This window comes from Haliotis rubra, unplaced genomic scaffold, assembly GCF_003918875.1.
Source record: "Haliotis rubra isolate DU_JTF1 unplaced genomic scaffold, ASM391887v1 Scf21, whole genome shotgun sequence".
Lineage (NCBI taxonomy): Eukaryota > Metazoa > Mollusca > Gastropoda > Lepetellida > Haliotidae > Haliotis > Haliotis rubra.
In genome coordinates, this window is record NW_025766114.1 from 561,705 (window position 1) to 705,883 (window position 144,179).

General features: G+C 40.3%; 5 protein-coding genes across 18 annotated transcripts in view; 4 read left to right on the forward strand and 1 right to left on the reverse strand.

Annotated features, from left to right (window-relative positions):
- Window positions 1-8,686: 8,686 nt before the first annotated feature.
- Window positions 8,687-20,599, reverse strand: LOC124276535. Of its 2 annotated transcripts, XR_006898556.1 has the most exons (7): window positions 20,504-20,599; window positions 17,205-18,170; window positions 16,313-16,460; window positions 14,448-14,833; window positions 12,557-12,663; window positions 9,623-9,947; window positions 8,687-8,697 (listed from the first exon to the last, which is right to left on the reverse strand). XR_006898556.1 is itself a non-coding variant. In XM_046712165.1 (6 exons), exons 2-6 carry the CDS (start codon window positions 18,163-18,165, stop codon window positions 9,921-9,923), a joined length of 1,629 nt encoding a protein of 542 aa, XP_046568121.1. In that variant the 5' UTR covers window positions 18,166-18,170; window positions 20,504-20,599; the 3' UTR covers window positions 9,007-9,920. The 2 variants fall into 2 exon arrangements, 1 of the variants encoding a protein (XP_046568121.1); XM_046712165.1 differs by lacking the exon at window positions 8,687-8,697 and having other exon boundaries at window positions 9,007-9,947.
- Window positions 20,600-28,108: 7,509 nt separating this feature from the next.
- On the forward strand, window positions 28,109-82,706 carry LOC124276536 (putative deoxyribonuclease TATDN2). 2 transcript variants are annotated; one of them, XM_046712167.1, is made up of 6 exons: window positions 28,109-28,166; window positions 55,069-56,652; window positions 57,160-57,328; window positions 59,525-59,654; window positions 79,001-79,213; window positions 80,515-82,706. In XM_046712167.1, the coding sequence occupies exons 2-6, from the start codon at window positions 55,089-55,091 to the stop codon at window positions 80,653-80,655; spliced, it is 2,217 nt and encodes a 738-aa protein (XP_046568123.1). In that variant the 5' UTR covers window positions 28,109-28,166; window positions 55,069-55,088; the 3' UTR covers window positions 80,656-82,706. The 2 variants fall into 2 exon arrangements, with proteins under 2 accessions (XP_046568123.1, XP_046568122.1); XM_046712166.1 differs by lacking the exon at window positions 28,109-28,166 and adding an exon at window positions 46,416-46,535.
- Window positions 82,707-96,470: 13,764 nt separating this feature from the next.
- LOC124276537 (serine-rich adhesin for platelets-like) lies at window positions 96,471-117,226 on the forward strand. Of its 3 annotated transcripts, none has more exons than XM_046712170.1 (7): window positions 96,471-97,949; window positions 98,025-98,502; window positions 99,018-99,149; window positions 102,431-102,578; window positions 106,725-107,110; window positions 107,995-108,101; window positions 113,045-117,226. In XM_046712170.1, the coding sequence occupies exons 1-7, from the start codon at window positions 96,492-96,494 to the stop codon at window positions 113,276-113,278; spliced, it is 2,943 nt and encodes a 980-aa protein (XP_046568126.1). In that variant the 5' UTR covers window positions 96,471-96,491; the 3' UTR covers window positions 113,279-117,226. The 3 variants fall into 3 exon arrangements, with proteins under 3 accessions (XP_046568126.1, XP_046568125.1, XP_046568124.1); XM_046712169.1 differs by having other exon boundaries at window positions 96,471-97,938; window positions 97,975-98,502; XM_046712168.1 differs by having other exon boundaries at window positions 96,471-98,502.
- A 6,036-nt stretch (window positions 117,227-123,262) lies between these two features.
- LOC124276538 overlaps window positions 123,263-144,179 on the forward strand; it is a 23,245-nt gene continuing 2,328 nt past the window's right edge. The window contains exons 1-8 of one of the 8 annotated variants that reach the window (XM_046712174.1): window positions 123,263-123,398; window positions 125,715-127,256; window positions 127,577-127,687; window positions 130,629-130,692; window positions 131,061-131,491; window positions 132,099-132,196; window positions 133,062-133,159; window positions 133,762-133,924. In XM_046712174.1, the coding sequence (XP_046568130.1) occupies window positions 125,720-127,256; window positions 127,577-127,687; window positions 130,629-130,692; window positions 131,061-131,491; window positions 132,099-132,196; window positions 133,062-133,159; window positions 133,762-133,795 (2,373 nt within the window). In that variant the 5' untranslated portion in view covers window positions 123,263-123,398; window positions 125,715-125,719 and the 3' untranslated portion in view covers window positions 133,796-133,924. Of the gene's footprint in view, window positions 123,399-125,714; window positions 127,257-127,576; window positions 127,688-130,628; window positions 130,693-131,060; window positions 131,530-131,966; window positions 132,197-133,061; window positions 133,160-133,761; window positions 134,717-144,179 lie in introns of those variants that run through there. The other 7 variants (XM_046712173.1, XM_046712172.1, XM_046712176.1 and 4 more) reach the window with 7 other exon arrangements.
- LOC124276540 overlaps window positions 137,774-144,179 on the forward strand; it is a 20,394-nt gene continuing 13,988 nt past the window's right edge. For 2 of the 3 annotated variants that reach the window (XM_046712177.1, XM_046712178.1), the window contains exons 1-3: window positions 137,775-137,917; window positions 141,178-142,896; window positions 144,074-144,154. In XM_046712177.1, coding sequence (XP_046568133.1) covers window positions 141,186-142,896; window positions 144,074-144,154 — 1,792 coding nt within the window. In that variant the 5' untranslated portion in view covers window positions 137,775-137,917; window positions 141,178-141,185. Of the gene's footprint in view, window positions 137,918-141,177; window positions 142,897-144,073; window positions 144,155-144,179 lie in introns of all 3 variants that reach the window. The other variant, XM_046712179.1, reaches the window with a different exon arrangement.

Here is a 144,179-nt window from a genome sequence, read left to right on the forward strand (position 1 = left end):
TGTGTGTGTGTGTGTGTGTGTGTGTGTGTGTGTGTGTGTGTGTGTGTGTGTGTGTGTGTGTGTGTGTGTGTGTGTGTGTGTGTGTGTGTGTGTGTGTGTGTGTGTGTGTGTGTGTGTGTGTGTGTGTGTGTGTGTGTTTCGATGGCGTTCTGTAATTGGGCGATGACGGCAAGGTTAGGTAAGGTTTAGCGTTGTCATCAAAATGTGGCACGATGGGGGTGTCCAGTGCTTCCTGTTGATACCGTTGACCAATGATTCTCTCAGGTACTGAATGAGATCCAACTTGCAACTCAACACCTTCACCGAGCCCCCACCAAAGGGTTCAGCTGCATAGATCATCGCCTGTGATAGGCCTCATTACGACGTTTCCATACACGACAACGACCTTCGGCAACGTGTAGAAGACAGAGACTTTCATTAGATCAATGAACTGTGTGCCATGTTCTCAAGTTGCGGTTATCTTTGAGCCCGCACCACGCCGGCCATTCTTGTCGGTACCTATCAGTGAGGACTGACTGACTGACTGAGTTTGGTTTTACGTCGCTTTTAGCAATATTCCAGCAACATCACGGCGGGGGACACCAGAAATGGGCTTCACACATTGTGACCATGTGGGGATTCGAACCCGGGTCTTCGGCGTGACGAGCCAACGCTTTAACCACTAGGCTACCCCACAGCCCCTATCAGTGAGGAGGGACGTCTGGTCGCATGACGCTCCCTCCGACCAGAAGCCCGCGGCCTCTTTTTGTTGATATTGGTGCAGACTCGGACACCCACTCTCCACTGCCGGCGTAGTTCGGCATGGGGCATGGGATTGCGTCTTGCCAGATAAATTAGGATTCGGTCATCATGGTCATTGGTCTTCCACAATCTTCCGGGTCTTGGGCGATTCTTTACTTCAGTGGTGGCCACGTGTTTCCTCACAAACCGATTAATAAGCGTGTGGTTAATTTTCTAGTTCGCAAACATGTGGCCAAAAGACAACCCTGCGTCATGCATGCCAATATCTTCCCGTCGTGTATTTTCTTAAAGTCTACCTCTTGCCATGTCAAGAGAAGTTCATTTTAGTACTATCGTCATATAAATGAGTTCAGCAAACTGTAGTGCACATGCTGCAATTAAAACATGCATACCCCAACATGTGAACATGCGACTCATAGCGTTTGAGACATTGTGTGAGGTATTATGCTGATGAATAACCGCCTGTTTGGATGGAAATGATAAAAAAAGTCTTCGGATTCAGGTGGTGCGTAATTAATGCCCATGTGTATATATAGGACCTATTTCGACATGTCTAAGATATGGTGTCACTTATATAGGAATTAGCTGGACACGCATAGGATGTGGTGTCACATATATAGGAATTAGCTCGATATGTCTAAGATATGGTGTCACATATATAGGAATTAGCTGGACACGCATAGGTTGTGGTGTCACATATATAGGAATTAGCTGGACACGCATAGGATGTGGTGTCACTTATATAGGAATTAGCTCGATATGTCTAAGATATGGTGTCACATATATAGGAATTAGCTGGACACGCATAGGATGTGGTGTCACATATAAAGGAATTAGCTGGACACGCATAGGATGTGGTGTCACATATATAGGAATTAGCTGGACACGCATAGGATGTGGTGTCACATATATAGGAATTAGCTCGATATGTCTAAGATGTGGTGTCACATATATAGGATTTAGCTGGACACGCATAGGATGTGGTGTCACATATATAGGAATTAGCTCGATATGTCTAAGATATGGTGTCACATATATAGGAATTAGCTCGACACGCATAGGATGTGGTGTCACATATATAGGAATTAGCTCGATATGTCTAAGATATGGTGTCATATATATAGGAATTAGCTCGATATGTCTAAGATATGGTGTCATATATATAGGAATTAGCTCGACACGCATAGGATGTGGTGTCACATATATAGGAATTAGCTCGACATGTCTAAGATATGGTGTCACATATATAGGAATTAGCTCGACACGCATAGGATGTGGTGTCACTTATATAGGAATTAGCTCGACATGTCTAAAATGTGGTGTCACATATATATGAATTAGCTCGACACACGTAGGATGTGGTGTCACATATATAGGAATTAGCTCGACGTCTAGGATGTGGTGTCACATATATAGGAATTAGCTCGACGTCTAGGATGTGGTGTCACATATATAGGAATTAGCTCGACACACGTAGGATGTGGTGTCACATATATAGGAATTAGCTCGACATGTCTAAAATGTGGTGCCACATATATATGAAGCAGCTCGACATGTCTAAGATGTGGTGTCACATATATAGGAATTAGCTCGACACACGTAGGATGTGGTGTCACATATATAGGAATTAGCACGACATTCACAGGATGTAAAGCAACATGTTAAGACTTCACGGCAATACTAACTCACGTATATCCGATATAATGCAACCTTTGACGTAATTTAAAAGCATGTATAGCAAATAACTCAACACCTAATATATGTCAGGGGTACTTTGAAGCTTTACTATCCCTTAAGACAGAATTTCATATTTTCCCTTTATAACTCCACAAGTTGATCTCCGACACCTTTAAGTGCTACTTAGAAGCTTCAGTATCAATTATAAAGAGGAATTTCATATTTTCCCTTTATAACTCCACAAGTTGATCTCCGACACCTTTAAGTGCTACTTAGAAGCTTCAGTATCAATTATAAAGAGGAATTTCATATTTTCCCTTTATAACTCCACAAGTTGATCTCCGACACCTTTAAGTGCTACTTAGAAGCTTTAGTATCAATTATAAAGAGGAATTTCATATTTTCCCTTTATAACTCCACAAGTTGATCTCCGACACCTTTAAGTGCTACTTAGAAGCTTCAGTATTATTTATATATTTCATATATTCCCTGTTTAACTCGCATGCAAACAAATGTAAACAAATCAGAAATACGCCCTAACAGGAAATGAAAAAAATGAAAATCAGAGACGCAGCATGCAGAGTGATATCTTTGTAATTTTGTCTAGACGAGTCTAGACGGTGCACTTTGACTACACAAACAACATTATGACACGACTTAAACATATCCGAACAAGGGGACTGTTTGCGCAGTATCGCTCGTTACGCTTTATATCTAAGAGACTCGAGTCAAATTTCAGAGTTATAAGGGACCGTTCATAATTAATGGCTTGGTGTGTGTGTGTGTGTGTGTGTGTGTGTGTGTGTGTGTTGTGTGCGTGCGTGCGTGTGTGTGTGCTCACCCGTTTTGTTCCCGGAGGTCATTAATTTTGTACACATGTACTGAGGGGGTCAGCAATTTTTACATAAAATTATTGCAAAAATATGCTTAGAAATTATGGGAAAGGGGGCGGGTCACTGATTTTGTACATGACATGCAGGGGGTTCACTTTTTACAGAAGTTATTTGGGAGGGCCATTCAAATTGTACATGCTTCTCCATAAAAATCATTATCACACCCATACCCTAGCCATTAATTATGAACGGTCCCTAAAAACATGAGTAAATACAAGGGTATAACTATACTTGTAGTTCGGTACGTGGGAGGAGTTGATGTTAGTTCGCTCCTTCGCAGTCTTATTAAAATCAGGCCGCCATATAGCTGGAATATTGCTGAATGCGGCGTACAACTAAACTCACTCACTATTAAAATCAGATTTTAATTCCGATAAGATACCTCCAATCTGTCAACAGCTCTACGTAGAATGTAGCGCCAGATGGGGCAGTGGGGGTGGCCTAGTATTCAAAGCGTTCGCTCGTCACGCTGAAGGCAGGGTTCGATTCCCCACAAGCGTACAATGTGTGAAGCCCATTTCTGGTGTCACCAGCCGTGATATTGCTGGAATATTGCTAAAAGCGGCGTAAAACTAAATTCACTCACTCACCCACTCACTCACTGTAGCGTCAGGTGAACTTTCGACCAGTCAGAAACCAAGGTTTCTGTAAGTCCTTGTGCTTCTGTTTGTGCGTGATTAAGTTTAGGTTTACGCCAGTTGTTAGCAATATTCCAGCAATACTCAACTCGGAGGACACGAGAATAGGATTCACACATTGTACCCATGTGGGAATTGAACCCGGGTCTTCGATGTGACGGGTGAACGCTTTAACCACCGGGCTACCACATTCGTCACTAATGGGTTCAAGTAGTGACATCTCCAACCTGCACCACACTGGAGTTTACTGTAAAAAAATAAAAAGGCGACGAGTCGTATGAATTGGGTGTCCGTGTTTAACTACAGGTTATACTGAACTAAATCACAATACGTAGTTTAACAACCACTCTTTAAACATGTTGACTTAAACTGAATGTGTCAACGGGTGTTTTCAAGCAGTTGACATTTTGTACGGAACTGGGCTTGGTCTGTATAGCTTCCTGTACTCGGAAAAGGAGACGGCTGAGGTTGTCATTTTATATATTTTTATAAACTTTAAGGCCAAACTATGTACATATGTATATCTAATAGCTGTTGATATGTTAGTTATTTTTTTAAATATAACGTTACTATATAAGTCAATGGGGAATTATTTGGTTTTGTATAACCTGTACAACGGTGTCTCAGTTGGTCCGACTACGATAAAACCGGCATTAGCCCAGACAAGCGGAAGCGCGCACACACATGCACGCATAGACACACAAAAATCTGAAATGCGACGTTAAACCACATTTCACCTCACCTCCCTGTAGGTAAACAGTATCTCAGTCCACCCCTGGGCCACCCTGAGCTGTAGCATGTGTTAAATGTCCGTGTATGTATCTTCTATCTCACTATATCACAGCTGGAGAAGTCATCAGTAGGGAAGTAGGGGGTGTTGACACCCTAACAAATGACAGAATGAATGATTATGCTACCAGCAGGTTATACATAACGCAAAACGTTGATAAACTTATATGCGTGGGAACTGTTCAGTCTGTTGAAGCATAAACATTCAGCTTTCTCACAATCACACATTTCATGGAATATCAGTTCAAACAAAATCACATGTAAATTTACAATGTATATTTTTATTGTGCATCAGACATAACAATATAAAGAGGATTAGAAGAAGAAGAAGAGCTTTATTCAGTATTTATGGCCACATGACCAAAAGTACAATTCAATAAGCAAAATAAAGCACATGGTCAGGCGAACAATTTACAATTTATACAGGTAAATATAGTTTAAGATAAATTGCAATATTTTTTGGGAGTTTTACATTCTTTGTTGCAAGCAGCTGAGTAAACTTTGATCTGGTTGGAGATATAATATAAAAATTGGGAATGTACAAAGAGCGTTGAATTGTTGTGAATAAAATGGACATACGAGTAAGAAATGATACTCATCTTGTATCAAATTACAATTACATTTATCACATTTAATGGAATCAGCATTTACCTTATTAAAACGGTTGTGTTGAATTTTAAGTTTATGACTCATGCATCTGAATTTAAATAAAACTCGTAAGTGATCTTTATTATAGCAAAACTCTGATATATATTTTCCGGTTCAAGTACAGATTTATATGACGAGTAATGATTTAAGAATGATGAAGAAGTGATTTTTGCATACCAATTCTGTATATCTATATCTTTACATCTCTGTTTAAAAACACTTATAAAACTTGTTACATCGCCACAATCTTGCGATAACCACACAAAAGAAAATCCAGAGTGAAATAACAGTAAACTAACATTGGATACCCAATTGCGACCACCATTGTCGTCGTATGTTTTTAACATTTCATAGCATGCCTTTGGAATACGATAACTTTCCATATTCAGGAGTCTACACCAGTACTTTATACAACGGGTGAAATACTGTACACAAAGATGGCTTCTACCTGTTTCACCGAGTACAATGTTTGAAGATACAGTTTTGCTAACACGAAGATATCTTTTGAAATAATAACTTTGTATTTTTTCAATGTTTGCACGATAGGTAAAACCCCATATTTCTGCACCATAAAGCAGAATCGGTGCAATTTTGCTATCAAATATAGTAGATGCCACATTCAAAGAGATATTTTGATATGTTTTGAAAAGAGAAAATATCAAAAATGAAGCCTTCCTGGCTTGTAAAGCTAATGTTTCACATGCTTTAGACCAGTACAATTTTGATGTGAAAACAATGCCAAGATATTTATAATGAGATAAAACCTTCAGGTTTGTACCATCATAAAGCCATTTTTCGTTATTTCGAAGATAGCCACCATTCCTGAAAACAATAATGCAGGATTTATCTAAGTTAACTTCTTGACCCCATTTGATACAAAATGATTTTAATGTATCCAGTTTTTGTTGTAAAACTATTACTGTGTCATCAATGAGAGTGACGTCATCTGCGAATAACAATAAAAGTATATCATTCATACCATTTTTCACAAATATTCCACGTAGGCCACATGCATTCATTTCATCTACTACTTCGTTGATAAAGAAAATGAACAGAACAGGACTGAGAATACATCCTTGTCGTAGTCCAGATTTTGTCGAGAATACTTCTGTTCGTACACTAGATATTTTCACACAAGCAGATACCTTATCATACATTGAGGATTCGTATTATTTTCCAATGTATACCTTTGGAGATAAGAGCATATAAAAGCTTGTTTCTGTCTATATAATCAAAGGCCTTCCGAAAGTCAATGAAAGCTGCGTAAAACCGATGTTTACATTTTCTTAAATACTTTTGGCATAGAGCTTGCAGAAAGAACATATTATTAGCTGATGAGTAATCGGGCCTAAACCCTGCTTGACATTCATGTAATATATCGTTTAAATATAACCAGATACGGATTCTGACTTCGAGGATAGAAGTGAATATTTTAAAGCAGTTTATAAGGCAAACATTGCTTCCTCATTAAGTGTTCGTAATTTGTAAAATACAGCACCCAACACCGTGCCCTAGATGCTCTGCATTAAAACACAACTGTATGAATTCAAACTTGAGGTATCCCCGTGAAGATCAGGGCTAGAATTGGTCTTCATCAACCAATGTTTGTCGTAAGATCGGGTACTAATGGGATCGGGTGGTCAGGCTCGCTGACTTGGTTGACACATGTCATCGTATCCCAATTGCGAGATCGATGCTCATGCTGTTGATCACTGGATTGTCTGGTCCAGACTCGATTATTTACAGACTGCCGCCGCCATATAGCTGGAATATTGCTGAGTGCAGTGTTAAACAACAAACCAACACGAGGCTCTTCCGATATTCTAATGTACCGGGCCACTGACCAATATCTCGTAAATGTCTGGCGAAAGATAAGGCGTTTGATGGAGTATAAAGGTATGACTGATTTATTTCGGGGAATTTATGGTCTCTGTGGTCAAAGGTTAAAGGTATAAACTTGGTTTGCATTTATATACGAGAATTTAATTATAGAAATGCTTTGTCTGCAGGTTAACACCTGCAATAAATCACTGTTCCCCCTGTGGTTAAATGTAGGCTGGCTATTGATTCGTTATCGATTATGTTCAGTAGTGTGTATACTAACGGAAAAAAGTAACTGTGCATAACACAAAATTGTATGAAACATTTTTTTTGTTGAAAAGTTATAAAAATAACCCTATATAAACACGTAGCAAAGCATGAAATTTGATGTCACGTATTGCGCGTGTCACGTACACTTTGTGCACAATTAATTTAGTTACTTTTGCATGTTTTGTTACACCTGAAGTTGACACACCTGATATTGAAATTGAAATTCTAGCCTCTGAAGGTTGTAGAAAACACGTTAATATCAACCTAAACTGCGCGAACGTCAGGCCTGCATCAACGCCAATGGTGGACACACACAATACTGTATTTGTGAACTGACGTTTGACACCACATCTCTTCAAAGACATGTCAAGAAGCCTAGTGTCAAATCATACTGATTTCGATATCATCCTGTCAACAGTTTAAACAGTGATCAAGGAAAACACCACAAATCATGTTATTATCTTTTTGCACCAAAAATGGCATAGCCTCAAATAATGAACAGTTACTGTATTCCAGTAGTATATATATACACATAGATCCCAGAACAACTCATAGAACAACTCTAATATATCCAAGATACTTTTATGGATTAAACTTCTTTTTTAATTTCTCTCACGACGTTTCGAGACCATTCCAGGTCCCTTCATCAGGTGAACTCATCAGTTCACCTGATGAAGGACCTGAAATGGTCTCGAAACGTCAGTTCACCTGATGAAGGGACCTGGAATGGTCTCGAAACGTCGTGAGAGGAATTAAAAAAGAAGTTTAATCCATAAAAATATCTTGGACATCAATGTACAACTTCTAAATGCCACTGAAAGACAACTCTAATATAGGTCTAAACTTCAACAAAATGACCATTAAGTAAGAACTGACTACTTACAAAAGCGAACCCATTCAAGAAAGACTAAAAAAACAAAATTACTGACCAAGTAAGTCAATAATTAAGTGGAAGACGATTGTTTGCTCTCGTAAGACAAACAGAGGGAGGGGGAGGGAGAGAGAGAGGAGAGAGAGAGAGAGAGAGAGAGAGAGAGAGAGAGAGAGAGAGAGAGAGAGAGAGAGAGAGAGAGAGAGAGAGAGAGACTAATTATAGTAATTAGGCACCCATTCAAAGATAAATCTCACCCCTACCAATAACACCAAAATAATTACGTTTAATACATGCGTATACTCATAACCAAAGATCCACAAGGGTGTCAGAACTGGAACCAGATGAACTTGAAAGTTAAAACAAGTTCTTGCAATTATCTGTCTGGGCCAAAAGCATTCACTGAAGAGATGTCCAACGTGAATCGACACTGATATTCATGCAAAGCCATGTCTGTACAAGTATGACCCTGGAATGTTTACTTTTGAATTTATTGGTGAATGTGAACATTCAAAATGTCTTACACGATACAGAGTGTAACCTCCTTGTGACTCCATGACAGACAGCTCTCCTCCTCATACTCCCAGTCAGCCTCCTGATCCTCTGATGGGGCAGTCTACGCCATTCCTGGTGTAAAGCAGTTTCCAATTGGGCCAGGTTCTGAACAGGAGGATTCTGCACACGACGACCAATCATGTCCCAGATATGCTCCAAAGGGTTAAGATCGGGCCCATCCAGTCGTGAGGTGTGTCATAGGCTGCTTAACTAAGTTCTGTGTGTATATGTTTTGGTACACTGTCAGCCGCATGCTTGAAAGATGTAAGGCTTATTTAGTGATAACTGCACATATAACTGTACATTTGTATCGCAGGGAGAACTGGTTTTCTGTTTCAGAATCAGGGTGCTTAAGTAAGTTAGGTATGTGTATATTCAACTATCGATAATCGAAATATCTAAGGCTGCATTCATTGGCAAGGGTGGACTGTGTTGTACTTGTATATGATATCCAGATGTTTTAAGAATGCTAACGTAAACACTATATCTGAAGTTTAAACATTGCTAAAACTAAATTATATGGTGTTTATATGGAACCATTCCATTATAAAATAGCTATATATGTGCGTGTTAAATATATCATTTCTGTTCACATTGACAACCTCAAAGGATGTGTCGAGAATTTTTACAATTTTTACAGCAATCAGATTGCTTGCTTATTTCACTGCGGGTCAGGCGATCGGGCACGACACAGGCCTCTTTGCGATGAATTAATGTACGTAAACTCATTAAGACACTTACACCAAACTGTTATAATGAGTTTACGTCCAAAGGAATGGCGATTAGCGCGCAGACAGCATCGATTCATCATGTTTTCATACGATGAAATAAACAAGAAAATCGGTAAGGTAGTGGTACAAATTCTGAGCTGGGATTATGGTTCGGAATCGAGAAATCACTTTTGGATGGTAGCTCACTAAGTACAGCTTCGACTTTTGTGATGTATGTCTAATTTTGACACCATGTAAGTCAATATTAGCACTAATTCTCCTTGTTCCATGGGAAGCATGTCGTTTTTCATTTTGATGTCTTCTTCCTCTCATCCTGAAAAAAGGACAATCATGAAGATGTGATTCTTCTCAATTGGAATCTAAATCTCCAACAAAGTAGTGAAGACTATTTATTATCCATGCAACTGACAACGGATGGTGGAAAATGAAGAGGACTTCTGTTGAAAATCTAAAGATTGTTATTAGGTAACGCCAGCCAATTTGCAGAACTAAGACAATGTTATAAGGTAGGTTAGGATCTGTTTGATCGGCAGTTTAGAAGTTAAAAATACCATGCAACATTCCGGCACAGATTCCTACACCGTTATTGTTTGGCAATGGCATAAGAATCCATACAGTACATTAAGAGTGAGTGAGTTTAGTTTTACGCCGCACTCAGCAATATTCCAGCTATATGGCGGCGGTCTGTAAATAATCGAGTCTGGACCAGACAATCCAGTGATCAACAGCATGAGCATCGATCTGCGCAATTGGGAACCGATGACATGTGTCAACCAAGCCAGCAAGCCTGGCCAGCCGATCCCGTTAGTAGCCTGTTACGAGAAGCATGGGTTACTGAAGATCTAACCCGGACCTTCACGGGTCAGAACATTAAGAAGTTGTCATCCTAACGTATCTTGCCTTTATAGGTAGATTAGTTATATTACTGGGTTTAACAGAGCTGTCAAGGAAATAGTATTAATGTAGCAACATGTGTGCAACAGACTATGCTCATACGCTGAATGCATTTTTCGGCCAAATGGCAACAGGCTGTAAATAATCAAATCTGGGGCAGGCAGTTTTCTGACCGACATGAGTAACCATGTCTCTTGTCCAGTCAATCCATTGTTATAGCATTCAATGACAAGCATAGCCTTCCTATTCATACCCTAGTACAAGCAGCCGCACATACACATACACACGCATGCACGTCGTCATATGAGCGAAATATTCTCAAGTACGATGTTAAACCCAATTTCACCTCACCTCCTATTCATACCAGGACACACATACAGAATGATCTTTTTGACTGGCATATAGAAGTTGATGAATAATAAGAGGGGTAAGGTACTTTATGGATACTTTATATTATGATGTGACTTTTTGTGACTTTTTTTGCTAGGGTGAAGTACTATAATAATATGTGCATTTATAATGCGTTGAACTTCATTCACTAGGTGTTAGTTCATAGCGCTACACACATCTTGTTACCAGATAATTTCAGCTGAAAGTGAGGCGTTAGAAGGTTAATAGTCATTTTTCCCACCGGGTATCCATTTTCTGCTGGGTGAACAGAGGCCACCCACCCAAGGACTCTCCGCGCTCAACGTTGCTTAACTTCAACTGATTTGTGACCTGAACTTTATGCACAGGGCCACACACCACCACTGTCACTATCACATATATGTTCACTATCACATATACAGAAATACAAAAAACCGAGTGTGTCCATTTTTGTTTAAACATGTCATACTCACTTGTATCGTTTTGCGGCATCCCTGATTCTTTACAAACACAATAAAAAATTGTAATCATATGATCGATCATAATCGACTTCTTAGCCGGATAAAATGAGAGTAAATGAATTTAGTTTTATGACACTTTTTAGCAATATTTCAGCAATACAGTGGGAAACACCAGAAATAGGTTTCATGTGGGGAATCGAACCCGGGTCTTCTGTGTGACCAGCAAACGCTTGAACCACTGGGCTACCCATTTGCCCAGTATAATGCAAAAAGTCAAAAACATTCTGTGAACCCTATAAGACATGCAGATGTAATGTGTAGATCATGCTCAAGCTATGTTTAGAAGTAATTGCAATCTGATTTTACAAGTGAGTCCGGTAATTCTGCACGCCCGGTAATTCTGCGCAGCGGAAATAGTGTACTTGCGTATCGAAGGTAAATATCGTCTGCTACCACATTTACGCTTGAAATCAGGACATTTCTACAAGGGACTGGCTTTTAATCACTAAACGTAAGTAGATAACAGTAATTGACAGATAAATTGACAGTTTATGAAAATTCGTTTTCTTCAGACTTTTAAACCTTTTTCCTCCTTACTTATAATTGGATTTAATATGAAACACACTTTTTTGAAAATAGTCTGGCCCTGTACGCTTCCATTCTTCGGATCTCCATCTGGATGTTATGCGAATCAGTTGCTGCGCAGAATTACCGGACAGCAAGCGATGTCGTCAGAACGCCGGTAAGGTCAACCGTATGGCATAATGCAACGTTAGAATCTTATAGTCGTCAATAAAACTTATATTTCTATTATCATGGCATCAGCTTGCTTGTAAACACTACATCAGTACACCGAGGCAAAGTGATGTCGTGTTTACAAGCAAGCTGATGCCATGATAACATATAGTACACCAACGTTCATGCCATGTTTAGGAGTAATAATATGTTGAGCATGTCAAAACAATACATGAGTAATCCAGTCTCCTGTACAACGTAATCTACGGCTTCCCTCTCGTTGGAGTCAAGCCATCATTGAAAATAGGGAGTATCCAGCAAACCAGTAGTGTGTATTCACAGGCAATGGGAAAACATTGTCTATAAAAACCTGTATATATTAATGATGCCTTACTGTCAAAACATTAATAGGCCTGATAGTTATATTTGTCTCCATGAAGATGGATTTCTGATGACTACCTACCTTTAGAGAACTGTCCCTGTCTTCAGATAGCTCTGATTGTACCATCTCAAGAAAAGCACTTGGAGAACTAAGCTCTGGCACGGTGTGGCTGGTGAAGTCACTCAAACCTGACAAGGAATTGTGAATAGTTATGGTTTTTGTGGAGGTGATGGGGTAACCTAGTGGTTAAAGTGTTCGCTCGCCACACCCAGGTTTTATTAATCACATGGGTACAATGTGTGAAGCCCACTTCTGGCATGGTGTTCCCAGAAATGGTTTTATGCTGTTTCTAGCAGTATTCAAGCAATGGCACGGCAGGGGACACCAGAAATGGGCTTCATACACTGAACCTATGTGGGGAATCAACCCCTAAGGCAGGGACAGCAAACGCTTTAACCACTAGGCCACCCCACATGTCGGAAATGTAGGTATTGGTTAATGTAAATAATGGCGACATGAATAGGTAATCTGTTCTGTGCGGATAAGTTTCTTTGCAACCTTTTGCATATTACTACCGTTGTTGATTCTTGACATGCTTTTTGAGAAGAACATATATATTTGTGAAGAAATGTTCATTCAGGGCCCAAATGCACGCAGCGATCTTAGTTACAATCAATCTTAGGCCCCTACAATCAACTTTACAATCGCCATACAATTGCCCTAATCCACTTGCACAAAGACTATCTTAGAGCGATTGTAAGACGGCATGTATTTAAGATCGCGATCTTAACTAAGATCGAACTCTTCAACGATGGAGGTACGAATTTCTGAACTCGACGCCTGTCTCCTCATTATGAAGAAGGTATGTTATTCCAACATTGAATCGGGTGGGACTAGTACTATGTATTATCGACTCGATAGTTATGTGGTTCACTACAGCAAATATCAATGTATCCGATGTTAAATCGGTTGTGCATTCTCCGTGTTGTTGAAGTGTCGAGGCCAACCGCACAGTTTCATGCAATATAAAAGCAATCTCCAAACGTAAAGCTGATTATTTGCGTGAAACAGACACTAACTTGAACGCCATTTTGTCACAGACTACAGTGATTTTAGCTCCTTACAATTGGTCCGGACCAATTGTAAGTTTCGATTGTAACTCACAATGATCTTAGCCTACAGCTGCTTTGCGCAAGTGGACGGCGATCGTAGCCTAAGCCTAAGATCGCGATCTTAACGATTAACATAGCGCTTGGACCGTTCTGTGCAAGTGGACCCATATCATTTGTGCTCAAATCAATTTCAGGAGTTTAATTAGAAATAGAGCCACCTTAGCATTTGTGCCCTTGTAAATACAGAAATTATGACCTTCACACCTCATTACGTTAATGCTGTTGTCACAAAACTAGTCTGTTTTGAAAGAATATGCACATCACAATTCACAACTTTGCCACTCATTGAAAGCACACAGTCATCTATGATCTAACCCACTGAGTCACCCAAGCTTCCACCAAATAACGAGTCAAACACAACTGGTAGTCAAGATCATGTTCCTTTTATACTCCTCTGATAAGTGCAAAATTGGTATGTTCTCCTGTCTGAATCTTCGACTACTCAATGCCATTTAAAACTGATTCAGCTGGAGAAATTGATCTCAGGAATGTGTCATATTTTGCCCAACCCATTCCAATCCTTTTTGAGCGATAACTGAGCCCCATTTCTCTCTCTCACACACACACACGTTCACAGTCACTATTTCAGTTCTCACTCTTAATCCCAACAGACCCTAAGCAAAGAGAGACAAACAGGAATCCAGGTATAGCTCAACCACCTACATTGAACTTTTGGCCTAACGTTTTGTAAACCAACTTTAGGAACTTCTCTAATCATGCTTTCTTCATAGCGTAACGCACATCTTCATAGCCTGTTGCATCTAACATTCCCTTAGTAAGTAAAATTAGGTTGAATGTACCTGATGTACTCTCTGAATGTGGTTGAAGATCAGTCAAACCGGTCTGGACTTGTCTCCCTTCACTTGCCATCCTTTCAGATGAGAAACTGGAACGTGGTCCATCATGACTCAACCCACTAGCATTTCCCAGGCTCTCTGACCCAGGCTGTGAGACATCAACAATACCTGCCTCCTGCCCACCACATGCTGGGTTATCTCCCCTTGGTTCTGCCTGACTGGGGATCGATGAGACATGAGTCCAAGGGGTCTTCCTTTCGGTGGAAGCAGGGGAACTTGGGTTATGTTGGGAATATGGAGGGGGTGAATCTTCTTGGTTTGGGGCAGCACTTGTCGGACTGTCATAAGGTGCCTCATTGTCTCTCTCTGTCATCCTTTCACGTTGGCCTCTTAAGAAACAAAAAAATGTTCATATTTTAAATCAAATGAAACAATATACAAATTGTTCTTCAGTGTTTAGAGCCAGATCCCAATTTGTAAATGAAATGTCAACCACCACAATCTTACAAACATGAAAAATGGAACATGTCACATTTGTTGACCCAAAAACCTATGCATCAAACTTTATTACATTTTGAAAACAATGGTTAACAGTGACCACAACAAGATTCAGCTTGCATTATGGCCGAAGTATATGCTGTGACCTTTACACCTATCACAAAGGTTCTTGTATTATATGCACATCGAAGTCCCAATAGTGACCATAGCAAGATTCAGCTTGGAGTATGGCCGAAGTTTATGCTGTGACCTTTACACCTATCACAAAACCGTTATGTATTGACAGAATATGCACATCAAAATCCTGAATTGTAGTCAATTCAAGGTCAAAATTTAAAATAGCACAAAACTGGAACATTATATATGTTAAGCCTCTATACTAGCTACACATAAACTAGGTTTTCTTTCGTCTAAACAAGGCTGGGTGACTGATAGCCATGAAGAGGTTTTCTTCAACATCTCTCGGCCTTACTGGTCTGGTGATTTTTGAGGAGATGATGATTACAATCTGAAGAAATGCATTTTTGAGCATGATAGATAAAATTTAGGTCAACATTTTCAATATCATTAGAAACTGTGACTTGAGCCCTACTACAAACTATACTCTGCAAAAAAAAAAGGATTAAATGCAAAAGTGGTGTTCAGGTGTGTTTTACTTGTGTATTGAATAAACAATAAACAGACCATGATAAATTGTTACTATTTGGCACAAGTCGTGGTCACTGACCAAGATTCATCATGGCACACGAGTGAATGAGTGAGTGAGTGAGCATGTTGTTTATGGTTCCCGCAATATCACAGCGAAGGACACCCGGAATGGGCTGCACACATTGTACCCATGTGGGTGTCGGTGTGACGTAACAAATAAAACTCTACGTTGTCACAGCCCAGCAGTTCACGTTGGACATTCATTTCATGTTGGCGTGTTTTGCCGCAACGCTCCCGATTCGGTTGCATAACGCCTGTTCTGTCCTGGAATGCACATAAAGTCACTGGCACTAGGTACCTGTTCTTTTATGGAACTCGCACAAAGACAGAGGCAGGGGGTCCTTCACACCTGTTCTGTCCGTGAATGCACAAAGGTCACTGGAACTAGGTACCTATTCTATTATGGAACCCCCACAAAGACAGAGGCAGTAGATACTTGACACCTGAATTCAAACATCCGTGTTCCATCTTGGCCAAAATAAAAACTTTGAGGCATCACATCTTCTCAGGAGCATCATTACAGCAAATTACTAGCAGACATACACTCATGTGACAATGTTAAGTGTTGAAATAAAATTTTGAAATGTAAGGATAAGGATGTTTAACCTTTGTTGAGTCAAGAATGAATGCTTGGGTTGACCCCTATGCTCTTTAAAACCTACCCGATTATCATCTTGGTATTTGATCCAACCTGCACGTTCTCGCAGTTGACAATGTTGATGTGACTTTGCTGACTCATGTTCACAGGTCCACGTTGCTGAGGGTTCTGTGGTGGAGGTGCAGCTGGGTGACCAGGGTAACGTGGGGCACCTGTGATGAAGTTGAATGAGAACATGAATTGGGTTTCGCACCATTTTGATAAGTATTTCAGTAATATTACAGCAAGTCAGTTTATTTGGAGGATTGCCATGATACATTTCTGAAATCAACAACTACGGACGGGGGTATATAACAGCACACTCTGGCAAAGGGATGCAACTCAGAACAGACCTCCAGGTCAACTATGAATTATGCCACAATATTCCAGCCATATCGCGGTGGCCTGTGAATACAAGGTGTATCAATGGCACGGTCTTTTTTGTCTGTATCGATACAAGATGACACACTCATGAAGATCCGGGTTAGAATTGATCTTCAGCAACCTGTACTTGTGGTAAGAGGCGACCAATGGGGTGGGGTGGTCAGAATTGCTGACTTGGTTGACACATGTTATGAGATCAAAACTGCATAGATCGATATTCATGATGTTGAAAACTGGATTGTAAGGCCCAGACTCGATTATTTACCGCCATATAACTGGAATATTGCTGAATATTATATGCCTAACATATCTATGCCTGTATGTATATAATGTGTGTTTATATATGTATGTGTGTGTGTCTGTGTCTGTAATGTATGTAGTAATGTAATGTATGTAACGTATGTAACGTATTTAATGTAATGCAATGTAATGAGAGAGAGCATTCGAGGCCCTCCAGGCCCCCATCAGACCCAAAAGAATCTAATTCTGGCAGCGTGTACATCGAATCAGAACCAATCTGACAAACAGCAAACCTGGAAGCCCCCGCTGTGGTGGCCCTCCTTGTGAAAGACCTGGACCTTCACCATGGTAGTGAGTGTGGTAATGAACGACTCTAGGCAAGGCAACACCTTGGGCCATTGTAGAGTCAGATGGTTGATGATTGTTCCTCTCACTCTCCGATTGACCAGGGGCTCTAGCATCTGAAGATTCATTGGTACTTCTAGATTGGATAGAAGACCCATTTATGTTGTTAGGTCTTTGTAAGTTAGTGGAATCGAAACTTTGATGGCCCACTTCTGGGGCTGGCGTTGCCATAACTTCTTGTTCTCGGTGACCCATAGCTGCTTGTCTTACTGCAATTGATACCGCAAGATTAATATTATCCGTAGAATCTTTGGGTGGTCTAGAGCCCCTTGTGTCACGAACAGTAACTCTTTGACGACTGTCCTCTCGCTCTCGTTTGTTTCTGTACTGTAAGTGATTTTGCAGTAACATTCTGATATCTCTCTGACCGCATCTGGAATCTTTGTCGTACCACCTCACTTCTTGGATGGTGGAGAGACCACCAGGCGGGTGGGCCTTCCTCTCTTTGTCTAAATAGAGAGGTCTCACACAGTATTTAAGTCCGGGATGACACTTCGATGCCAATCTAGTATTTCCTATCGCCTCATCCTTGATTAATTTTGCAACCTCTTCATCCTGTAGATTCTCAGTGGCCAACACAAGTATAAGTGTGGCTACCTTTGTTAGGTTTCTACCGGCTTCAGTGTGTGCTGATGCCCCTGGCAGATCAGTGTACAGACAAACTTTGGGTTTCTCTCCGTTTTCTACAGTTATTTCTTCCATTTGTTCCAATATTTCCAGGGCCTGGTTTTTGTCGTTTTCGGCAAAAAGCAAGGCAACATCATAGTGTTCAGTTTCATTCTGTACATCTGATGAGGTATCCAAAACGGCATCAACCTCTGTGTCATCATTTTCACCTCCCGTAGCCATCTTTTCTGTGAACATGATGAGGCAGTGAGTGAGTATGCTTTTACGCCACTTTTAGCAAGATTCCAGCAATATCACGGTGGATATGGGCTTCACACATTGTACTCTTGTCGGGAATCGAACCCGGGTCCACAGCGTGACGAGCGAACGCTTTAACCACTAAGCTACTCGTCCGTTCTTTGTGATATACTGATCTCTGTGTTGTCTTTTGCCACTAAACCTTTATAGTCGTGCTTTTTGGACTGTATACGTTACTATAATTAGTGCTTCTCTCATTTTAGAATATATCACAAGTAAACATTTAAATGTAATCTTGTACTTATGAATGACGGAAACAAATATTCTATTGTGAGGTTACCAGTTTAAATTATCAATGATTAATACCTACTTTATTTAAAAACAGTAGTTATTGTATGTAGGAATATTTCTTTATTCTTTTCGCACTCAGCCACGGAATGTTCAAAAATTGAACATGATTTTTTCAAAATGTCATTTCTTGATGGAATTCATATTCTGATGCTATGTCTCTATGCTGGAAAGGACTAGCAGCATATTTGAATATGTGTAAACAATTAGAAAACCATTTTCACCAGATACTTTTATAAACACATATAAACCATGAGCATATTTTATCAAAAACATTTACTGAAAAACATCTTTCAGCGATTTTTTTACCTGTTTCAGTGTGTGATGACGGTGTATGTGAATCTATTTACATATATATATATTTTTTATAAGTCACAATCATTATTGTTTTCACGCATTTTCTGGCAAAATGTCTCATCAAATATTTGAATGCTGACCCACAATAAACAAACAATTACCATATCAAATATTAGCTGAAGATTCACTTGCCACCAAATCCACCTAAATGGGGGGGGTGGGGGTGGGGGGTCGAGCTTCAGTGCTGCCCTATCTCAATAGGTTAAGTATTAAGGTCCGGGTTAGAATTTGTCTTCAGCAACCCTTGATAGTCGTAAGAGGCGACTATCGGGATCGGGTGGTCATAATCGCTGACTTGGTTGACACACGTCATCCTTTCCTAGTTGAGTAGATCGATGCTCATGCTGTTGAGCACTTGATTTTTTGGTCCAGACTCTATTACTTGCAGACCGCCGTCATATACCTGGATTACTGCTGAGAACAGTGTTAAACAACAAACCAGCCAACCCAAAGCCCCCTTACAGATGCATAGCAGGGTATGGGGAGGATAGTGCTTTTGGTCATACAGTCACATGGAGGTTATACTCGGTATTGACCTTGAATCGTGTAAGACATGCAAAATGACATTTTATATATTTACATTCACCAATAAATTCAACATTAAACATTCCAGGGCCATACTTGTACAGACGTGGGTTTGTATGAAAATCGGTAATTTTCTTTTTAAAATGAGCAATTATCATCCTAAATCAAAACGGATTAAAATGATTTTGTCGTTCTTATGAGTCAAATGATTATACGGGTCAGAAAAACTCATGTTTTTTGTCCATCCTGGTCACCACGATAAGTTTTATCAGTGACCATATAATAGATATTATATGGTCTCTGGTTTTATGTACGTGTTGCAAACCTATCATTGCAAATATACAGGGGTTGCTTAATTAAGTTCATTGTGTATATTTAGTCTATCTTTAAATTTTGCTCCACTTGTGACTACCAGTATATTCATTTTACTGGGTTTAAGGAGATTACATGACTAGATGACGCGCGGGACAGAAATAGAACCAAGTGCATGCTGACTAAAGCCGGCCAGCTGACTCAGCAGACCAATGACATTACTCTTACTTTCGGTTTACCCCGAGTACAGATCGTTACCTAATTTCGCTGGTGTTATTTTACACGCACATATCAATCGTACTAGATATCGACCTAAATCCTAGTATCTATACAACACATACCACATGTAATGTTAGTTTTCATATCAAGTCTCATGTCAGTTTCAAATGACAGGTTTGAGGAATGTAATAAACACACGGCTTGTCAACGTGTTGGTAGTACCAGGGATACTCTACTCTCTATAGAGTCTCCCTGGTAGTACGAGAGGACTGTGCTGGTACTGATTCTACAGCCCATATATTGATGTTGAGATTGATAGACATCACACATATTGAGATATTACTCGCCAAACATATGTAATGACCAAGTGATTGTTGTGTGAAATCAAGCACGACTGTACATAATTAGGGTTGGTAGAACATGGACCATGACGTTGTCATAAGATAGGTCGTTTGAAAGACTAGCGTGACATAACACATTCCGAATGGAATTATGTATAATAATACATCTTCAATGGGTCATGTATACTCTGTTCTCTAGGAATATAAACCAATTAACTTACCAATTAGGCGTCTATTGAAGCCCTCGAAGTACAGTAGGCTTAAATGGATTAAACTTCATGGGTGGGTGGAGCTGATGTGACCACGTGACCATGTTTTTGCACACATTCCTTCTCACCTAACACGGAAGTGCATCATGTTTATTTAGTGTATTGATCTCAATTGTTTATTGATCTCAATTGTTTATGTTGAGAAAACACGTATTGTACCTTACAAAAATCAACACAAAGCCTCATTATGAACGGAGACCTGTGAACTGAAGATATGCCTCGCATGCATATTATAATGTAATTAAATTTACCTTTACAAAACATGACAACATAGATAGAAATACTACTGATGTTACAATGACTTGAAGATGTAGGCATTGTATATAGCCGTTATCTTTTATTGGATAAAATATAGACCACATAGACACCATAAGCACTAGTCATAATTAATTGGGGTTAATATATATCCCACTGGCTTAAAACGAGCAATGTTTAATTGGGCTGAAGAAATACCCCAGTGGCATTATAAATAGTAGTACGTTTGTTGGACTAAATATAGACCATGTGGGCGTTATGAATAGCAGTATTCTTTACTAGGACGACTAGACTCCTTAGCTTTATACAAGTTGTAATGTCTCACTTCCTTTTCTTCTCCTCTTCGTCTTCTCCGCCTCGACCCCTTTCTCTGCTCCTCTTCTTGCTCTTCGTCTTCTGCTTCTCCACTCCTTCGTCTTGTCCTCCCTTCTTCTTCCTCTTCCAATCCTCTCCTCCGCCTGGGCCCTTCCTCCTCTCCTCTTCCCCCTTTTCCCATCCTCTTCGTCTTCTCCGCCTTCGCCCCTTCCTCCTCTCCTCTTCTTCCTTGTTTTTCTCTATATGAGCGGTATGCTCCTCTCTATGCTCCCCTTTCTATGCTCCTCTACTCCTTGTTTTTCTCTATATGAGCGGTATGCTCCTCTCTATGCTCCCCTTTCTATGCTCCTCTACTCCTTGTTTTTCTCTATATGAGCAGTATGATCCTCTCTATGCTCCCCTTTTCTATGCTCCTCTGCTTCCTTGTTTTTCTCTATATGAGCGGTATGCTCCTCTCTATGCTCCCCTTTCTATGCTCCTCTTCTTCCTCTTCGTCTTCTGCGTCTCCGCTCCTTTGTCTTCTCCTCCCCTCTTCTTCCTCTTCCTCGGTATGTCAGGAAAGTTTCCGATCGCACTCACAGAAAATGTCTCTCAGGCCAGGTTTATGAGCAATCTTAGAAAGAGAGCAAGAGACAACCCATGTGTATGGGTAGCTCATTCCAGTTCATGGCAGCCGCCACTTGAAATGAACGAAAACCACAGGACCATCAACTTCTATTTTTGAATCTGAAGTAAGTTTTTGTCACTGGAGCGAAGCTATCTGCATGAAAGATATGGTTTGAACAATTCTTCTGGATAGGCCTTCCTCCTCTCCTCTGGTAGACAAGGGTTAAAACTTTAAAGTTCACTCTAGCTTTTATGGGCAACCAGTGTAACTGTTTTAGAATAGGGGAAAACTTTGGTGCGTTGCTCACAATACGTGCAGCAATATTTTGAATGCGTTGCAGGTGGTTTAAGAGCTCCTGCGGGATGTTTAAAAGCAGGCTATTACAATAGTCTATTCTGGACAGAATGATGGAACAAACAAGCTAGGGCAGCTGTAGAATGTTCAGTCGGTAGATGCCGTATTTTTCCGATGGTCCGGATATGATGATAACAGGCCTTGCAGATCTCCGATACTTGTCTTTCCATTGAAAGGTCTGACTGTAAGTATACTCCTAGATCTTTTACAGAAGTTGAGAAACAAATCTGTGTTTTCCCAATAGTCAGATGGCTGATGTTCACCTTTGACACACTGGCTTTAGGACCTACAAGCACTGACTCTGTCTTGTCCTCATGTAGTTTTAGCATATTGCCATTCTTTTCATGACTAAAAGTCTTTACTGAAAGGCAGCAGTCCTCAAGATTGGTCAGTGGTGATGTATCGCTTGCTGTCAACCATCTGGGTGTCGTCAGCATATAGATGATGCAGTACCTGGTGATTGCTGATAACCTGCTCCAGCTGCCTGGTCTACAGGGTGAAGAGTAACGGTCCCAGCGCATAGCCCTGCGGTACTCCGTAGTCAACTGTAACGGCGGAGGAATGAGACGTCTTGATGGCTACTCACATAGAACCGAAACAAGGACAAAACGGTCTCTCCAATTTCATACTCATCTGATAGTCGATGTAGCAGTTTCTGGTGATCAACAGTATCAAAAGCTGCTGAGAGATCTGGCAGGACTAATGCTTCAACTTTGCCGTTATTCACTGCTTGTTGCAGTCCCTACAGTCAGCAGAGACGATCTACATGGGCGGAATTTTCACTTCATGCCATGAGCTTTGGGGTCAGGTATACATGGTTTAAACATATTTATTCCAAACAATGTACATATGATCCAAAATAAATTGAGTGACGGTAATATGGTACTAAATTGTTTACAATTTTTTTAAAAAGGAGTTTATGAAGATGTCTTCTTTCTTCCAATGACGTAAATTATTTTCCCATGTATATGTAGTCCATGCTCGAAGAGGTAACAGTACCTATGCCCGGTATACGCCCTGCTTCCAGATTGACAGACGGCAACATACAGAAGGTTCTTCAGTCTGCTTAAAAGTCACGTCCATGAGAAGCTTCACAGAGACCTTGCGCCATCTAAAGTTCAAACAGACTTTGAACTAGCTGCCATTCGTGCTGTGGAAGCCGAATTTCCTGCTGCAGAGATCAAGGGATGCTATTTTCATTTCACACAAGCCATCTGGCGCAAGACTAGCTAGACAGTATAAGGATGACCCCGATGTTCAACAATGGGTCCGGCGTGCTGCAAGCTTACCGCTCCATCCACAAGAGTTGGTGCAAGAAACGTGGCTTGAATCCGTGAATTCTTCCCCTGACCGTGCTGAGGACTTCTGTGATGATATGGTTGTGAACTGAATAGACTATGATGCCACATTTCCTCTCCACCTGTGGAACCATCACCAAACACGGGCCCCCGCACGAATAACAACCTTGAGGGCTTTCACAACAGACTCAATCAAACCATGCCTCATAACCACCCGAACATATACAGATTTATTGCCGTTATTCGGAAGATAGAGTCCGCAGATCGAGTCAAGCTTGCACAGGTTGACTTTGGGGCAGCTCCACCTACACAGAAACGGGTCTACAGGGAGGTAGAGAACAGGATCCAGAGATTGAAACTCAAGCAGAGAGCCATGTCACCGCTAGAATTCCTTGATGCCATCGGACACTTGATTAAGCTCGGCTTTACCTCATTTTCGGATTCTGTGACTTTGTCTTATTCGTATTTGTCCAGTGCTTCTCATGTTATCTTGGGGCGGTGGGGTAGCCTAGTGGTTAAAGCGTTGGCTCGTCACGTCGAAGACCCGGGTTCGAATCCCCACATGGGTACATTGTGTGAAGCCCATTTCTGGTGTCCCCCGCCGCGTGATGTTGCTGGAATATTGCTAAAAGCGGCGTAAAACCAAACTCAGTCATTCAGTCAGTCATGTTGTCTTATTCTCGGATTCAATATGGTTTGCCCATATTGTTGTAAATACTTTGATAAATCTTAGTCCAGTGCTTATAGTGCTTTGTTTAATTTGTTTTACACAAGTGTGGGTCATTCCATTCTAAACTCTCAAGGTAAAAGGAAGGAGATTAGATGTGCAATCATCTGTAAAGTTGTTTGTATAAGGGTGTGTGACTAATGGCACGTGTAACTAATGGGAGGATACCGTTAATTAGGACTCTTTTCTAAAGCGTTATATACATACTCGGCGTCATTAATAAAGGGTCAAGCTATTGGTAATACTATCTCTTAAAAGTTGTAAAATCTTCCTATTTGTTTGAAATATATAGAACTGAATGTTTTACAAACTTTCTTAACAATATGGAAAACCACACCAGGCCGTTGAAATGTCATTATTGCGTTCTTTAACGTCCGATACATTCTGTTACGAATGGCACATTTTTTATCTAAATTGTCAATATGAAATCCACCTGCCACTTAATGTCAATGATTTGCACGTGCAAGTCGCTCTATCCATGGAAGGTGAAGGACAATTCACATGCATTGATGCTTTTTCACTGTCGTTCACTGTAAAGATCCGGGGTAGAATTGGTCTTCAGCAACCCACGCTTGCCACAAAAGGCGACTATGCTTGTCGTAAGAGGCGACTAACGGGATCAGGTTGTCAGGCTCGCTGACTTGGTTGACACATGTAATCGGTTCCCAATTGCGCAGATCGATGCTCATGCTGTTGATCACTGGATTGTCTGGTCCAGACTCGATTATTTACAGACCGCCGCCATATAGCTGGAATATTGCTGAGTGCAGTGTAAAACTAAACTCACTCACTCACTCACTGTTCAGTTCCTGTTTGAAATCGCAGCTTAAATTGAGACGTTTTTTGACACATGCTAAAATCTGGTCAAACTCAGCGGCAGGTTGCTGTCCGCTTTGATGTGAGTCAGAGTGCTATTGGTAGACTGTAGCGCAGATTTAGGCCAATGGGTTAGTGGAATATGCACGTCGACCAGGTGGCCCCAGAGTCACAACAGTCCGAGATGGTAGGTACATGATTAACACTGCGTTACGTAACAGATTCCTTAACCCCTCATTTTGGGCTAAATACATGGTCACGATATAGACTGAGTGAGTGAGGTTTTACTAGCAATATTCCAGCAATATCACGGCGGGACACACTAGTTATTGGGCCTCACACATTGTGCCCATGTGAGGAATCGAACCCGGGTCTTTGGTATGACGAGTGAACGCTTTAACCACAAGGCCACCGCACAACCGACTCAACGCGTAGCCGAAAAATGTGCGCAAGGCCATCGAGCCTAGTCCTTTCTAAAAAGTGGCTTCGTCATTTTAGTTTGTTTTGGTTTAACAATATTCCAGCAATACGGAGGCAATCCATTCATATATGGGATACGATGACATGTGACCACCCGATGCTGTTACCCGCCTTTTACGACAAGCATGGGTTGCTGACGACCAATTCTAACCCATATCATCACAGGTTCGTACGTTAGACTGTGGACACAAAGTCATGTCCGCTCGGTTTTGACGAGTAGTACATTTCACGCAGGTGTTCGGCAGCAGCGTCACGTGATGTTGTGTGACGGGTTAAACCAATCAGGACCTACTTCCGCTGCACGAGTTTTTGGAGCGCGTTAATTCCATGAACAGAATCAGACGTGAAGTATTATAACAAGCTAGTGAGTTGTTGTTTATTTACAACACAGACCTGATAATAGGATTCGTTATATTGATACGGCTTGTGGGCACAGTGAAAAGTATCCACGGAGAAGACAAGACGTATTTCAACGTAATTTTATGCACTGCATGTGCTTGTTTCTTTCACAGAGAGAGAGAGAGAGAGAGAGAGAGAGAGAGAGAGAGAGAGAGAGAGAGAGAGAATAAATTTTGATCGGTCCCTAATGTCGGGGGACAGGACAGTCCGGAGTGATGCAATTATCAGGCTTTTACCATTTTATTGAAAGCCCAAGCAATTGTGTGATGGTGATCAAAATTTAAGCATTATCATGGCGAATTGTGGCGCTTTAGATGATTTGGCCACCTGTCCCCGGTTTGTTATATAGTCGTTACCTGGACCAGGGATACTCTACAACATAGAGTCTCCCTGCCTGGACTCACCACCCATATAAGGCTCATGAAGAGCAATGGACGTATTTATCAAACAAACATAAGTCATTAAAAAGCTGAAGCTAGTGAAAAGTTTGGATTGTTCTTCAGCAGCCCGTGTTTGTCGATAGAGGCGACTAACGTGATCAGGGCCCACTTGCAAAAAGCGATCTTAGCGCTTCAGTGATTGTAACTCCCATTCTCCAACACAGGCTTAAGATAGTCGTAGCGCTAAGATCGCTTTGTGCAAGTGGCCCCAGGTGGTTAGTCGCGCTGACTTTGGTGATGCTTGTCATAGTATCCCTGTTGCATCTATGCACAGGCAAATTGTAGCGCAAATAGGGTTGCGCAACAAAGAGAAAATGACCAGTCTTCTCATATGTCAATCACTGGATTGTCTGGCTGCTACTCTGTTATTTACACAACGCAGTCATATAGCTTGAGTGCGTTAGTAAACAACATACAAACAACAACACGTATGTGATGGTCTGTGTCTTAAAAAGAACGTTTAAAACAAGGTTGCCATTACCTGACACCAACTATAGGATTTCTGGAATATATACCGTAGTTCCTATAAACTGCGAGATGACAGTTGTTGTTTGTAGTGAAGAAAATTGAAATAGGTGGGTGAGTTTAGTTTTACGCCGCTTATTGGCAATATTCAAGCACGGCGGGGACACCAGGAATGGGCTTCACACGTTGTACTTATGTCGGGAATCGAACCCGGGTCTTCGGCGTGACCACCGAACGCTTTAACCACTAGGCCAACCCGCCGCCCCCGAAATTAAAATGCTGTATTGTGGTTGTAAAACCAGTGAAGGTGTTCGACTTCCACTTGTAGACACCTTCGATTCATCCGATCTGTTTATTGTCTGTGACAAATGAGATCATTCCTGTAACATGTCATTTTTGGGATTACACTTTCTCAGTAACGTTCGAGTCCCATCAGGGGTTCGAACCCAAACTCTCAGAGTCAGGACTCAACCCAACAAAAGTACTAGAATCTGTACTTGCTGAGCATGCGTAATCCCATATATAACATACGTTACATTTTATCACTTTCTAAATGGCATTGTTTATCCATAGCTTTCGGCTGTCGGTTATCTAGACCACGATTTGTCCGACTTCCGAGTGGCTCAGTGGGTTAGATCGCTGACTTTGTGAATTGGCGATTAGGTGCCTGAATCTGAGGGGGTGGGTTCTGATCCTGGATGGGACTCAACCTAACATATCCCCGGATGTCGTGTGTGTGTGTGTGTGTGTGTGTGTGTGTGTGTGTGTGTGTGTGTGTGTGTGTGTGTGTGTGTGTGTGTGTGTGTGTGTGTGTGTGTGTGTGTGTGTGTGTGTGTGTGTGGGTGTGTGTGGGTGTGTGTGGGTGTGGTGGGTGTTCCCTTCTGTGACCACGTATATCCATGAATCCAGCAAAAGGACATTCTGTATATAAATGTTTCAGATCGGTTCATATTTTATGACACTGATTATCATCCAAATAATGTTAAAGATTATGCAAGTATGAACAATCAAAAATTACTAAAATTATGAAAAGGTCCCAAAATCACTAAAAACATAACATCCTTCACCCTAACAATGGCGTATCTGCACTTACGAGTGTAGTAATTCTATTTCATTTAACTAGTACGCATCGCAATTTCTGGAGGTTAAGAATTGGCACTACTCAAAAAGTTATTTTCAGAGTTTCATCATGTACAGACGCTGAAAAAAATAAAATACTTCTATGCCTTCTCACCTTCAAATTGTATTATTTGAAAACAAAAACAAATTAAGTTTAGCGAAGACACCTATGCGGGAATTTGGCACGCTAGACTTTCAATCGTTTTCCGTTTAAAGTATCACGGTTCCAATATGACATTTTAATGATTCCCGGGACATATCACGTGACTTTCCATGGCACGATGTAAACGTGAGGGAAGATTGGAAAGCGAGAAGTTCTCTCGTATATAGTTTCAAATTTGTAAGTGTCAGTATTTTTTTATGACATAAATGCAACAAATTGTTGAAGTGTCACCATTGACATTCTAGTATCAGACGAAAGCTGTCGGAAATGGCTGATTTCAAAGATTGACATGGAGCGGCGCGTTGCGTGTCAGATTTTGCGGAGTCGATCAGACGTTCACTAAACTTTTGGGACAGAGGGCGAGCTACTTTTAAACCAAATCAGATAAATTGATAGTTTTCTTATTTTGTGTTTGTGGTGTCAGGAAATACTTTTCATGTATTAGAAACTTAATAAACAATTTTCGTGGTAGTAACGTTAAAATGGGGCATCTCCACTACTTTCATTTTTCGAGGAAAATATCACAAATGCCTCCAGGCTGCTGGTTTATTCATAATTCTTCGGATGTTTATATACGTGACAAGATAGAAATGACTGTTGAAACAAGTTTACTGTTTGAAAGATCACATCAGCACCCTCTGTACCTCAGATTTCTAAAGAGCGACCATAACATATTTGATGGACAGTCATGCAAAATGTATTCGACACTTGACGTACAGTCATTGGACATAAGTATTCGTCACTGTGCATAATTTCCATAGACTTATCATGGGACCCTCTATTATCGTGCTAGTTAATGTTGTCGCCATCGGGATTATGAACGGCTACTGACATTTAGCATTTTATATATATTTTCAGTTGACTGATGTTTAATCTTCATTTCCGTCACAAATAATGTGACACATAGTCGCAATTCGTTTAATACCATTGCGGCAATTCCGATTGTCTCGTTTGACCCGGAAATTGAAGCAACTCTCTATTATCGCGGTATTGGTATTTTGTTACTATGGCACGCGGTACAAGCAGATGACACTGTGAAATGTTTACTAAGACAAGTAACGAATCTAAATAGTTTGATCATTAAAAATATTTAGGAATTTCATTCACATTAGCAATATCATCATGTTTTTAACCCAAACATCTGAAACTTCTATTCATTTGGATACAAGGTAACAATCACCTTACAAAATATTGTTTTTCCGCCTTAAAACGTACCATACAAGTTGCTGCCGTGTGTAGAGTGAAGTTGCATAGTACGTCACTTCCTGTTACATTTTTCGCAAGGAAAATATGCAAATGACCTTATAGTTGTCGCAGGATTACTCTTGACGAAGTAAGTTTTGATTCATGCTAGATGTAATGGCAATAGGGGTCATACTAGTTTCAAAATGTTCTAGAACTTACTGAAAAGATGAATGCTTTAATATTTCTACGATTAGACATGACATTCCAATGAAATAAATGACTTTTTCAAGAGGGATGAATATATTGTACATAATTTGCATATGAAAACAGCCGATGCGGGGCATGGTGTTTCTGCTTTCCCAATGTTTTCGCGTGCCGCGATAATAGAGAGTCCCAGAATACATGGGAAAGAGTTCCTTCCGTTCCCCCAACTCTAAACCAAACCCTAACCCTAAACCTAGCCCTAACTTAAATTTTGGACTTTTAATCATAGTGTGAGTTCACTAGTAATTGTTGTGTTAAGTTTTGTTTATAATTCTAGAATATTTATACATATTATTTGGGATGGGGGAACGGGAGGAACTCTTACCCTTACATGTTAATTTGGTGCAGCTAGAAAAATTGTCTTGAATTTATTTTTCGTTTGATCTTGTTCATATTTTGCACATGTGTCATGAATCATCTCAGCTGCACAGACATAATTTCCGTTTTATTTTCCATTCAGTATTTCAAGAATGACCACACTTTGATGTGTGTCATGGTTATGACAATTTTTAACATGGCGGTCTATGAGGAAAGAATACACAATCATGTATATATGTTGCTCATGTAACTACAATGCGGAAAATACTTGAACTAACATTACATGGAAATTGTGTATCTGTGACCAAGATGATTTCCTAAAAACCTGTAAAATTTGACAACCAAATAACGACAACAGAGTTAATGAAAATGATTACAGCTACACTAAAATAACATGGAAATGTATGAGAATTTTGCCGACTGACGAATACTTATGTCCCATGTTCCATAGACTTACATGTTAATTTAGTGTAGCATAAATCATTTTCATGATTTAATTTGCGTAAGATCCAAGTCAAATTTTGCACAATTGTGAGGAATCATCTTACCTACAATCACATAAATTTCTATTTAATTTTCTGTTGCATATTTATCGAATGGCAACATGTTAATCAACATATGTACAGTGACGTGAATTCCTTTAACATTGCGACCTATGGGATTGTGCATTGTGGAACCATACGTAAGTTGATAAATGTGATCTCATTAGTTAAATAGTGGTCGGAAAATTGAACTGAAATTGTGTGCACAGAGGAGAGATGATTTCAAATTTGCCTGTCAAATTTTCAAAGATCCATCCTAAACGCACTTCATGCAAATTATTTATTCTACACTGAAATAACATGTAAGTCTCGTGAAATTACATCAAGTGTCGAATACCTTTTGCACGACTCTGTAACTCATCCCCAGGGCCCCGTTTCACAAAGCTCTCGTAGGCCTAAGATCTCGTAACTTTATTTGGCAGTCGTGATCTCCTATACTGTAACATAGGAGATACGACTGCTACGAGAAAAGTTACGAGATCTTAGGCTTACGAGAGCTTTGTGAAACGGGGCCCAGGTTCACTGAGATGTTCCCAAGCCAGAATTAGAATACAGCCCTTGTGATGATGTTTAGCATCTCAGTCTTTTCCAAAACATGTCTTGATTAAAAAAAGTATGTGATGGACTGTAGAATACTAGAAAGACTTCAGGGATGAGGGGACGAGTAGTCCAGTATGTGTATAACAGCTCTCCATCTTGTTCTAAACGTAAAAAGTGAAGTGATAGATGAAGTTGATCGCATGTCTCATGTTTCAACAAAATGGTTTGTTTGCTCTTGATATCAATCACTGGTTTGTCAGGTCCAGATTCCAGTAGTTATATCTGCTAAAATATTCCTGAGTGAAACTTTGAATGAGTAGTAAATCGAAAGAGAAATATAATTTGACATAGATTTTTTCAAGAATACCAGTCATGGATTTGAAAAGCATTTGTTTTAGGTGTGATATATCCTGTGAAACTTCACCCTTACAATGCACATGTTATTTGATTGAAAAATGAATCTAGAGACCGATGGTGTAAGATCAATAGCTTTCCTGTAGTAAATGTGATAGCAAATCATATAAGCCGATGAAGTAACTTACCAATCATACAAGTATTTGGTATTATATCCCATCTGAATGACAATACTTTGAGTTCCCTTCAGAATAGATCTGTTCAAGCTTCAAACATGTAGAAAACCAGCCAAAATCTGCTGCACAGACTATCAAATCCTGATAAGAGTTAATGTTTTCAGTTTTTCTGAGGTTTGATTTACACGCATCTCCAGACATTTTCGATAATATATTATCTGAGGAATGTGCAGACCAGTCCGTACTGGATATGCTGGTCATACTGTTCCAGGCATTGGTGTCACAAGACCTTTACAGGGGCATTATTGTCCTGAAAGATCCAGGGCTTGTTAAGAAATTCTTTGGCGACAACAGGCCGCATCTCAAAATACTTAGCTGTGTTTATATTGCCCTAGTCTGGTACCAATACGCCTACACCATTGTAGCTGCCTACCACCACCACAACTACCACCACCACCAAGCCATGACGCTAGCTCGTGACCTTTTAGCACATTGAGACATTCTGGTCTTGTCTTCTCTGAGCCTTTTCTTAAAACACATACCCCGGTATGTTGTTCATTTTCCAGTTACTACCTGTATCAGGGTGGTCGGGTAGCCTAGTGGTTAAAGCTTTCGCTCGTCACGCCGAAGACCTGGTTTCGATTCCTCACATGGGTGCAATGTGTGAAGCCCATGTCTGTAGTCCCCCGCTGGATATTGCTGGAATATTGCTAATAGCAGCGTAAAACTAAACTCGCTCACTCGCTACTACCTGTATCTCATTAGTAAACAACAGTTTCAGATATTAGTAAACATCTGTTAAAGCCCCTTAACAATTTTCCCTGGCTTCTGACGTTTTTCCCCAGTTGTTTTTGAAATTGATAGAACTTTCCACATAGTTCTTTTTTTATAACCTGCAAGATATAATCTTTGTTGAAATTGTAGGTCGAGAAGCATTAGTGTGATGCACAGTGTTAGATGAAGTTATTAGATCTGACAAAGATTGTCTTTGGTTACATACCAGCCGAAACTATTTCTGATCCCCTGCTAATTTCTGTCTGTTTTCCAAATCATCACAATCTCAAAACTTATTCAAATTCGCCAAAGTGTAGATCTATGAATCCCTACAAAGTAACCAATTCACAGTTTTTCAAACCATATTGATGTAATTGAAATATTTATTCCTATTGCCCATATCAGTTCTTTTGCTGAGTGAGCCGTCATCTACTAAGCAGGTGATATGTGTAAACACTGCACAAAAGGTGATCAAAGTAGTGTCAGGTGAAAAAGTAATCGAAAAATTTGGACAAAATATCTTGTCCCATTGTCAAATGGTTTATAACATTAAGTAGGCTTGCCCACATATCGCCTACACCTCATATCGCCTACGATAATTATAATGGCCAGTTCTACCACCCCTATCATAATAATGGGTATTACCCAACTGGCTGTTAACACTAAACAAATAGATCTTGTACATTGTCTATATGACTTATATTAGTATCATTTGATCAACTATACATGTTTTGATTTTTAAACATGACTTACTTATCTTCTTTCTTTGATCAGCCATACTTCTTTTGATTGTTTAAACATGACTTACTTATCTTCTTCTTTGATCAACCATACATGTTTTCATCATATAAACATACTCATCATATTAATTAGGATACTTTGATCAACCATACATATGTTTTTGTAGTATAAACATGACTCACTCGACTTCTACTTTGATCACCTAAGCTGGGTTTTTTTCTGTGTTAGCAAGACCTGCCTATCTCATCTTATTCTTTTTTTCGTATATAAACGTGTAGTGTCACCTTGACACACAACAATGTGTTTCTAAACCCGCCCATTGTATATAAATCATGGTTTGTCGATCATCTGCTATTGATAATCAAAAACAAGTTAAATGTTGATTCCCAGACTATTTTTAATGATGAATATTTGTGCCTCAACATATCCATTTGCAGTTAGTTACAATAAAGTCCTTATTCTGCTCTTTCCTGTTGTCAGTGTTACTTTAGAAAACGTTTAGAAAAAAATCTTAATTATAAACATTTACCATATTTGAAGCACCCAAAATCAATATAGTGTGAATTTATTTGTAGCATCTGTGAGATTGGATCAATTGACTATTGTATGTTTATTCAAAATAATCAATGTGTTCACTTAACAGCTCAGGACTTGCCAATATGTTTGCTATTTTTAATCATTTGTCCTGCAAAATTATGCACTGCTTAACCTGGAAACCATTGACAGTTAATGATTAGACCTGCTTGGAGTGATTTTATGGGATGCTTTAATCACTTTTGGTGATGTTTCACTCTGGCAAGTTTAACATTGACACTGAATCAGTTAGTATAGATGACTGTCACGTGATGCTGCACTGTGTCAAGTTTTGTAATACCAGGCAGGTTTTGTCTGGAACAAAGATCTCACATCTAAACATCTTGATAAGTTCCCTATGGTAAGGTCTGCCTTCGGACTATATTTTAAAGGTCACATGCAACGTAAAACACAACTTTGCAGATTCTATACCTTTCAGTATGGACTTACCGAAACAAATCATCAAAAATGCAAATTCAACTTATAAAGTTGAAAAATAACGCTATGAAAAAACCCGCGCAAAATCGGAGTTCAAACGATTCACTAATTTTCGCCCAGCTCTTGTGGTTTCAACAGCTGGGCTGCGCTGCACTGGGCTGCGCTCATAGCACATGTGCAGTGAAATAGGTTTGCGAGGCTTGGAAGCGGGTTGTTCGGTGAATACTCAGTGAAGGCTTTGGTGTGAGCTATTTTTCTAATGTTTTGTTGATATTTCACAGGCGTGAGCTTTATATATGTTATGACAGTAGATTACCGATTTAACTGTTTATATAATTTCATTTGTCTATTTCACCACATGTTCTTCGTACCGAGTCACTTTCTCAGTTCGATACTTAAAAGCAATGTCATTATTTAGCGTTGACAGAATTTCTAACTGTGATATAGGTAATCAGAAAAAAAGCATCAGGAAAAAAAGAATCGAATTTTTTTTCACTTTTTGCTAGGAAAAAAAAAGAAACCGGAAAAAGAATCAGTTCACACATTTATTGGTGGAATAATGAACCAATATAATCTATATATATAATATAATACATGTATAATCATATATGGTCTTTCTGGAACCATTGTATAGCTTTCCACACAGATGGATGGTGGTGACCAACCAGATTTGCAAATTTTATTGTTCCATCCTTCACAGGCATTGTTTGTACGTGTCTGCCTGCCTGTCTGCTAATGACAATATTCAATACACAACTTCGATCACTGACACATGCAATATGAACTTAACACCTATCAGGCTATACACCATAAACAAAACGCATTGATTTATGGCCCGAGTTCAGTCTCTGTCACATTATGTAATTACACAGACAGGCAGGTGTGATACTTGTACACATGACATGTTATGATGTCTGTTGATTGCAAAATGTTATACACAAAAATGAGCATGTATTTACAAAACCCAACATCTCTATATACACACATACAATGAGCCATGAGGGCATCTGCAAATGAACCAGCCGTTACACTTGAGTGCACACCCACCCGCTCTGACTGGGTTCGGTATCCCGGCTGCTTCGTTTCTTGGGAAGTAAACCCAAGTACAAAATATTGCACTTTTGATTTGCGATTGTACGCTTATAATTTTGTTTATATGTTTTTTCATAATCAGCAATGTATATTATATGTCATGAATAAGTGATAATTGTGTTTTAATTATGTTTGATTTTTTGGTTGCATGTGACCTTTAAACAAAGTAAGTTGGTGGTGTGCCTCCTTTATCAGTTTCTTTGTCATATTGTCAATTATCAGTTATTAAAGTACTGAAAGGCAACCTACTTGGTCAAGTCAGTAGTGTCTACCAAGGTGGTGGTTTTATCCCCAGTTGTGTCACACCGAAACAGGTCAGTTCTTAATCTTAGTCAGTATACTGTTTTCAATGTCCGGGTTAGAGTGAGCCTTCAGTAGCCCATGCTTGTTGTAAGAGGCGACTAACGGGATCAGGTTGTCAGGCTCACAGACTTGGTTGACCTATGTCATCGGTTCCCAGTTGCACAGATCGATGCTCATGCTGTTGATCACTGGATTGTCTGGTCAAGACTCGATTATTTACAGACCGCCGCCATATAGCTGGAATATTGCTGAGTGCGACGTAAAACTAAACTCACTCACTCACTCCAATTGGGATATTCATGTTAGAACTGCAGAATGTATCTGTGGGCTGGCACTAGGCAAAACAGCTTCAGTCCTGACTAGTACATGCATACATATCCCTATTTTATTTGTTTAAGTGCAATAATGTTTTAATGCTTCCTCAAGCCCTCAAATTATCCAACATCATAACACTGAAAAATGGATCTTGAAAGCATGTATACCATAGTGTTGGGTGAATACTATTGAATAATTTTGTAACTAATTTTATGACTTAGTGGAGTTAACCTGTATTTCACTAAAAACTAGACCAATAAATAGAAAGAGGTTTCATATTATTGTTTTGCATAGAAATTCAAAATGCAAACATAAAATACCTCTGAAAATAGTGAAATCTAAAAAAATAAGGTTGAAAACATGCTAATTTTTATCACAATGACTATTTTTTACCAAATGGACGATTATAATTCCTGGATAATCCCTGAGTATTGTGTTCAATGTGTTGTCAGAAATACAGATGGATTTCAGGAAATAGAGATATCTTAATTTACCCGTGAACATCCCGGTTAAAATTGGTCTTCAGCAATCCATCCTTGTAAGAGGCAACTAACAGGATTGGGTGGTCAGGCTTGCTGACTTGATTGACACATGTCATCTGTTCCCAATTGTGTAGATCAATGCTCGCAATGCCAATTGCAGTTCGATGTTGATCACTAGATTTTCTGGTCCACACTTGATTATTTACAGACCGCTGCCATATAGCTTGAATATTGCAGAGTGCGGCATTAACAAAAAAACAAACCAATCCAATCTCCGTTAAGTCAGATTGTATACTCCAAAATGCATTTCTGCATGAATACATGACAGCCCTTCCCCCCATTATAGCTGGTCAGCTCAGATGAAATCCTGATCAAAGTTAGAAACTATATATAGATGATGGACTATTTATTTGTGTGTTATGTTTCTTCCAAAAATATGTGTTCCCTTGCGATCTCCTTAAACTCAAATCTTTTTCTCTTATATGATACCTTCGTGCCAGAAACTCAGACAGTCCTTCTAATGGAGGTCATGTCAGGTGAGCTTTCCAATCTGCCAACATTTCTCAGATTGTGTTTGCGAAACATTTTGACCAGCATGGTGTTTGTATGTCATAATCCAAATGGGTATTCTGCATTGTTCAAAACTAGCTGTTCAGCTCACTGATCCAAATGGGTATTCTGCATTGTTCAAAACTAGCTGTTCAGCTCACTGATCCACAGCACTAATAACTTTTCAAATTTGAACATATGGCCTTGTCAATATTTATAACTTCATAACAATAAAAAAAATATCAGAATACAGATGGCATGTGTAGGGTGTGCATATATACTGAACAGCAAAAGAAACGCAAGTGTGACTTTTTGTCAATTTTTTTAATAGAAGACGAGCAAAAGTTGCTGTTGACATTGAATTGCAATAAGTTCAAATTGATCACAGTCCGTCAATGGAGATACCCTGAACGCGAAAAGTGACAGTCTCTTTAGTAGCGCGTATAGCCACCTTGAGCTTACACACGGGCCGTGCAACGTGGCCTCATTGAGTTCACTAGAGTCTGAAAGAATGCCTGAGGCAATTGGTTCCGCTCAAACACCAATCTCTATTCCTATTGTGCAAATGTGAGTGGCTGCCTACCTGCTGCAATCCTCCATCCAATTTCGTCCCAGAATGTTCAATGGGAGCCATATCCGGGGAAAGAGACATTAATGTTGTTCTGAGCCAGATAATCCATTGACACTCTTGCTGTGTGAGGGCTGCAAACGTTGCTGGAGTTATTGACGTGCCAAAATTGGCCCCACATATATGGCCTTCGGCAGTGGATTCCATCAGCCCGAAGATGATGCCTAATCGTATCGCTTGGCACTGCTCCCCTTGACCCAAGAACTAAGGCTGCTGTTACTGTTGCTGCTTGAGTTCGGTTCCTTAGATGAGTGACCCGAATGAACAGATCTTGTGCATGAGTTGTCACTCGTTGCCGTCCGGTACGGGGACGATGAGCAGCAACCAGCTTTGCTGATGACGTTGAGCAAGTCGTATAATGGTGGTAAGATAACAGCCCAATTGTCTAGCTACAGCGGTTGCTGAGCTACCTGCGTGAAACTTTCCAATGGCCATTCCCCTCTGCTCAGTCGTTAGTCTAGGCATCGTTTGTGCGGCGTGTACACCTCCTAGCGTCAATACTGAACTGTTTTTTTTTACACAAACCTTGATAAAGGATACCTCAGAGTGAAATGAATGCGTTTCATCCATAACCATCGATGCACGTGCTAAAATTATGGTTTTGCTGCACTGTTGGTGTGTTTGTGCGAATGGTTCGTATAGACGTCAAATTGCATGACATCTCATCTGGGATCATTACTTCACTTTACCATGAACGTCCCATAAACATGAACGCTTACCTTCATGACATTTCAGTTTTTCAAAACTTGTGTTTCTTTTGCTGTTCAGTTAATTATTTAGTAAGGCAAGATTCATATTTTTGTGGATACCAGTTTTTAACCTTGTAAGTTGTCATTGTCCAGCTGACAAACGCGATTTATACTGATATGCAAGAAAGACTTTCTTATATTCTATTTAGAAAATGTTTCAAACTTTTTAGGCTTTTTTAAAATCATGTTATTAAAATATCAATGGGTCTGAAGAACTTTGAACTGAAGTTTTAATAATGCCAGTTATTGAAATTTTGAAAATTCACTGCACTCAGGCCTGGTGGCAATTACAAACACTGGACATCCATGAAGATCATGGTTGGAATTGATCTTCAGCAACCCATGTTTGTCGTAAGAGGCGACTAACATTATCAGGTGGTCAGGCTTGCTGACTTGGTTGACACATGCCATCGAATCTCAATTGCATAGATTAGTTGCGTAGATCACTGGATTGCCTGGTCTGATATTCACAGGCCGCCGCCATATAACTGGAATATTGCTGAGTGTGACAACAAACAAGAACACAAATATTCATCATTAATAATAGTTTGAGATTCAACAAATAACTTATTTAATTATCAATATCAGATGATGAGTTAATATGATCATGATCTTCAAAAATTGTGCTGCTAATGATTCCCAATATGACCAGAACAGTCCTTAAAAAGCAGTTTTCAATATTATATGATAACTCATTTCATGAAAGCACAACCACAAGACAAATATCAGGTTTTAAAACTACACCATGAATATTTTTGTATTATCTTTTAACAAGATAATCAAGTGAATAATTACCATCAACTCCTAAAGAACACATCTAGACAGCTAAAAAATGTCTGATATACTTTATGCGACATTTTACTTTTAGCACTATTTGACAGATCTTCAAGTAAATTTCAAGAAAAAAAGAGTGGTGAGTTAAGCTTAAAATTGCTTCAGTATTTAAATTCATTGTCCACTGTTGTGTTTGTTAATGGGATGTGGTCATATCAATGAAGTCTACTTTTTTATAACACTGTTATTGTGATGTTGCACATTGTTCAAATTAACACTAATTCTTCAGTTCTATATTTAACTCACCTTGACAGAATTGATATGTTAAGGGGCTAACCAGGATTTTCATGCATTTGGCAATTGTCCTCCACTATTGTCATGGGATGATACATGGATATATCTAGATCTACTTAGGGCAAAATATAGACTCAAAGTGTGCAGCAAATGACCATTATAAAAATAATCCCATTTACTCAGTATTTCCAAATAAGAACAGTACAAAGGTCTAATTTTTTCGTCTTTATCAGACCCCCACCAATTGGCCTTCAAAGGGCCTATTGGTTTGAAATCCCAGATAAATATCTGGATTGTATCACCTCAACCTCTTCATCCAAACATGAAAATAGATGAGGCTGAAAACCCGGGTTCGATTCCCACATGGGTACAATGTGTGAAGCCCATTTCTTGTGTCCCCTGCCCTGATATTGATGGAATATTGATAAAAACAGCGTTAAACCATTAGAGCTGTGACGATATATCGTAGTATCGATAATCGTGATACTTTATCTGACGATAAATATATCGATTTTTTTTTTCGTATCGTGATATGTATCGTTGACCTTAAAATTATTCATTTTCACCAGAAATTGGCGGTTATGTCAAAATTTACACTGTTACTTGCTATCAAAATATACATTTTGAAAGAAAATAACTAAAGATAGCATATCGTGATATGCATCGAATCGTATCATTCCAAGATATCGCAATACGTATCGTATCGTGAAATTTCAGTATCGTCACACCTCTAAAAGCCATACTCACTCACTCAAATCACTCAAATTCCATTCGCAAATGTGGCGGTACATCATGAAAGGGTCCAGAAGTGTATGCAAATTTGTAAATCGAGCTAAGGCTTCAGTATCATAAATTGAGAAACAACAATTTACATTGTATGACCATAATGTACTCAAATGCAGAGACCCATGAAGGTCCGGGTTAGAATATTGATCTTCAGTAACCCATGCTTACCGTAAGAGGCGACTAACTTGATTGGGTGATCAGGCTCGCTGACTTGGTTGACACGTCATCGGTTCCCAATTCGCGCAGATCGATGCTCATGCTGTTGATCACTGGATTGTCTGGTCCAGACTCGAATATTTACAGACCACCACCATATAGCTGGAATATTGCTGAGTGCAGCATAAAACCAAACTCACTCACTCAAAATGTAGATATGGAATGCCACTTCTAACACAACTACTTTTACTAGCAGTTGTTCCTCTAGTAGAATTAAATTATACTGGAAATAGATCATAATGGAAAATGTTTTATTGTCAACATTGTAGATATTCAAATCATGTATATACAGTATGTACACCAAGCACGAAGCAAACATATCTGTAATTATATTTTTTAATATTTATTGTATGTTTTGAGGGGACTATCATGCACGTACATTGCACTGAAAACACCAATTAAAAGTTTTGTAATATTTGATAAAATGGAAAAAAAATCAAATCAAGTTCTGTGCATGAATGTTTATGTGTAGGAACAAGATGATCAAACAAAATAATGTCAGTGTTGTGTCATGGCATCAATTCTTTGTCATATTAGTACATATTTACTGCTAAAATATTCCCTGTCCGAGTAGAAAAAATTCCTTGTGTGTCAGTATATTTGGACTACGACTTGCATGTAGACCTAACAGTTAATTATGATTAAGTTCTCTGTAAGAGACCTCACTGTCATATATTGGAATGGAGACTATTATGAAATAGTAAATGATACACACCAGTTATTAATGTCATTGTTAATTCCATGTGTTATAATCTTTATCATAAGAAGAGGCAGGGGTGGGCCAATCAGTAAAACTGGAAGGCCTAGACAGCTGAATTTGTATTCAAATAATTTGATACCTTTTCTTAATAATTAAAAACTATTCTTATGTATGTGTACCTTAACCACTCAGTGATTATCTCAATCTCTCTAGTTACAACGAAACTGAAGCATAGTTCCTTGATATGTATCTATGTGTGAAGTTGAGGACTCTGATGTAGCAGTCCTATGTTAATAAGTGTGCCTAATATTTCAGGAATAAACAGCCTGGCATGGAACAGCGGCCCGTATCAAGGAGGCATCTTGGAGGCATTTTGAGAATATTTGCCAAGTCCGTGCAAGATGCTGCAAAGAACAATAAGCCATCCAAAACCAAACCTCCAGAAAGTAAAGTCAGCAGTTCTGAAGATCCAAATAATGGCACTGCGTCTCATACCTCACCTAGATCCGAAGCCATATCGAAAAAGAACTTAAGTGGTGATGGAGAAAATCTAGGTCAGATCCTGTCAATTAGGACTAGAAATAAGTATGAGAACACGGTGATAAAACAAGATATTCAGGAACAAAAAGCAACTCCCAGTGTATCAAAAACACATTCACTGGATAATTTATCTGGTCACAGTTTGCAGGGGAAAGAAAATAACCCTAAATTGCAGAAGAACAAACGGGACTCTCTGAAGAAAATGGAAGACTGGGGATCAGACCTACTGGATGTTGATTCTGGTAGAAGTGATGATTGTTATGACAGTGGAGTGGTCAGTTCAGGTGTTGGTGATGGTGGTAGTGTCACCCCTATAGTTGGTTTAGGCAGTAAGAAATCCAGCATTGATATCTGTGACAGAACAGCCACATCTCATGACATCCATGTTCAGGATGAAGAACCAGATCATACCTGCTGTTCAGTAAGTAGCATTGCTCAGAAGCAATCTAATGAAGAGGAGAGTTCAAAAGTTAGAGGAGAAAAGTTAGAGAAGAAAACGGATACATATGACAAGCCTTGTGGTTTTCAGAAAGTAAGACAGCCAGACGCTATAGACAACTTTTTTGAGAAGACTACGCAAGAGGATGAAAAGGTACACAAGAAACCTATAAAGGATGGAATGCCACAAAATAAGGTCAAGGATACGTGTCAAAGGAAGACACACAAGTTTTCTGATACAAAGGAAGATGACGGAAAACATTTGTTACAACTGAAAGAAAATGATAATACTGACCAGATTGACTCCCAGCTCCCGAATAACCTTTCACACAACTATGCTAGTAATGAAGGAAGTAATGATGAAGACTGGTCCTCAGAACTTATGGTAGTGGCTTCAAGGTCAACTGTTCCGTCGACTGACGCTGATGCTTCGATGTTGGACATTACTTCAGATATACAGGAGGAAAAGTTTAGGATATCAGAAAAGGACAGTGATTCTTTATCCAGCTCGGAGCAAGATATAAGAACAGTGAAAACTGAAGCCTTTAAAGGTGAAAATGAAAGTTTTCATTCTGATCAGTATGCATCTGTCTTTGCCGGAAGTTTATGATTGTCTTGATGTCACACTGACTGGTGTGGAATGTGAGGATTGGTCCACTGATCTCATGTCAGTTCCATCCTCAGCAAGTACATCTCCAGAAAGTGGGAAGAATTTATCTATACCTGAGGAATATGACAATCCACATCAAAATGATCAACCTAGTCAACCAGTTAATCAAGTGTCTGATCCAGACTGTCCTTTGGGTGAAAGTTCCCGTCTGTCTCAGTCGAATCAAAGTGATGATTCTGATGGAAGTTTCCAAGCTTTTCTTACAGAAGGGGGGTGATAATGACAGAGACATAGAAGTAAGGAACCCAATAGTGGATACTGGATCCAGACAATATACTGGCTTTGTAGATGACAGTTCTGATACGGCAAGTGATCATTGCTGTGTGTCAGACTTAGATTCACAAGGTTCCATCATTGGCAGAATTGAGTCTGTAAATGATAATGTCAAGTACAATTTCCTTTCTCAAGAAGACTACTGTGACCATGCGCCTACATGTATATGCCATATGCAGTCAGAAAATGAGGGGAAAAGAAGAGAGGAAGGATCCACTTCTTTTGGAGATGTTGATCAGGACTTGCCAAGGAATTTGCAAAGCAAATTCACCAAGGAACAGCAACATGAAACCCATTCAAGAGAACAGCTGTCTCAAGACTTGAGTTACCACATCCAGGATACTCCTCCGCAGAATAATTTCCCTTTTCTGTGTATTCCATTAGAGAACATTAAATCAAGAGCGTCGATTGAGAAGCTTATGGAATATATTGCAAATGTTGATCTTGGCCATCAAATGTTTCCCATGGAAGCAAGGAACAGCCACCAGGAGCGGAAAGGGAATGTTTGGTTCAATGTCATTCAGAACCCTGACAGACAGGAGCTTCATGTTGGAATGAATCATCACCATCCCCAAAATCATGGAGGAGGCTATCCTTGGTCCTGGCCTTACGGGTGGACGCCTTTCATGGATCCAAGATACGAAATGTATGATCCCAACATGTCACCCAGCAGACTCCAGGCTTACTACGACAGCCTCTGGCATAGTTATCAGAGTGGCTATCCTTATTCATACACACATAGTTGTAAGTTATCATGATACTGTCAATCTTGAAATTAATGCATGAGTTAATTAAATGCAAAGAGGTCTAGTGGTCTTGGCTCTCATTAATTATAATGTTCAGTTATATACTGAACATGCTGAAAGGCAAAAAAAACGTTGTAATATTGGAATTGACATTTAAGTATGAATGGAGTATTTGATCCTATTTTTTCTTAAATATACACCAGAAGGCAAGTTTGAGGAAAACAGGAACCGTGCTCGTATAGCCTGTATTGCCCAATAAAGTATTGTTTTAGATTGAGGTTTGAAATGTTTTTGTTTGTGGAAAGGGAAGAATTCGCACAAACACAACATTGAAATTGAGATGCGTGAGCATCATGCATGCATTCAGGCATAAATTGCCAGCTTGAATGGCAGTCGTTCACTGCTATTTCTGAAAATAGCAGCTATGGCTAGGTTAACGAGAGATCAACGACAACAAGCCATTGGACATCTAGACGCTGGTCAACGTGCTCGAGTCATTGCTCATGACTTCAGTTGCAGCGTACGAACGATAGAATGTCTTTGACAGCGATACAACGCCACCAACAACACTGATGACTGTCCACGTAGTGGTCGACACCCGTGTAACAACACGTCTCCAGGACTGTCACATCGTCCATCAACACCTCTCGTTAACCTAGCCATAGCTGCTGTGGTCAGAAAACAAGTTAACGGTTGCCATTCAAGCTGGCAATTGATGCCACAAACAAAACCTAAACAATACTTTAACAGCCTGGCATGGAACAGCTGCCCGTATCAAGGAGGCATCTTGGAGGCATTTTGAGAATATTTGCCAAGTCCGTGCAAGATGCTGCAAAGAACAATAAGCCATCCAAAACCAAACCTCCAGAAAGTAAAGTCAGCAGTTCTGAAGATCCAAATAATGGCACTGCGCCTCATACCTCACCTAGATCCGAAGCCATATCGAAAAAGAACTTAAGTGGTGATGGAGAAAATCTAGGTCAGATCCTGTCAATTAGGACTAGAAATAAGTATGAGAACACGGTGATAAAACAAGATATTCAGGAACAAAAGCAACTCCCAGTGTATCAAAAACACATTCACTGGATAATTTATCTGGTCACAGTTTGCAGGGAAAGAAAATAACCCTAAATTGCAGAAGAACAAACGGGACTCTCTGAAGAAAATGGAAGACTGGGGATCAGACCTACTGGATGTTGATTCTGGTAGAAGTGATGATTGTTATGACAGTGGAGTGGTCAGTTCAGGTGTTGGTGATGGTGGTAGTGTCACCCTATAGTTGGTTTAGGCAGTAAGAAATCCAGCATTGATATCTGTGACAGAACAGCCACATCTCATGACATCCATGTTCAGGATGAAGAACCAGATCATACCTGCTGTTCAGTAAGTAGCATTGCTCAGAAGCAATCTAATGAAGAGGAGAGTTCAAAAGTTAGAGGAGAAAAGTTAGAGAAGAAAACGGATACATATGACAAGCCTTGTGGTTTTCAGAAAGTAAAGACAGCCAGACGCTATAGACAACTTTTTGAGAAGACTACATAAGAGGATGAAAAGGTACACAAGAAACCTATAAAGGATGGAATGCCACAAAATAAGGTCAAGGATAATGTGTCAAAGGAAGACACACAAGTTTTCTGATACAAAGGAAGATGACGGAAAACATTTGTTACAACTGAAAGAAAATGATAATACTGACCAGATTGACTCCCAGCTCCCGAATAACCTTTCACACAACTATGCTAGTAATGAAGGAAGTAATGATGAAGACTGGTCCTCAGAACTTATGGTAGTGGCTTCAAGGTCAACTGTTCCGTCGACTGACGCTGATGCTTCGATGTTGGACATTACTTCAGATATACAGGAGGAAAAGTTTAGGATATCAGAAAAGGACAGTGATTCTTTATCCAGCTCGGAGCAAGATATAAGAACAGTGAAAACTGAAGCCTTTAAAGGTGAAAATGAAAGTTTTCATTCTGATCAGTATGCATCTGTCTTTGCCGAAGTTTATGATTGTCTTGATGTCACACTGACTGGTGTGGAATGTGAGGATTGGTCCACTGATCTCATGTCAGTTCCATCCTCAGCAAGTACATCTCCAGAAAGTGGGAAGAATTTATCTATACCTGAGGAATATGACAATCCACATCAAAATGATCAACCTAGTCAACCAGTTAATCAAGTGTCTGATCCAGACTGTCCTTTGGGTGAAAGTTCCCGTCTGTCTCAGTCGAATCAAAGTGATGATTCTGATGGAAGTTTCCAAGCTTTTCTTACAGAAGGGGGTGATAATGACAGAGACATAGAAGTAAGGAACCCAATAGTGGATACTGGATCCAGACAATATACTGGCTTTGTAGATGACAGTTCTGATACGGCAAGTGATCATTGCTGTGTGTCAGACTTAGATTCACAAGGTTCCATCATTGGCAGAATTGAGTCTGTAAATGATAATGTCAAGTACAATTTCCTTTCTCAAGAAGACTACTGTGACCATGCGCCTACATGTATATGCCATATGCAGTCAGAAAATGAGGGGAAAAGAAGAGAGGAAGGATCCACTTCTTTTGGAGATGTTGATCAGGACTTGCCAAGGAATTTGCAAAAGCAAATTCACCAAGGAACAACAACATGAAACCCATTCAAGAGAACAGCTGTCTCAAGACTTGAGTTACCACATCCAGGATACTCCTCCGCAGAATAATTTCCCTTTCTGTGTATTCCATTAGAGAACATTAAATCAAGATGTCGATTGAGAAGCTTATGGAATATATTGCAAATGTTGATCTTGGCCATCAAATGTTTCCCATGGAAGCAAGGAACAGCCACCAGGAGCGGAAGGGAATGTTTGGTTCAATGTCATTCAGAACCCTGACAGACAGGAGCTTCATGTTGGAATGAATCATCACCATCCCCAAAATCATGGAGGAGGCTATCCTTGGTCCTGGCCTTACGGGTGGGCGCCTTTCATGGATCCAAGATCACGAAATGTATGATCCCAACATGTCACCCAGCAGACTCCAGGCTTACTCACGACAGCCTCTGGCATAGTTATCAGAGTGGCTATCCTTATTCATACACACATAGTTGTAAGTTATCATGATACTGTCAATCTTGAAATTAATGCATGAGTTAATTAAATGCAAAGAGGTCTAGTGGTCTTGGCTCTCATTAATTATAATGTTCAGTTATATACTGAACATGCTGAAAGGCAAAAAACGTTGTAATATTGGAATTGACATTTAAGTATGAATGGAGTATTTGATCCTATTTTTTTCTTAAATATACACCAGAAGGCAAGTTTGAGGAAAACAGGAATCGCGTGCTCATTATAGCCTGTATTGCCCAATAAAGTATTGTTTTAGATTGAGGTTTGAAATGTTTTTGTTTGTGGAAAGGGAAGAATTCGCACAAACACAACATTGAAATTGAGATGCGTGAGCATCATGCATGCATTCAGGCATAAATTGCCAGCTTGAATGGCAGTCGTTCACTGCTATTTCTGAAAATAGCAGCTATGGCTAGGTTAACGAGAGATCAACGACAACAAGCCATTGGACATCTAGACGCTGGTCAACGTGCTCGAGTCATTGCTCATGACTTCAGTTGCAGCGTACGAACGATAGAATGTCTTTGACAGCGATACAACGCCACCAACAACACTGATGACTGTCCACGTAGTGGTCGACACCCGTGTAACAACACGTCTCCAGGACTGTCACATCGTCCATCAACACCTCTCGTTAACCTAGCCATAGCTGCTGTGGTCAGAAAACAAGTTAACGGTTGCCATTCAAGCTGGCAATTGATGCCACAAACAAAAACCTAAACAATACTTTACTGGACAATACAGGCTATACGACCACGATTCATGTTTTTCTCAAACTTCACTTCCAGTGTATTTTAGAAAAAATAGGTTCAAATACTCCATTGATACTTAAGTGTAATTTCCAATATTACGACGTTTCTTTTGCTTTTCAGTATATTTCAAAAATGACTCTGGATAGCGGAAATACTAACTTAAATAATAAATCAAATAACTCTATTCCACATCATGGTTTATTGAGCAGCAGTTTTTGGATTAACATTAGGATATTATACATCTCCTGTAAATATCACAGAAGCCATTTTATACCTACATATACCACTAAGGGGAGTCATATTACATAGTCACACTTTGCCTATTGGTCTGCATTCACGATAATATTAAACTGCGGTCATTAATATTCGTCTGCAATCACATTGATATTAAGACACATTAATTTCAAGATTTACAGTAACCAATACATGTGAATTTGAGTTAATTGTCACGATGAAAAAAATGTATATTCTTAAGCTCCATACAGTTACCCAGTTGGTGGCGTTTTTCCATGTGGCAGCCTGTCTGGTTTAAGTTTTGCTCACCTTAGTTATAAGTCAGTGTCTGTAGAATGCTATGAGTAATTGTTTCCTAATAACCTGATTTGTTAGGTAGGGGCTGTGAATGGAAATGTGTACAGTTGTGTGATAATGGATTCAAATCCATGATTATACCTCTGGGTTAGTGAGCACCATAACTATGGAAATAGTTTCAAACATCTTAGTGATGCAGTCGTCTACACCATTTACTCTAGAGGTATAGTGTCAGAATAAAAGGAATTGTTTTGATATAATTGATATATGTCATTTTCTACTTTTTAGCAATTAAATGATAATAGTTAAATCTGGTTGATTTTTTAAGTAAATGCTACTTAAACTTGCATAATAGATACATTCATCCACTTATGGCTTAAATTTGAAGCTTGATTTGTCCTTTGCACTAATCCATTGTCTAAATTCTCGTGATTTGTTCTCTAAATGTTTAATTATCATTGGGGTGGTGGGGTAGCCTGATGGTTAAAGCGTCCGCTCATCACACCCGAAGACCCAGGTTTGATTCCCCACATTGGTACAGTGTGTGAAGCCCATTTCTGGTGTCCCCGCCATGATATTGCTAAAACTCTTTGAAAGATTGTGTTTGGATGCAACATGTTCAGCTCTACACAGTAAGCTCATCATTTTTATCTCCAGTCTACCATAATGCCAAATATGCAGACATTTTGTTTTTTTAAATCTATCTGTTGGATTGGCATTTTAGAAGTTTAGTGAATGATAAGAAAAGTATGATACTTTATGGATAACAACTCTTTTATTATATGTTTACTCTCATGTTATTTTACTTAATCCCTGTTACATGTATATAAGTAGGTTCTGTGCTGTATTTCTTCACTCCTTTTTCCTTATCCTGACTCATGCTCTTTTGCTTGTCTTCTTCTTCTTCTTCTTAGAACATAGTGGAACACTTGTATCTCCTTATTTGAAGCTCCCTTCAAAATAAAATCACTAATTGGTACTCACCACGAGTTGCTCCCCTTTGTCTCCCTGGCGGAAAAGGTGTCGCCACCCTCTGGCCATGTGCTCCACTCTCTCCTTCTTAGCCCAGTGAGCAGGATGTGAGGCCTTGTGTCTCCTTACACACATATCCTTTGATAATCTCTTAGTTTTTACCTCTCATAGGTTACTATAGAGGTATAGCTAGTATCCTTTACTATTTGTATTGATTAATTATCGTATTTCTACTGTTTATTCCGTGTATTAAGTGATTGTTCAGCTAACTTCGTTCATGAAAATCTATGCGATTTGTAGATTACGTTTTTCTGCCTCCGATCCACATGTAATATGCCCTAGTTGTTCTCGCCGTGTCGCGTTTAATTCCGTTGCAGTTACTGCATTAATTTATCTCATTCTGCATTTAATAAATATCATCTTTGCGTCTTAAGGCGTGCTGCAGATAGATCCACGCAAACAAGGGGCAAAACATGGCAGAGAGTCCAGATATTCCTTCCAGTCAGCTGCTAGCGATCGACCCTCTCCGTCTGGTGTTCTGCTAGAGACCCCTGCGGCAGAGGCGATGGGGCGCTTGATCCGTTACCTCGAAGAAGCGACCGGCCTCCCCAGACATCCCGTCATTGCAGACTAAGTCTAAGAGGGCCTCATCGTCGTCTCAAGCGCAGATTGAGGGACACCCAGGGCAGCGCAGACTTCCAAAGGGAAATCTCACGAAGACAGCAAGAACTTTCTCAGCCGAGATCGTTCCAGCAGCAGAGTTGGGCCTCTCGATGATCAGCCGATAATCATCCCGACTTACGGCAGAAGAAGCGACCGGTGTCAGCGACTGTGACTTCTGCAGAGATCTCCATGCAGCCTGATGCCTCTACACCCGGCGTCAGGCGTCATTGATGTGAACCCCATCGCAGAAAAGGCGCCCGGCGACTTCGTCACAGATCATCCCAGAAGACATGATGCGGCAGATTATGAACATCATGGAGGACCACTACAAACTGCGCCAAGCGAAGTCCGAGCCTTAGCCGAAGGCTCCAGCGTGAACAGCACCCCAGAGGCACCCCCGTCAGCGTAGCAGCCAAGACGATGTCACCTTCGCGAAGGAAGTCCCGCACCACCTTGACGAAGGACCTAGATGTACAGCCTTCGCGAAGGCCTTAGCGAAGGCGGGAGAGATCATCACCATCTTCGATTTCATCTCTAGATATGGACTCAGACCATCAGACATCACGGAAGCCTTCGCGAAGGTCATATCATCGATCCCCCGGACCGGACGCAAATGAAGCTTCGCGAAGGCATTCGCGAAAGGACATATGATTCCAGATCTTCATCGTCTAGAAGAACATCGAGGGACTGCCGAAGAGCTTGGCGAAGCTATCAACATTCACCTCACAAGTCTCGAGAAGATCATCCCATAGGCGATCTCCACTCCGTTCATCACCAGGTCGATCACCCATCAGATCTCCACATAGAAGCGGCGACAAGTCAACTAGATCGCCACAAACCTCATCAGATATACAGACAGCTACCGCGGTCGAAGAGCATCTACAATTTATTAATGATGATGGTTTTGAGGATGATGGAGGAATCATATTTTCTGATGCAGAGATCACGGTATTGGATGGTCAATAGCCTAGATCTCACATCACCATCTAAAAGTGGCAATACAGCTCAGGCGTATTTGATGAAGGAAGATGATCCAGATGCAATCACTCTACCCCGATCGACCCGATTGCGGCAGTGCCACAGAATCTAGATGCAGCTTTCCAGAAAGCTACGAAAGTTCAGATACCACATCTGCCCAACTTTCAAGCCAAGAAGTTCTCCACGATAACATGGACTCCTTCTACAAGGCCCAGGACATCGATGAGAACTATAAGATCATCAGCGATGTAAAGAACAAGATTTACAAGATGGATGATCGCAAGTTGGCTCATATAGAAACCATGGCGAGGCGTATGTTCTTTGGGTTAAATAGATCTAGGACGATCAATGAGACTCTTATTACTAGATTCCGGGATTCCACGACGGAAGATGATAGAATGATTTATTCTGCCTTACTTATGCAAAGAAAGATCAGCAGTTTTAACGGATCATCTTACATCTGTTTCAGCAGCACTGACCTTAGCTTCGTCGTCAAGGCCTCCTCCTCGCCTCCTGTAATTGGGGAGAACTTTACAGCCCCACTTTATACAGCCCGTGGTCGACAACATCCATCTTTGACGGAGAAATCGACAAAGTCGCCAAGGAAGTCTCTAAGGATTCCAGGGAAGTCCTTATGATTAGATCGATGGACACACTAGCCAGCGTCATTCGTCAGACTTCACAAAGATACTCAGGCAGATCTAAGTTCACGGGCCTACAAAGAGCAAGAGACAGGAAGATAGCCAGCTCTAGAGGTAAAGATTCTTTTAAATTCGCCCATATGGCAACTATAGAGGAGGATCAGGAAGAGGCAGGACACCCAGAGGTTCCCGCAATTATAGACGCTGAAACACAGGTTCGGAACGACTGGAGTCTTCCACCCCCAGCCGTTCCAGTACAACCAGCTCAAGTGGGTGGACGCCTCCAACTACACTGGGAAAACTGGGGAATACTGCAAGACCCTTACGTCTCCAACATTATTCAACACGGATTTCGTATCCCTCTACAGGCCAAGCCTCCGCTGACAATCAAACCCCCCAAGTTCGATTTACAAGCGCAACAACTACCAAAGATAAAAGAGGCTGTTTCATCACTCCTATCCAAACAGGCCATAGAAGTAATAGATCAAGCAAACGTCGAACCAGGTTTCTACTCCCCAGTTTTCCTAGTTCCCAAGAAAAACTCCACGGAGAAATACAGACTCATCTACAACATGAGTTTTTCAACAAGAACTATCTCACGCAAACCACGAAGTTTCGCATGATACATTTACCTCAGTTACGCCAGATGATTCGATCCTATGGACTACATGGGCAGCATAGATCTACAGGATGCCTACTTGCACATCCCCATTCATCCCGATTCCAGGAAATACCTACGATTTACTCTAGAAGGGCTACATTACCAGTGGAAAGTACTCCCATTCGGAATATCATCAGCCCCCTGGCTATTCACGAGGATAACGAAACCGATTATCAAATTTCTACATCGTCAAGGGCTACGCAGTGCGTTTTACCTCGACGACGGGATACAAGTAGATCAAGATCCACTGCGTCTCAAACTACAGTTAAATTACATCATAAAGCTACTAACACAACTAGGTTGGTTAGTAAACTTACGCAAGTCGGACCTAGTACCATCGCAAGACCTACAGTTCCTAGGTATTCGATTCATCACAAATCGCAACCGTATTATGGTACCAGAAGACCGTTGGCTCAAGATACAACAGACCATTCCACCAGCTCTACTCTCTCCGTTACCACTGCGACAATGGCAGAGCCTACTAGGTCTTCTCACATCAGCCCAAGACATGACTGTCACAGGCAGATTACAGTTACGTCCCCTACAGGTCCTCATCAACGCACATCTCAACGATGTACAACCATTCAGTCTACCGAAACATCTCAGACCGCATCTACTATGGTGGACCAAGAAATCGAATGTCTGCGAAGGGATTTGTTTAGCAGAGCAGGAATACAAAACCCATCTGTATGTAGATCGCCGTCACTCCAAGGTTGGGGAGCTCATCTCACCAACCACACGATATCAGGGTTATGGAATCAGCAAGAATGCAAACTCCATATAAACAGTCTAGAAATGAAAGCTGTAATCAACGCCATTCTACATTGGAGCACATTTCTACAAAATGCCGCCTAATGATCCATACAGACAATTCGACAGTGGCGTTCTACATAAACAAGCAAGGCTCAACGAGATCGATGAACCTTTTGAACCTAAGCTTTCAACTGTTCGATTTAATACAAGATCTAAATCTACATGTCAGAGCAGTGCACATTCCCCGGAGCCAGAAATATACTAGCAGACGCTCTCTCGGCCTCATCTACCATCACCGACAGAGTGGATGATCAACAGGAAATTTTTGCACAGATAATCAAGCAATTAGGAGCCCGCTAATAGACCTATTCGCCACGCCGATTCAACAATCAGCTACCGACATTCGTGTCACCAGTCCCAGACCCCAAGCTTGGGCAACGGACGCTAAGTCTATCATGGGAAGGCCTCAATGCGTGCAGCGTTTCCGCCGCCAGCAATAATACCCCAAGTATTACAGAAAATCAGACAAACACAGAGCCTACAACTCACTTTGGTCGCTTCCTACTGGCCGGCCAGAACGTGGTTTCCCATACTAATTCAAGAAATCGGTCAACCAACACTGGAGCTACCCAAGCGCAAAACCTGTTAATTCATCCTCACACCAAACAAGTGCACGGAAACCCAGCAATGTTCCAACTACACATTATGGACTGTATACAAATGTGTTTAAACAAGAGAGGATATTCTGCCAGGGCGGCAAAAGCAGTCACGCTTGCCTTACGTTACTCAACTTCGTAACTTGTACGCGACGACAAGTGGCACAGTTTCAAAAATTATGCAACAAAGAAAGGGTTTACAGCAAGAGAGGCTTCACAACCTCAAGTGGCAGACTATTTGTGTTACCTACGCCAAAACAAACATTTAAAAGGTTCAACGATATCAACATATCTTGCCGCTTAGCTCTGTAATCACCATGAGAACGGGTGTCAAGTTGACAAGATCTCCAGAGTTACTGGCCTTACTCACGAGCTTTCCGATTGGAGGACCAAAAGCGGAAGTTCCACGCCCAGCTTGGGATCTGAATGTAGTGTTACAACACCTCACGAGTGAGGTCTATGAACCTTTGGAATCGACAAACTTTGAATTTCTCTCACAGAAAACATTGTTTCTGCTATCGCTAGCCACAGCAGCAAGAATGTCTGAAATTCACGCTCTGGATTACTGAGAGGATACAGTTTGATGACAATCATAACACAGCGCACCTCGGATTAAGATGGGATTTCATTGCAAAAATCAACTGCCAGGTCAACCAGACAGATTATTCCACATCCCGGCTATCCTCTATTCTCGGATCACAAGATACACAAGACCTATCACTGTGTCCGTAAGAGCTAAAAGTTTATTTACGACGATCCAAAACAAGGAGAAGATTTCTCAAACGCTTATTCATCCCCTTATCGCCCACTGAATCAAACAGAAGTGTCACGGACCACAATATCTATTTGGATAAGGACTGTCATTCTCCGTGCCTACAAGGCAGCAGGCTTGGACCCACCAACAGCATCAAATCCACATGAGATCAGGGCACTGGCCTCTACCCTCGCCTCTACACGGTAACTGTTCCTTGAACACGATTATGGAAGGATGCTATTGGAAATCTAACATGGTATTTGCTAATCACTACCTAAGAGACATCACTACAGAAGATGTCTCTGGCATTCACCATTTCGGACCACTGGTCCTCGCCAGCAACTGACAGTCCCTCAGAGACGTTAAAATATTATCCTCACAAGATTAATATGTACTTTATACATACTCATCTAGCTTATAACTCTCACGGAGTTTTAGGGCTATGTATATATGTTCAGCTTAAGTATTCAACCTTAAGCATATACTTGATATAGTCATTTCAGTGCCTCTATCAGAGTCACCTATATATATATATATATAATTTATATGTATTGTTCAATATATTCATAATGTAATTCCCCTTTAATGGCTTTATATAACCTATGGTTTTCTTTATACAGGAAACATCCTAAATCTAAGCCTTCATGAAGTTCCCGTAGGGGATATTACAGTATATCTATACAAATCACTAATTATAAATCCAAAGTATTCTGTTACCCACCTCCGTTCCGTAGGATGCTACAAGCAAAAGAGCATGAGTCAGGATAAGGAAAATATGTAATTTTTAGAGTAAAATTGATATTTTATACTTATCCTGACTCATGAGGTTAGCCCTCCCATCCTCCCCACATAACACTTTGGATTTCCCTGTAAATTCAAGTGTTGGGCTCGCTAAATCAGGAGAGAGTGGAGCACATGGCCAGAGGGTGGCGACACCTTTTCCCGCCAGGGGAGACAAAGGGGAGCAACTCGTGGTGAGTACCAATTAGTGATTTTATTTTGAAGGGAGCTTCAAATAAGGAGATACAAGTGTTCCACTATGTTCGCAAGAAGAAGAAGACAAGCAAGCAAAAGAGCATGAGTCAGGATAAGTATAAAATATCAATTTTACTCTAAAAATTACATTTATGATAAATTCTCCCTATTTTTCAGGGGAAGGAGTGGACTCGACAATGCCCACTGATGAGTGCCAGTCAGCTCATCCAGTTCCTCCTGTAGGTACAAGGGATCACAGAATTGTGGACTATGAATCAAGTAGTGAGGATGAGGTCATGGCCAGACTTGCAAGCAAGCATATGGTTGATCCGAATTATAACAGTACTGGCCATCAGAACTATGTTGGTGCAGAACCTGGACGAATGTTGTATGCGTCATGTGTTACTGGGAACAAGAGATCCTTACCAGAAACTCTGAGGGTGTCTGGAAAGAAGCTTCACAATCTTAGTGCTCCCAAACCTGCCAATGCCATGCCTGGTGTTTGTGTGGACTGGAACAAGGGAAGGTCGTATGATGAACAAGAACTTGAGATCTTGAACAGAGAAAAGGTTTGGGAGAAGACACGGAGACAGATGATAGAACAGTGTAAGATGTCCTCTTTCGATGATGCAAAGAGAAACCTTACTCAAGGTTTGATAAATGATGAAAGCCGAAACGCTAAAGGAAGAAAGCCTGAGCTGTGGAGTCAGATGAGGAGGAATCGGTATATTACTGACAATCCAGACTTTGAAGAAACTCATGAGTTGGAAACACGTGACAGGAAAGAAAATATTCCAGCAGTTATCAGAGAGGAGATGAAACCAGCTGGACACTATCCTTATGAGAACTTTCAAAAAGTCATTCCTAAGTATGATGAAACAGGAAACTGTTGTAAGAAGACACATATTCCTCAGTTAATCCCTCCAGGTCACTGGTCTAGATGGGCCATTGGGAAGAGTCCCGAGTCATTGAAGAGGGATGCCCATACCTCTGTTCACGAATGTAGTCATGAACCGCTTGAGTCAAGAAATGAGACGGAAACCAACCCACTACTATCCACTCCATCTCCACCACCTCCAATGCCAGTGTGTCCGCCATACTGGGGAGATCCCAGGATGAGCTTCCCTGTGCCTGCATTTTATCCCCCTCAGTGGCTTCCATCATACCCAAGCAACTACTCCCCAGGATTCATGTCCTATCCCCCTCCATCAAGTACCACTAGTCCAACAAACGTGAGCCCATCTATGAATACAGGCTCCACAACCATGACTAGTCCTACGTCTACTTCTACTCGCTTCCCATACAGAAGCCAGCAGACTACATCGTTCAGAAGCAGGACAACATCAGCACCAGCACCAGTTCTTGATCAAATTACAGAAAGGGTTGAGGAGCAAAGTGGGGACAAGTCATGTACAAGTTATTTCCTTGCTGCCAAGAACAGACGTGTCTCTGATTCTGTTTTGAGGACTGACACGGAGGTATTTGTTCCAAGAAGAAGTTCTTATGCATCACGCCTACACAATGATGCCCGACTGAATGCAAACTTTCCTCAACTTGATTGGAAGATCCGTCTGAAAAGTCGGTGTAAAGGCTATGGAGTAGGGTTCATTGACACTCACTGCCATTTAGACTTCCTGTTCAGTAGGGAGGGCTTCAAAGGAACCTTTGCCAAGTACATGTTGAAACACGAAGAAACATTCCCAGACACCTTTGAGGGTTGCGTGGCAGTGTTTTGTAATCCAGCATCATTTCTCCCAAAAGGTAATTATGATCTTTGCCGCCCTTTTTATGACTTTCCATCAGAGCAGATGTGATGATCCATCTATTGCTCTGACATCATAGAACGGGACTGTGGCGTTAGACAACTTGCTTGGTCTCATAACATTTAGATAGGATTGTAAGGAGTTATGGTAAATTGTTGCTTGTGAGTATTTATTCATGAAAATATGAGGATGTTTAATTTAGATTGAATCATAGCATTCTAGTGAATATGGCCTATTGGTCCCTTACAGTGTCAATGGATTGTTGGTATATTACTGAATGTGGCATTTAATAACAAACAAATCTTGTGAAGAATTTTTTTTGTAAATGCTGTGTATTGTCTGTCCCAGTTTAATATGGATATAAACCATTATGCAAGAACATAATATTGCTGGAATATTGCTAAAAGCGGCGTAAAACCATACTGACTCACTTGCATAAAAATAGTGAAAATTACAGACTAGTCGCTGAATTCAATTCCTTGATGTTCACTGCCTTTTTGTGTAGGTGGGATGTGGCGGGATGTGGTGATGGAAAGTAAGGTGTGGCTAGCCATGGGCTGCCATCCGAAGAATGTCACCAGTTTTGACACAGTGGCTGTGGATGGTCTCAAGCAGTGCATTCTTCATCCAAGAGTCATTGCAGTTGGAGAGATAGGGCTGGACTACTCTGGAACGTGAGTAAACATAAAATGCACATTTGTAACAAATAGATGTCTTTTTAGTCTTACTGTCTAGGAAAATTATGACTGTCTTATGAATATCTATGTTTTTCAAAGAGTCATATATTTTTTAATCTAGATGTATTCATTTTACCAATTTCCTAATTGACAAATGGTGGAGTTGATGTGCTTTTAATTGCATTAGGCACATTATAAGGGTAACCATGACAGATTCAAATCTTTTCCATCTATACTAAGCAGCAAAAGAAACGTCAGTTTGGAATTTTCCTTCACAGAAACGGATAACTGTAAACTCATTTAATGTTTTGATTGTATATTTTTGACAACATCTCCAACTTTACCTGAGCAAAGACATTCCTTCCCAAACTCAGAATGGAACCCAGGAAATGGTCTCAAAAACGCAACCTGATCTCGGAGATGGTACGGTGTTCTCCATGTTTTTCATGCAACTCATGCTTCACGTGCTGTTCACAAGGACCAGCCCTATGAAATGCACCCACAAACCTGGTTGAAACATTCACATTACAACGTCAGCAGGATGCCCCTTCTCACGGCAGCTCAGAGGAACCAGGCGCTAGGAAGACTTGAAGCTGGCCACACTGCACAAGCCATTGCCAATCACTTCCAGGTCAACATTCGGACGATCTACAGGCTGCAGCATCGTTTCCAGGCCAATAACACCACAAATGATCGCCCCCGTACTTGACGACAAGACCACCATGTTGTGCGACAGCATGTACAGAATTCCTTCATAAAGGTATCCGAAACAGCAAGCCAGACAGTCGGAACACACAGAAGACCAATCAGTACTGATACAGTACGCCGACGTCTTAACAGCGGGAACCTCCATTGCCGTAGACCTATCCTCACCCCTCGTCATCAGCGTGAACGTCTACAGTGCCCTACAACACCAAAACTGGCGATACAGGCAATGGAGAAGTGTTCTGTTCACAGATGAGAGTCAGTACTGCGTATCAACTGCAGATGGCAGAACAAGAATATGGTCACGATGTGGCCTGCGTTCCTCAGACCAATGTGTTATGGAAAGATACCCATGAGGAGGTGCAAGCATCATGGTATCGGGTGGAACCAGAGAGTGGGTCCTGTGGTGTTCCAGAACCTTGGTCCAGGGAGAGGAGGCGACATCACAGCAGTGCGCTACATCGACCAGGCTCTCAGACCCCACATCATACCAGTGCACTTTAATTCTTTAAAATAAATAAGTAAAAAAAACCCCAAAACAACAACCTAGCAATACAATGTACATGTGCTTCGGTGATTTTTAGAAACATTCGAATCAGACAGGGATAGAGTTATCGTTCTTGTTTAAAGTAGTTCTGATGTTCGTGCGCCAATATGAAATCCTTCCAGAGGGGCCGAGTCGCTATTTGCCTTGTCCCGGAATAACACGAGTGGGTCACGAATAAAGCCATCCTTTTTAGGTTAGCTAGATGCATAGAACCACGTTGACAAAATTATGCAAACTGCTTTTGACAAAATAAGTGATGTTTTTGCATGTATTGCAAACATGACAGACTCCTTTCTAGTTTTTAAGGGCGGTGGGGTAGCCTGATGGTTAAAGCGTTTGTTTGTCACGCCGAAGACCCGGGTTTGATTCCCCACATGGTCACAATATGTGAAGCCCATTTCTGGTGTCCCCCGCTGTGATATTGATGGAATATTGCTAAAAGTGGCATAAACCCATATTCGCTCACTCACTCTGGTTTTTAAACACTGAATGTGGAATATTGCTCTTCATTACTGGTTGACGCCATCACTCCTGCATCTGGTTTGTTTTCGTTTTCCTTTGTTAAGCCAAATATCAATGATTTGAGTACTGTAGTGTAGAAATGATGGAATAGGGAATGGATTTCAATTTCCCAGTGAGTTATGACTAGAGAGACTTGAGATGTCTTGACTGAACTGCTACAAATGGAGGTCACTTTGAAAACATGATTGACAAACTAGAACTACTGTAACAGTAGCCTCCTGACAGTCACAAGTCATGCTGGGGCGGTGTGGAAGCCTAGTGGTTAAAGCGTTTGCTCGTCACACCAAACACCCCGGGTTTGATTCCCCAAATGGGACAGGTGCAATGTGTGAAGCCCATTTCTGGTGTCTCCTCATCGTGATATTGCTGACCCATAATCACTCACTTTGTCAGGATAATATGGGTGGTGTTTGTTGTAGATTTCGCCAACATGAAGTGCTACAGAAGAAGATGTTTGCTTACCAGCTACAGCTGGCCCTTGACGTGAAGAAGCCACTGGTCATTCACTGTCGGCAGGCAGAGGAGGACTGTCTAGCTATCATGGAGGAGGTATGTCCATTTGCCAGACACCTACCAATGTTACAAATGTTTGCGGTCCAAAGGACTCAATCTGTTGGGGACCTATGGTAGGTTAAAGATTGGTTGATCTCACGATTCAAAATGGAGATCATAATGAAATGTGAAAACAATGAATAATAACTGTGTATATGATGTAACCTCTGATTTCAAATTAGACTCATGAAGATCCAGGTTTGGATTGGTTTTCAGCATATCATGTGGTCGGGCCCACTGACTTGGTTGATGCATATCATCGTTTCCCAGATGCAAAGATCGATCCTCAGGATGTCAATCTCTGGATTGTCTGGTCCAGACTAGATTATTTAGGGACCGCTGTCATATAGCTGAAATATTGCTGAGTGCGGCATTAAGCAACAAATTCAAAAAAGTTTTGATATTTCTAAGAATAACAATATTTGTCAGTCCCATCGATGACGATGATGAGATGTTATGTACTTGTTATCCAAATATCCTCTGTGTGTATGTTATTGCCAACCAGATGTTGTGTTCAGAGGATGCCAGTATGTAATTTACTGTGATAAATGCAAGTTTCATGCCAAACTATGTAAACAGTGTCATCTTTACAACACAGTAATATGTCAATGATACATGTACATGGCAGGGGCCCGTTTCACGAAGCTCTCGTAGGCCTAAGATCTCGTAACTTTTCTCGTAGCACAATCTTACGATTTTATGGGCGTTTCACGAAACTCTCGTAGGCTTACGATACCTTAAATTTTCGAGAAAAATTACGGTAAGTATTTGCTCTCGTAAATGAGCTTTATTCTCGTAAGTCTAAAACAAAATGGCGTATTATATGTTGTTAAAAGAGAAACTCAGCAAGAAAAGTATTCAAAAACAGCGTGTTTTTCGGGATCGAACATTGCTACTGGACATCGTAAGTGACGACGAACTGTTTATGAACTATCGTGATGGACAGGGCCTCTTGTTTTGAGCTAATTAATCTCACTCGTCCCTACCTTCAAAGAGACACCAAGCGTTCCGTGCCGATTTCACCAGAAACCCAAATGCTGCTTAACACTGCGATTTTTATTCGAAAGGAGGGTTTTATTCAGAGATTGGCCAAATGCATGGTATTAGCATCCCAAGTGTTTCACATATCCTGCATGCTACCACAGATGCCATTTGTGATTCGTTGGACAATATCCACTTTCCGACCTCTGTGAGTGAGCAGCGTTGTGAAGGAAGGTTTCCATAAACTGGCTGGTTTCCCCGAGTTCTCGGATGTATTGACGGCACGCTCATCCCTATCCAAGCTCCGACTGGTGACGAGGAACCCTCCTACGTGTGCCGGAAAGGATATCATGCAATAAATGCACAGGCTGTGTGCGCGATGACAAACTCAGGTACAACACTTAGTAGTGAAGTCACCTCACTTCGCCTCCCATGTTTTATCAATGTGTCAATAACGTTAGATCTATCCCCAAACAAACTGGAGTAAGTTCCCCTAGTTGTGGTTCATTTAAAAATGGATCTCCTAAAATGGAAAAAGATTTAAAAGAAAACACAGTAACTGATTAATGTCTTTATGTCATAGTTTCAGGTCACAGGCCCATAGAACATATTTACATACAATATACTTAAAACAAACTTACACTTCCTATATACATTTGCAAATACACAATGAAGCTTCTGATGATCAAATTAAGCAGGTATCATTACTTGAGTGACTGTCATTGCATGGAAAATAAATTTAGAACATTGCATAAGAAGGTATCTAGTCACTAGTACATTACAAGCTGATAAAAAGATATAAGCAGAAATGTATTTACAGTTATATTTTAGGGAAAACAATGAAGTGATGCAAAATAACTAATAAGTATATACATTGAAATATGAAAAAGTAACTTTTATCTTCACAAATAAATGCTAAAGACCTAATGATTTAGAGTTGATGATAACATGAAAATTGTAAGTAATTCTGAAGTTACAAAACTGTTTGTAAACAGTCTGAAAAACATAGTGACTTTTAAATGTAAAATGTAAAGGACTTTTATATTTATTTTATCAAACTACAACACTGGTCATATCCAATGAACTAACCCACAGATATGTTTAATTTCTAGATTCCTTAATGTGGTTAGTAGATGGCCTGGGGCAACACATGATGCAACAGTGCTGTCTAGCTCTGCCCTGGGACAACACCTGGAAAAAAAACCTGTAGATGGCTGGCTGCTAGGTGACTCAGGGTTAGTGTCAATACAATTTGTTGTACCTGATTGACATGCTTTTACATCCTGGATAGTTGCTATCAGTTTTAGTAATTACTAAAAAGTAAGCATCCATAAGCAATTCTCCATTTATGAAAGTAACATCTTAAAGGTTTACTATAACATAGTTTGATTTAAACACTATAAAGATATGTTCTTCTTTTGTAAGTAAATACCTAAATAATAAATACTATGTTCACTTTTCCATTACTGTTCTGTCAGATATCCAAGTCGCTCATGGCTCTTGACTCCCCATTCTAGAGGCACACACACTTCAGAAGAGCTGATACAATAGTTGCCACTGCAGAACAAGAAATGTAGTAGAAAGGGCCTTTGGTGTTTTAAAATCAAGATTCAGGTATGGACCTTGCAAGTTTAATGAATGAACAAAAATGTAAAGTAATGAAATGAAAATTTGATTGCATTGTAATTCCTTCAACAGTTCAAAAAATATTAAAACACATTTATCTATTTATCATATTGTAATTATTATATGATTATCATATAATAATGTGATATGTTAAATGTAGATATATTTCTCTCTCTCTCACTCACACACATGCACACACACACACACACACATTGTTCTAAATTTGGATTTCCTAATTTCAGATGTCTACACAAAAGCACTGGCTGCCTTCCCTTCACCCCAGCAAAAAGCTCCAAAATTATTATGGCCTGCTTCAAGCTGCACAATTTTTGCCTGAGTAGAAATATGCCCTGTCTTGTAGATCATGACCTAGATGAAGATGAGAATGATGATAATCATTTTCCCGATGGTTCACCACAGACTGATGGACAAACTGTTCAAGAGAAATATCATTAGAGAGAGATTCACATAAAATGTATAAAGAATGTGCATATTTTAAAATTCCTAAATGCATATGTACAGTGTAACAATTCATAGAAAAACAAGAGAATCTTATGATACAATACATAATACAAGTGCTATTTTGGTGTCAAATATTTCAGGAATTATATTAATTGGGATTAAAGGATGTTTCTTAATAAGCTGACAAATGGGAAAGCAGCCCAAAATAACCAACATCTTATATTATCAAATTACTGCTATTTTACTTGAAAGGTACATACACATCAAGTGGTGATAATGGTTCTGTTCTCTGGCAATACATATCCATTAATGATCTTTTAGGCCAGACCAGTTTTACTTCTTGTTTTACTTGGTTCAGCTGGTAATTTTTTTCTAGAGAATGAGAAAATAAAGTAAATATTAATTTTCCTCTCTCAAAAAAATTATATCATAATGAATTTATTGGCCAAAAATGTAAACTTACCAGAAAAAGTTTTTTAGTTTCTACATACACTTCATAAATTGCCAAAAGTAAAATACTTTAAGCATTTAGAAAGAGTATTATTTTTATTTTATTTTTATAATTTTTCCTCCTGCCTTTAGGTTTTCTGAGGACAAAAATCTGTAAAACAATAAATGAAATTGGTCTGGTCTTACAATTAGTTACCATTGACAGGCCACCTAGTATAGGGTTCAGTCCATTCAAAATTTGATAACAGGGTCAATACTTAAAACTGAATCAAACTCCATTCTCCTTTTCTTTATTTCCAACTTTTCTCTTTCAATGATGTTCCGCTCCTCCATTGCCTGAGCTATTCTTCTCAACACATCTAACTTTTCTTTTCAATTTTGACAATATTCTGAATGTCGCCGCCAGATGGATCATCAGCCACTGTAATTAAGAAATGCCTGGCATCAATTATCAAATCCTAAAATTACCGTTGAAAACATTTTTCAATTACATTACATAACTTGGATCAGTATGATGAAATTGATGGATGCATTATAATGACTTGCCAGTATGATGTTTCCTTTTTGTCTGCTTCAAAGGTGGCTTTACTGCAACGTTGGGAGGTGATAGTACACTGTGCAATGATGATATAAAATCTGTTGACAAAATTATTAGAACATTAAATTGCAATTTTGCAATAAGAAGTCAATTGAAAACCTAGCTTCATCCTCACAAGAATGTAACAGCAGTCAACATTTAACATTTAACAAGAGTTGGTTAATGATATCACTATGGAATAGCAGATAAATCATTGAAAACATATATTGCTATTAGGCTTAATAACAAGCGTCCTGTTCAGTTTGTTTGGTGTATGATATATATATCTGGGTGAACAAACCTTCACATGAAGAGCTTCCCACTGGGGTATCAGGGACACACTTGTCGCCGGTGTCCACTGAAACCTCGGTCACTGGTGGAGACTGAGTGGTCACACATGACTCTGTTGGACCTGTAATGACATTAATTACATTAATTACATCTGTTGAAATTTTAGTATCTGTCTAAAAATCAAACAATTGCTTTTAATTTATTTTCAAATGGTTTTATTGAATAGAAAAAATATTTTTATATCTGAGATATACTGTATTTATGTCAATACTGCTTCTTAAGTTCTTACTTGTTTCAAAGTATTCAGACTCCATTCCACCTTCAATACCCTCTAACTGGCAAGTGGGTATGAGACTTGCTACCTGTTAATAAAAATGTGATGTTTGATACATTATATTGTCTTTTTTGTATTTTCAACAACTAACCAATCTAATTTACGAATAATTTACTTCACACCACCAGGGTATAGATTCAAATTCTTAGTAAGTGTGATTCATATTTTCTTTCTATGAAGAGAAGTTGTCAGAGAATCTATATTTTTCCTTATCCTGACTCATGCTCTTTTGCTTGTCTTCTTCTTCTTGCGAACATAGTGGAACACTTGTATCTCCTTATTTGAAGCTCCCTTCAAAATAAAATCACTAATTGGTACTCACCACGAGTTGCTCCCCTTTGCTTCCCCTGGCGGGAAAGGTGTCGCCACCCTCTAGCCATGTGCTCCACTCTCTCCTTCTTCGCCCAGTGAGCAGGATGTGAGAGCGCCTTGTGTCTCCTTACACACCATATCCTTTGATAATCTCTTAGTTTTTACCTCTCATAGGTTACTATAGAGGTATAGCTAGTATCCTTTACTATTTGTATTGATTAATTATCGTTATTTCTACTGTTTATTCACGTGTATTCGTGGATTGTTCAGCTAGCTTTACGTTGATGAAAATCTGTAATGATTTGTAGATTACGTTTTTCTGCCTCCGATCCACATGTAATATGCCCTAGTTGTTCTACTGCGGTGTGCGTTTAATTCACGTTGCAGTTACTGCATTAATTCATCTCATTCTGCATTTAATAAATATCATCTTTATGCTCTTAAGACGTGCTGCAGATAGATCACGCAAACAAGGGCAAAACATGGCAGAGAGTCCAGATATTCCATCCAGTCAGCTGCTAGCGATCGACCCTCTCCCCGCCTGGTGTTCTGCTAGAGACCCCCGCGGCAGAGGAACGTGGGGCGCAGTCCGTTACCTCGAAGAAACGACCGCCTCCCCAGACATCCCGCCATTGCAGACCAAGTCTAAGAGGGCCTCATCGTCGCCTCAACGCAGATTGAGGACACTCCAGGGCAGCGCAGACTTCCAAAGGGAAATCTACGAAGACAGCAAGAACTTTCTCAGCCGAGATCGTTCCAGCAGCAGAATTGGGCCTCTACGATGATCAGCCGATAATCATCCCGACTTTCACGGCAGAAGAAGCGACCGGTGTCAGCGACTGTGACTTCTGCAGAGATCACCATGCAGCCTGATGCCTCTACACCCGGCGCCAGACGCCATTGATGTGAACCCCATCGCAGAAAAGACGCGCCCGGCGACTTCGCCACAGATCATCCCAGAAGACATGATGCGGCAGATTATGAACATCATGGAGGACCACTACAAACTGCGCGCAAGCAGGGTCCGAGCCTTCGCGAAGGCTCCAACGTAGACAGCACCCCAGAGGCACCCCCCGTCAACGTAGCAGCCAAGACGATGTCACCTTCGCTAAGGAAGTCCCACACCACCTTGACGGAAGGACCTAGATGTACAGCCTCAAGGCCTTTCGCTGGGCGGAGAGATCATCACCATCTTCGATTTCATCTCTAGATATGGACTCAGACCATCAGACATCACGGAAGCCTTCGCGAAGGTCATATCATCGATCCCCCGGACCGGACGCAAATGAAGCTTCGCGAAGGCATTCTCGAAGGACATATGATTCCAGATCTTCATCATCTAGAAGAACATCGAGGGACTGCCGAAGAGCTTCGCGAAGCTATCAACATTCACCTCACAAGTCTCCGAGAAGATCATCCCATAGACGATCTCCACTTCGTTCATCACCAGGTCGATCACCCGTCAGATCTCCACATAGAGCGGCGCACAAGTCAACTAGATCGCCACAAACCTCATCAGATATACAGACAGCTACACGCAGTCCCGAAGAGCATCTACAATTTGTTAATGATGATGGTTTTGAGGATGATGGAGGAATCATATTTTCTGATGCAGAGATACGGTATTGGATGGTCAATAACCTAGATCTCACATCACCATCTAAAAGTGGCAATACAGCGCAGACGTATTTGATGAAGGAAGATGATCCAGATGCAATCACTCTACCCCCGATCGACCCGATTGCGGCAGTGCCACAGAATCTAGATGCAGCTTTCCAGAAAGCTACGAAAGTTCAGATACCACATCTGCCCAACTTTCAAGCCAAGAAGTTCTCCACGCATAACATGGACTCCTTCTACAAGGCCCAGGACATCGATGAGAACTATAAGATCATCAGCGATGTAAAGAACAAGATTTACAAGATGGATGATCGCAAGTTGGCTCATATAGAAACCATGACTAGACGTGATGTTCTTTGGGTTAAATAGATCTAGGACGATCAATGAGACTCTTATTACTAGATTCCGGATTCCACGACGGAAGATGATAGAATGATTTATTCTGCCTTACTTATGCAAAAGAAAGATCAGCAGTTTTAACGGATCATCTTACATCTGTTTCAGCAGCACTGACCTTAGCTCGTCGTCAAGGCCTCCTGCGCCTCCTGTAATTGGGGAGAACTTTACAGCCCCACTTTATATACAGCCCGTGGTCGACAACATCCATCTTTGACGGAGAAATCGACAAAGTCACCAAGGAAGTCTCTAAGGATTCCAGGGAAGTCCTTATGATTAGATCGATGGACACACTAGCCAGCGTCATTCGTCAGACTTCACAAAGATACTCAGGCAGATCTAAGTTCACGGGCCTACAAAGAGCAAGAGACAGGAAGATAGCCAGCTCTAGAGGTAAAGATTCTTTTAAAATCAGCCCATATGGCAACTATAGAGGAGGATTAGGAAGAGGCAGGACACCCAGAGGTTCCCGCAATTATAGACGCTGAAACACAGGTTCGAACGACTGGAGTCTTCCACCCCAGCCGCTCCAGTACAGCCAGCTCAAGTGGGTGGACGCCTCCAACTACACTGGGAAAACTGGGGGAATATTGCAAGACCCTTACGCCTCCAACATTCTTCAACACGGATTTCAGATCCCTCTACAGGCCAAGCCTCCGCTGACAATCAAACCCCCAAGTTCGATTTACAAGCTAACAACTACCAAAGATAAGAGAGGCTGTTTCATCACTCCTATCCAAACAGGCCATAGAAGTAATAGATCAAGCAAACGTCCGAACCAGGTTTCTACTCCCCAGTTTTCCTAGTTCCCAAGAAAAACTCCATGGAGAAATACAGACTCATCTACAACATGAGCTTTTTCAACAAGAACTATCTACATAAACCACCGTTTCAAGATGATACATTTACCTCAGTTACGCCAGATGATTCGGCCCCTATGGACTACATGGGCAGCATAGATCTACAGGATGCCTACCTGCACATCCCCATTCATCCCGATTCCAGGAAATACCTACGATTTACTCTAGAAGGGCTACATTACCAGTGGAAAGTACTCCCATTCGAATATCATCAGCCCCTGGCTATTCACGGGATAACTAAACCGATTATCAAATTTCTACATCGTCAAGGGGCTAAGCGAGTGCGCTTTTACCTCGACGACGGGATACAAGTAGATCAAGATCCACTGCGTCTCAAACTACAGTTAAATTACATCATAAAGCTACTAACACAACTAGGTTGGTTAGTAAACTTACGCAAAGTCGGACTCTAGTACCATCGCAAGAGACCTGCAGTTCCTAGGTTTTCGATTCATCACAAATCGCAACCGTATTTTGGTACCAGAAGACCGTTGGCTCAAGATACAGCAGACCATTCCACCAGCTCTACTCTCTCGCTACCACTGCGACAATGGCAGAGCCTACTAGGTCTTCTCACATCAGCCCAAGACATGACTGTCACAGGCAGATTACAGTTACGTCCCTACAGGTCTCATCAACGCATCTCAGCGATGTACAACCATTCAGTCTACCGAAACATCTCAGACCGCATCTACTATGGTGGACCAAGAAATCGAATGTCTGCGAAGGGATTTGTTTAGCAGAGCAGGAATACAAAACCCATCTGTATGTAGACAGCGTCACTCCAAGGTTGGGGAGCTCATCTCACCAACCACACGATATCAGGGTTATGGAATCAGCAAGAATGCAAACTCCATATAAACAGTCTAGAAATGAAAGCTGTAATCAACGCCATTCTACATTGGAGCACATTTCTACAAAATGCGGCGCCTAATGATCCATACAGACAATTCGACAGTGGCGTTCTACATAAACAAGCAAGGCTCAACGAGATCGATGAACCTTTTGAACCTAAGCTTTCAACTGTTCGATTTAATACAAGATCTAAATCTACATGTCAGAGCAGTGCACATTCCGGAGCCAGAAATATACTAGCAGACGCTCTCTCTCGGCCTCATCTACCATCACCGACAGAGTGGATGATCAACAGGAAAATTTTGCACAGATAATCAAGCAATTAGGAGCGCTAATAGACCTATTCGCCACGCGATTCAACAATCAGCTACCGACATTCGTGTCACCAGTCCCAGACCCCAAGCTTGGGCAACGGACGCTCTAAGTCTATCATGGGAAGGCCTCAATGCGTCGCGGCGTTTCCGCCGCCAGCAATAATACCTCAAGTATTACAGAAAATCAGACAAACACAGAGCCTACAACTCACTTTGGTGCAGCCCTACTGGCCGGCCAGAACGTGGTTTCCCATACTAATTCAAGAAATCGGTCAACCAACACTGGAGCTACCCAAGCGCGCAAACCTGTTAATTCATCCTCACACCAAACAAGTGCACGGAAACCCAGCAATGTTCCAACTACACGTATGGACTGTATACAAATGTGTTTAAACAAGAGAGATATTCTGCCAGGGCGGCAAAAGCAGTCACGCTTGCCTTACGTTACTCAACTTCGTGAACTTAATGCGGCGACAAGTGGCACAGTTTCAAAATTATGCAACAAAGAAAGGGTTTACAGCAAGAGAGGCTTCACAACCTCAAGTGGCAGACTATTTGTGTTACCTACGCCAAAACAAACATTTAAAAGGTTCAACGATATCAACATATCTTGCGGCTTTAGTTCTGTAATCACCATGAGAACGGTGTCAAATTGACAAGATCTCCAGAGTTACTGGCCTTACTACGAGCTTTCCGATTGGAGGACCAAAGCGGAAGTTCCACGCTTCCAGCTTGGGATCTGAATGTAGTGTTACAACACCTCACGAGTGAGGTCTATGAACCTTTGGAATCGACAAACTTTGAATTTCTCTCACAGAAAACACTGTTTCTGCTATCGCTAGCCACAGCAGCAAGAATGTCTGAAATTCACGCTCTGGATTACGAGGGATACAGTTTGATGACAATCATAACACAGCGCACTCCTCGGATTAAGATGGGATTTCATCGCGAAAAATCAACTGCCAGGTCAACCAGACAGATTATTCCACATCCCGGCGCTATCCTCTATTCTCGGATCAGAAGATACACAAGACCTATCACTGTGTCCGGTAAGAGCCAAAGTTTATTTTCTGACGATCCAAAACAAGGAGAAGATTTCTCAAACGCTTATTCATCCCCTTATCGCCACTTAATCAAACAGAAGTGTCACGGACCACAATATCTATTTGGATAAGGACTGTCATTCTCCTCACAAGGCAGCAGGCTTGGACCCACCAACAGCATCAAATCCACATGAGATCAGGGCACTGGCCTCTACCCTCGCCCTACACGGTAACTGTTCCTTGAACACGCATTATGGAAGGATGCTATTGGAAATCTAACATGGTATTTGCTAATCACTACCTGAGAGACATCACTACAGAAGATGTCTCTGGCATTCACCATTTCGACCACTGGTCCTCGCCAGCAACTGACAGTCCCTCGTAGGGCGTTAAAATATTATCCTCACAAGATTAATATGTATTTTATACATACTCATCTAGCTTATAACTCTAATGAGTTTTAGGGCTATGTATATATGTTCAGCTTAAGTATTCAACCTTAAGCATATACTTTGGTATAGTCAATTTCAGTGCCTCTATCAGAGTCACCTATATATATATATATAATTTATATGTATTGTTCAATATATTCATAATGTAATTCCTTTTAATGGCTTTTATATAACCTATGGTTTTCTTTATACAGGAAACATCCTAAATCTAAGCCTTCATGAAAGTTCCGTGGGGATATTACAGTATATCTATACAAAATCACTAATTATAAATCCAAAGTATTCTGTTACCCACCTCCGTTCCGTAGGATGCTACAAGTTAAAGAGCATGAGTCAGGATAAGGAAAATATGTAATTTTTAGAGTAAAATTGATATTTTATACTTATCCTGACTCATGAGGTTAGCCCTCCCATCCTCCCCACATAACACTTTGGATTTCCTGTAAATTCAAGTGTTGGGCTCAAGAAATCAGGAGAGTGGAGCACATGGCCAGAGGGTGTGACACTTTCCCGCCAGGGGAGCAAGGGAGCAACTGCGTGGTGAGTACCAATTAGTGATTTTTATTTTTGAAGGGCTTCAAATAAGGAGATACAAGTGTTCCACTATGTTGCAGAAGAAGAAGACAAGCAAAAGAGCATGAGTCAGGATAAGTATAAAATATCAAATTTTTCCTTATCCTGACTCATGCTCTTTGGCTTGTCTTCTTCTTCTTGCGAACATAGTGGAACACTTGTATCTCCTTATTTGAAGCTCCCTTCAAAATAAAATCACTAATTGGTACTCACCACCACGAGTTGCTCCCCTTTGTCTCCCCTGGCGGGAAAAGGTGTCGCCACCCTCTGGCCATGTGCTCCACTCTCTCCTTCTTCGCCCAGTGAGCAGGATGTGAGAGCGCCTTGTGTCTCCTTACACACATATCCTTTGATAATCTCTTAGTTTTTACCTCTCATAGGTTACTATAGAGGTATAGCTAGTATCCTTTACTATTTGTATTGATTAATTATCGTATTTCTACTGTTTATTCACGTGTATTCGTGATTGTTCAGCTAGCTTTACGTTCATGAAAATCTGTACGATTTGTAGATTACGTTTTTCTGCCTCCGATCCACATGTAATATGCCCTAGTTGTTCTACGGCGGCGTTTAATTCACGTTGCAGTTACTGCATTAATTTATCTCATTCTGCATTTAATAAATATCATCTTTGCGTCTTAAGACGTGCTGCAGATAGATCACGCAAACAAGGGCAAAACATGGCAGAGAGTCCAGATATTCCTTCCAGTCAGCTGCTAGCGATCGACCCTCTCCCGTCTGGTGTTCTGCTAGAGACCCCTGCGGCAGAGGAACGTGGGACGCAGTCCGTTACCTCGAAGAAACGACCGGCCTCCCCAGACATCCCGTCATTGCAGACTAAGTCTAAGAGGGCCTCATCGTCGTCTCAACGCAGATTGAGGACACCCAGGGCAGCGCAGACTTCCAAAGGGAAATCTACGAAGACAGCAAGAACTTTCTCAGCCGAGATCGTTCCAGCAGCAGAGTTGGGCCTCTACGATGATCAGCCGATAATCATCCCCGACTTACGGCAGAAGAAGCGACCGGTGTCAGCGACTGTGACTTCTGCAGAGATCTCCATGCAGCCTGATGCCTCTACACCGACGTCAGACGTCATTGATGTGAACCCCATCGCAGAAAAGACGCCGACGACTTCGTCACAGATCATCCCAGAAGACATGATGCGGCAGATTATGAACATCATGGAGGACCACTACAAACTGCGCAAAGCAGGGTCCGAGCCAGCGAAGGCTCCAACGTGAGACAGCACCCCAGAGGCACCCCCGGCCAACGTAGCAGCCAAGACGATGTCACCTTCGAAGGAAGTCCCGCACCACCTTGACGAAGGACCTAGATGTACAGCTTTCGCCGGCGAAGGCCTTCAGCGGCGGGAGAGATCATCACCATCTTCGATTTCATCTCTAGATATGGACTCAGACCATCAGACATCACGGAAGCCTTCGCTGGAAGGTCATATCATCGATCCCCGGACGGACGCAAATGAAGCTTCTTCGAAGGCATTCGCGAAAGACATATGATTCCAGATCTTCATCGTCTAGAAGAACATCGAGGGACTGCCGAAGAGCTTCGCGAAGCTATCAACATTCACCTCACAAGTCTCCGAGAAGATCATCCCATAGACGATCTCCACTCCGTTCATCACCAGGTCGATCACCCATCAGATCTCCACATAGAGCGGCGCACAAGTCAACTAGATCGCCACAAACCTCATCAGATATTCAGACAGCTACACGCAGTCCCGAAGAGCATCTACAATTTATTAATGATGATGGTTTTGAGGATGATGGAGGAATCATATTTTCTGATGCAGAGATACGGTATTGGATGGTCAATAACCTAGATCTCACATCACCATCTAAAAGTGGCAATACAGCTCAGACGTATTTGATGAAGGAAGATGATCCAGATGCAATCACTCTACCCCCCGATCGACCCGATTGCGACAGTGCCACAGAATCTAGATGCAGCTTTCCAGAAAGCTACGAAAGTTCAGATACCACATCTACCCAACTTTCAAGCCAAGAAGTTCTCCACGCATAACATGGACTCCTTCTACAAGGCCCAGGACATCGATGAGAACTATAAGATCATCAGCGATGTAAAGAACAAGATTTACAAGATGGATGATCGCAAGTTGGCTCATATAGAAACCATGACGAGACGTATGTTCTTTGGGTTAAATAGATCTAGGACGATCAATGAGACTCTGATTACTAGATTCCGGGATTCCACGACGGAAGATGATAGAATGATTTATTCTGCCTTACTTATGCAAAAGAAAGATCAGCAGTTTTTAACGGATCATCTTACATCTGTTTCAGCAGCACTGACCTTAGCTCGTCGTCAAGGCCTCCTCGCCTCCTGTAATTGGGGGGAGAACTTTACAGCCCCACTTTATACAGCCCCGTGGTCGACAACATCCATCTTTGACGGAGAAATCGACAAGGTCGCCAAGGAAGTCTCTAAGGATTCCAGGGAAGTCCTTATGATTAGATCGATGGACACACTAGCCAGCGTCATTCGTCAGACTTCACAAAGATACTCAGGCAGATCTAAGTTCACGGGTCTACAAAGAGCAAGAGACAGGAAGATAGCCAGCTCTAGAGGTAAAGATTCTTTTCGTCGCCCATATGGCAACTATAGAGGAGGATCAGGAAGAGGCAGGACACCCAGAGGTTCCCGCAATTATAGACGCTGAAACACAGGTTCGGAACGACTGGAGTCTTCCACCCCCAGCCGTTCCAGTACAACCAGCTCAAGTGGGTGGACGCCTCCAACTACACTGGGAAAACTGGGGAATACTGCAAGATCCTTACGTCTCCAACATTATTCAACACGGATTTCGTATCCCTCTACAGGACAAGCCTCCGCTGACAATCAAACCCCCCCAAGTTCGATTTACAAGCGCAACAACTACCAAAGATAAAAGAGGCTGTCTAATCACTCCTATCCAAACAGGCCATAGAAGTAATAGATCAAGCAAACGTCGAACCAGGTTTCTACTCCCCAGTTTTCCTAGTTCCCAAGAAAAACTCCACGGAGAAATACAGACTCATCTACAACATGAGCTTTTCAACAAGAACTATCTCGCAAACCAACCGAAGTTTCGCATGATACATTTACCTCAATTCGCCAGATGATTCGGTCCTATGGACTACATGGGCAGCATAGATCTACAGGATGCCTACTTGCACATCCCCATTCATCCCGATTCCAGGAAATACCTACGATTTACTCTAGAAGGGCTACATTACCAGTGGAAAGTACTCCCATTCGAATATCATCAGCCCCTGGCTATTCCACGAGGATAACGAAAACCGATTATCAAATTTCTACATCGTCAAAGGGCTACACGAGCGTTTTACCTCGACGACGGGGATACAAGTAGATCAAGATCCACTGCGCTCTCAAACTACAGTTAAACTACATCATAAAGCTACTAACACAACTAGGTTGGTTAGTAAACTTACGCAAGTCGGACCTAGTACCATCGCCAAGACCTACAGTTCCTAGGTATTCGATTCATCACAAATCGCAACCGTATTATGGTACCAGAAGACCGTTGGCTCAAGATACAACAGACCATTCCACCAGCTCTACTCTCTCCGTTACCACTGCGACAATGGCAGAGCCTACTAGGTCTTCTCACATCAGCCCAAGACATGACTGTCACAGGCAGATTACAGTTACGCCCCTACAGGTCCTCATCAACGCACATCTCAACGATGTACAACCATTCAGTCTACGAAAACATCTCAGACCACATCTACTATGGTGGACCAAGAAATCGAATGTCTGCGAAGGGATTTGTTTAGCAGAGCAGGAATACAAAACCCATCTGTATGTAGATCGCGTTACTCCAAGGTTGGGGAGCTCATCTCACCAACCACCGCGATATCAGGGTTATGGAATCAGCAAGAATGCAAACTCCATATAAACAGTCTAGAAATGAAAGCTGTAATCAACGCCATTCTACATTGGAGCACATTTCTACAAAATGCTGGCCTAATGATCCATACAGACAATTCGACAGTGGCGTTCTACATAAACAAGCAAGGCTCAACGAGATCGATGAACCTTTTGAACCTAAGCTTTCAACTGTTCGATTTAATACAAGATCTAAATCTACATGTCAAAGCAGTGCACATTCCCGGAGCCAGAAATATACTAGCAGACGCTTCTCTCGCCTCATCTACCATCACCGACAGAGTGGATGATCAACCGAAATTTTTGCACAGATAATCAAGCAATTAGGAGCGCCGCTAATAGACCTATTCGCCACGCGATTCAACAATCAGCTACCGACATTCGTGTCACCAGTCCCAGACCCCCAAGCTTGGGCAACGGACGCTCTAAGTCTATCATGGGAAGGCCTCAATGCGTCACGCGCTTCCGCCGCCAGCAATAATACCTCAAGTATTACAGAAAATCAGACAAACACAGAGCCTACAACTCACTTTGGTCGCCCTACTGGCCGGCCAGAACGTGGTTTCCATACTAATTCAAGAAATCGGTCAACCAACACTGGTGCTACCCAAGCCAGCGCAAACCTGTTAATTCATCCTCACACCAAACAAGTGCACGGAAACCCAGCAATGTTCCAACTACACGTATGGACTGTATACAAATGTGTTTAAACAAGAGAGGATATTCTGCCAGGGCGGCAAAAGCAGTCACGCTTTGCCTTACGTTACTCAACTCGTAACTTGTACGGCGACGACAAGTGGCACAGTTTCAAAAAATTATGCAACAAAGAAAGGGTTTACAGCAAGAGAGGCTTCACAACCTCAAGTGGCAGACTATTTGTGTTACCTACGCCAAAACAAACATTTAAAAGGTTCAACGATATCAACATATCTTGCCGCTTTAGCTCTGTAATCACCATGAGAACGGGTGTCAAATTGACAAGATCTCCAGAGTTACTGGCCTTACTACGAGCTTTCGATTGGAGGACCAAAAGCGGAAGTTCCACGCTTCCAGCTTGGGATCTGAATGTAGTGTTACAACACCTCACGAAAGAGGTCTATGAACCCTTGGAATCGACAAACTTTGAATTTCTCTCACAGAAAACATTGTTTCTGCTATCGCTAGCCACAGCAGCAAGAATGTCTGAAATTCACGCTCTGGATTACGAGGGATACAGTTTGATGACAATCATAACACAGCGCACCTCGGATTAAGATGGGATTTCATTGCAAAGAATCAACTGCCAGGTCAACCAGACAGATTATTCCACATCCCGGGCGCTATCCTCTATTCTCGATCACAAGATACACAAGACCTATCACTGTGTCCGGTAAGAGCTCAAAGTTTATTTCACTGACGATCCAAAACAAGGAGAAGATTTCTCAAACGCTTATTCATCCCATTATCGCCTCTGAATCAAACAGAAGTGTCACGGACCATAATATCTATTTGGATAAGGACTGTCATTCTCCGTGCCTACAAGGCAGCAGGCTTGGACCCACCAACAGCATCTAATCCACATGAGATCAGGGCACTGGCCTCTACCCTCGCCTCTACACGGTAACTGTTCCTTGAACACGATTATGGAAGGATGCTATTGGAAATCTAACATGGTATTTGCTAATCACTACCTAAGAGACATCACTACAGAAGATGTCTCTGGCATTCACCATTTCGACCACTGGTCCTCGCCAGCAACTGACAGTCCCTCAGAGGGCTTAAAATATTAGCCTCACAAGATTAATATGTATTTTATACATACTCATCTAGCTTATAACTCTAAGGAGTTTTAGGGCTATGTATATATGTTCAGCTTAAGTATTCTACCTTAAGCATATACTTGGATATAGTCAATTTCAGTGCCTCTATCAGAGTCACCTATATATATATATATATAATTTATATGTATTGTTCAATATATTCATAATGTAATTCCCCTTAATGGCTTTATATAACCTATGGTTTTCTTTATACAGGAAACATCCTAAATCTAAGACTTCATGAAGTTCCGTAGTAGGAGATATTACAGTATATCTATACAAAATCACTAATTATAAATCCAAAGTATTCTGTTACCCACCTCCGTTCCATTAGGATGCTACAAACAAAAGAGCATGAGTCAGGATAAGGAAAAATATGTAATTTTAGAGTAAAATTGATATTTTATACTTATCCTGACTCATGAGGTTAGCCCTCCCATCCTCCCCACATAACACTTTGGATTTCCCTGTAAATTCAAGTGTTGGGCTCGCTAAATCAGGAGAGAGTGGAGCACATGGCCAGAGGGTGGCGACACCTTTTCCCGCCAGGGGAGACAAAGGGGAGCAACTCGTGGTGAGTACCAATTAGTGATTTTATTTTGAAGGGAGCTTCAAATAAGGAGATACAAGTGTTCCACTATGTTCGCAAGAAGAAGAAGACAAGCAAAAGAGCATGAGTCAGGATAAGTATAAAATATCAATTTTACTCTAAAAATTACATTTTTACTCTAAAAATTACATTTTCAGCACATTTTGAGCTAATTAGTGAATGTTTCTCATACCCTTTCTTCCACATCCGACAATGGTTGAGGGCTTGGACCGCCACCAGTTTTCTTCATCTCCATCCTTCTGATCATTTCCTTTTTTTTAACTAAGGACCTGGGAGAATTCAAAATCTTTGATTAAGGTTCACATATTAGCACTAATTTTATTCAGATTGAGTTTTTGGTAAAAACCAGAGGTAAAAACCACAGTGTATAAATGATCATGACACATTCCAACAAACTCACATGATATTTCAGACAAATTTAAGAAATTTTGATAATACCATTACTGTATTATCAACATAATGTATCATAATAAGAATACATGTATGTTAACTAATTCATATTTATATTTCCTCTTTCAAGGCATATACGTTATATCATGTATATTAGTTTACCTTGTGAAATAACTGGTAGCAAGGTTTTTGTACATTACATATTAATTAATTACTTGTATTTAGTGAGGGAAAAAAGTATGTTACAAATTGTAATGCAGATTAATTAAACTTGTCCTAAAGCTTTGATCAAATTGTTCTTGGTGTTGAATTTTGTGTTATTGTCAAACAAATTTACTCATGAAAATAAGTTAAGCTTCCATTGTGAAAATAAATAACTAAAACTTTAGGTTCAGTTTTGAACAGATCAATGTTTCCTCACCTGAAGTCAGTCCATTTCTTACGGACTTCGTCCCCATCCCTCCTGGAATTAGCATTTGCATTGATCCTATTAACAAAAACATGTTCATAATACAATGAAAGATGATATCTTTTTGTAATATAAACACAAGTAGTTTGAAATTATGTTCAGCAAGTGAAGGTATTTCATATAACAAGATAAATTCTCAAATGTATCGTAATATACCCGACACCATCGCCATTTTGTATCTAAGGACGCCAGAACCTGTCACGCCCACTAATCCCTATAGCGAGGTTGTCATTATCTTTTATGATGTTATGTTTGTCAAAGTATTACATCATTTGCTTTTATGACACTTGTTACACATAACATTAAGGAGTGTGTTTATTCGTTGTGGGTTTTTTTAGCATTGCGTTTAAATTTAATAAAGCTGAAATCAGAAAGATCGACTCCATCATCACTTACTTTTCAGCGATCTCATTCCAAAAGACGCTTTTGCCAGCAGCTGTGATGACTGCTGAAAATCTGCCAAACAGATAGCTGCTGTGTTGGGCCACTTCAGACGTTAAAATGTCCAATTCAAAGGGCGAGAAATTCGTTTTTCTCACCCTTCCCTTTGATTTCAAGTCCTCCATTGTACGGCGGGTTGTCGTCTGTTTACACAAAGGGACGTAACTCGCAAACCATGTTCTTTTCAAGTCTTCTCAGCAAAAGAGTTCGCAATACGATAGCTAAAAGTTACCGTAAGTTTTCTCGTAACAACGAGAGTACTAAGATACTTTCGTGAAACGCCCTTAGCGTGGTATCGTAAGATATATCGTAGTAGTTACGAGATCTTAGGCCTACGAGAGCTTCGTGAAACGGGCCCCAGGGCGGTGGGGTGGCCGAGTGGTTAATGTGTCACTCGTCACGCCGATGCCCCGGGTTCAATTCCCCACATGGGCACTTTGTGTGAAGCCTATTTCTGGTGTCCCCCAGCCATGATATTGCTGGAATATTGCTAAAATCGGCGTAAAACTAAACTCACTCACTCACTCACTCATGTACATGGCATACTAATTTGGCTTGCAGATTGTTCCCAAAAACTACAAGATCCATTGTCACTGCTTCACTGGCACATATGAACAGTGCAAGAAGTGGCTCACCAAGTTTCCTAAGCTGTACATCGGCCTCACCAACCTGGTGTCATTCCGTTCTGCCACACCAACTCATGAAGTAGCCAAGCACATCCCTCTAGGAAGACTGCTGTTAGAAACCGATGCCCCCTACTTTGTCCCTAGACAGGTACGTTCTGCCCATCATCACTATCTACAGTTATTGTAGTGCTTACTTGACATGTGTCCTCGGGTTCCAGGTTAGAACTAATCCCAAACCACCATGCTGGTGGTAATGGATCAAGAAGCTGTTGTACAAAGATATCTTGGCGCTAAGGTGATTGCAACATCCATACCTTAACAAACTTGCTACAGTTGTGGCAGTAGGTTTGTTATGTACGATGAGGACACCCACATTGTCAGACTTGATGTTTGCAATGTGATTGTCTAGATCCAACCCAACAAAGCCTGCCAGTGCCAATATCATGAATGACTCAAGTATTAAAGAAAAAGACCCACACTTTGGAAAAGGATACTTGCCTTGAATGCGATGTCAGTATTTTCGCTGGCATTTTTTCAACTGGATATTGTGACCGGCTAGCATTTCAAATACCGGTCATTTGTAAGTTTTACTGATGAAGTGATCACTTTTTTCATTGTGCGCGATACCTTACACCCTAACAACCAAACAGAAATGTAAAGGGTATCGCAATGCGTCAATGCCACTATTTTTAGCCTGGGGTTTTCCAAAACTGCTATTTTTTTGTTTGACTACAGCTCGATGTCATTGTGAAAATGTAATCTTTTTCGAGGAGAAATATAATTGACAGAGGTAATAAGAAACTTGATTTTAAAATTTGCTGGACACGATGACCGACAGACTAGACATTCTAACTCTGTACTGGTCAAAGTCCTGGATAACGGAAACACTGGACGTTGCTTAGAATATTAACCACTGGTTTGTCTTGCTTTTTAGGCCAATATATTATGAGTGACATTGATGGCTTCAGCCTTGGAAAAATAAATAAGTCTTATCCTTCTTGTTGATATATTCTGCTTTTGATGATACGAGATGTTTTGATGAGAATTCAGTGACCAGTACTTGGCTGTCTCAGCCAGGGTGTTGCAACTCCTATACTTTACCATAACCCTTTAATAGTTATAGGGTGGTGGTGGGGTAGCCTAGTGGTTAAAGCGTTCACTTGTCACGCCGAAGACCCGAGTTCGATTCCCCACGTAGGTAAAATGTGTGAAGCCCATTTTAGGTGTCCCCCTGCCATGATATTGCTGGAATATTGCTAAAAGCGGGGTAAAACCATACTCACTCACTAATAGTCATAAGGCTACAATGACTTTGTGGAAAGAGCTATGTGTCATCCATTATGTATTATTTTCTGTGTGGGATGTCCTGTGATATCAATATGTAGCTGAAATTTGCTTTCATTGCATCAAACACATCTTTATTTCATCAAATCCATACCAATGTTTCAGATACCAAAAGGATCATTTGAGTTATCACATCCAGGGATGGCAGTCCTGGTTGCAGAAGAAGTGGCGAGAATCAAGGAGATATCTGTGGGACAGGTCCTCAAAGCCTGTCGCAGCAACACTTGTGCCATGTATGGTATATGAAGGAGTTACTTGATGTGGCATGTGACAATTCTCAGTATGAAGGACTCGAAGACTTTATCAAAAGAGGAATCACTGAAGATCGAGTGTTCTGGTTGTGAAAGTTTTCACATGACTGTTTCGTTATTATTTCATGTATGCTTAAATTGAAGAATTGTTTCCAAAATTGCATGTCAGTACTGTTCACTTAGTCTCTACATGATTGCAAGTGCAGATAATAATCAGGGTATCTATGAAATATGGTATTGTTACTTTATGGGAATCCCATTGGCTTTACAGCCTACTTCTTTTATAGATAGGGAATAAATCTGCAAAAATATTATGTACAGTTGAAGTATAGATAATCAGAAAATGAAAAAGAGAAAACTGAAAGAAAAGGTGGTGTTAATGCTTAATCACAACAAAACAAAATAGCCCTGAGAAAACCACCTTGTCTGAGCCACTGCAGCATGCCAAGATCATGCATGGCCCCAAGTTATACAGAAAAGCCCCCTTCTTTGGAAAAAGATTGGAGATGGAGTAGCCAAGTGACGTCTTTGCACCCAGAACTGAAGTTAGAAATGGCTACCTTTATATGTTGTGTAGAGCTTGAATGTTGGGGAAAACTATAACCCAATTGTGTTCTCAGCAGAGGTAGTATATCCTTCAGCTTTTGATATTTGTCAGCGACATTTATGTCGGTATATTCTTGGCCTAGTCTCCAAAAGTTGGTCTTTTCTAATGATCTTTACACTATGCAATACAGTGAAAGTAAAATTTCCCTTTTGAATTTGCTGTAAGTTTTGTTTAGAATTCCATTTGATTCTTGAGCTTAAGTCATATTGTGTAATATTTTTATTACACTTAGTTACCAAGAGAAAACCTTCAATATTTTTTTGTTAATTTTTTTTTTTTAGTTTAGAACTTCATATCCTATATGTATTAAAGGTACCAGTTGAGTTCAATGAGGCTGGCAATAAAGAAATGCCTTTCTCGAAACTTGGACTTTTTATGGAGATATGCAAGAACAATGATCTTTCTTTTCTGTTGGAATTGTCAGCTCTGGTGATACATAAACATGTATAGCAGTATATTTTCTGAATGCAAGGTAATATCATCACATTGGACATGTTCTGGAACAAGTTTCTTTCACCTTAAAACAGTGAGTTTGATGCTCAGCTGGTTCAAATTTGCACTGAACATATTAAGTGATTTTACTGTTTTAAGGTGAGTCATAATACATCACTACTCCAATTCTCACTGTTATTTCTAAAATATGAAACTGATGTGGATGAATAAGGTACAAATCAGTGCTTTTGTTTCCTCATCTTTCACATGGTGTTTCCAACCAAAGTTGTTTTAGATTTGCACACTTCTGAAAAGTTTGAATGCTATTGAATTTTACCATTAAATTTGTTTTAAGGTATTGTCATAGGAACCTGATCCCTGCTCCTTTCACCATGTTAATTGAAGGCTAAATCAGGTCTGTTTTCAAAATGTGACTTTAGCCACTAGCCCAAAGCCCTTGTCCAGTAAAGGTTCAGTCAAGTAATCCCAGCTAATCATAGTTCATGTAACAACACTAAAATCTACTGAAAATAATACTAAGAATTTGTTTAAGCTAGTTGACTCTCTTTAGTATGTTTTTAATATCAGTGCTACTGTGTCTATTGTAGGCTGCTTTCATTACAAAGTGGGATTTCCTGTCAATGCTGCATTGATGCAATTTGATGCATGAGATCCAAGTTTGTCTGTTCCAGACCAGAACCTGAGATCTCAAACATGGGCAGATACACTCTGTAAATATTTTTCGAGGCATTTTTTCAGAAAGACAATGTATACCAGTTTTGTTGAACAACGTACATTGTCAGCCTTGCTGACAGCCCTCCAGTATAATGCGGTGATATTAAATTTGACAGTGATTTGCCACAAACAGATCTGTCATTTTGGTTGTGTAAGGTTATGAAATATGGTGCTAATTTGAGGTTTTGTGGTTCAGATTATTGATATGTGCTAAACATCTGTTCAGTTGGTTGAAACCTTCTTTTGAATCATTAAAATAGTTACTGTGGTTCTGTGTTTGTTTTGTTAGAATTACTGTGAATGGAATGTGTGAAATGCAACCAAGGTCATGAAAACACTGGTGGTAAATATATATCAAGGTAGCGTGGCAATATGGTTTCCTACTCTTGCTGTCGACCACTGTTTTTTACCTGACCTGTCAAACAAGGATAAGCTGGACCGGCGCAGAGAGAACGCGTTTACAAGATGTAGGTGGTGCACGGCAGTGAGCAAACCCATTTGGTTTGTGAAAGGTAGAGCAGATGTAGGCTAGTGCACGTGCAGTGCATGACGATGAAATGGATTCCGCGTGTAGCTGCACACGCCTTGCTCATAAGACTCTCACATGGTCGGTGCAGCAAGTCGGTAACCTGGGAACCCCTTCGCTAACAATGGCAAGGGCCAGTGGGTGGCACTCATACATGCTAATACGGGTCAATTGTCACGTCAGTGCTCAACTTATCCTTGTTTGCCAGTAGATTCAGTTATTAACAGGCATCTGTGATTGGGCTAGAACTTTTATGGCTGCTTCTTGGGACAACATCAAGTTATATAGTCTTTGAATGGTATACACATACACATAAATGCAAGGAATTTATGGATGTCAACTTCTTTATTGTGATGGACACAATGTTTTGGAGTATATTCTTATACCCTCAAATGTCATGTCTATTACAATAAAGAAGTTGACATCCATAAAATTCTGACGGGTGAAGGTCTGGGTTAGAATATTGATCTTCAGTAACCCATGCTTTTTTATCGTAAGAGGCGATTAAGGGAATTGGGTGGTCAGGCTCGCTGACTTGGTTGACCAATTGCGCAGATCGATGCTCATGCTGTTGATCACTGGATTGTCTGGTCCAGACTCGATTTACAAATCGCTGCCATATAGCTGGAATATTGCTGAGTGAGGCGTAAAACTAAACTCGCTCAATTCTTGCCTTTTCTAGTAGACCTGACTTTAATCTATGTCAGCTCGAGCCGTTAACTTTTTGCATTTTAAACATCTCTCAAACCACATGTTTTGAATCTGAAACTTTACATGATCATAATAACTGTAGTCTAAAATCGTTGATCAGAGCATACTAAAAAAACAAAACTTTTTTTTAAGTCTCATTTTTTACATCTATACCATGGCAACCATTTTAAGAACCTGTTAACAGGACCGCCTCCGTGGTGTAGTGGTTAGAGCGTCCGCCTGGAGTGCGGAAGGTCGCGTGTTCGATCCCCGACCACGTCATACCAAAAGACGTTAAATATGGTACTTGTTGGTCCCTGCCTGGCGCTCGGCATTAATGGGTACAACAAGGACTGGTCAGCTCGGAGTCAGTATAATGTGTCTGAGTGGGGTATTCATGCTTCACTGCAGCATGGTATCTCAGTGGGCTAGCACTATAAAACCAGCTTAAGTCTGGGCTAGTACAAGCAGCCGCACATACACATACACACGCATGCACGTCGTCATATGAGCGAAATATTCTTAAGTGCGACGTTAAACCCCATTTAACATAAGCTAAGAACGTGTGAAATACAAGCAACCTGGACTATTTTAAAGATCACTGGGTCCGCTCAACAAAATTAGAAATTTGACTCTGAACATTATTGGTAATAATTGTGAGGGGGCAATGCGTTTTAGTTTCTTATTATGACATGTAGGCAGTTTGCACATTATCTTGGCCACTCGCCTGAAACTGGTCAAAACGTGAAATGACAATCACGCACAGCGAGTCACTTGATCACCTGGACGATCACCCATACTTTTAAATGCATGCACACCGACATTGCTAAACGGGAAAACGCATAAAAAGTGCAAGTTTAATGAAAGTATGATGTGACTCCCAAGTCAGCAGCGTGAGGGTGGCATGTGGAGACGTAATGCTGGACAGTCAGTTGCAACCGTAGCACGAACCTAAGACAAGTCTGTTGCATCCGTAGCACGAACCCAAGACAAATCTGTTGCATCCGTAGCACGAACCCAAGACAAATCTGTTGCAACCGTAGCACGAACCCAAGACAAGTCTGTTGCAACCGTAACACGAACCCAAGACAAGCCTGTTGCAACCGTAATACGAACCCAAGACAAGTTCTCGGACAAAATCCAATCTGAGGACCTGTATGCAACAGACAGGCACTGTTACAGATCGCCCTATGCCTGGGGCGCAGCATGTGTAGTGGCACCAAGGTAACATTCAAATCCAGTGGGGGGTTGGGGGTGGCCCAGTAGGTAAAGTGTTAGCTCGTCACGCCGGGTTCGATTCCCCATGGGTACTATGAAGCCCATTTCTGGTGTCCCCCGCCGTGATATTGCTGGAATATTGCTAGAAGCGGCGTTAAACCCACCTCACTCACAAATCCAGTTATGTCATCTCCGCCACAGACTGCAACCTCCATGAGCCGAGTTGCTCAGAGGTTTTGTTTTGTTTGGTTATTGTGAAACGCCGCACCCAGCATTATTCCAGCTTTACGGCAGCAGTCTGTAAATAATCGAATCTGGACCAGATAATCCAGTGAATAACAGCATGAGCATCGATCTACGCACTTCGGATACGATGACCGACCCCGTTAGTCGCCTCATACGACAAGCATGGGTTGCTGAAGACCAATTCTAAGATGGATCTTCACGGATCGTTTACCCTGAACACCCGTGAAGATCCAGGGTAGAATAGGTCTTCAGCAACCCATGCTTGCCACAAAAGGCGACTATGCTTGTCGTAAGAGGCGACTTACGGGATCGGGTGGTCAGGCTCGCTGATTTGGTTGACACATGTCATCAGTTCCCAATTGCGCAGATCGATGCTCATGCTGTTGATCACTGGATTGTCTAGTCCAGACTCGATTATTTACAGACCGCCGCCATATCGCTGGAATATTGCTGAGTGCGGCGTAAAACTAAACTCACTCACTCACGTTTGCCCTGAAAGGTCCATAGGCCCCAACTACGGGTCAGAAAATCTATAAACTAAGCCCCGGTTTACTACCCAGCCCCCATACTATATTTTACATATATACATATTATATAGTATGGGGGCTGGGTAGTAAAGTTAATTTTCATCTTTTGTGTAGTTACCTAGATGATAGTATGATACATGTCTTCTGATATCAATTATATCAACACGAGTTGATAAAGTTACAAATATCAGAGACTTGCCGAGGATATTTTAACTTTTATCAACGAGTGTTGACATATTTGATATCAGAAGACACGAGGGTGAGATTCTATTTATCACCCAAGATCACGCTTCATTAGTTTTCAATGAAAAAGGTACATCTCTGAACACGGTACTGCCATTAGATTTGCAGTGCAGCGATGTCATAGCATTGTGACGTCATCAAGTTCATGACGTCATAGCATTGTCAGGCATTGTACAAAATCTACTGTCAAAACGATATCTCCTTATAGGAGTCTAATATAATAAGTATAATAAATAGAGAATACTACATGAGGTCTCATTACATACGAATTATACGAAACGAGTGTCCTTCCTATGGTATCTGACCGAGCGAAAGCGAGGTCAGATAACATAGGAAGGTCACGTGTTTCTACAACTTACATACATTGTGGGAATGTAAACATTGCGAACGTTGCCGTGTCGCTGTTTAATTGTGAGTCGAACTGAGACATTATATCCGTCGAAAAACATAATCGCAATGTTTCCACCAGTGATGTTAGCCGAATGAAGAAACTGCAAACCAAGAAACGCGGTGCTACGGAGTAGTTTACTGTAGGAGGCTGTACGAGGCGATGACAACTGACATGCATCGTGACGTCGGTTACCAAGGCAGTGACGTCATTACAGTGTTACGTCATGCAAATATTGTACTACAGTACTCTTTATGAAATCGGTTTCGGTTTGAAACCAAAATATGAACAAAAATACGCTATTTTGTCAATTTAATGCATGTAAGACGTGGGTAATAAATAAAATACCACACTCGGTCTCATTACATACGAATTATACGAAACTCGTGACCTTCCTATGTTATCTGACCTCGCTTTCGCTCGGTCAGATACCATAGGAAGGACACTCGTTTCGTATAATTCGTACGCAATGAGACCTCGTGTAGTATTCTCTTTTTTTTATACCCATACGTTGACCACGTGGGTAATAGTCTGATCTCACACAAGCGATATATCCTGTGAAGAACAGTTTTGGATGATAAACATGATTGTATTTTCATAATGATGCATCATTTCGAAGTCTTATGAAAGGATGTATAAGACATCCTTCATTCTAAATAGGTGCAGGTAGAAATCGTTTGTGGAAAATATATTCAATGACACTTCTAATTTTCAAGGAACAATTATGTAAGAACTGGTACTATTTTTTAAAAATATTTTATTTTTACAAAATATCTAATTGGTCATTCAGGAAATTGTGCTTTTTCCATGTAAAAATTAAGAACTTTACTGAAAATACGCACTGTAATATTTATTTAACGAAACATGTACCTTTGGAAATTAAAGATAAACACCTGACAAATATCTTTAATTTACCTGATATTAGTTTTGTTATTTATATATTTTTATTTTTATTTTTATTTTTTTTATTTTTGGTGAAACAGCAGAAAAATGTGAGTGTTCAGGTGGGCAGAAGTAGGAGTTCTCGCTCTTGTTTGAAGTGATTTATATCTGGGATACTCTACAACATATATAGTCTCCCTGTTTATATTTATGGGCCAAAATGAAATCCTTAATTGGTGGGCACGATCCGCTATTCGGCTTGTTTGGTAGGGCAAGTTTTTTCACGACTGTGCTACGGGGTCAGTGGGTGGGGCATGGGCACTGGTTAGCCTATGTTATCGAATAAACTGCTGAGTTCGCTGCGCAAGCAAGCAATGTATCCAGTTAACGAGAAATTCAATACTCCAATCGTCACCGTTTCTGTAAGTCACAAGAAGTATTCACTAATAATTTCCGTAAGCTGAAAGAAGAAGCTTGTCCTCCCAAAAAGTTTGCAAAAACACATTCGTGACCAACTCGATCTTCTTCGGAAAGAGGCGAGTGCGTTCGTCACCACTCGCCCATTTCCGTAACCTCTCGCCCCTTTCCGTAACATCCAAGAACATTCGTCACCACTCGCCCCTTTCCGTAACCTGTATTCGGCTTGTCCCGGAATAACACGAGTGGGTCACGAATGATCCAAGAAGACACGAGTCGCTATTCGGCTTGTCCCGGAATAACACGAGTTGGTCACGAATGGAGCACGAGTCGCTATTCGGCTTGTCCCGGAATAACACGAGTTGGTCACGAATGAGGCGAGTGGTGACGGATGCTGGTTACGGAAAGGGGCGAGTGGTTGCCTATGCCGGAAAACAGCGAAATGTCATTTCTATAAATAGTAACTTGGAATTCCCAACTTTCACTCGTTGGTGATGTTGAAAATGAACGGAGATATACACCTTTAAAAGCGATAAGTGTAAGTATCAAATATATCATCATCATAATTATCATAAACATTGATTCTCATCAACGTTGATGTTGCATGTTCGGTCCGAAACATGTTTTCAAAAGCCGACATGGACTGCTTTACAAGTACATGTATGTTTAGAACTGCACCCCACTGTGTACATAATCATTATCATTTGGACACCAGTCACAACTGTCCAGCCTATTGCCTTGTTTTGGTTCTTGGGACATATCCATCTGAAGAACATATAACTCAGTTTATACTGAAGTTATATTCAGTGTTATTATGTAACCGTAATTATACTCATTCATTCACACATAGTGTTCGAACTTGCTTCTTCAAGTTCTTGCGTAGCAGCATTCGTCATAGCTAAGATACATAGCGTTCACTGACATGAACGCTATGCAGCACCTCCATAGGCCGCAATGGTGGAAATCCTTTGCCGCACTTTCGCGCACTCGTTACGATTTTTGCGCACGAAAAACTTATATGAATTACTTCTTTGTACTTATACCTACACGTGCGCCCTATTTTCGTTATCAAAATATCCCAAAATATATCTTTACAACCCATCAAACATCTCAGTCGATCGCTCACATATGAGCGGGGCCATTTTGAATCACGGGACCTGTGACGCGAAGGGGATATCCCTCCCAAAAATAGTAACACACGTGTTCCATACCTCGTTGCTTGTTGACAACACATTTTCATACATTTTAGGCAATTAAAACGATTGTAGGGAGATTTTCATTTCCAATCTAGACTGACTGACCACCCCTGCTTTTTCAACAGCTGTTTTCAAAGGAATTGCTGGTGAGTTTTCAATGCTTCATATAATATTAGATTATTGCTGTCACCTTCACAGTTCCATGGGTGTCTCTGTACTACTCATGAATATTTGCCTACAAAACAAAGTTTATTAGTAAGACTTATTAGAATTTAGGAATTAAATAATTAACGAGTTCACGAATCAATTATCTATAAATTTCATTAGTACCATATAACCTTAAATGTTTCTCATTTCACATTTCTCCTATCTTCATCATCATATTTATTTCCTCTTTGGATAGGAGATTAGATGTTGATTACATCAAGGGACAGTGTTTTTCATCATGAATTATTAACAAATACTGAAACAAGGGGATACATCTTGAAAGCAATTGTTAAAAGGGGAAGGATCATTCAAATTACAGCACAAAGCCAAATGCAAATTATTAAATGCGCCCCGCCGTCCGCCCGTGCAATATCTCTTCTCCGAGCAGAACTTCAAAACCGTTCACTATTTCTTCACCAAACTTGGCACATAGATAGATCTGGTGGTGTACTGGTGCCTTTTGGTAGTTTGGGATTTCTGTATAAAATATTTTTTTGTGTGTTTCCATGGCAACAATTTAGACTTTGACTGACATTGTTGGTAGTGTTCATTTCAGGAGCAGAACTGTAAAACCGTTTAATATTTTTCACCACAAATTGGTATATATATCAATCAGAACCTTAAGTGGTGCCTTGGCTATTTACAGATTTTTGACATTTTTATTTTTCTCAGTTCCATGGAAATGATTTGGACTTAGTCTATAAAAGTAGGGGTGGGCTTCTTTTCCGGAGCAAAAATCGAAAACCTTTCATTATCTTTCAACAAATGTAGCAGATATATGAGACAGATCTTGAAGTGGTGCCTTTTGTTATTTCAAAGTTTTAGTATTTATATTTTTCATGATTTCCATGGAAACAATTTGGACAAAAAAAATCAAGTTGGACTATCAGTAACTGTCAGATGATTTGTTCTTTCAAATTTCTGGAGCCTGGGGGGATTTGTCATCTTTTGATGACTCTTGTTTTGACAGGTTATAGCAGTGAGTTTCACAAAAAATAGACCTGTCGTCAAACACTAAGCTGCCACTATATCTCTTCCATCCCTTTGTTTTTGTCTTGAACTTACCCTTGCAATGGGCACAGACAGTGTCATCCATGGTTTCTTCTCTCAACTTTCAACCTTGAATACCAGTAAATAAAGTGCATATCAATGTTAATGATTCATTATCACTTTAATGTAACATGAGTTTAAACTTATACCTTCAAAAGAATAAACTTCATGCACAATTTCATATCCTTATCATTGTTAATGTTCTCAATAAACATCTAATTGCACCTTGAAAAGCAGACTTTCTAAACTAACACTTCATTGATAATTTGGAAAGCCTGCTATTTTTGCTGTCAAAAGATAAGAGGTACTGTAATGTTTGCAAATGAATTTTCTTTAGTTGACCTAACAAATAAAAGCCTTCTGTCCAATGGTGTATGCACAAGAGTTTAAGCATGATATTTGGCATTGTGCTGTAATTTGAATGATCCCCTCATTCAACAATTGATTTATTGATGTATCCCCTTATTTTAGTATTTGTTTATAATTCATGATGACAAATAACACTTTTTGGCCACTTGGTTGCTAATATGGAAATGAAAAGATGATTTTGGCAAGGTTTGTAGCTGGTGCTTGAGACCTAATACAACATGGAAATATTTAAAATATTATTCAAGGTAGGAGAGTTGTAAACTGAGAAATATTTAAGGTTTTTGGGTATACATGAAATTTATAGATAATTAATTCGTGAACTCATTAATTATTTAAGTCCTAAATTCAATTAGTAAACTGTGTATTGTAGGCAAATATTCATGAGTAGTACAGAGACACCCATGGAACTGTGAAGGTGACAGCAATAATCTTATATTATATGAAGCATTGAAAACTCACCAGCAATTCCTTTGAAAACAGCTGTTGAAAAAGCAGCGGTGGTCAGTCAGTCTAGATTGGAAATGAAAATCTCCCTACAATCGTTTTAATTGCCTGAAATGTATGAAAATGTGTTGTCAACAAGCAACGAGGTATGGAACACGTGTGTTACTATTTTTGGGAGGGATATCCCCTTCGCGTCACAGGTCCCGTGATTCAAAATGGCCCCGCTCATATGTGAGCGATCGACTGAGATGTTTGATGGGTTGTAAAGATATATTTTGGGATATTTTGATAACGAAAATAGGGCGCACGTGTAGGTATAAGTACAAAGAAGTAATTCATATAAGTTTTTCGTGTGCAAAAAACGTAACGAGTGCGCGAAAGTGCGACAAAGGATTTCCACCATTGCGGCCTATAGAGGTGCTGCGTAGCGTTCATGTTAGTGAACGCTATGTATCTTAGCTACATTCGTCAGTATTGTTGTTAATCCCTCCCTCCTTCCCAGACCCCTCCCAGTCCCATTACTGTATTTGGCCATATGGAACTGTATTAGGTCTCCTGACCCTCTCTCCACTCAACCACCACCTGTTCACTACTGATCTAGGATCAAATTCTCTGAAAGTCTGTGGGCCTGCTAGTTTGATTCTCATCAAGTCATCAAGGGTATCTGTCTGCAGTCTACATCTCCAGTCTGTTTTGCTGTTTGTCATAACAGAAAAAAACCCTTTCATAGCAAACAGTTGAAAGGCTAAAGTTCAACAAGAAATATCACCTTGATGATGGCATTGTAGTCATTCCTGTCCGGGGCTGTGTGAAATATTCTCTGCCATAGAGCATTTGGGTGTAGGTTTTTCAACACATTGCTGCTGTTCACAAGAACCTTCAATTCAGCCCACTGGTTCTGGACATGGTTGTCATGATTTACTGGAGGGTTAAGTGTAGAAAGTATCTGATGAAATGTGTCAGCAAAACTTGCAGTTCACTAAAAATTACCAGGTAGCAAGTTGTTGCTACTCACTACTACTGTGTGGTTTTTTCAAGAGGTAGCAAATTTGCTACCTCAAAGTGTTAATTTCGAACCCTGAAACATTCATGAATTGTAATTTTGTATCATTTGTTCCGTGAAGATCCGGGTTAGAATTGGTCTTCAGTAAGCCATGCTTGTCGCAAGAGGCGACAACTGGATTGGGTGGTCAGGCTCGCAGACTTGGTTGACACATTATCATATCCCAATTGTATAGATCGATGTTCGTGCTGTTGATCACTGGCTTGCCAGGTCCGGACTCTATTTTTTACAGACCGCTGCCATACAGCCGGAATATTGCTGCGTGCAGCGTAAAACTAAACTAAACCATATATTAAACAACAACCAATTAATGCATCCATAATTAGATACACACCTTCATTGTGTGTATGCGAGTGATTTACTTGCCATATCCATGAAAATTGGGGGTTACTTTTTGTCTTCAGTAACCCATGCTTGTCACAAGATGCAGCTAACCCAATCAGGGTGCCAGGCTAGGTTCCTCCATGGTATAAGGGCTGGGACGGGTCCAAATTGTTATCCGGGTACCCCACCCCTGATTACCCTACCCAACCCCAATACCCGTTATTAATTCCTGACATCAAATTTGTAAGAAATGGCAATATATTCTCTAGCTCGGAGGCTGAGTTTTTCAATATCTTAATCATTTATTATATTCAAAAGAAGTGACAGTAATTATGTCTAAATCTTCAAAGACAATGCAGCCTGTTAATCATGAAAGAATTACATGTTAGATTGTTAAATCTGTTAGTCACATGATCATATTAAACGGGTCTGGGTATTGAGACGAGTTATTGTCATTGTCATGAGTTATGTCATTGTGTGCTGGCAATGTCATACTGTTCAGATTACCTGAATCTTTATCTCGTATACTCATTGGAACTTTGATCCTTCATTACTGTCAAGCACACCAATAAGTGAAATAATTCCTTGAAAGTATAAAATAATATTATATTGCCAGGTGGCAATCATTCTCTTCCCACAGAGGTTACTCCTGTCATATCTTCCTACATAACCTCTGTTCTAATACGACCCTTTCTTGGTGTCAGCGTTCAAGGCTCGTGATTGGAGACAAGCCGATTTAGTTGTGCAATCAGCGACGTTGTTTCAAAAGTGATCATTCGCAAGGCCTCGGTAATTTACGTATGCTTCGGGAAAACTAGAACCTCTTCCCGAGCGCGATCTGCGCAAACGTTTCTTCTAGACAGAACTCAGTCATGTAATGGCGTATCAATGGCGTCTCCATCGCCCTCGTTGACAACGGACAAGCTAGCCATTAAACGTCTTGTGTGTAACATCAACACAATTCCCCGGCAGATGGGGGATATTTGTGGCCCCGCATTTGCTTGTGTTAGTCAAATTGAATCTAAGTCGATGTAACACGTGTTCTGATTGGATAGAAAGAAGGGAGATAATTCGTGTTGCGATCTTTTGCCGCTAGGGGATTTTACGAGGACCGGGAAATATGGCCGTATTAGAACAGAGGTTATGTAGGAAGATATGACAGGAGTAACCTCTGTGGGAAGAGAATGGGTGGCAATATGGAAACATGAATCTCTTGTAGTGTGGTGTATCACAAACATTCAAACAAACTGTGCCCGTGCCATGGCAGCAACAATATTAAGCTACGATGGCACTGGTGCCCTGGGAATCATACCTGTGTATGGAGCGATTGAGTATGGTTTTACGCCACTTTTAGCAATATTTTAGCAATATCATGGTGGGGGACACCAGAAATGGGCTTCACACATTGTACCCATGTGGGGAATCGAAAATGGGTCTTCGATGTGATGAGTGAACACTTTAAGTTTAACCTCTAGGCTACCCCGCCGCCTCAGCTGTGTGATGTAGCAGGGCGTGGAGTCATCCCATAGATGACATCCTCCCCTTGCCAACCTTGCTGGCTGGGTTAACCTTTGATTGTCATGTGGACAAGGTGTTTGAACAAATATAATGACCAATTTCAGGGTATAATGCGTCACCACTCGCCCCTTTCCGTAACCTGCAAGAAGACTCGTCCCCCTCTCGATGCTTGTTAGGTGCGAAAATACGACAAACCAATCAGAACGCGCGTAAATGACTGCGGTGCTTTGGTAAAAATAATCACGAGTACTTAAATCGTTTATGGCATTATGTCATTGTTTAAAACATCATTAAAAATTTATATTGTTATATTGAAAGTACAAAGAACTTAGCTAACAGGATTTTGCTGCCTATTATGGTGTTCATGCGATTGACGGTGAGAGATTCAAATACACGAACGTGCGTTTGTTGACATAACTGCTCTCATGGGTCCAATTGAGTGTATTTCTGACGATCTTGCGGGCTTGTTATGGAGATTGTAAGTGCGCTTCGACCAATTTTAGGAAATGTCATTATAATCGCTGCCAGTTTCAAAACAATAATATCGTATTTGTATGTAACTAATCAACCTTAATCTTTAACATTCCCAGGGCTTATAATTCATAGCTCTGGGGATATTTCAGTCTGACTGTTTTTTGGTCATTTATACTTTTTTCAGCGAATTCATATAAAATTCCACCAGGGGTGTGACAGCAAGGTTACATGAATGTTCAGTTTGAGAAATATTTTAAAGTCATTTTTGAGTATCTGCTTTGGGATTTAATGTAGCTGAAAAAATGTTATTTTATTTGTATATTCAATAAGACAATTCCCATTTGTGATGATTAAACCCTATTAAGAAAATTAACATAATTGGAAATATAAGCTGAACAGCTGGTAATAATTACATTAGAATATGTGTTTAACAAATATGTTTTTCTCCTTCTTTTAGTTGTATCAAAGAGGTTTAATTCTTTAAAATAAATAAGTAACAAAACCCTCAAAAAAAACAACCTAACAATACAATGTACATGTGCTTTGGTGATTTTTAGAAACATTGGAATCAGACAGGGATAGAGTTATCGTTCTTGTTTAAAGTAGTTCTGATGTTCATGTGCCAATATGAAATCCTTGCAGAGGGGCACGAGTCGCTATTCGGCTTGTCCCGGAATAACACGAGTTGGTCACGAATGGTGCATCAGATGTACAGAATGAACACAGAAGAATTATACATATAGTATTCATTGTACCAACTTTGTGACAAGAAATAGAAAGGTCCTACTATTGAAGCAACTATTAAATCTCATTGTAAACTATGCTACACCATTTTGTTACTTTACATGACCCTCATAATTAATTACTTAATGAGAATATTTATATCTTGCTCATAGCTCAAGATCTGATCATTATTACTCCGGATAACCCAAGCTGCCTGTTAGGGGCTAGACGGTTAATAGTCTCACGACTTTTTTCACCAGTACCCATTTTCTATTGGGTGAACAAAGGCAATTTTGGACAAACTCACTTGCCTAAGGTGAGACCACGTGTATCACATGTGTTTCATTGTGGGACACGACTGAAGTCCTAAAAACTCTCAGGAGTCATTGTCACACACAGTCAACCATCGGAGGACTCTCCACGCCCAATGTTGCTTAACTTCAACTGATTTGTGACCTGAGCTCTATGCACAGGACCACGCGCCTCAATGTATATTAGTAATCATTATTCCTCTGGCCCCTGTTTTTTGTAGTGAGTGAGTTTAGTTTTCACTTTTAGCAATATTCCAGCAATATCATGGTGGGCAACACCAGAAATGGGCTTCACACATTGTACCCATGTGGAGAATCCAAACCAGCCCTTCGACGTGACGAACGAATGCTTTAACCACTAGGCTACCCCACCCCTGGTTTCGTATTTCTAGGCAAAACCCTGTTCTTAGGTATAAATGCACCAGATGCCATTGACAAAAATGACATTCCTCATCTATTTCAGGTCAATATGGATACGACTGATCAAGATATCCAGTCTGATGCGGAAGGATATTCTACCGACAGAGAAAGTTTTGTTGGTGGACATCCCAGGTATCCAAATCAAGGTTCCATAATTTTGCCATCAACAGTGAGCTGGCAACATAGTCAGCAAATGCCATTCAACAACATGGGAGCCTTCAGTGTACCCCAGTCTAACTTTACTGGCATCCCACCTAAATATGAACACTTTGATGTAGCTCTACTGTTTGCTAAAGAGGATTTGGATCTTGCTTTAGACATACAGGAGAAACTGACTAGTTTTGAACTAAAGAATAACATGTGGCCCAAAATATGCTTGTATGATGATAGCTGTTTTGATGCTTCCCAGATGTGCAAAGCTGAGAAAGTTGTGCAATTATGCACTTTGATATTTGTTGTTCTGACTGAGAATCTACGAGATGACATGGTTGTTCAAGCTGTGAGAGAGGAGGCATTTGGACTTACAAGACTAGCGTCAAAGGATGACTGTGATTCGACAAAGAGATACTGCATAAGACCTTTGCATACAAAATGTGAAAAAGACAGAAAAGGCGTGTACAAGACTCCCAGTGGTCTGTTATCGATTGACTCTGTTGACTGGTATAATTATGAGAAAAAATCGTTCACATACAGGCTGAAACAGCTTCTTGATTTCCATCTGCCATACAGACTAAAACGGGAAAAGCAGGACTGTTGTGAGAATTCTTTCCAGACAGCACAGATTAATAGATCAGTTTCCCCGTGATAAACAAAATTTCAACATGCCATCAGTGCAGAGACAATTTAACATGCAAAAGCGACCAGCAATGAATCGGTCACACTTAAGGGAAGCTCCAGGTACAGTTCATGGCAATCCACCACCAGCAGGAATGGAGTCAGAAAATCATGGACAGAGCGGAGCCCATGGAAACATCTCTGTTCCAAACATATTCCCCATCGAGCAGACATTGACTCCACCTAGTGCCAACACATCTAGCCATCCAGGTGATTTTGCAAATTATGCTCAACCACAGGGGTCAGTGGACGTGTGTCCTAGAATCGACCCTGTCCTCCCTGAATCAAGAAGAGAGAGATTTGAGACTCCATCTCATGGCAATACAATACACCATCCTCATAAACTTTCCAGCAATATACATCAGGAATCCTTACAGACTGATGAACAGGATGTGTCTCTCGACTTAAGCCAAATTCATGTATCTGAAGTCAATCGTGGAGGCCAGGTAGGTCATGGATCAGGTAATAGCAGCTCTGAGGCAAATGTCCAGCCATCCAGAAGCCCTTTTGGTGCCCGAACTGGAGGATCAACTGGTCCTGACAGAGGTAATACTGATAATTGTATAAGTGATGATGCCCTATACGGTGATGGCAGATCATCAGATTCCCAAAATGTCCCCAAACAAGACCATTCACTATCTGACAAACCTTCCACAGTCATTAAGCTTAGTAAATCTTTTTCTGGAAAGTTATCAGAACAGCCTACTTCAGCCTCAACTTCAAGTTCAACAATACTGAGAAATAACCTCCCTCAGTATCAGAGTCCTTTGAATACGACTGATAACAACCCTTCGGAGACATTTCAGCCTCTGCCTGAAAATGATCTGATAATAGAACCAGATCTAGATGAAGATGGTATTCAGACAAATGCTACAAAAAGTAAAGACAAGCTCTCTGAATCATCCAGTTCTCAGGGGGAATCATCCAGACTCACAAAGTATGAAGATGAGGAATGTACTGTCTTAAAATCACTTGATTCAAGCCAAGGCACAAACAGTTCCACTGACACAACAGCAATCAAATACTCAGACAAGAAGGAAAATGGATCAGTTACAAGTGACAGATTGGCTGATGTGTCTGATCAGGGATCTTGTCATAACGCTGGAGAAGGCAATGATAACAAATCTGGTGTAGGGTCGTTTGCTATCACAGAGCCATCACCACTCACTGCTGATCAAAACCCTGGTATGAGCCCTGCAACAGATGCTGCTACTGTAGGACCTTGTGATGACATCACTTCTGGAGAAAGACTCAGCAATGGAGCTGACAAAGTTCCTTCTTGTCAAGGACCTAATGGAATGGATGTATTTGATCATGGATCTTCTAATGATAGACCAAAAAATCACAGGGGTACTGTTGCTTCTGGCCAAGGACCTAGAAAGAATATTGGAACACTTGCTTCTGGTCCAGGAGCTGAAAAGAATCTTGCAACAGTTGCTTCTGGCCAAGCTGAAAAGAATCTTGCAACAGTTGCTTCTGGCCAAGGAGATGGAAGTCACCTTCGAACAGTTGCTTCTGATCAAGGACAGAGAGATACCCGTGGAAAAGATGATAATGGACCAAGTGATGGATCTCGCAGTCTTACTTCTGGTCAGGAACCAAGCGATGACATTGACACAGTTGGTCCTCATCAGGGACCAAGTAATGGATCACCTAGCCCTCCTATTGCCCCTAGGACACCAGGAGATGGCCAATCTCTGACAGATCAAAAAGTAACAAAAAGTCTGGCAACTCAAACATCCAACTCAGATGAAAGCAATACAGTGTCAGTGAAGACACACATGACCTCTGGATCTGCAAAGCATGGTGTACTGGACAATGTAACTAAACCACTGGAGACTGATTCTGCTTTGTCTGACAAACTTAAGACCCCACTAGCTAAACAGAACAATGAAGAGGTGAACAAGGTTCTAACACATGAGCTAAAAACCGATGGACCAGCTTACATATCTGCCACAAAGTGTGCAGCACCAAATGTGCTCAAAACTTCAACAGAAGGTAATGGACGAATCATTAGTGCAATTAGTTTATTTCTGTTGTCAAAAAATATACTTTATGAGGTTTTATATCTAATGTAATATTGTTTTACAATACAAACTAAACTAAAAATGACCTCAATTGCAAAAATATTGTGATTGTTTAATATCTACCACTACTCTCTTACAAATCAATTTCAGTAGTTGTAATACTTAGTTCAATGAAAAGTCCGATTTCTGACATGCAAAAATAATAGAACTGAGATGTTCAGAAAAAGAATGGACATAACCTCTTCCTTACTGATGACCTAAACTGCGTTGCCCCTGTCATTATTGTATATTTGTTATATTTGTGTCAGGGCGGTGGGGTAGCCTAATGGTTAAAGCCGAAGACACGGGTTCGAATCCCCACATGGGCACAATGTGTGAAGCCCATTTCTGGTGTCCCCCGCCTTGATGTTGCTGGAATATTGCTAAAAGCGGCGTAAAACCAAACTCAGTCAGTATATTTGTGTCATGTTCAATGATTCCTTGCAGTGCCTCCCACATCCCCGGTGCCGGCAATCCACTACCACTACCATGCTGGGAATCAGGGTCCAGGAATGTTTGATCCAAATGTCTTCACACCTCTGGGGCAATACCCACAGTTCACTCCGCTTCATGTCAATGGTTGGTCACATCTCATGTACAATAATTCTTAGTATGAACCTAATATTTATTCCATAGTCTTATTCCTCAGTGAACCCGTTGAAGATCCAGGTTAGAATTGGTCTTCAACAACCCATGCTTGTCGTAAGAGGCGGCTAACGTGATTGGGTAGTCAGGCTTGCCGACACATGTCATCTTATCCCAATTGCGTAGTTCGATGCTCAACATTCCTCAGTTTGATCTTATCACTGTGACAAGTCTATGTAAAAAATCTGAGCCGTGATCATGAAGATCATCATGCTTATCAATATGATCACTTACTGAGGTGAGGTGAAATTTGGTTTAACGTCGCGCTCGAGAATATTTTTGCTCATATGACGACGTGCATGCGTGTGTTGTAGGTGCGGCTGCTTGTACTAGCCCAGACTGAAGCTGGTTTTATAGTGCTAGCCCACTGAGATACCATGCCGCAGTGAAGCATGAATACCCCACTCAGACACATTAAACTGACTCTGAGCCGACCAGTCCTTGTTGTACCCATTAATGCCGAGTGCCAGGCAGGGACCAACAAGTACCATATTTTAACGTCTTTTGGTATGGCGCTGTCGGGGATCGAACCCGTGACCTTCCGCTCTCCGGGCAGACGCTCTAGCCACTACACCACGGAGGCGGTCATGATGATCACTTACTGGAATGGGAGCCAGGTATTAATAGTTCCTAAGCAGTAGGGCTGCAACGAATACACCATGTGGCGAATATGATATGTATCATGAATATTGGGTAACGAATACGAATAATTATTCATGAATTCAATATTGTAGTTATGTGATTGATGAACAATATGGAATGCCCATGTTGACAGTTTTAATTTGTCACAGCAATAACCAGTGATCTCATGACACTCAAATTTGTTATGTAATAGTTATAGTCAACAGTACCATGTGCGGCCTTGGCAAACTAACATGACTTGCGCTACTGCAATGCTAGTACATATTCAATCCTTGCATATCTCACTTTCCAAAAGTACACAAGGGTTCAAGTAAAACATGCTCCCTTGAATTTTTTTTGTAAATATTCGTTAATATTCGGTTCTGGTGACCACGAATAACGAATTGAATTCATGAAGGGCTACGGTTCGATTCACCGAATATGCGAGTGAATCGTTACAGCCTTACTAAGCAGTATCAGAAGAAATAAATCATGTATGGTTTCTAAGCATATATTCATAAAACGAAAGTATCCCTTAATGTATTGTGGAAAGTCATGAAACTGTAATGATATGGAAACCTGCGTGCCATCTTTTACTGTAATCATTTGGTGTATTTGAACATTCAAGTGAGTGAGTATGGTTCTACAGGAATATCACAGCAGGGGGGTGCCAGAAATGAGCTCCACACATTGTACCCATGTAGGGAATCAAACCCAGGACTTCGGCATGACAAGCCGACGCTTTAACCAGTAGGCTACTTCACCGCCATGAACATTCTGATGTAGTCCAGAAAGCAGTCTAAGTAAACCTAGGCTCAGTATTATTCGTTACACTGCTTATACTGAGTCTAACAAACCCTAGTAGAAGGTCGTGTCAGCTAACCTTTTCAATAGATCAATCAGAACACAGCTTACCAATTCGCAAAAGTTGACTATCGCACATACCATTTGAAATTTTACCTCGAAAAAAGTATTGTACCCGAACAATTCTGAATGCTAGGTTCCGTATGATTGCTTCTGAGTGATGCAAATGGAGCACACCACAACAGTGAGTAAACAGTCGCTGAAAATAGCGTTTTTGTCAATATTCAAGGATGTCAGCTTGCGGAAATATTAACTAATGGTAACCATGTTATCAGAAAGCCCTAAAAGTATATACTGCAGGTCAAATATCTATGTTTTATGCAGATTTTCATTTGTTGAGACATCAGTGTCAGTGACTGAGGAATTTTGTGTATAAATCCCGCCAAACCCTAAACAGTAGCCATTGTCTGATTGGTTAAGTCCGTTTGGCAGTCTCGCATTTGATTGGACGGTCATAGGTCCCTCAAAGGTTAGCTGACACGATCTTCTACTAGGATTTGTTAGACTCTGTATAGCAGTGTAACGAATAATGCTGAGCCTAATATACCTAATACTGAGTTTACTTAGACTGTCCAGAAAGAATCCATCTCCTATTACTTCATTTGAAGATCCGGGATACAATAGGTCTTCAGCAACCCATGCTTGCCACAAAAGGCGACTATGCTTGTCGTCAGAGGTGACTAATGGGATCGGGTGGTCAGGCTCGCTGACTTGGTTGACACATGTCATCAGTTCCCCATCGCGCAGATCGATGCTCATGCTGTTGATCACTGGATTGTCTAGTCCAGACTCGATTATTTACAGACCTCCGCCATATAGCTGGAATATTGCTGAGTGCGGCGTAAAACTAAACTCACTCACTCATTTGAAAAGTTGATAAGCAGAAGTGCTCCTGGGTATCCCATTTGTCATGATGGGTTTCTATTGGGGATCAGATGTCAGACATTCTGTCAACTTCTAGTCTGCAGTGATTAAAATTGATTTTTACTAGTCATGCTTCCTTTTGTGTTAGAATACACATTTTCACATCAAGTGGAAACTGCTTGATGTTAGATATTTCAGAGCAGGTATCAAAGGAAAAGCTACATTTGGATGCATATTTGTCATGATTATTTGAGTAGTAAACTTGAAAAAGTTGTTACAATTTATTTTGTGATATTTGACTGACAAAATATGGGATGGAGAATGTCTTCATGCAAATAGTATTTTAACAAGTGTGTCATCTTGTTTCGTTAGGTTTGGTTGTTTGTTCAACTCTGCACTCAGCAATATTCCAGCAATATGGTGGTGATCTGTAAATAACTGACTTTGGACCAGACAATCCAGTGATCAACATCATGAGCAGTTGGGATACTATGACATGTGTCAACCAAGTCAGCGAGCCTGACCACCCAATCCTGTTAGTCGACTCTTACAACAAGCATGGTTTGCTGAAGACCAAACCTAACCCGGATCTTCACGGGTGTGTCATTGATGCAGAAAAACTCACTATGAACCGACGCACTGGTGTATCCTAAATACACATAATTTTCACACGCCACCACGATATAGCTGGAATAATGCTTCATAAATCATGGCTAGCCCAGAGGTCTGTTCTTTTTTCAGCTATAAATCCCTGTGTTGGTTTCAGAATTGCAATCCTCCAAATAAACTGACATGCTGTAATATTTGTGAAATTGTTTTTGGAATGGTTAAGACCCAACTCATTTTCTCATTCAACTTCATCACAGGTCCACCACCTTACCCTGGCCACCCAGCTGCACCTCCAGCACAGAACCCTCAGCAACGTGGACCTGTGAACATGAGTCAGCAAGCTCCCATCAACATTGTCAACTGCGCCAACGTGCAGATTGGAACAGATGGCAAGATGATAATCGGGTAGGTTTTAAAGAGCATAGGGGTCAACACAGGCATTCATTCTTGACTTAACATCCTTACCCTTGAACAGGTTAAACATCCTTAACCTTACTTTTTCAAGTCTAACTTTAAAACTTAACATTTAGGTGAACATTGTCAAATGACTTTTTAATTTTTAGTACATAAATTCTGCAAAAAATCTCACAGAGTTGGTCTGATGTTTTTATTACCGTATGATCAGCGTTTCATTGAGTATTATATGTTTAACAGTTTTCGGGTTAGATCGCAATTCATCGGTCCGCTTTTGAGCCAAACAGACTATAATGATATTCAAAATGTTGACCTTGATTTGATCTGCCATGCTACTAAACTCTCTCAAAATGCATTTCTTCAGATTGTAAACATCCTCTCCTCAGAAACCATTACACAAAAAGGTTGTACTTCAAATATTTTTTAAGGTTTCCATCTGATTTTATAGCAGGATGAAAAGTTAATTTATGTCTAGCTAGCATTGAGGCTTAAAGGTTACATGCAACCAAAAAAACAAACATAATTAAAACACAATTATTACTTATTCATGACATATAATATACATTGCTGATTATGAAAAAAAATTAAAAAAATTTATAAGCGTACAATCGCGAATCAAAAGTGCAGTATTTTTTACTTCCCTCGAAACGAAGCACCCAGGAGACCGAACCCAGTCAGAGCGGGTGGGTGTGCACTCAAGTGTAACGAAGTCTTTCATTGGCTGGTTCATTTGCCGATACGCTGAGGGCTCATTGTGTGTATATATAGAGATGATCTGTTTGATTGGCATTTTAGAAGTATGGTGAAAGTAAGATTCTTTATGGATAACAACTTCTTTTATTGTATATGATGCAAAGTTTCGGTATGGATTTTTATGCCGTTGTCAAGCAAGAGTGATGACGGTATAAGAATCCATACCGAAACGTTGCATCATATGCAATAAAAGAAGTTGTTATCCATAAAGAATGTCTATAGAGATGTTAGGTTTTGTAAATACATGTTCTCTGCATTTGCGTTCGATCCAATCAACAAATACTGAGATGGTGAACTACTGTGTGGCTGGAAACTGTCGTTCGTCCAAGTACAAAGCAGGACTTGAAACTGACAATCTGAGTTTGCACCGGTTTCCGTCCGATCCAGTCATCCGAGAAAAATGGATGCAGTTTGTTTGCAACCCACAGACATAATAACATGTCATGTGTACAAGTATCACACCTGCCTGTCTGTGTAATTACATAATGTGACAGAGACAGAACTCAGGTGCACGAGCCATAAATCAATGTATTTTGTTTATGGTGTATAGCCTGATAGGTGTAAGTTCAGATTGCATGTGGTCACTGATTGAAGTTATGTATTGCATATTGTCATAAGCAGACAGGCAGGCAGACACATAGGTGTCAATAAAACAGACATTGAATTTTGTCTGTGACAGAGACGGTTTATGCCCGGACTGTCGACAACAAGAAATAATCTGTCCAAATTACTTGTCGACAGTCCGGGAAAAGGGAGGTGATTTTCTACATGGGTGACTTCACTCCCAGTGTTCTCGAAATTAACAAACCACTTAAAACAGAGTGTGATATATATAGTCGACAATATAATTATTCAGTCAATATAACAACATGCATGTATCATGCATGTATCATATGTCACACAATATAACATATTTGTATAGCATTTTGATAATCCTTCTACTCCCAATATCACAAAATAATTTGTAAGCTCTCTGTTTCTTTCCGGATGTTGTTGCATGTTAAACTCCAAAATGGTCATCCTTCCACTCGCATAACGTAAAATAAAAGTGTGTTTTTGCAACCTTAATTCTCTTGCAAATTGTTAAAAAGACATTCTCTTTAATCAATGTAATTCATTTACTCATGATACGAGCATAGCTGTAGCCACCATAGCCACTTGCAAATCACTAAGCAAACATTCTCTTTCATTAATTAACACCGTCACGGTATGTTGACCACGCGATGTCGACACTCCGGGTTTTTTGTTTTGTCGACGGTTAGGAACATCCTATTTTTCATTTGTCGACAGATCGGGCTGACACCGACAGAGACTGCTTATCACAATCAACATATTTTTCTGTTTCCATAGTCATATATTAAAACATTTCAGTTTTCAAGCTGAGAAATGTTTAACAATGAAATTAGTATTTCTAATGCTACACTTTCTTGAGAACTTGGTTTGCAAATCTGCAACCAAGTATGAGACCAGTGTATTTTTATTACTGCAGACCCAAGATGCTAATCACAAGAAGCATCTTTTGTTCTCCTACTTCGACCACAGCGATAATCTTTGCACGCATCACTTGCTGAGTTTTTACGAGTTGCCTTCCCGGTTCAAGCCCACTCTCCTACCCAGAGTTCTATGCGGCAAGCCAGCATAGTACCTCTGCCACAGACCAGAAACATATGACGATTTGTCACATCTTGCACCGTCCATTCAATTTAATGTACATATGTCTTAACTCTTTTATATTTGACGAGTCTACACATCTAATTAATTATCTTGGATAGAATGGTTTAGTTTCACTGAGAAAATATCCTCAAACATGTAACACTTTTTCGATTTGCGTAGCGATCCTTTGTTTACATAGGTTGTACGACTCCACGTGCTGTCATCGAAGCCGATGGAGAGCAAAGGATGCAGCCAGTTTGATATTTAAATATGAACTGTCTTAAATCTTCCTGTCGCAGTTGTGGAAGAAGATATATATAACAATGTAAAACATTGTGAAGAGTGCGCTGAAAAGCTTCTGTAAGGCCAGTCTCTTCATATTTTTGAATATGCCCGTTTGTTTACAAACAAGAGAAAAGTCCGGTCATGTGATATGCAAATTAGCTTGTGGCAGTGATGTTATGCTAAGTCATCACTGCGCGTGGTTCAAGCCACGCGAACCTAATCACTGCGCATGTGCTATGGGCGCAGCACAGCTGTTGAAACCCCTTTTCACCCCAGTGCTGGGGTGAAATTAATGAATCGTTTGAACTCCAATTTCGCGGGTTTTTTGTCGTCGCGTTATTTTTCAACTTTTATAAGTTGAATTTTCAATTTTGATAATTTGTTACTGTAAGTCCATACCGAAAGGTATCAGAATCTGCAAAGTTGTTTTGCGTTGCATGTGACCTTTAACGTACATGTTCCAGTTTTGCGATTTTTAATTTTTGACCTTGAATTGACCACAGTTTAGGATTTTGATGTGCATATTCTGTCAATACATAACAGTTTTGTGATAGGTGTAAAGGTCACAGCATAAACTTCCGCCATACTGCAAGCTGAATCTTGTTGTGGTCAATATTGGGACTTCGATGTGCATATAATACAAGAACTTTTGTGATAGGTGTGAAGGTCACAGCATAAACTTCTGCCATAATGCAAGCTGAATCTTGTTGTGGTCAATATTGGGACTTCGATGTGCATATAATACAAGAACCTTTGTGATAGGTGTAAAGGTCACAGCATAAACTTCTGCCATAATGCAAGCTGAATCTTGTTGTGGTCCATATTGGGACTTCGATGTGCATATAATACAAGAACTTTTGTGATAGGTGTAAAGATCACAGCATAAACTTCAACATAAACCATACTGCAAGCTGAATCTTGTTGTGGTCAATATTGGGACTTCAATGTGCATATAATACAAGAACTTTTGTGATAGGTGTGAAGGTCACAGCATAAACTTCGGCCATAATGCAAGCTGAATCTTGCTGTGGTCAATATTGGGACTTCGATGTGCATATAATAAAAGAACCTTTGTGATAGGTGTAAAGGTCACAGCATGAACTTCGGCCATAATGCAAGCTTAATCTTGTTGTGGTCAATATTGGGACTTCGATGTGCATATAATAAAAGAACCTTTGTGATAGGTGTAAAGGTCACAGCATAAACTTCGGCCATACTGCAAGCTGAATCTTGTTGCGGTCACTATTAACCATTGTTTTCAAAATGTAATAAAGTTTGATGCATAGGTTTTTGGGTCAACAAATGTGACATGTTCCATTTTTCATGTTTGTAAGATTGTGGTGGTTGACATTTCATTAACAAATTGGGATCTGGCTCTAAACACTGAAGAACAATTTGTATATTGTTTTATTTGATTTAAAATATGAATAATTTTTGTTTCTTAAGAGACCAACGTGAAAGGATGACAGAGAGAGACAATGAGGATCCTTATGACAGTCTGACAAGTGCTGCCCCAAACCGAGAAGATTCACCCCCTCCATATTCCCAACATAACCCAAGTTTCCCCACTTCCACCTTTAGGAAGACCCCTTTGACTCATGTTTCCATGATCCCCAGTCAGACAGAATCAAGGGGAGGTAACCCAGCATGTGGTGGGCAGGAAGCAGTTATCACTGATGTCTCACAGCCTGGGTCAGAGAGCCTTGAAAATGCTAGTGGTTTGACTCGGGATGGGCCACGTTCCTGTTTTCCCTCTGAAAGGATGACAAGTGAAGGGAGACAAGTGCAGACCGGTTTTACCGATCTTCAGCCACATTTAGGGAGTGCATCAGGTACATTCAACCTAATTATACTTACTAAGGGAATGGTGATGTAAGGTGTGATAATGTATACACCATGAAGACGTGTGTCAAGATGCCAGTTGTTAGATGATAGGTCAGTTCTCTGTAGGTGGTTGAGCTATATCAGGATGGGCGTTTGTCTCTATTTGCTTAGGGACTGGTTAGATTAAGAGGGACAACTGAAATGATGACAGTGAATGAGTCGGGGGAATGTCAAAAATTTAATGACAACTTTTGAGGGCATGAAAAAATAGTGATCCAGTTGTTTTATTTCAAATAGGAATATAACAGATGTTATATTTGGATTACACTTACTTAGTAAAGTACAGATTCTTGTACTGTTGTTGGGTTGAGTCCCATCCGGGATTTGAAGCCACACCCTCAGAGTCAGGCACCTAATCGCCATCACGGAAAGTCAGCTGCCTAACCCGCTCAGCCACGTAGACTTCCACTGAGCGTGTTAGGCGGCTGACTTAATGTGGTATAGTCTGGTACTTGTCAGAGGGGTACACAAAGTACATGAATTGAATGAGTGAAAAAATAGGCTGTAAACAAAATATTTCTAGAAGCAGTGGAACCTACTAAGATTACCTACTCATGTTGCCATTATTATAACTTATATATTTCTGAAATGTTGGGTGGCCTAGTAGATAAAACGTTTGCTTATCATGCCATAGATCCGGGGGTTGATTCCCCATATGGGTTCAGTGTGTGAAGCCCATAAAATCATTTCTGGGTACACCTGAAATCGGCTTCACACATCATACCCGTGTGAGGCATCAAACCTGGGTCTCGGTGTGATGAGCCAACACTTTAACCACTAGGTTACCCCATCACCTCCACAAAATCCATAATTATTCACAATTCCTTGTCAGGTTTGAGTGACATCACCAGCTTCACCGTGACAGAGCTTGGTTCTGCAAGTGATTTTCTGGAGATGGTACAATCAGAACTATCTGAAGACAGGGACAGTTCTCTCTCAGTAGGTAGTCATCAGAAATTCATCTTCATGGAGACAAATATAAATATCAGGCCTATTAATGTTTTGACAGTAAGGCATCATTAATATACAGGTTTTTATAGACAATGTTTTCCCATTGCATGTTAATACACACTACTGGTTTGCTGGATACTCCCTATTTCCACTGATGGATTGGTTCCAACGAGAGGGAAGCCGTGGATTACGTTGCACCTGAGACAGTATTACTCATGCAACATGCTCTTCTTCTTGTTTTGACTTTCTGGTGTCCCCCGCCGTGATGTTGCTGGAATTTTGCTAAAAGCGGCGTAAAACCAAACTCAAAACCTTTCATCAGCGTGCTTCTAAACATTACTTCAACATGGTCTACACCTTTCATCAGCACGCTTCTAAACATTGCTTCAACATGGTCTACACCTTTCATCAGCATGCCTCTAAACATTGCTTCAACATGGTCTACACCTTTCATCAGCATGCCTCTAAACATTGCTTCAACTTGGTCTACACCATTCATCAGCATGCCTCTAAACATTGCTTCAACATGGTCTACACCTTTCATCAGCATGCCTCTAAACATTGCTACAACATGGTCTACACCTTTCATCAACATGCTTCTAAACATTGCTTCAACATGGTCTTCACCTTTCATCAGCGTGCTTCTAAACATTACTTCAACATGGTTTACACCTTTCATCAGCGTGCTTCTAAACATTACTTCAACATGGTTTACACCTTTCATCAGCGTTTTTCTAAACATTGCTTCAACATGGTCTTCACCTTTCATCAGCATGCTTCTAAACATTGCTTCGACATGGTCTACACCTTTCATCAACATGCGTCTAAACCTTACTTCAACATGGTCTACACCTTTCATCAGCATGCTTCTAAACCTTACTTCAACATGGTCTACACCTTTCATCAACATGCTTCTAAACCTTACTTCAACATGGTCTACACCTTTCATCAGCCTGCCTCTAAACATTGCTTCAACATGGTCTACACCTTTCATCAGCGTGCTTCTAAGCATTACTTCAACATGGTCTTCACCTTTCATCAACATGCTTCTAAACCTTACTTCAACATGGTCTACACCTTTCATCAGCATGCTTCTAAACATTGCTTCAACATGGTCTACACCTTTCATCAGCATGCTCGGCACTTTGCCTCAGTGTACTGTAACATTGCATCAGCATGCTTCTAAGCAATGCCTAAGCAGGGTCTACACCTTTCATCAGCATGCTGTGCACATTGCCTTGGTGTACTATCATCATTGCATCAGCATGCTTCTAAACGTCACTTCAACATGGTCTACACCTTCATCAACATGCCTCTAAACGTCACTTCAACATGGTCTACACCTTTCATCAACATGCCTCTAAACGTCACTTCAACATGGTCTACACCTTTCATCAGCATGCTTCTAAACGTCACTTCAACATGGTCTACACCTTTCATCAGCATGCTTCTAAACGTCACTTCAACATGGTCTACACCTTTCATCAACATGCCTCTAAACGTCACTTCAACATGGTCTACACCTTTCATCAGCATGCTTCTAAACGTCACTTCAACATGGTCTACACCTTTCATCAGCATGCTTCTAAACGTCACTTCAACATGGTATATACCTTTCATCAACATGCTTCTAAACATTGCTTTAACATGGTCTACACCTTTTATCAGCATGCCCTACACATGCCATATGAGGCAACCATTGGGTTTCAGATAAAATTTACATGTGAAATCAGACTCATTTGACTTCTCCCCATTATGCTGAGCGGTGGGGTAGCCCAGTGGTTCCCAGTGATTCCCCACATGGGTACAATGTGTGAAGCCCAGTTCTTATGTCTCAAGCGGGGATGTTGCTGGAATATTGATAAAAGCAGCATGAAACTAAATGCACTCACTGAGTTTTTGCATCACACAATTTTTAATTTCTTTATCATGGTGTAAAACGGTATACTGAGGTATTAGTAGAATTGCGGTATTTTGCCTTCGGTTCAGTATACTGAAATGCATTCCTAAAATTCGGTATTTTCGGTCATTTCTATCTAGTCATAAAATAAAATTTCTGTTCATTCAAAATAACAAAGATTATGGTTACTTTTTTCCATGTTATTAAACAATGTAAGGTTTGGCTCTTGTGTCAATTTTCTGCATTATGATCCTATCTCATGTACCGAACCGAAAGCCTTGTATCGCAATACGTACCATACAGTACCGTACCATTGTAAAAGCGGATCGGTCCCTACAGATTAGTGTATAAACAGGGGATTGTGAAACATGGAGAATAGAAACCTATGAAGTACCGACAATGACATTAAGAGTCTGTCATGTTTGAGAAATACTTGGCCCAGGTTATCAAATCTTTATGATGATAAAAATTAAGCAATTTCTTTTGTTACGGTTAATAAATTGCTGTGACAAAGGGTTTAAGAATCCCCTTTGAACCAGCAAAATATAACACAGACAAGTCTAAAATATTCAATAATATATTGAGCAAACAATGAGCAAGATACATTGAATTACAATACAGATTTCTAGTACAATGCAATTGAGTCACAAAGCTAAGGTTTTGAATATCAACTCACCACGAGCCTTGGTAATTACAGTGAGATCAGATATTCTAAATGAAGCTTGTTTATAAATGAAAGCAGTCAGCCAAGAAGTGTCAGGATCAAACTATGTTGACAAAGGCAAACAATGATGGTAGGCAACTCCAGTGACATGAAAAGTCCCGTGTAATTCCGTGTGTCCGTTCGTGTGTGATTCCACAACAACCAGCCTTTATATACACTGACACAGATTCTAGAACATTCGAGGAAAGAGTGGCTGTATCATTACTCACTCAGTACTTTCTCGAACAGAAGTCAACAAGATCAACAAAAGATTGTCAAGGGCAGGTAACTCTGGAGCGCTATCAAAAAGGCGTACCGTTAAAAATAGCATTGCCATTGAACATATATGATGCGAAATGTGAGCCACAACCCACACTCAAAACTTTAAACATTGTGACCCATAATAACTATTACTTAATCAATGATAATACAAATTACAAAAAACACACTCTCGTAACACTTTGAATTGATATATATCTGCCATATCATCATATTACTCAATTTCTGATATAATCAGTAAAAATGTGACGATATAACAGTTCGCTTTCTGGGCCTGGATTTTCGAAGCTCTGTTAGCGCGCTAAGATAGTTGTAAGTGCCATACCTTAACATTAACTTACGACTATCTTAGCGATAACAGAGCTTCGAATATCTAGGCCTAGGTGTCAGTATAGGTCAAGATACTGAATGACTGCATATTCCAGTCCGGAATTGGAGTCAAATATGAAATCCCAAATATCAGAAATGTTTTTTCGAAAGATGTTTACGGAGCGTGGGCAAATATGCAATCTTTACAAACAAATGACATTGATACTGAAATTTCACAATATATATGGGCAAACGACAATATCACCGTAGATCCAAAACCAATTATTTATAAACATTACTTGAAGGGAAATGTTAAATTCAATTATGATCTACTGAACAAAGATAGTAATTTTCTTAGCTACGAGGGGTTTATTTCAATATTAAGACACATTTTTTAGAATATAGGGGTATCATCAACTCCATCAAATCATACTTACTTTCGAAAATACTAACTCTGTGTAAAGTAGAGGAGCCATTTATTCCTAATAATATACATATTCTTTACAAAGAACGTAAAGGATGCAAGATTTTCTACTCTGTCTTGTTAAGGAAACATACATTAAAAGAAAAGCTAAACAGCCAGCTTAAATGGGCAAGCAGGGCTCGATTTAGTGCTTTGTTACTAGCACTGGTGCAACCCAATATTACAAAGTGCAACCTAGGTATTAGTCTACTTGCACCAGGAGCAAGTCAATTATTGAGTGGGTAAACTTCTGAATAAAACATCTAAATATTTCAAAAGCATATTTCTCATATTACATATTGCCATAAAAGCAGTGCAACTGGTATTTGACTGGTGCAACTAGGTTTTTATCTTAGGTTGCACCTGGTGCAAGTAGGTTAAAATCTCTTAAATCGAGCCCTGGCAAGGGATATCAACGTAGATATATCAGAACAAATCTGGAAAGTTTTTAACTATGTACCTTTCAGAACAACTTGTAATACACAATTCAGATGGCTTCAATATAAAATTGTCCAAAGAATCATTACAAGAAGCAAAGATTTATTTAACTATAAACTGACACAATCTGCTTCTTGTACATTTTGTAATGTTACAATCGAATCAATTATCCACATATTTTGTGAGTGTGTACATGTGAAAACATTGTGGCAACAACTGAAAGCCTGGATTGAACAAGATACAGGCACAAGATTAATTCTGGATGCAAAACATATCATCTTTGGATATAAAGAAAAACGAAATGATGTATTAAACCTGATTATCATCGCAACAAAATACTATATACATGCAAAGAGATGTTCTAATTCGCATCCGCAGTTTGTTGGATTAAAGCATTACCTGCACACCCTGTATGAAATTGACAAATGTACTGCCTTTTCGCACTGCAACTATGGAAATTCTTCACCTCTTGGTCATGTTGCCATAACCTCTTCACATAAATTACAATAATGATGTATTCTTCTAGCCTACGGATTATCTACCACTCGTGTTCATACTTTGTATATTTTTTCACCACAAATGCAACAATTATGTACCCATCAAAAAGAAATAAAGTGATAAAAAAAAATGAAATGTTCCCAGTAGGACACATCTTCAGAGAAGTCTTTGTATTTGCAGATTTCTGTACAACTGGCAACCTTAATGTTGATTTTATGCAAAACACAAGCAATAGTTTTCGTCTGTTCAGCAACACTATCGTATAAGGGGGGCTTTAAAACAGTTATATGTTCCATGATCCAAAGAAGGTTTTACATTTACTTATATTTAAATAATTTCAGGGAAAAGGGGAGACAAGTCTACCTTCAGCCTGCAGCAAGCAAAACACAGATGACTCACAATTGACAACTGAGGACAGTTGTACCCCATCCACCCTCAACAGGAGTAACGACACGTTTTTCTGTGCCAACACGAGAAGGAACCAGGTCTACCTCAACATGGCAAAAACATTGTTACAGCAGTATGATTTTCAGAGTGAAGGCAAAAGCAGTTCTGTTGATTCAGAACTAGACTAGATTAAAATGGCTGTGATGATGATTAAATGGCTCATCAATGGTATGACAATTTGATAAAAGTTTGTGGTCCCGTTTAAGGATGATCGTAGCACCAAGAATATCACGTTGACTTGTGACATTTGTACCCAAAATGGCTTTGTGAAATGTAGCGGACATAACTTTCCGAGTCCTATGCTGGGATTTGAATCACGAACCTTCTGATCTGAAATCAGACGCCTTGTTCACATGACCAAAGAGGTTAAACCCATCAGCAAGCTGACTCCACACCCTGCTGCATACGCCCCTGTCAACAGAAGGCACATCCATGCAGCATAGCAGGGTACTGAGACATATTTTGATCAAATTTGAACATGCTCAAACCAACATTGGGTGTCAAAGTAGCAGCCATGCAATTTCCAGTCCTTTGCTAGGTTTCAAACCAAGGACCTTCTGTCCCAAATTCGGACACCTTGTCCACATGACCAAAGAGGTTAACTGGATCAGAAAGCTGACAAGGTAAGGATGTCATCTGTGGGATGACTCCGCGCCCGGCTACAGGAACAAGACTCTACTGTTCTGAAGTACCATGGGGCGTTCCTAGCTCAATGATTGGTTGAGCTGTGAGCTTTGTTATCGCCCAGCTGAACATATACCTGCTCCTCCTGTTCACAGTGGTCTTTGTTGATGCAATCATTGTCTTCACTTCTTATTTGGACTGGCTAAAAAGATTGATAATCGGAAATATCGTTGATGGGTAAATGTTTTAATGAATTTCGATATGAAAATTGTGGTATTGATAATATCATACATAAACTTTTGCGATGAAATATGGTTTGAGTTTATTCACACAATACACAAAGTTAGGTTTTGATTCATGGGCTACTGCTGAATTATGTTCAGGGCACTGTCTTGTTAGTTATCCATGCATAAATATGTCACTAGTCACTGATGTCATTAATTTGTTAATTCTTTCAGACTTTTTTGCCAGTTTTGCTCAGTTACTTTTCCAATATCTATCAATAATCGATCGATATGTATTTAAAGATTATTAATCCTTATGATCTGTATCGATAGCCAGCACAACTTCTAAGTGTTGGTCTTTTGGTGCCTTTATTGTATTAATATAAGTAATCATGTTTGTTTGTTGTTGAACGTCGTGCCACATGCCAAATGCTGTTACCCTCAAGGGTAATGTTAAAAAGATTGCTTGAAATGTGTCATTAAACTTTGTTTTCATTAATAGTACCAAAAAGTATTACATTTTGTTTGTTGACATATTTTACACTAAAAATAGAAATTCAACTTAAATATGCGGTTAATATGTGCTATATCAGTGTGCGAAATAGCCACGTTGCTAGTAAAAATCTTGTTGACTGTGGAAATTTACTGGCCTGACTGGATAGTGAATTTTCATGGGGTCATTTTGAAAATATATCACTCTCTCCGACTTGTTAAGTTACAATACACTTCTAAATCATGCAAGATTAGGGCCTGATAAATATGTCCATCGTATTGGCAGCTTAATGATGAAACCCGTGTCTACATTCAAATATTTCGGGCCATTGAATTATTTTGTGAGCTAGTAACTTTCAGGCATAGCTTGCCCGACTTGCTAGCAAAATTTGGAAAGTATTTTGCACACTGGCTATATATTTGATAAGAATAGGAATATAACTGTCAGTTTTTCAAGACAGAAAGTGAGTGGACTTCAAACCCAGGTACAAATTTGCGTGTACTGGTATATATTCTACTATTTACTTTGCTGATATTGTTGTACATTGCCTTTAAGAAAATCTTTGATAACAAACATGACCTTTTTTTTAATGCATCAGTTACACTTGATGAAAATACTCGGTGTTTTAATTTAAATATGCATAATTGTCTACATAATGTACCAAAAGGATTGTAATGTAATACTATCATGAATTAGAATGTTCTTAATTTTGACAGATCAATCTGATCAAATCATAAATAACTAAGACTGAAACATCTGATTGAACATAATACATACAGACAGAGTTAATATCAATGCAAAAGTACTTTGTTTCTCAATCATTGTTGAATATAATTGAAATATTTCAATAGAGTTGTTTTTGAAAGAAGATCCTTGTTTTTAGTGATGCTGAATTTTTATCTTTGTCATGTTTTGAGACTTGTGAATATTGTTCTGTATATTGGTTATGAAGTTTTTATATGTTGGTTTTAAGGACCATACTCCAATTTGGTATATGTACATATCCACATCAGTGAGCTAGCTTGCAATGAATAGGAATGTTTCAATTGTTTTCTACCCAACTGAATGAGTATGATTTTATGCCCTTTTTAGTGATATCATGGTGGGGGACACCAGAAATGGGTTTCACTCATTGTACCCATGTGTGGAATTGAACCGGGCCTTCGGCGTGACAAGCGAATGCCTTAACCGCTAGGCTGCCCCACCGCCCCTGTTTTGCAGCCTGAAAGGCAGCATACTTTTATACTTGCTCCCATGATGCAACATCGAGAAAGTGCTTAAAAGTGTATGCGCATATAGGTCGCACACTCTAAACTCTGGGTAGACTAAACACATACCAAAATTTATTCTTTTTTTATGTAGATCTTCAGTGATGATTTATGGATTCTTGAAACTGTTCATATTACAGATTTCTGTGCTGATGATAGCAGTTTTATCAAGCAAGTGGTTCCTTTTCTGGGTTGGGGTTGAGTTTTTTATCCAAACAAATATTTATACTTACTGAATTTCTTACATGTGACTAGTCATTTTCAGCTGGTCAAAATCATGATGTGGATATAGGTTAGATATACACAAATGTTAGTCTTTGAGACGTTTTCATACATTTGTGTTGATCATGAAAGTGAGTCACATTGATACTCATAGTGTCAGTCACTGGATTGTCTGGTCCAGATTGATTACAGACCACTTCCTTAAAGCTGTAATATTGCTAAATAAACAATAAACACTACGTCTTTGAAATGCATGGTACATGTTATACTGTGAGCTGGGTCGATATCCGCTTAATATTTCTATAAAAATCTGAATGCTGTCTCATTGGTGTAAAATGTTGCGGTTCCCAGACAAACTGTCATACAAAGTATACTCTCTCATGTGTACCCTGAAGTCTGGCTCTCCTAATTATAAATTTAGCCTACTTAAAACAATAGAAAATATCCTATGGGATACTGGCTTATATCATGTCTTGATGTCAGTTTCTCCAAATGTTTTAAAGGTACTGTTAAAAGGGTTCTAATTGATCAGTTTTATCAATCTGGAATGCAACAGTGAAATTTATCGTGTACATACTTGTATCGTTTTTACTGCTGCCTTATACAAATTCATACTGTTCAAATTGTAAATTATCTGTATGTTTTCTATGTCACAACATGTGATTTATGAGACTAAAGTTCTTCGTTTTCTTCGGAGAGGCTTTTAACAGTTGGAGCAGTAAGAAAGAATGTTCTAACACTGTTATCAAGCAATGCTTGCTGTTAGAACCTACACCAAAACATCGTTGTCACTGTAATAAAGCAGTTGTTCGTACATATATTGTTGTCCCTCCCTAAAAAAACACTGCTGATTACAAAAATATGTGTCTTTTACCTGATTCCTGTAAGGTTCATGTTGTTGCTCAGTCCTGTTGGGTTCATGGTGGAATATGTACTTAACACCCTATAATAGCAAAACCGAAATTAAGGACTGGTGGGTTAAACCATTTTTATTGTTTGTGATCATTCCTTCATGGAATCATTGCTATGCTGTCAGCAGTTACTACTACTAGTATATGGCTGCATAATGAAAATATTGCTAGTAGACTGTTTGTCCATTTGTGTATCCTTGCAATTTGGAGAATCTGAAGTAATTGTTGCTGGAACAACCAATGACTTTCTTGGAAATTATTGATCAAGTAATGGTAACTTCAAAATCAATCATGTATATATTATATCTGCATAATAAAAAAAAGTATTTATTCAGATAATTTTGTACTGTGTATCCCTGATTAGTAATTATTTTTTAGATATTGCTTATACATATGACAATGGGGACACAGATAAATTCCAGTAGTGGGTGAGTGAATGAGTATGGTTTTACGCAGCGTTTAGAAATATTCCAGCTGTATCACATTTGGGAACACAAGAAATAGGCTTCACACATTATACCCATGTTCATTCCAGTAATTGTGTTCAAATTTAGCTGTGTTCACCCATGATATATATTTGAGACCAGATTATAATATGTATTATAATCCCACCGGGTACCCATTTACTGCTGGATGGACAGATCATATAGATTCAGTGACTCTGTAACAATGTGCATGATACTATACCTCAACTCACACCACTTATAGTGCTTGTATCGTTCAGTATAATTTATTTTTGCATAAAATCTGTCTAATACTTTGAGGAGAATGTTTTCGAGATGTCATTCACCAGCTGTGAAGAAAGACTTTCTTGAGATGTACAATGTATGACATCAGGATCTGGATGAATGACTCAATGGACAGTGGGGTGTTTTAGGGACTGTAAATGAGATGGTTAGAATCCAACCAGTGACACATGGACCTTTTTCATTATTATAAGTAGTTACTAAATATAATCTTTGTAACAATTATACAGATAGACTGTTTGGGTTTTGTTTTTTTATGTGAGCAGTGGGGTAGCCTAATGGTTAAAGGGTTGGCTCGTCCTTCTTACGCCAGCAACCAAAGAAGACCCTAAGGTGAGTTCGAATCCCCACATGGGCACAATGTGTGAGGTGACAAAGAGTGCATTTCTGGTGACCCCTTGTCCTAAGCCGTGATGTTGCTGGAATATTGCTAAAAGCGGTGTAAAACCAAACTCAGTCAGTCAGTCAGATAGACTGTTTGGGTGAGGTTGCTTTTGTCCTAAGGTGAGGTGACAAAGAGTGTGAGCAGTGGGGTAGCTCTAGATGTTAAAGCTGCTTGCTCACTGGTCCAAGACCATGGCGCAGTGTAGCAGGCCATTTCTCGTCTAAACTTTCCCTTGTTCCCCATTAATACTGTAACAAGTACTTGTCATCTCCAATGGCATTTTGTATCTATTTTTCTGGTTGTTTCTCAAACTCCCTATACAGACCCGTGCCAGTTATGTTCGGACACCTGACGTGATCTCCATAGACTTACATGTTATTTCAGTGTAGCATATATAATTTTCATGAAGTGAGCTTTAGGATAGATCTTTGTAAAATTTGAAAGGCAAATATGAAATCATCTCTGATCTGCGCACATTATGTTTTCCGACCACTATTTAACTTATGACATCACATTTATCAACTTACGTATGGTTCCACAATGCACAATCCCATAAGCCGCCATGTTAAAGGGGTTCACGGCACTGTACATATGTTGATTAAATTGTTGCCATTCGATAAATAGGTTATGGAAAATTAAACAGAAATTATGTGATTGTAGGTAAGATGATTCCTCACAATTGTGCAAAATTTGACTTGGATCTTAAGAAAATTAAATTCATGAAAATTATTTATATCACACTAAATTAACATGTAAGTCTATGGAAGTACGTCAAGTGTCCGAATATTACTGACACGGATCTGTACCACTCTGGATTAAGGAATCACATCACAACTAGAACGAAGCAAATACTAATTGGTATGTTTTTACAGGGTGACAAGATCATAGTTATGTCTTGTTTTCGTTTCTGACTTTTTCAAGACGAACATAAACATGGTTGGAGGAGAAATGGCCTAGCTAGGCCAGAACCTCCCCCTTTTGATATAAGAACAAGGTTGGGGAAGAAGTAGCCTTCAAAGTTGATTGAAGGGTGGGGAAAGTTTGGCCTGTTACACCGGGTTCATTACCCACGTGGGTACAATGTGTGAAGCCCATGTCTGGTGTCATGTCGTAATATTGCTGAAATATTGCTAAAAACGACGTAAAACTACCCTCACTCACTCACTTTTGTTTTATACCACACTCAGCAATATTCCACCAAACTGAGTGAGTATGGTTTTAGGTCACTTTTAGCAATATTCCAGCTACATATGGAATAATGATGATTGAATCTGGTCTAGGTTAGAAAGCTAATGAGCGCGAGTGTCTTTGCATTGATTACTGTGCAAACGAGAAAGTCCGAGCTACAACCAGCATTTTCTAAACCTGCAGACAATAGCTCTTCCACATCTCGTTGTCACATGAACATATGAGATCAGACTTCCAGACGACCTCAGCTGACACTACAACTGCCTTTCTACGGCAACTGGGGTATCATTGGGTGTGGACAGCACCCGCAACTCATTCCTACACTTCACTATGAAAGCGGAGAGTTATACTTCCCCCGCTACTCGGAACATTTGGACAAGCAAAATACAGCCCCTATATCTACTGACCACATTCTTCACAGGGAAAGTCCAACATACATGGCTTTCTCGGTATGGAGCCCTCGCGACCACGGACAGCTGTAGTGTATAACCCATGTCCAGGCACCTCGGGCGTCCAGGTATGACTTACGAGGGTAAAAACCTAATGTCACCGAAATGTATTGAGTTAAATGATTCTTGTAAGCAAAATTCCTTCGAGATGGAATTTCATTGCCTAAATACGTTACTGTAGTTTCTAATAAGTATGTTTTACATTTTTTTTAGAAAGTAACAAAATATTCTCTTTCCTTGTGAGACAAACAACGAAGAGATATAGTAAGACCAGGAATTATTGAGAATTTTAGGATTATGTTTAATTGGATTTCTAGTATAAACAACCTTGACCAGCTATCAAGTGCTTGGTTTCATTCAAGAGAGACAACTCCGTTAATCCTTTTTCATTAGTTTGTGAAGAGTTATCCCCCCTTTGTTTACTTGCTAGCAGACGACATTTTCAGTGACCCTCAGTATGGATGATTTAGAGAAGAGGAAGTTGAATTTAGAGAATTATAACAAGGACATCAGATAAGCTAAAATGATTTCAAGTAGAACAGGCATCCCTTTGTCCACTGTTTATCGTGTTTTGAAAAATATTGCAAATGGATATGGCATTGAGCACCAGGGAGGCGCAGGTAGGCCCTGAAAATTGACTGTCGGTGACAGGAGGTGGCTTGGTATTCTGGTTTCTAAAAACAAACGAAGGAGTTTAGAAAACTTAATGCTGGATATGATTGATAGAGGAACTGTGGCTGTCTGTAAGGAGACAATTAGAACTGAGCTGCATGCAATGGGTTGGCAGAAAAGTCGAGGAATTCCATCACCGATCATGAAACCTGAACAAAATGAGCGAAAGTTGAAGTGGTGCTTACAGCATAGAAATTTTAACTGGGACAATGTAATTTTCTCAGATGAAAGTTCTGTGTGGCTGTTTCCTAATACACTGAAATTCTGGACCAAACAAACTGAAAAACCTTTGTATCAGCGCCCAAAGTACAGTCCGAAATTTAACGTGTGGGGTGACATATCTGTGTTAGGGGCAACGCCCCTCTGTGTATTTGAAGGGAATATGAACAGTGAGCGGTACACAGATATTCTCGAGGGACATTTACTTCCATCTGCTCACGTGTTCTATGGAGATTTTTGGATTTTCCAGCAGGACAACGACCCATAACATCGTTCAAAGCATTCACAGGCCTGGTTTCGGACCCAAAATATGACATTATTAGATTGGCCAAGCTATAGCCCTGACCTAAATCAAATAGAAAATGTTTGGGGACTTATGAAGGAAAGTGTCAATAAGAAAAATCTGACAAATATTGATGCGGCATTATATATAAGCAGACACTTCGTTTCGTGTATAAGTGATACATATTTCTACGGTAATAAACAGAATATCATATTCGTGTCCATGTCATACTATGTTTACGACACTCGTGCCGAAATGTCGGTAGATCTATTTCTCTCGCTCTCGCTCGGGAAATATCAACATTTCGGCACTCGTGTCGTAAACATAGTATGACATGGACACTCATATAATATCCTCTATATACAGCATATTTAGGACAAGGATAATATAACACTTAAACAATAATGTCAAGGTGACCGAACAAGAAACGCCGCATTCCCTCGCCTGTCGTCAAGAGAAGTTTTTATCGATTGGATTCGCGTGACCTGATTAATTTGTTTGGTTTACTGACTGTCTGACTGAGTAATGTTCCAGCAAGATCACGGCGGGGTACATCAGAAATTGGCATCTCTCATTGTGCCAAGGTGGGGAATCGAACACGGACCTTCTGCGTGACGAGAGAAGGCTTTAACCACCAGGATACCCCATTGCCCCTTAATTGGTTTGGAGTCCCAGAGATAAGAGGTGAGGTGAAATTGGGTTTTACGTCGTACTTAAGAATATTTCGCTCATATGACGATGTGCATGCGTGTGTATGTGTATGTGCAACTGCTTGTACTAGCCCAGACTGAAGCTGGTTTTATAGTGCTAGCCCACTGAGATACCATGCCGCAGTGAAGCATGAATACCCCACTCAGACAAATTATACTGACTCCGAGCCGACCAGTCCTTGTTGTACTCATTAATGCCGAGTGCCAGGCAGGGACCAACAAGTACCATATTTTAACGTCTTTTGGTATGACACGGTGTGGGGATCGAACCCACGACCTTTCGCTCTCCGGGGCGGACGCCCCAGAGATAAAGGACACTGTATAAGGTACCACATGGACCGTATTTATCATCCTAACTCTACCCTATCACAACTAACAAGTCAGGCAGGGGACCCAGATTTCATGCCACATATGTCTACAGTCATTCTCTTCCCACAGAGGTAACTACTGTCATATCTTCCTACGTAACCTCTGTTCTAATACGGCCCTTTCGTGGTGTGAGCGTTCAAGGCTCGTGATTGGAGACAATCAGATTTAGTTGTGCAATCAGCGACGTTGTTTCAAAAGTGATCATTCACAAGGCCTCGGTTATTTCCGTATGCTTCGAGAAAACTGAACCTCTTCCCCTGCGCGATGCGCAAATGTTTCTACTAGACAGAACTCAGTCATGTTATGGCGGATCAGTGGCGTCTCCATCGCCCTCGTTGACAACGGACAAGCTAGCCATTAAACGTCTTGTGTGTAACATCAACACAAGTCCCCGGCAGATTGGGGATATTTGTGGCCCCACATTTGCTTGTGTTAGTCAAGTTGAATCTAAGTCGATATAAGACGTGTTCTGATTGGATAGAAAGAAGGGAGATAATTCGTGTTGCGATCTTTTGCCGCTAGGGGATTTTATGAGAACCGGGAAATATGGCCGTATTAGAACAGAGGTTACGTAGGAAGATATGACAGGAGTAACTTCTGTGGGAAGAGAATGGTCTACAGTGTGTGAAGGCCATTTCTGGTGTACCCCGACGTGATGTTGGTGGAATATTGTGGCGTAAAACAATACTCACCTGCACACATCCCAGTCCTACTAATCCTATCAAAACACACATGCACCACCATGCTTCCTTCAACAGACAAGTATACTACCGTCACGGATTTAACAATTACTGGGTTACTACTTAGGTTTGGACAGAAATACCTCAGTATCTGAGCGAGCTTACAACCAGTTATTATGGCAGCAGGGTATTTCCTTAGTCCAATTAGACATTACTACTTTTATAAAGCTAAGGAGTCTAGTCGTCCTAGTAAATCACTACTGCTATTCATAACGCCCACGTGGTCTATATTTAGTCCAACAAACTTACTACTATTTATAATGCCACCGGGGTATTTCTTCAGCTCAATTAAACATTGCTCGTTTTAAGCCAATGGGATATATATTAACCCCAATTAATTATGACTAGTGTTTATGGTGATTATGTGGTTTATATTTTATCCAATAAAAGATAACGGCTATATACAATGCCTATATCTTCAAGTCATTATAACATCAGTAGTATTTTTATCTATGTTGTCATGTTTTGTAAAGGTAAACTTTATTACATTTTAATATGCATGCGAGGCATATCTTCAGCTCACATGTCTCCGTTCATTTTTGTAAGGTGTTTTACTCAACATAAACAATTGAGATCAATAAACAATTGAGATCAATACACTTAATAAACACGATGCACTTCCGTGTTAGGTGAGAAGGAATGTGTACAAAAACATGGTCACGTGGTCACATCAGCTCCACCCACCCATGAAGTTTAGTCCATTTAAGCCTACTGTACTTCGAGGGCTTCAATAGACGTCTAACTGGTAAGTTAATCGGTTTATATTCCTAGCGGACAGTGTATACATGACCCATTATACATCATTTCATTCGGAATGTGTTATGTCACGCTAGTCTTTCAAACGACGCAGTAATTCCTATCTTAAGACAACGTCATGTTTTACCATTCCTATCTATGTACAGTCGTGCTTGATTTCAAACAACAACCACTTGGTCATTACATATGTTTGGCGAGTAATATCTCAATATGTGTGATGTCTATCAATCTCAACATCAATATATGGGCTGTAGAAGTCAGTACCAGCACAGTAACCCGTGCAGTCCTCTCGTACTACCACCCGTTGACAAGCCGTGTGTTTATTACATTCCTCAAACCTGCAATTTGTAACTGACATGAGACTTGATATGAAAACTAACATTACATGTGGTATGTGTTTTATAGATAATAGGATTTAGGTCGATATCTAGTACGATTGATATGTGCGTGTAAAATAACACCAGCGAAATTAGGTAACGATCTGTACTCGGGGTAAACCGAAAGTTAGAGTAATGTCATTGGTCGGTTGAGTCAGCTGGCCGGCTTTAGTCAGCATGCAGGTGGTTCTATTTCTGTCCCGCGCGTCGTCTAGTCATGTAATCTCATTAAACCCAGTAAAATGAATATACTGGTAGTCACTAGTGGAGCAAAAATATAAACCAATTAGAATACTATACATATCCTTTGGTTGGTTGGTTGTTGTTTAACGCCGCACTCAGCAATATTCCAGCTATATGGCGGCGGTCTATAAATAATCGAGTCTGGACCAGACAACCCAGTGATCAACAGCATGAGCATCGATCTACACAGATGGGATACAATGACATGTGTCAACCAAGTCAGCAAGCCTGACCACCCGACCCGACCACCCGACACCCGACAAGCATTGGTTGCTGAAGGCCAATTCTAACCGGGGTTCTTCACGGGTTAACACCAGTGTAGGAAAGATGTAGAAAATCTAGCCTGTCCACAGGACTGGCTGGTCAAAATTTTTTACCAGTTCTGCCAAAATCTAGCCTGTCCTCCAAATATAAATAAAACACCATTTCAAGACTTAAAACTGGTTTGTTTTATTTTAAGCTATAATTTAATATGCACACACAGAGCTTGGACTGTTAAATCTCTCCTAGTGGAATCATCTGATTATTCTAGTATCCTTTGGCAGTAAATATTCAAAAAGGTTATAATATAATAATGATTATGTCATTGGTTTGCTAAACCAGATGTTTTTTTTAACCCGCCCTCCACAAAATTCACCCGTCTCGGACGTTGGGACGGGCTATCTTTCCTACACTGTTAACACTTAACCCATTAAGAGCAGTACTGAATGAATCCCGCAAGGTCATACGCCTGTGACGCCACACACGAAATATTTATGCTGAAATTTTCACACAGTAAAAAAAAACAGTACTGTACAATACAAGCGCAACTTTTACTGCTTTGTTTAGGTGGAATTGGAAAAAAAAATCTTTAACTAATATCTGACATGGTATATGTTTGTTTGTTGGGGTGGGCAAAATTTGAATATTCGATAAGACATTCTCCAAGAAAATGCGTGAAAACAATAATCATAATGAATGATAAAAAAATAGATTCACTTTTGCGCTGAAACAGGTAGAACAATCGCTGAAAGATGTTTTGGAATTTAAATGGGTTTTTTTAAAAAAGTATCTGGTTTTGCAGCTGTAGCTGATATTTAGTCTCCATGCAGTTATCACCCCACCCCAAGTGAAAATCATTTTCTAATTGTTAACACATTTTCAAAGTCCTTAACAGCTTAACAGACACGGCATCAGGTTGTGAATTCTATCTAGAAATGACATTTTGAAAACTTCATGTTCAATTTTGTTAACATGCCGTTGCTGAGTGAGAAAGGAATAAAGAAATATTCCTACTTACAATAACTACTGCTTTTAAATAACGGAGGTATTTCTCATTGATAATTTTAACTCAGTAACAGGGAGCTAACAATACAATATTTAGTTTCCATCATTCATAACTACCAGATTATATTTAAATGTTTACATGTGATGTTCTAAAATAAAAGAAGCAGTAATCATATAATAAGGTCAATAGTCCCAAACGCACGACTATAAACTTGTAGCGGCACTAAACACAACAGAGATCAGTATGTCACAAGAAACGGTTGGGTAGCCCAGTGGTTAAAGCGTTCGCTCGTCACGCCGAAGACCCGGGTTTGATTTATCACAAGGTACTATGTGTGGTGCTGTCCCCCACCGTGATATTGCTGGAATATTGCTAAAACAGCGTAAAGCCATAATCACTCACCCACTCATATTCACAGAAAAGATGGCTACGGGAGGGGACGATAGTGACACAGAGGTTGATGCCGATTTGGATACCTCATCAGATGTACAGAATAAAACTGAACACTATGATGTTGCCTTGCTTTTTGCCGAAAACGACAAAAACCAGGCCCTGGAAATATTGGAACAAATGGAAGAAATAACTGTAGAAAACGGAGAGAAACCCAAAGTTTGTCTGTACACTGATCTGCCAGGGGCATCAGCACACACTGAAGCCGGTAGAAACCTAACAAAGGTAGCCACACTTATACTTGTGTTGGCCACTGAGAATCTCCAGGATGAAGAGGTCGCAAAATTAATCAAGGATGAGGCGATAGGAAATACTAGACTGGCATCGAAGTGTCATCCCGGACTTAAATACTGTGTGAGACCTCTCTATTTAGACAAAGAGAGGAAGGCCCACCCGCCTAGTGGTCTCTCCACCATCCAAGAAGTGAGGTGGTACGACAAAGATTCCAGATGCGGTCAGAGAGACATCAGAATGTTACTGCAAAATCACATACAGTACAGAAAACAACGAGAGCGAGAGGACAGTCGTCAAAGGACTGTTCGTGACACAAGTTGTTCCAGACTACCCAAAGATTCTACGGATAATATTAATCTTGCGGTATCAATTGAACCAGCGCATCAGCAAAGGCAGGTCCTGGAGAGAGATATTCCAATCGAGCGTACTCACTTGGACAGATCTGCTGCAGTAAGACCGTCACCTATATGTCACCGAGAACAAGAAAATATGGCAACAACAACCCCAGAAGTGGGTCAGCAAAGCCTCGACTCCATTAACCTACAGACAAATGGGTCTTCTGTCCTGTTCAGAAGAACCAATGAATCTTCAGATGCTAGAGCCCCTGGTCACTCGGCCAGTGAGAGGAACAATCATCAACCATCTGACTCTACAATGGCCCAACGTAATAACAATGCTGCCTATGTCATGAACCCTGCTCAGCGCTCTGACTTTTCAAGGGAAAGTTACCTGTCTCAAGATGAAGCTTCTTCAATTCGCGATAGTTCCCCGACCATGAATACTGCGGAAAGCAACTGTTCCCAGGATGCTGACTCCGAAAGAAATCATGAACTTCAATTTTCAGGTTCTAGAGAAGAGCAGGGCTCAGGAACACGAAACCCATATCCAGGTACAGAGTTTGAAACAGACCAAGGCTCGATGCTTGAATCCGATTTGGCTCAGATAAGTCTGACAACAGATTCACAACATACTACAGATCAAATTTCCACCCGTAAGGCTTCCTCCGATTCCGAACCTGCTAAAAATTATGTTTCTACAAGTATCACTGGAAAAGACACAGAGTTTACACAGACAACGGAGTCATTGTTGGTTGGAGGGAATGGCAAACAGCTGACGGGTCATCCTTTGGAGACTGGAGATGGCACTGGATCCTTGGTGGAGGGGATTGAGCATGAGACCATGACGGAGACGGTATTGAAACATACAGGCCAGGCTCACAGACCAACAGCGATATGTGCGGCCCCGAATGACCTTGTCTTTGGAGGTGGTGAGAAAGGTATGGAACCTTCTAGCCTATTGCCTTTAATCTAATGAAGCTATATGTTTTAGAACGATCTGTAAACAATTAGCCAATTAGATCTTTCTATATTGCCGTGGTAGTGTCTCAAAACACACATACTCTTGTTCCTCTCCCCTCTCTCTTACACACACACACACACACACACAAATCGCATACACACATAAAAAAAAATCGCATACACACACACAAATCGCACACACACAATCGCATACACGCACGCACGCGATCCAGACAGGCAACACCAATAATTCCTTTGCCTAGTCCAAATGCGAATGTAATCTCTTCATCTCAATGTGTTGCAGAGCCTAATGGTGTTGCCGCGCCTAGAGTCGTTCATTACCACACTCACTTCCATGGTGAAGGTCCAGGTCTTTCACAAGGAGGGCCACCACAGTGGGGACTTCCAGGTTTGCTGTTTGTCAGATTGGTTCTGTTAAGATTCGGTGGATGGCAGTGGTTTACACACATATTTAGATGCTTTGGGGGGTAAAGGAGAGCGTGGAATGTTCTAGAGCAGCAGGAAGAAACCATTGAAGAATGTTCTGGAAGATGTATCCATGTAATATAAGGGAGCAAGAGCGTGTCCCTGTCAGCTTGTCAAATAGTTTCCAAATTTTGTTAGCCACTCGGGCAAGCTATGCCTGAAACTTGCCAGCCCACACAATAATTCACTAGCCCGAAATTTGAATGTAGAAACTAAGCAAAAGATTTGATACAAAAATAGATGAGAATTAGATGCTCATGTGATAACCATTTTTATTAGGCCATAATCTTGCATGATTTAGAAGTGTATTATAACTTAACAAGTCGGTGAATATTTACACAATGACCCCATAAAAAATTCTCGAGCCAGTTGGGCCAGTGACTGTGGAGATTTACCTGCCTGACTGGATTTTTACTAGCCACGGGCTTGTGGGCCAATGGCTATTACACACACTGGCCCCTGTCATCCCACATTAAATCAAAGCGAGCCATTGTGTGAAGATCGTTTGATCGAAAGGGTATTGTTTTAGTTGATTGATTGTCCTCGTATGCTAATGGCATGGGTCTTTGTTTGCTCACTACATCGATCACCTGAATTGGAATGGTGCAGTGGGCGGACATAAAAAACAAACAGGTTGAAAAAGTTAATGCGAGATCACACTGACCTGTCAGGCAATCTGTAAATCTGTAAAGTCTCTCTCTCTCTCTCTCTCATTAAGGGACCGATCATAATCTCTCTCTCTCCGCGAAATCACTGTGACCCCCAGGGATTTCATGTATTCCCTAAAATTTCCAGGGATTTCATGAAATTACTGATTTTATTGGTGTTCCATTACACACATTCCCTGTTAGGATATCAGTGAATGTGTGAAATTCATGTTTGTAGCTTAAAACTTTACTGTTGAGTCTAACTTCATCCCTTAGTTCTTCGGAGTTGAAAACTTTGACAAAATTACCGAGGACACTTTTGGCTAATTACTACCTTGAGTCGGGATACCAAGTTCATTTTCTCACGGCTTTACTGTTTAGTCTCATTTCATCCCTTAGGTCTTAGGAGTTGAAAACTTTGACTATTTACTGATTACACTAAGTCAAGCTAAGAGAGGGGAATTACCGGGTTTCGATAATATTTCAGTTGATGTTTTGAAAAATGACATCTGTATAGATTATCTTCATAAACTGTTTTCTACACTGAGCTAATATTTCAGTAATTTCATGAAATCCCTGGAAATTTTAGGGAATACATGAAATCCCTGGGGGTCACAGGGACTTCATGAAATCACTGACTCTTTCAGGGATTACGGGCAATCCCTGGTTTCACACATTCCCTGTAACACACACACACACACACACACACACACACATATATATATATATATATATATATATATATATATATATATATATATATATATATATGTGTGTATATATATATATATAAAGAAAGTGATGAGAATACCGAGCGTACAGTAGTACATATATAAGAAGAAGTTTCTGAAATAATTACACAACACGGATCTTCTCCAACATGTTTCACTTTTATCTTCAGGGAGAAGTGATTACAGTTAAACGGATTATAATTTCGTGCTTTCAAGTTTACACAGATTCCCGAACGTTGGTTGGTTGAGAGAGCGGTCATGTGATCTAAATTTCAAGGTTCATTACTCTTGAACCCCTCTAATCGTTCATACTTGTGTGAACGTTTTTCGCTTCGGTTTCAAGGACCCCCAATAATTGGTGATGCCAATTTCGCGAACGAACCTGTTTCAAGTCACCCCAAGTTTGGCAATGTCACTACCAAACGGATTGCCGAACATTGTTCCTTTTTACAGGAGTTTAATGTTTCGCAGTTTGCGGGTTCATCTGGCGGTTTTCTACCCGAGGTCTGTTTAACAACTGCTCAATAAATTTCACAATAAACAATCACAAATAAATAGAATACAACAAGATCAGCTTCCTATTCGCCACGCCGCACAACTTCGAAGTCGGTCAGTGTATTATTACGCGGTGAAACAAGGTATTTACAAGTGAAAAGGTACAATGCCAGCTGGTTAAAATGCTATTGTTATTGCTTCTGATATTTGTTTCTGTTTGATGCTGTTATTGATGTTATACTTATTAAAGCAGTTTCAAACCTCATAACGAATTTGTTGTTATATTTTAAAGATCGGATACTTTGAGAACTAATTCTTCAAGGGTTGGGATACATGTGTTAAGAAAATCGCTGTGTATACAAACATCGCTGCAATACGTACGTTCTTGAACCGAATGGCATTACAACATTTTCCAGGTATTAAAACACACTAAACAATGATCATCTACAAATGGGTGGAAAACGTATGTGTAAACTTCAAAGTGCGAAATTATAAGAATTGAATGTCAGTTTGTGTGTTTGCACTGAAAAATGAACGATGTCAAAGCGTTGTTCAAACTCTCGCGTGAACTCGCTCGTAAACTCGCTCGTTCACACGAGTTTGAACACCGCTTTGACATCGTTCATTTTTCAGTGCAAGCACACAAACTGACATTCAATTTAAATGTTATGACGTCAATTTGTCATGACGTCACAATGCAACTGTATACAAATGTTGTGACGCGGCGTTGCCATGACGTCACATGATGGCAACGCCGCGTCACAACATTTGTATACAGTTGCATTGTGACGTCATGACAAATTGACGTCATAACATAATCCGTTTAACTGTAATCACTTCTCCCTGAAGATAAAAGTGAAACATGTTGGAGAAGATCCGTGTTGTGTAATTATTTCAGAAACTTCTTCTTATATATATATATATATACATATGTGTGTGTGTGTGTATATATATATATACGTGTGTATTTCAAGTTTGATTCCTTTTCCAGTTCCCCTTAATGTTGTTCGATGCGGCAATGTCCAGATTGGTTCCGGTCAGCAGATTATAAGAGGGTAATGACAAACTAATTGCATTTCTTGAGGCTAGTTCAGGCAAATATACCAAGGAATCACGTTCTGTACAGTTTTTACATTAATCAGCCAAGAAAATTCTTTAAAAAGATTATGCTTCTTAAAACAAATTATGCTTGGAAAAAATGTTTGTCAGGAAAAATATATTATTGAAACCATCTGATGTTGAGAAGAAAAAAAATATCAAGGCTCATACTTCAATTTAACAACTTTGAAATCCCAGTCCTCCCCTAATGAATAGTGTTCGGTCACTAAGATGTAGTAACCATCTATTCAACTGTTACACATCACCTATGAAAGAGTGGAGAGAAACAACCAGCTTGATACATTACTTCTCTTCCAATACACAGAATCCAGACTATTCCGAACACCAGTGATGATGTCCAAAGTGACGCACCAACAACCATTAATCCCGAAGGCTCTCCACCGCCCTATTCTGTCGATGACCCAAACCAAAGACGGGAACATCTACGCTATGGAGTTCGTCATGATCTACCTCCTGAGTCGATATCGGACGGGTCTGATGAAACAACGACCAAACAGGTGTTCAACAGTGATGAGGACTTGCAAGATGAACAAGTCTCTGAGAAGATGAAACCGCAAAACGAAGAAAGTAACACAGATTGGTTCCAAGAAAACGAGCCAGTGAATACTGATGGTGGATCGTGCTCGCCCTCTCTTGGAGACGACTCTGGCTTTGTCGACCCCAGAGTTCAGTCTCCAGGCACATCAACATCAGATGAAAACTCTCCTTCTGAGACTTCTGGAGGATGGAGAACAGGTTGTGGCAATATGATATTTCATTTAACTAAATCTCATGTAGGAACAAGCCAATTTTGATTAATTTGGTTCTTAATGAAGAAGTCTCCCTTGACCGTATTTAAAGTTAAACTACATGCCGTATTTGTTTGTTTGTTTGTTGTTTAACGCCGCATTCAGCAATATTCCCGGTGCGGTCTGTAAATAATTGAGTCTGGAGCAGACCATCCAGTGATGAACAGCATCGATCTACGGGATACGATGACATGTATCAACCAAGTCAGTGAGCCTGACCACCCGATCCCCTCTTACAACAAGCATGGGCTGCTGAAGATCAGTTCTAACCCGGATCGTCATAGGTAGTAAAGGCCATAAAACAGTTCAATGGTCAGAAGAACCTGAACTAAAAGTGGGGTGTCCTGACCATGTTTGATATTAAGTGGTAACTACTACCTTTGTTTGTTTGTTGTTTAACGCCGCAATCAGCAACATTCCAGCTATATGGCGGTAACTATTACCATTTTCAGGGGTAACGTTGATTGGTTAATCACTATCAGCAAATGAGCAAACCATATGTATTATGTAGACTGTAGTATATCTATTGGCTTATTGGTGCTGATTTATTTCAGATTTGACTTCCATGGAGTCGGTGTTGGGCCAAGGGGATGACCTGCCTCAGATGATCCCAGACAGTGGTGATGAAGACGGGGACGTCGGTGATGCATCGGTAAGGGGGACATCTGCTACTTAATTAAACCAAATAATTTAGGTTTCCACACATCTTTGAACAGAATTCCAGTTATATCACAGCGTGTTGCCTTGATATGGGAGTAAAGCCGAACGTGATGTTCGTCTCTGAAACAATTTCATGGTGCTGAGAAACCTAGAAATGGGTCTGAATCGGGATTCGAACCCAGGATCAACTCTGCTAACTGACTGAGTGAGTATGGTTTTACGCCGCTTTTGGAAAAATTCCAGCAGGCGGGGGACACCAGAAATAGGCTTCAAACAATTTGCCCACGTGGGTTCGAACCCGGGTCTTCGGCGTGACGAGCGGACGCTTTAACCACTAGGCTACCCCACCGCCCCTGCTAACCGAACTGTGTTGCTTGAATGACCGGTCCACCCATAGCCAGAAATAACATTGGGAAAACTTAGGTACAACATAGCTTCCTCTTGTTTTAATTTTTTATTGCTACACAACATTTAGTTTATATTTCACTCTACTGACCTTTGACTCACCAGCCGGGGTTTGGGGGACAGGGTTACCGGGTTAGAATATGTCGAAGGTTCGAAGGTTTCGAAGGGTTTTTTTTCTCAACTTCCACTAACGGTGATGCATGAATGAAGTGGAAAACAACTTGTATACATATATACACCAAGATGGCATTGGAGAGATATAATAGGGGCAGGATAATGTACAATACAATATACATACATATTTATATATACAAGGGTGCCATTAGAGAATGATACAAAATTTAGTTACATGTATTTATATCTAAACTTCTATTGATAAACTTAATAAATTTTGACAAATCTTTAACATTTGTAGCTTTCTTTGAACAAAGTTATCTTTTAAATGTATAAAGGTTGGGCCAGGTATTGACATACTGAGGTATATACAGCTGTCGCTGTTGGTGAAGAGCTTGGCACCTGAAAAGGTAGTGGAACTCATCACCAACAGCGGGTGAGTTACATAATTTACATAATTGATCATATCTAGGAGTATTTGTCCACCGGCCAGTCTCAACAGGTAGATAATGGTTACTAGTTCTAAATTTAAGAATAGGCAAGTAAATTGCTTTTGGTGTAAAAAGGTATGGTTCAAATATAAATCCTGTTTATAGTATTTATAATAAAATCCCTTAGAACTTTGTTCTAGAGAACTTCTCCAATTTTGTAAATTTTGGTCCTAGAGTATCTGTTCTACTGTTGAGGCTGGCCACTTGGTAGTTCAAATGGAAGGATTATCACATATTTCATTTGCTGGACGTATAGGGTTAGTCAATGGATCGGATGAACTCGGAGACTTGATTTACATAATCGCCTGACGTCGTTGTTCTCTGCTCATAATATCAATCACTGGATTAACTGGTGAAATCCCATTATTTTCAATCCGCCGTCATGAAGCAGAAATATTACTAAGTTTTGTTGAAGACAATATACAGATCTACGCCCACAAAAACACACAGACACAGACAAACAAACAAACAAACAAACACATACAATATCCTCCATATTAACATATAATAGACTCTATATCGTCTGATCATGTGTTATTCTATCCAGGACACTGGAGAAACACGCACACCAAGGTTTGTAAGGAACAACTTGGGACAAGACCGGGCTACGCCGCCACTTAACACACTCATCGTTCCCCCAAACGAGTTTCGCAACAAGGACTCAAGAAGGAGATTTGTATACACCCAAGCAGGAAAGCTCCTGTTGAACGCACTGGCCTCTCCCAGTAATCACTGCAGTGACACAGACCTAGATTAATTAGCCTACTGGGACCTGGGTTAGCGAGACCACTCGGACCTGGATTATTAACCCAGTAAGACCTGGAGTTTATACTCATGGAAACGAAACACCTGAAAGTACAAGTGTTCTTTTATTCTTTTCCAGGTTTCTTCACAAGCTTTGTATTGCACTGTGAGTGAAATTCTGGAAAAGAATAAAGGAACACATGTATTTTCAGACGATCTCTTATTCGTTTCCATAAGTATATATAACCATTCAGAACTGGATTATAAACCCACTTTGACCAGGATTATAAAACCACTCGAACCTGGATTAATTAACCCAGTAGGACCTGGATTGTGAAACCACTCTGAACTGGATTATAAAACCGGCGTCTTCCCGGAATGCCGGCACCTTTTGTTTTAGGTAGGTAAAGCAGTGGGGATCTCCTAACCCTACGTGAGCGAAATTCAGAAAGTGAGGGAGCGCTCAAAGTGTATTCTTAGTCTTCAGTGAGCGAAGTTCAATGCTTCATGATGGTGTATTGGAATAAATGAGTACCAGTTTATTGCGAACAGAAGAGGTGGACGAAGTTTACAAATTCTGCATCAAAAGTAGACTACAAAATAGCATTCATTGGACATGTTCAACGGACTGCAACGCAACTGTCAACACAAAAGATGATCTTGTGACTAAGCTAGGTCAGTCTCACAACCATCCTGCAGAAGATACCAAAATCGCCAGAGAAAGTTTTCTTTCTAATATCAAGCATATTTACAGAGAAGTTGGAAGTAAGTAGGACATTTAAACTTCATTTAACTACAAATGGATTTTAGTTGATTTAACTAATAGTAAATTATTGATAAATAGAGAATCTCACCCGAGTTTCTTTTGATATCAAATATATCAACACGAGTTGATAAAGTTACGAATATCCGAGGCTTGCCGAGGATATTTTTACTTTTATCAACGAGTGTTGATATATTTGAAATCAGAAGACACGAGGGTGAGATTCTATTTATCATCAAAAATCACTCTTCATTAGTTTTCAATGAAAAATGTACATCACTGAACAGGGTTCTGCCATTAGACTTGCAGTGCAGTGATGTCATAGCATTGTGACGTCATCAAGTTCATGACGTCATAGCATTGTCAGGACATTGTACAGAATCTACTGTCAAAACGATATCTCCTAGGAGATATCATATGATCTCACACAAGCAATATATCATGTGAAAAGAACAGGTTTTGGATGATAATACATTACACTCATTGACTCTCTCATAGCCATTTGCCTGACTGTGTGTTATCTTTAAACATATTTTCTAACACATCTTCCTAAATGTTTCAGAACTTCTTGCGATAGAATGTTACTGTCCTAGCTGTGTACATTTGTTAACGGTGTCTTTTGGTGTTCAAGTATTCAAGAATGATAAATGGCCATTGCTTTACATGAATAAAATGTCTCTTAATTGTCACATCTATTTTCTTTCATTTTCCTTAGTAATACAAGTACCACCCATTACAAGCCCCTACAAGTAAATTATACATTCAACTTTGATACGACCCGCATGCTTGTAACAACAGCGGATTAGTTCAGCAAATGTAACATGCCGACCTTCCGGGAACAATCAAGCTGAACTGTGTTAAAATACCTCTCTGAACTGGATTATAAAAAACAAGCTGAACTGTGTTATAATACCTCTCTGAACTGGATTATTTAAATCAAGCTGAACTGTGTTATAAAACCTCTCTGAACTGGATTATAAAAACAAGCTGAACTGTGTTATAATACCTCTCTGAACTGGATTATAAAATCAAGCTGAACTGTATTATAATACCTCTCTGAACTGGATTATAAAAACAAGCTGAACTGTACTATAATACCTCTCTGAACTTGATTATAAAAACAAGCTGAACTGTAATATAATACCTCTCTGAACTGGATTATAAAAACAAGTTGAACTGTACTATAATACCTCTCTGAACTGGATTATAAAATCAAGCTGAACTGTACTATAATACCTCTCTGAACTGGATTATAAAATCAAGCTGAACTGTACTATAATACCTCTCTGAACTGGATTATAAAAACAAGCTGAACTGTACTATAATACCTCTCTGAACTTGATTATAAAATCAAGCTGAACTGTACTATAAAACCTCTCTGAACTGGATTATAAAATCAAGCTGAACTGTACTATAAAACCTCTCTGAACTGGATTATAAAATCAAGCTGAACTGTACTCTAAAACCTCCCTGAACTGGATTATAAAAACAAGCTGAACTGTACTATAATACCTCTCTGAACTGGATTATAACATCAAGCTGAACTGTGTTATAAAACCTCTCTGAACTGGATTATAAAATCAAGCTGAACTGTGTTATAATACCTCTCTGAACTGGATTATAAAAACAAGCTGAACTGTACTATAATATCTCTCTGAACTGGATTATAAAATCAAGCTGAACTGTACTATAAAACCTCTCTGAACTGGATTATAAAAACAAGCTGAACTGTGTCATAAAACCTCTCTGAACTGGATTATAAAATCAAGCTGAACTGTGTTATAAAACCCCTCTGAACTGGATTATAAAACCAAGCTGAACTGTATTATAAAACCTCTCTGAACCATTATAAAACCAAGCTGAACTGTACTATAAAACCTCTCTGAACTGGATTAATTAACCCGCTCTGAACTCGATCAATAAATCAGTCGATTTAATAATAATGACACTTTTACCTACATGATATATAGACGAGAATAGAGATATAGAAGTGAATGCAAAATGTTCTTCACAGTTCTAAAAGTGATACATGTTAATTATCAATCACATTGTCTCTAGAATTTCTTGGTTAGTTGAAACTGTCACTTCCATACACATCTTCATAATGGATTGTAAACTCTCCGTTTCCAGTTCTTGCACTGAAATCACCTGTTAAGAAAAGATCAATTTCATCAAATATTTTTTAAAATGCAAATTTTAACTCACTTTTGGGGCACCGACGATTGGTTATTCACCAAATGAAAGCGGAGTTGGCCGATAAGTAGGTCATCGAGGTCATGGCAAGATTCGGGAGGTCTGACAGCTCGCTGATAATTTATCTGTTATACACAGTATCATGTCATCTCGTAACTTTAATTCAATATCATCCTGCAAGATTAGTGATTGAGGGAGTAAGTTCAGGTTTACGCCGCACTCAGCAATATTCCAGCTGTAAGGCGTCTGTCTGTAAATAATCGAGTCTGGACCAAACAATCAAGTCATCAACAGCATGAGCATCGATCTATACAATTGGGATACGATGACACGTGTCAACAAAGTCAGCGAGCCTGATCACCCGATCCCGTTAGTCACCTCTTACGACAAGCATGGGTTACTGAAGATCAATTCTAACCCGGATCTTCACGGGTCACAGCCTGTAAGCATGGGAAGTACTGTACTGAAGACACGCAAACTTATGTCGTCAGCAGTTGGGCTTGGAACGTTTCAGGCACCCTTGTACTTACACTCACTGTAACCTCAGACTGTGGTGAGAATAACATTAAAATGTCCCTCACAAAACAGTGCAAAACATCGAAATTACCTCTTTTAAAAATAATACAAGTAGATTTAGTTCCAGTTAATTTGTTTGAGTAAAAGCGAGGTGAAATTCTAACAACCCTCATCGATCAATGCACCTGTTTAAAGATAAAATATTTCTTTCATTCTACGAGTTATATGCGTATACTTATTTTCCTATAGATAGCATGAGATGCAGGGTCACACATACTCGAGCACTATGTAAACCCTCCTGTTATGTCAACAGTATATCGCAACAATAAATCTAATTATATCACACGGAAGTTATGTCATATGTCTGTTAATAACCCCCATGTCCACGTCATCCCTCACGAAAGGCGGAATGAACGTGCATGCTTGATTTTTCTACCATCCAAAGCATATATTACCTTTATATTTCCATAACATCGATTGCCGTGCGGTAAGATATTTTATTCATGTGTTTTTGTGTGCTAATCGAGTGGAATACAGACGGCTTGCAGAGTCAAGTTAACAACGGTGTCGGATGCTAAGTTTTCAAGACATGGAATATTTATAAAGATCTCCATTACTAAATATTTATATTGAATGTCGGAGTGCTTATAGAGCTTGCATGTAACGTTTTGTATGTTTTCAATTGTTGTTTTGGACAATTTAAGCGTGATTCGCGTAGTGTCAGGTTTATAAATATCGGGGGAAAACCCATATATAAATAGATTTTTAAATAGAATAACAGTATGTGCTTGATGGTGGTACCTAAATACGTACCGTATCCATAGTGTCACAATGACAGGCAAAGTATATGGTCAGTTCAAATAATGAATATCACCATAATATTGTGTTATTAGTTACCAGCAGGAATCAAGCTCTTTGTATGGAAATTAAGTAGAGTCACGTTTATAAATACTCGGGAAAACCCCGTTACAAATAGATTTCACCGTCAGTGTGGGTATGACGTGTCATCTTTTATCATCCAAAACTGTGTTTCACAGGAGATATCGCTTGTGTGAGATCAAACGATATCTCCTAGGAGATATCGTTTTGACAGTAGATTTTGTACAATGCCCTGACAATGCTATGACGTCATGTACTTGATGACGTCACAATGCCATGAGATCGCTGCACTGCAAGTCTAATGACAGTACGGTGTTCAGAGATGTACATTTTTCATTGAAAATTAATGAAGAGTGATTTTTGATGATAAATAGAATCTCACCCTCGTGTCTTCTGATATCAAATATATCAACACTCGTTGATAAAGTAAAAATATCCTCGGCAAGCCTCGGATATTTGTAACTTTATCAACTCGTGTTGATATACATGTAATTGATATCAGAAGACACTTGGGTTAGATTCTCTATATATTTTGTTTGTTGTTTAGCGCCACACTCAGCAGTGTTCCCGCTGTCTGGTGGCGGTCTGTAAATAATCGAGTCTGGACCATACAATCCAGTGATCAACATCATGAGCATTGATCTACGCAATTGGGATACGATGACATGTATCAACTAACTCAGCGAGCCTGACCACCGATCCCGTTAGTCGCCTCTTACGACAAGCATGGGTTGCTGAAGATCAATTCTAACCCGGACCTTCACGGCTCACCTGATTGCGAATAATGGTGGCAAATGACTTTGCGTACAACATATAGCGTTACTGTTAACTCAGTTAACCAATCTGGTCGTGATTTCGTACGCCAAACCTGTGGTGACAGGCCTGTGGTGATGTGAAACGTACTGGGCATTCACATTGGACATGCTTCTCCGCTTCTTCACAAAAAACCATCATCACATCCTCGAGCCATAAATTATGAACGGTCCGTAGTTTTTCCCCTCACCCACACGAACTTTCATTTCGACGGTGAAATATTGAAACGTTTTCGTATCCCAGTTCCAGTTTCTTATGGGCTCACTTTAGGCAGGTGAGTTTGTTCATGAATTGCCTCGGTTCACCGGCCTGCAGTGAATGGGTACCCGGTGGGATAAGCATATGACTGTTAACCTTCTAGTGCCACACAGGCAGCTTGGGTTATCGAGGTAACAATGCGTTAGCGCTTTGAGCATGGCCAAGTGCGAATTCCTTGCTTTCATCATGAGTCTTGACCATGCATCACCAGAGGACCACCTTTCCACGTTTCAAATAAGAGTATTACATTTGTCGAATTCAAATGCCATGCCAATATCATTAGAACAGGACTCGACAAGGAAAAGCTCCTTTGGCAAGGAACTCGATCTCGATGAATGAGTAAGCGGTGTTGGTATCATTATTATTATGTTTTACAGATTAAAGATAGTATGCAGCAGAGAGGGTTCGGGTGACCCTGGCACAGTCAGGCTGGTAAGGCTCATCATCAGCTCAGGGCCCTTGCCCCCTCTCCACGCAGCCCAGACAGTAAATGGGACTTCTCCCAGGAAACGCTGCCTAGTCGAACCCACCAAGAACTTTCCGGCGAATATGAAGGCTCCCCAACACTGCAGCCTTCTGCATTACCCAGAGTGTCAGAAGGGCTGTACTCCCGGTGGAGAACCCGGGCACTCTCCTGATCTGCGCCAAGAGATCAGGAGGTACCAAACCAAAGGGGAACCGAGAACAATGGGGAGCCTGGCGACAGTGTACTTGGGATGCAAGCGAGACATTTCAAGGCGAGGTCCGCATATTTATCATGCTTTTCCTGAATCTTGCCAATCACATTGGTGTCAAAAGGGATAGAAAATTCAATGATATAAATAAATTCATTGGCTTTATCAAAAAGGACAAGATCAGGTTTGTTGGTTGGAATTCTTCTGAGGCTGTATATGGGCCTATTCCAGAGAAGTTTGAAAGCATCATTTTCCATGACGCCCTGGACATGTTTAGGGTCGTACCATGGATGGACCTCGGAGTCAAAGCCAAAGGCATGGCGGAGACGGTAGTAAAAGCAACGAGCCATGCCATCATGTCGTTGAAGATATGCTGTTTGTGCCAATGAAGGGCATCCACTGACAAGGTGTTGGACAGTCTCCATGAATTCATTGCAAAGTCGACATTTCATATTGATATTTTCTTTAAGAATCACATTTAGGCGATTGAGAGTGGGAAGTGACTGGTCCTTAGCAGTAAAAAGGAAGCCCTCAGTTTCACATTTAAGACCAGCCGACTTCATCCAGGCGAAGGAGTCGGTGGGATTGCTGTTCTGTTCCACACACTGCATGCACACACGATGCAATGGCTTCTCAGAAAGCTTCTCCACAAAAGACCGACTCTGGGCAGACTTGGTGAAGGACTTCACCTGGTTTACTCCCATCGCTGTACCGTCCAGCAGTACATCGCCATCAACAAAATCAACCTCAAATCTCAGATTCTGTCCAACAACCTTGGCACGCTTAAAATAGCTGTGGAATTCCTTGCTTTCATCATGAGTCTTCACATGCATCACTAGAGGATCATCCGATAAATAAATATGTGCAAAAGTATTATTATTATTATGTGAGCAGAAAGTTTGTCTTTTTCTAACAACAGTACCTAAACATATCTGATCGGGGTAGCTTTGTGATTGAAGCGTTGGCTCGTCACGCCGAGGACCCGGGTTTGATTCCCCACATGGGTACAATGTGTGAAGCCCATTCCTGGTGTCCCTTGCCGTGATATTGCCGTAATATTGCTAAAAGCGGCATAAAACTCAACTCACTCACTCTAAGCAGTTCATGTTCTACTTTTCTTCAGCTACCAACATGGCCCTTGACAGCAATGTCTCACCAAAAACACTTCAGAGTATACCTGAAGTAGATGCTGCCAAATGCAGGTTACCTGAGAAAAATCCGCTGGATATGTCATTACAGAGAGAACAAGATGACGCAGCCATTGTATATGCAGCTATGGACATAAATAAAGCCTCGGAAGTTGTTACCTATATGAGGAGCTTGAAAGTGATTACGGGAGAAAGCCCACGAATAAGCTTATACGATATGGAAAAATTTGAAGGATCACTTATTGAAGCGCCAGCAAAGCTGTTAGAGAGTTGTAGAATTATTTTCATTTTATTAACTGTTAACTTCGAACATGATAAACACTGCATATATGTGCTTCACGAAACGCTGGCAGATACCAGGTTAGAGAGAAACTCTTCCGATCCGAAGAAATATTGTGTGCGACCCCTCCATACTCAGCCAGAGAACCGCCGAAAATATAAGACACCGTGCGGTCTTAAGTCAATTCGTGGGTTTGACGTCCACGATTTAGACAACGAACATTGTAGGAAAAAGCTTCTTCATTTGTTCAATTTTAACAGAGGTCACCGAGAAACAGGACACTGCCATGACCAACAGGAAGATCTGAGCAAGTTCTGCAAAGAAGACAAAAGCGACTTGGGCCTTGCCGAAACCAGTCTAGTGAATGACTATGCAACTATGGGACCTTCAAGCTCGAGTCCACATACTCGTGCCATGACAAATGGTTTCAGCCCACCTCATAAGGACATAAGACGGCAAGGCAATGGAATGACGTTGAGAGATGAAACGTCAGATGGTGACTTCTCTGACGGATCGTACAGTATGGAAGCTCGCCATGGAAGTAGATCGTTAAAGCCAGGGGAGTATAGCTGCATCAATGAACCTTTAGAGCATCTTACTCGAAAAATACAATACGAGGCTCCATTTGTTAACACAGAATCCAACCAACGCCTTAATCTTTCTGATAGTATGGGAAGTCTGACTATGGATGGAAAAAGGTCAGGCTTTGATAAAGGCATTGAAACAATCGCTGATTCTCACAATACGGGTGATCCGGTAGATGGAGCTGTCGATGACCCTGCTCAAACACACGTGACGAGGGGAAGTCCCTCTGTGGATGAACCAGATCACAGCGAAAACAGTACTGACAAACGTCACAATCATCCGAAAACAGGAGCTGACATAGTCCCAGTAGAGCCGTGTGTTTGTTCACCCTCTAGAGAGCCTGGAGAAAACGTCATTGATACTTCTAATGCTCCAAAACCAGATAAGGAGATAACGGGAACGTCATTGCCCGTGGACTCGGAAGACTTCGAACCTGTAGACTCTTCCGTCAGTACAAATTTTACTGACATGGCGAAGGAAGTTCAGCAGAGCACCTTCACTGAAACACATGATCAAAAGATTCAAAGATGCTCACATCTTGGATCTGCATCACCATTCCAAAAGGAAGACTCCGCTCATGACTTGGGATCAAACAAGGATGGCCAGCTGTTGTCAGCTTTGGTCGACGCGTCTGATATTACCAAAGGGACAGACCGGAAGTTGGAGGTTGAGGAGACATCTAAAGAGTTCCCAAGTGACTCATACAGTGCAAATATTACTGATAAACAGGGTGACGCCATAACAGAGCCAGTGATGAAGACATGCGGACCAGGTTATCAGCCAGCTCCACTGTGTTCATACCCATCTAGTGAAGATAGATCTTTGTTCGGTGAGTTGCATTTAGGGAGTAGAGGGTGGCCGTGTAGTAAAAGTAGCCTTAATTTGTTCAGCAGAGTTACGTGCCTTAGGCAGGCGAAAACCATTGAACGTAAGTTCGAATCCCATTTCGGTCTGGTTATATATCAAGGTATATCAGCACCAAATCCACTCTGTTGGGTTTATTCAATGACTTGCGTACACCCCGGTTCTACTCCCTTACCTTATATGCCATCCGATAGCTGAAATACTGTCTAAAGTGGGGTAGCCTAGTGGTTAAAGCGTTAGCTCGTCATGTCCAAGATCCGGGTTAAATTCCCCACATGGGTACAATGTCTGAAGCCCATTTCTGGTGTTCCCCTTCCATGAAGTTGCTGGAATATTGCTAAAAATGGCGTAAAACCTTTCTTTCCCTCACTTATTCAGCCCATTTGTTTTGGAACAGGACCCGGGGCCATATGTTCCAAATCCCAGCCTATATCTCATCATAGCTAAACTGACATAGAAGGCAACGTACATACCTGGTTTAGGGGATTATTTTCCCCAAGACAACGTAAATATCTTTGAAAGCGATTTGATGACACACAAGTCAAAAGCACCGTGTACCTGTTGCCAAAACATCCCCGATATCATACCCAACTGCGACGTTGCAAGCGTCTGAAGTTCCGCGCCCAGTGTAGATGTCAATCAACTTTAAATTCCAGTCAAAACATAACCTTGTCAATTATTGCTATGTTTGATAGTTAGTTTGATGTGTTTTTTAGTCTTCGGGTAGGCGAGGTTACAGCGTTGGGTCATTATGCAGCCCTTTTGAGTCTGGGCCAGTGAAGATACGGGTTAGAATAGGTCTTCAGCAATCCATGTTTGTCGTAAGAGCCTACTAACAGAACCGGGTGGTCAGGCTCGCTGACGTGGTTGACTCATTTCATTGTATTGTCATGCTGTTGATCATTGGATTGTCTGATCCAGACTCCATTATTTGCAGACCGCTGACATATTGAATATTCCTGAGGGTGGCGTTAAACACCAGCCATCCTTTGGAGTTCGATACCTGACATTGTTACAAATTGAGAACCATATATTCCTTGCATATATATAATCGTTTAATATTCAGGCCTAAACGTGATGATATGACGTTTGATTTTAACTTACTCGTGATGTCCCCTGATTGATTGATTGATTGATTCCAGAGCCTCAAAGGATAAAAGGTGACGACAATAATACTCTCAAGACACCTACTCAAGAAGAAGTGATGGAAAACCGTACATTACGTGAGTTCTTTTTAAGGCAACTGTA

Bases quoted from the DNA above. Each gene is read 5' to 3' on its own strand.
- LOC124276535 (XM_046712165.1), bottom strand. From the start codon at position 18,165: ATGGCTACGGGAGGTGAAAATGATGACACAGAGGTTGATGCCGTTTTG. The intron at 14,834-16,312 runs GTAGGTTTTAAA...TTGTTTCTTAAG, and splicing joins AATACCAAGATGATAATCGG to AGGCCAACGTGAAAGGATGA. The intron at 9,948-12,556 runs GTAGGTAGTCAT...TCCTTTTTTCAG, and splicing joins ACAGGGACAGTTCTCTAAAG to GATGAGAGGAAGAAGACATC.
- LOC124276536 (XM_046712166.1), top strand. From the start codon at position 46,439: ATGATCCCAACATGTCACCCAGCAGACTCCAGGCTTACTCACGACAGC. The intron at 56,653-57,159 runs GTAATTATGATC...CTTTTTGTGTAG, and splicing joins AGCATCATTTCTCCCAAAAG to GTGGGATGTGGCGGGATGTG. The intron at 79,214-80,514 runs GTACGTTCTGCC...CCAATGTTTCAG, and splicing joins CCTACTTTGTCCCTAGACAG to ATACCAAAAGGATCATTTGA.
- LOC124276537 (XM_046712168.1), top strand. From the start codon at position 96,492: ATGCCATCAGTGCAGAGACAATTTAACATGCAAAAGCGACCAGCAATG. The intron at 98,503-99,017 runs GTAATGGACGAA...GATTCCTTGCAG, and splicing joins GCTCAAAACTTCAACAGAAG to TGCCTCCCACATCCCCGGTG. The intron at 99,150-102,430 runs GTTGGTCACATC...ACTTCATCACAG, and splicing joins CACTCCGCTTCATGTCAATG to GTCCACCACCTTACCCTGGC.